The sequence below is a fragment of the Bufo bufo genome, chromosome 9, assembly GCF_905171765.1.
Source record: "Bufo bufo chromosome 9, aBufBuf1.1, whole genome shotgun sequence".
NCBI classification, from domain to species: Eukaryota; Metazoa; Chordata; class Amphibia; order Anura; family Bufonidae; genus Bufo; species Bufo bufo.
In genome coordinates, this window is record NC_053397.1 from 144,005,113 (window position 1) to 144,149,291 (window position 144,179).

The following is a 144,179-nucleotide window of genomic DNA, read 5'->3' on the forward strand; positions in this document are numbered from 1 at the left end:
ATCGGCGCGAGGAGGCTTATAGGCCACACATGCTCCTCTGGTATTCTGGGAAAAAAGGGATGCAAATGAGCTCTTAACAGCTCTGCCACACCGATGAAGGCACTCTCCCCAAGGAGAGATAGTACTACCCAAGTCCTGACTCATGCCTCATTCACATGTTAGTGATTTCAAGCCAAAACCAGGTGTGGCTCTACACACAAAACAGGTGCAGCTCTTTCCCTTATAGGCTCCAATCCTGCTTTTGGCTCACAATCACTGATGGAAATCACTGATGAGTGGATGAGGCTTTAGGCCTCTCAGTTAAGTGGGTACTCTCTGCACTGATGAGGGGCAATCACCCTGAAACAGCCGTCTTATTTAATACCCAAGTCATGTCTCAATGCCCATTTAAAGGGTCGAACAATGACTTATAATATAGATGCCTTACATCTTGTGGCATTAGAGGAAGAGCTTGCTAAGAGTTCATTTGCATGCCTTTCTTCGCAGAATTCCGGAGGAGCACGTATGGCCTATAAGTCTCCTTACGCTGATTAAGGCGCCCCCCCCCCCCCCCCCCAAGGAGATATAGTACCCCACAAAAAGCAGAACAGCTTATGGACTTGTAGCATACATTCGGGTGTTATGCTGTAGCAGTTACAATGGGTATGCAACTTAATAGCATATGAATGTATGTGGTGGTGGTGTTACACATGCACCTCACAAATGACATGAATAGAGCCTTACAAGATGATGAACCAATGTGGATAGTGAAGAGGGAATTTTCTTGTGTGGAATTCTTAACTGTGAAGTATTTATTATACTCACTTATAGCTGTACTATATTCCACAACTCTGTACAGACGTTAGCATCACGCAGTCCCCAATGAGGCTTACAATCTAAGGTCCCCATCAGTATGTCTTTGGAGTGTGGAGAAAACCCACACAAACACCGGGAGAACATACAAATTTCATGCAGATGTTGTCCTTTGTCAGATTTGAACTTGGACACAAGCGCTGCAAGGCACCAATGCTAACCACTGAGCCACTGTGGTGCCCAGTATGAAGTAAACTACAACAGAACTGGAAGCTGTAATGATGGGTTTACTGTATAAACGTTTTCTGTTTTGGAGAAGCCCCTTGTCAATTAAGGTCGATAATTAAAAAGTAATATGTCCGCTGGCATCTGCAGTCAGTGTGGAAGTTATTCTTTGTGCCAGGTGGTGATACAAGTCTGTATGAGAACAGATATATTACAGTACACAAATGGATTTCAATAAGGGCGGAACTTTCTCTGAGCTCGCATCAGTGCAATCTTCTGCTTATCTTCTTCAAATTTTTTACGTAGTTCTGCCAGGTCTGCAAAACACAAAACCAGGATGGTTACATAATCAACAGAGATAGGATTTTAAACATGTTTAATTTCACCTTTATATTACAGCAAGATTTCAGATGGTCATCATCAGTCATGTAATGCACATTTATATGAAATTTAAAACTAAAAATATGCTGCTGTACTTGTCAGCCAAGAGAAAATGTAATTCTGTTTTCAAAAGGATTATGACTGACTGCTGTTAAAGGGGGTGGCAATGTAATTTGTCAAAATGCACTGCAAGCATCCATTTGCCATTCAGTGCCTGCGCTAACTAGAATATATCCAGCAACAACGAGAGGAAGTGGTCACAGTCATCTTGCAGCTCATGGGCATGGAGGAAGTCAGGTGAGTAGGTTTCCTTCACTGAAACAGGGGCAGTTGGGGGACAATGTATAGTCATGTATGTTTGTATGGAGCATACATGACTATCTGGCATTTTGACAAATTACACTGGAAATCGGCCAATCCCTTTAAACTAGTCATACTATCCATTTAACCCCTTGGGACCGGGCTCATTTTCACCTTAAAGGATAACTGTCACATTTAGACCCCAATTTCAATTTTCATATATGTAGTTACTAATAACATGATATTCCAGAATCGGTTACTATTAGACTGACTTACCCCATATTTAATAAGATTCAGCCCTTAGCAACCAGTCTGCATAAAACTGCAATTTTACTATTCAGTTAAGATGGCCGCCACTGCCCTCACCCTGAAGCTAATCCCGCCTGCCCTCACTAGCCAGTAACAATAGCCCCCCAAAAGTGTCAGTAACCAGAGCCCTCCCCCCTAAAGGGTTAATCTCCTGCAGCACAAAGGGGTCCTCTTACCACATGTTGCTTTCATTTATACACTGAGCAGATGGCAGATCTCCCTGCCCTGTTGTGTGCTGCTCCAACTCTGCATTCTCCAGCTCTGCTGAGTGAGGGAGCGTCTGCCAAGCGCAGGGACAAGGAGAAGTGCACACAGCCCAGGCACTGTTATCAGCTGCTGGGGAGGACCTGGCTATAATCATTTACTTACAGTCCCTGGCTGTCAGTAATGTGACCCTGCACGCTGCGTGCTCCGTCTATCAACAGATAGACGGACCATGCCTAGCAACCATGGCCAGCACAGTGACGTCTCGTTTACAGGCTTGTAAACGACCTTTATCAGAGCAGGGAGAGAAGCTGACATCACAGGTCATGTGACCCTCAGTGAAATCTGAGAAACCAGCCACTGGAGATAAAGCGAGTTAATTGGAAAGCTGTTATATTTGCCTAGTTAGGAACATAGAAAGAACAAAAAAATAACTCGGATAACCCCTTTAAAGGGAATCTGTCGCCTGCTTTTACCATTTTAAGCTGCCACCATCGCTATGTTCACTAAAGTACCTTATTTCCAGCAGTCTTCTTTTTACTGTATTTAGTTTTGTCCTTTTGATATAAAAGCGCTTTTTATGTTATGCTAATGAGGCACCAAGGTGCCCAGAGGGGCGTTTTTTCCCCTCTCCGGTGCCCAGTGACACCCCCCTGCAGTGCCCAAGAACGCCTCCTGATCCTGAAATTACCTCCCACAGCCCGGCAAACGGTTCCGCCCCCTCCCCACGTCATCGTCTACCTTATAGTAATGCCCCGTCCTTCTTCCTGTTGGCGGCCAGAAAACTCGGGCAGGCGCAGTACCGCCTGCACGATCAACAAGCTCCTGAGGGCAACAGCGCCGAGCCCAGTAATGTAAACCCAGTTTTCTGGCCGCCCACAGGAAGAAGGACGGGGCATTACTATAAAGGACAAAACTAAAAATACAGTAAAAAGAAGACTGCTGGAAATAAGGTACTTTAGTGAACATAGCGATGGTGCCAGCTTAAAATGGTAAAAGCAGGTGACAGATTCCCTTTAAAGGGTTTCTGTCACCCCGCAAAACTCTTCTTTTTTTTTTTGGGATAGTTAGATTCCTCATAGTGCGATATAGGGGAATATAATGCTCTTACTTACTTTCATGCGGCCGATTCTTTATAAAAACGAACTTTTATAATATGTAAATGAGGGCTCTACCAGCAAGTAGGGCGTCTACTTGCTGGTAGCTGCTGCAGAAATCCGCCCCCTCGCCGTGTTGATTGACAGGGCCAGCCGTGATCTCCTCCTCCGGCCGGGTCAGTAATTCAAAAATCGCGTGCCTCGCGTCATTCGGCGCAGGCGCTCTGAGATGAGGAGGCTCGTCTCCTCAGCACTCCCTCAGTGCGCCTGCGCCGATGACGTCTTCTCTTTCGGTGATGTCATCGGCGCACTGAGGGAGTGCTGAGGATACGAGCCTCCTCATCTCAGAGCGCCTGCGCCGAATGACGCGAGGCGCGCGATTTTTGAATTACTGACAGGGCCGGCCGGAGGAGGAGATCACGGCTGGCCCTGTCAATCAACACGGCGAGGGGGCGGATTTCTGCAGCAGCTACCAGCAAGTAGACGCCCTACTTGCTGGTAGAGCCCTCATTTACATATTATAAAAGTTCGTTTTATAAAGAATCGGCCGGATGAAAGTAAGTAAGAGCATTATATTCTCCTATATCGCACTATGAGGAATCTAACTATCCAAAAAAAAAAAAAAAAAAAAAAAAAAAAAAAAAAAAGAGTTTTGCGGGGTGACAGAAACCCTTTAAGGACCAAGCCATTTTTTGCACATCTGACCAGTGTCTCTTTATGTGGTGATAACTTTAAAACACTTTTACTTATCTAAGCTATTCGGAGATTGTTTTTTCGCCCCATATTGTACTTCATGACACTGGTAAAATGGAGTCAAAAAAATTCATTTTTATTTATAAAAAAATGCCAAATTAAAAAAAAATTTGGAAAAATTTGCAAATTTTTAAGTTTCAATTTCGCTACTTCTATAATACATAGTAATATCTCCAAAAATAGTTATTACTTTACATTTGCCATATGTCTACTTCATGTTTGGATCATTTTGGGAATGATATTAAATTTTTTGGGGATGTTACAAGGCTTAGGTTTAGAAGCAAATCTTGAAATTTTAGCGAAATTTTCAAAAACCCACTTTTTAACCTCTTCAGGACACATGACGTACCGGTACGCCATGTATAGTTCCGATCATCATTGAGCAGGCACCTTGGCTAAATGCGCGGGGGGGTCCTGTGACCCCCCCCCCCTTTTTGGCGATCGCCGCAAACCACAGTGCCATCGGGTCCCCATGCGGCTGAAGGCTGCCTTCCGGTGACGAGCCTGTGAGCTCCAGCCCCCTGGATCTCACAGGTAGGAATCTGTATGAGTAATACTCACTCTATTACTCATACAGCCAATGCATTCCAATACAGAAGTATTGGAATGCATTGTATAGGGATTAGACCCCCAAAAGTTGAAGTCCCAAAGTGAAAAAAAAAAAAAAAAAGTTGAAAAAATAAGTTTCCCCCCCAAAAAAATGTAAAGTTTAAAGTAAAAATAAAAAATGTCATTTGCCCCAAATAAAGTAAAAAAAAAAAAAAAAAAAAATTGGTAAAAAAAATACGGGGGGAAAAGTATACATATTAGGTATCGCCGCATCCGTATCGACCGGCTCTATAAACATATTACATGACCTAACCCCTCAGATGAACACCGTAAAAAATAAAAACTGTGCTAAATAAATAAAACATTTTGTCACCTTACATCACAAAAAGTACAACAACAAGCGATCAAAAAGGCGTTTGCCCACCAAAATAGTACCAATCTAACCGTCACCTCATCCCGCAAAAAACGAGCCCCTACCTGAGACAATCGCCCAAAAAAATAAAAATATGGCTCAGAATATGGAGACACTAAAACAATTTTTTTTGTTTTAAAAAAGCCGTTATTGTGTAAAACTTACATAAATAAAAAAAAAAAGAATACATATTTGGAATCGCTGCGTCCGTATCGACCGGCTCTCTAAAAATATCACACGACCTAACCCCTCAGTTGAACACCGTAAAAAATAAAAAATTTGCTAAATAAACCATTTTTTGTCAACTTACATCACAAATAGTGCAATAGCAAGCAACCAAAAAGGTCACACGCACCACAAAATAGTGCCAGTCATCTCATCCCACAAAAATGAGACCCCACCTAAGATAATCGCCCAAAAACTAAAAAAAAAAAAAAAAAACTATGGCTCTCAGAATATGGAGACACTAAAACATGAGTTTTTTGGTTTCAAAAAAGAAATCATTGTGTAAAACTTACATAAATAAAAATATGTATACATATTAGGTATCGCCGCAACTTGGTCTATAAAAATACCACATGATCTAACCTGTCAGATGAATGTTGTAAATAACAAAAAATAAAAACGGTGCCAAAACAGCTATTTCTTGTTATCTTGCCTCACAAAAAGTGTAATATAGAGCAACCAAAAATCATATGTACCCTAAACTAGTACCAACAAAACTTCCACCCTATCCCGTAGTTTCTAAAATATGGTCACTTTTTTGGAGTTTCTACTCTAGGGGTGCATCAGGGGGGCTTCAAATGGGACATGGTGTCCAAAAAAACAGTCCAGCAAAATCTGCCTTCCAAAAACCGTATGGCATTCCTTTCCTTCTGCGCCCTGCCGTGTGCCTGTACAGCAGTTTACGACCATATATGGGGTGTTTCTGTAAACTACAGAATCAGGGCCATAAATAGAGTTTTGTTTGGCTGTTAACCCTTGCTTTGTAACTGGAAAAAAAAATTGTAAAATTTAAAATCTGCCAAAAAAAAGTGAAATTTCTAAATTATATCTCTATTTTCCATTAATTCTTGTGGAACACCTAAAGGGTTAACAAAGTTTGTCAAATCAGTTTTGAATACCTTGAGGGGTGTAGTTTCTAGAATGGGGTTGTCATTTTTGGGTGGTTTCTATTATGTAAGCCTCACAAAGTGACTTCAGACCTGAACTGGTCCCTAGAAAATTGGGTTTTTTAAAATTTCTGAAAAATTTAAAGATTTGCTTCTAAACTTCTAAGCCTTGTAACATCCCCAAAAAATAAAATATCATTCCCAAAATTATCCATTTTTGGGTGGTTTCTATTATGTAAGCCTCGCAAAGTGATTTCCCATTTGAAGCCCCCCTGATGCACCCCAAGAGTACAAACTCCAGAAAAGTGGCAGGGTGGCAGTTTTGTTGTTACTAGTTTGGGGTACATATGATTTTTGGTTGCTCTATATTACACTTTTTGTCAGGCAAGGTAACAAGAAATAGCTGTTTTGGCACAGTTTTTTTTTTTTTTGTTATTTACAACGTTCATCTGACAGGTTAGATAATGTGGTATTTTTATATAGCAGATTGTCACGGATGCGGAGATGCCTAATAAGTATACTTTTTTTTTTTATGTAAGTTTTACACAATGATTTCATTTTTGAAACAAAAAAAGAAAAAAAAAAATCACGTTTTAGTGTTTCCATAGTCTGAGAGCCATAGTTTTTTCAGTTTTTGGTTATCTTGGGTAGGGTATGATTTTTGCGGGATGAGATGACGGTTTGATTGGCACTATTTTGTGGTGCGTATGACTTTTTGATCACTTGCTATTACACTTTTTGTTATGTAAGGTGACACATATTTTTTTTATTTAGCACAGTTTTTATTTTTTTTATTTTTTACGGTGTCCATCTGAGGAGTTAGGTCACGTGATATGTTTATAGAGCAGGTTATTACGGACGCGGCGATACCAAATATGTATACTTTTTTTATTTATGTAAGTTTTACACAATATCATTTTTGAAACAAAAAATAAATAAAATAATCATGTTTTAGTGTCTCCATATTCTCTGAGAGCCATAGTTTTTTCAGTTTTTGGGCGATTATCTTAGGTAGGGTCTCATTTTTTGCGGGATGAGATGACTGTTTGATTGGCACTATTTTGGGGTGCGTATGACTTTTTGATCGCTTGCTATTACACTTTTTGTGATGTAAGGTGACAATTTTTTTTATTTAGCACAGTTTTTATTTTTTTACGGTGTTCATCTGAGGGGTTAGGTCATGTGATATGTTTATACAGCCGGTTAATACGGACGCGGCGATACCCAATATGTCTACTCTCCCCCCTTCCTTTCCTATTTTTTACCTTTTTTTTTTTTACTTTATTTGTGGGAAATGACGTTTTTTTTTTTTTTTCTTTATATGTTGTCCCACTTTGGGACTTCAACTTTTGGGGGTCTAATCCTTTACAATGCATTCCAATACTTCTGTATTGGAATGCATTGGCTGTATGAGAGGCCCACCCGCGCATTAGCCCCGGGTGCACGCGGCGATCGGAAATACATAGGACGTACAGGTACGCCCTGTGTCCCTAAGTACCGGGACATCAGGACGTACCTGTACGCCCTATGTCCTAAACAGGTTAAATGGCTTATCCCATGAATCATTTTCATAGCTGTATAAATGTAATATTCAATCTTTTTAGCATAAATAAATAAATAAATAAATAAATACAACACATTTTTGCCTCCATATGGCCTCTGTGCTGCAGAGGATGGGCTCTAGGCCTAATCAGTCGCCTTCCTCCACTGGCAGCTTTTAACTCTGCTTGTAGATTGGTAACATGGGATCCCAAGTGGATATATACTGTGAAAACCATAGTATGCGGTCTTTTGGTACCAATTAGGGATGAGCAAATCGACATCGGATGAAACATCCAAAGTTGATTTGCATAAAACTTTGTTTCAATACTGTACAAAGAGCGATCCGGACAGTATTAGAATGTATTGGAACCGAACCAGAGTGTGGGAAACGTTTTTTTACAGTAAAAATCTACTTATGGAGAGGCTTAAACGGGTTGTCTAGTTTCAAATACTGATGGCCTATCTTCAGGATCAGTGGGGTTCCAACACTTAGCACCCCTACTGATCATCTGTTTAGAGAGAACACAGCACACTCGAGAGCGCTATATTCTTGTCACCATTTACCGGCTCGCTGCTGACATCGACATTGTTTAATTGCAGGTTTAATTATAACTACAACTGCTCCTTCCCATTCAAATGAGTGGGACGGAGGAGCTGTAATTACACTGCTCGCCTCTGCAATGCCAATGCCGAGCAGGTAAACCGTGAGGAGAACAGTGTTTGCAGGAACACTGCATTCTTTTCAAACAACTGAGCAGGACCCCCACCAATCTGATACTGATGACCCCTTTAAGCAGAGGCAGTGTACAGTTTGAACCACTCCCTCTATGCCACCTCATTGGGCATAGCATGGATTCCTCTTGGCTACTTTCACACTCGCGTTTGGTGCGGTCATGGATCTGCACAAACGCATCCGTTCAGATAATACAACCGCATGCATCCGCACCGCATCTTTAACATAGCCTTGAACAACATTGAAAGTCAATGGGGGACGGATCAGTTTTCTATTGTGCCATGTTGTGTCAGTGAAAACTGATCCGTCCCCATTGATTTACATTGTGTGTCAGGATGGATTGATTTGGCTCAGTTTCGTCAGACAGCTGAGCATGGAAAAAATAAGACCCTTACGTTCTTTCTTTTTATTACGGTGCTGCCAAGCATAAAAGTTTAGAAGTTCTTTCTGGGCGCTCTTCTTCTTTTCCTTCTCTAACAGTCGATGATTCACTGCTTCAGTACGTGCTACACCTGGGTGTCGGCCCTTTCTTGTCACAGTTATCCAGCCATCCTCATCTGGCACCCCTTCTTTTCGCTTAGCTTTGTCCTCTTTCTGTTGAAGTAGAAAAAAATGATTTTTGTTTTCCATGTACATTTTTACATACAAGTGTTCTGTTAATAATCTGGATGTTTACAATTAACATTATTGGGGGAGATCAAAACTGGTGTGACGGAAAATCTGGCTTAGTTGCCCATAGCAAGATTCCCCCTTTTAATTTCCAGAGCTCCTTTGAAAATTGAAAGGTGGAATCTGATTGGATGCAATGAGCAACTAAGCCAGTTTTCCTCCACACCAGTTTTGGTAAGTCTCCCCTATAATGTATATGGGTCAGTGGATTTTGTTCAGGCTCAAACTATGTTTAAAAGGGTTACTACATTCAATTAGAAATAACACTGCTTAAAAGGACAGTCCAGGCACTTGATAATATACACTGATCAGCCATAACATCAACCCCTTCAGTACTGAGCTACTTTTAACCTTAAATTCCAGGCCGATTTTTGCAAATCTGACGTGTCACTTTACGTGGTAATATCTTTGGAACGATTTTCCTTATCCAAGCCATTCTGAGATTGTTTTCTCGTGACACGTTGTACTTCATGACTGTAGTAAATTTGAGTTGATGTATTTCACCTTTATTTATAATAATCCAAAGTTTACAAAAAATTAGGAAAAATTCACAATTTTCTAAATTTTTATTTCTCTAGTTTTAAGACCGATAGTGATACCTCATAAAATAGTTATCAATCAGCATCAACAATTTTGTAAATGTCATTCAATTTTTTTAGGACGTTAGAAGGCTTAGAATTTTAGAAGCAATTTTTCAACAAAATTTCCAAAACCATTTTTCTTAACCCCTTAAGGACCCATGACGTACCGGTACGTCATGTATAGTTCCGATCACCGCCGCCCGGTGATCGGAACCCGGTGCCTGCTCAAATCATTGAGCAGGCACCTTGGCAAAATGCGCGGGGGACCCCCACCCCCCAGTGTCGGCGATCGCCTCAAACCGCAGGTCAATTCAGACCTGCGGTTTGCAGCTTTTACCTGGTGCGGCGGTGCCATCGGGTCCCCATGGAGCTGTAGGGGAGACCAGATGGCATAGAAGGCAGCGCGATGCCTTCCTGAGGCATCGCGCTGCCTTCCGGTGACGAGCCTGTGAGATCCAGCGCCCTGGATCTCAAGGCCGGAAGCTGTATGAGTAATACACACTGTATTACTCATACAGCCAATGCATTCCAATACAGAAGTATTGGAATGCATTGTAAAGGATTAGACCCCCAAAAGTTCGAGTCCCAAAGTGGGACAAAAAATAAAGTGAAAAAAAAAAAAAAAGGAGAAAAAATTAAGTCCCCGCCCCCCCCCCCCTCAAAATTAAAAGTTTCCGCCATTTACAGAAAGTGTGCTATAATTGTTTAAACAAAATTAGGCAGGTGCATAAATTTGGGCAGTTGTCATTTTATTGATTCCAAAACCTTTAGAACTAATTATTGGAACTCAAATTGGCTTGTAAGCTCAGTGACCCCTGACCTACGTACACAGGTGAATCCAATTATGAGAAAGAGTATTTAAGGGGGTCAATTGTAAGTTTCCCTCCTCTTTTAATTTTCTCTGAAGAGTAGCAACATGGGAGTCTCAAAACAACTCTCAAATGACCTGAAGACAAAGATTGTTCACCATCATGGTTTAGGGGAAGGATACAGAAAGCTGTCTCAGAGATTTCAGCTGTCTGTTTCCACAGTTAGGAACATATTGAGGAAATGGAAGACCGCAGGCTCAGTTCAAGTTAAGGCTCGAAGTGGCAGACCAAGAAAAATCTCGGATAGACAGAAGCAACGAATGGTGAGAACAGTCAGAGTCAACCCAAAGACCAGCACCAAAGACCTACAACATCATCTTGCTGCAGATGGAGTCACTGTGCATCGTTCAACCATTCGGCGCACTTTACACAAGGAGATGCTGTATGCGAGAGTGATGCAGAGGAAGCCTTTTCTCCGCCCACAGCACAAAAAGTGCCGCTTGAGGTGGGCTAAAGCACATTTGGACAAGCCAGCTTCATTTTGGAATAAGGTGCTGTGGACTGATGAAACTAAAAATGAGTTATTTGGCCATAACAAGGGGCGTTATGCATGGAGGAAACAGAACACAGCATTCCAAGAAAAAAACCTGCTACCTACAGTAAAATATGGTGGTGGTTCCATCATGCTGTGGGGCTGTGTGGCCAGTGCAGGGACTGGGAATCTTGTCAAAGTTGAGGGACGCATGGATTCCACTCAGTATCAGCAGATTCTGGAGACCAATGTCCAGGAATCAATGACGAAGCTGAAGCTGCGCCGGGGCTGGATCTTTCAACAAGACAACGACCCTAAACACTGCTCAAAATCCACTAAGGCATTTATGCAGAGGAACAAGTACAACGTTCTGGAATGGCCATCTCAGTCCCCAGACCTGAATATAATTGAAAATCTGTGGTGTGACTTAAAGAGAGCTGCCCATGCTCGGAAGCCATCAAACCTGAATGAACTAAAGATGTTTTGTAAAGAGGAATGGTCCAAAATACCTTCAACCAGAATCCAGACTCTCATTGGAACCTACAGGAAGCATTTAGAGGCTGTAATTTCTGCAAAAGGAGGATCTACTAAATATTGATTTCATTTCTTTTTTGTGGTGCCCAAATTTATGCACCTGCCTAATTTTGTTTAAACAATTATAGCACACTTTCTGTAAATCCAATAAACTTCATTTCACTTCTCAAATATCACTGTGTGCGTCTCCTATATGATATATTTAACTGACATTTTTTATCGTAACAACCAACGATTTATACAGGAAAATCATGACGATTAACAAGGTTGCCCAAACTTTCGCATCCCACTGTATATCATTTTTCTACTGCATTTAGCATAGCATGCTCCCATTAATGAGAGGCTGTGTGGGCGGAGCAGCTGCAAAGTGAAAGTAAAAATCCCAGCATGCATCACAGCAAGCATCTCCAGGGGAAAAGTCACATTACATCTCTGCCTACTTGTGATGCCATAGTGACAACAGCACATTAGGTGTCATTTAATCAGTGCTTTAGCATACCTCCCAACTTTAGAATAGAAGGAAGAGGGACACTACATGCCCAAGGCTACTTTCACACTTGTGTTTTTTGTGGATCCGTCATGGATCTGCAAAAACGGTTCTGTTACCATAATATAACCGCATGCATCCGTCATAAACGGATCCATTTGTATTAGGTCTTCGATAACCATAACGGATCCATCTTGAACACCATTGAAAGTGAATGGAGGACGGATGCGTTTTCTATTGTGCCAGAGAAAAACGGATCCGTCCCTATTGACTTACATTGTGTGGCTCAGTTTCATCAGGCGGACAACGTTTTGGTGTCCGCCTCCAAAGCGGAATGGTGACTGATCGGAGGCAAACTGATGCATTCTGAGTGGATCCTTTTCCATTCAGAATGCATTAGGGCAAAACTGATCCATTTTCGACATACCTCCCCCGTACCAGGACAGTCACTGAAATCCGGGACTGTACTGCCGGATACTGGAAGGAGGTATGGCTTTAGGCCTCATGCACATGACCATAGCCTGCATGTGCCTGTATTGTGGCCAGCGAACAGGGGGTCTGCAATATACAGGCACCAGCCGTGTGCGCACCGTATCAATTGATGGGTCTGAAATCCGAAAGATACGGTGTGGTCTGGAATGGAAGCACAGATCGGAAACCTATGGAGTGCATCCATGGGTTTTCTGTCTATGCCTCCGCACTGCGAAAAAGTACTGTCGGATGCAGATTGCAGACCCCATTTAAATGAATGGGTTCATGTCTGCAGACAGTGGACACACTGTCAGCGCACACACACATACATACACACATATATATACACACACACACACACACACACTAGGGCTGCACGATATGGGAATTTTGTGCGATTGCGATTAGGTCCCTAAAAATTGTGATAACGATATTTTAAGGGAATTGTGCTAGAGGTCTATTTGCTTGGATTTTCCCATATGAGCCGCTGACGCGGCTGCGGAGGACGCAGTTATGTGGGGGATCTGCGGAGGACGCAGTTATGTGGGGGATCTGCGGAGGACGCAGTTATGTGGGGGATCTGCGGAGGACGCAGTTATGTGGGGGATCTGCGGAGGACGCAGTTATGTGGGGGATCTGCGGAGGACGCAGATATGTGGGGGATCTGCGGAGGACGCAGTTATGTGGGGGATCTGCGGAGGACGCAGTTATGTGGGGGATCTGCGGAGGACGCAGTTATGTGGGGGATCTGCGGAGGACGCAGTTATGTGGGGGATCTGCGGAGGACGCAGTTATGTGGGGGATCTGCGGAGGACGCAGTTATGTGGGGGATCTGCGGAGGACGCAGTTATGTGGGGGATCTGCGGAGGACGCAGTTATGTGGGGGATCTGCGGAGGACGCAGTTATGTGGGGGATCTGCGGAGGACGCTGTTATGTGGGGGATCTGGGGAGGACGCTGTTATGTGGGGGATCTGGGGAGGACGCTGTTATGTGGGGGATCTGCGGAGGACGCTGTTATGTGGGGGATCTGCGGAGGACGCTGTTATGTGGGGGATCTGCGGAGGACGCTGTTATGTGGGGGATCTGCGGAGGACGCTGTTATGTGGGGGATCTGCGGAGGACGCTGGTATGTGGGGGATCTGCGGAGGACGCTGTTATGTGGGGGATCTGCGGAGGACGCTGTTATGTGGGGGATCTGCGGAGGACGCTGTTATGTGGGGGATCTGCGGAGGACGCTGTTATGTGGGGGATCTGCGGAGGACGCTGTTATGTGGGGGATCTGCGGAGGACGCTGTTATGTGGGGGATCTGCGGAGGACGCTGTTATGTGGGGGATCTGCGGAGGACGCTGTTATGTGGGGGATCTGCGGAGGACGCTGTTATGTGGGGGATCTGCGGAGGACGCTGTTATGTGGGGGATCTGCGGAGGACGCTGTTAGGTGGGGGATCTGCGGAGGACGCTGTTATGTGGGGGATCTGCGGAGGACGCTGTTATGTGGGGGATCTGCGGAAGACACTGTTATGGGGGATCTGCGGAAGACACTTATGGGGGACCTGTGGATGGCACTGTTATAGGGGATGTGTGCTATTACACATGGGGCCACGAGGGGGGCCAGCATAAGACACACATATAGCATCTTATGCTGGTCCCCCTCATGGCCCTATGTGTCCCCTCATGTGTCCTAAATTGCGCACATAACTCTCATGCATAAAATGGCCAGCCTCTGTACTTTCACTATGAATGCACTGCAGAGAGCGGCAGCGAGCGAGCCGGCCTGCGCGTGACTGACGTCACTGTCACGCTCCTCCCACTTAATTCAGGAAGGAGCATGACTGACGTCAGTCACGTGCCGGCCGGCCGCCTCGCTCGCTGCAGTGCATTCATCGTGAAAGTAAGTACAGAGGCTGGCCATTTTATCAATAGGACAGAGGACATTTTATCAATAGGGGCCCCTTCATATACAGTACAGACCAAAAGTTTGAACACACCTTCTCATTCAAAGAGTTTTCTTTATTTTTATGACTATGGAAATTGTAGATTCACACTGAAGGCATCAAAACTATGAATTAACCCATGTGGAATTATATACATAACAAACAAGTGTGAAACAACTGAAAATATGTCATATTCTAGGTTCTTCAAAGTAGCCACCTTTTGCTTTGATTACTGCTTTGCACACTCTTGGCATTCTCTTGATGAGCTTCAAGAGGTAGTCCCCTGAAATGGTCTTCCAACAGTCTTGAAGGAGTTCCAAGAGATGCTTAGCACTTGTTGGCCCTTTTGCCTTCACTCTGCGGTCCAGCTCACCCCAAACCTATCGATTGGGTTCAGGTCCGGTGACTGTGGAGGCCAGGTCATCTGGCACAGCACCCCATCACTCTCCTTCATGGTCAAATAGCCCTTACTTTCAAAGTTTTCCCAATTTTTCGGCTGACTGACTGAACTTCATTTCTTAAAGTAATGATGGCCACTCATTTTTCTTTACTTAGAATTTGTATTATGGCAATAAAAAAGCAGCTAACAGTCTATTTAGTAGGATTATCAGCTGTGTATCCACCTGACTTCTCCTCAACGCAACTGATGGTCCCAACCCCATTTATTATGCAAGAAATCACACTTATTAAACCTGACAGGGCACACCTATGAAGTGAAAACCATTTCAGGGGACTACCTCTTGAAGCTCATCAAGAGAATGCCAAGAGTGTGCAAAGCAGTAATCAAAGCAAAAGGTGGCTACTTTGAAGAACCTAGAATATGACATAGTTTCAGTTGTTTCACACTTGCTTGTTATGTATATAATTCCACATGTGTTAATTCATAGTTTTGATGCCTTCAGTGTGAATCTACAATTTTCATAGTCATGAAAATAAAGAAAACTCTTTGAATGAGAAGGTGTGTCCAAACTTTTGGTCTGTACTGTATGTATAATGTATAATATATATATATATATATATATATACACACACACACACACACATATACACACACACATACGCTTTCCCTGTTGGCTGCAGGGGGCGTGGCCTCACGTAACCGGTGGGCGTGGCTTAGCGGGTCAGCTGTGTGGTGATAGTCAATCCCCATCCCCCCTGCACTAAGTAGCTTCTGCAGTAGGTTTTTATCACAGCCAGCTTCTGACAGAAATCAGCCGTTTGTAGAGAGGGAACAAGCAGCAGATTCCTGTCACAGTTGGAGCGGGCAGCAGGGAGCCGACCACTGACAGGAGCAGACTGCACATGCACATGGACGAGCTTCCTCTGAAGCTCCTCCATGTCGCGTGCAGCCATGGACGAACTCAGCTGCAAGGTAGAGCAGGACTAAGGGGGAGTGGCTTATAACTGAAAGAGAAGCAGGCAGGTGTGTTTAATGAAGTATATTAGGAACTTCGTTTTTTCACTGCCTGCCACACTGTAGTGGAGAGTATTTAAAAAGAGTGGCCAGAGTCCTTAAGGGGATGAGCACTAATTCAGTTACAAAGTGATTTTGAGGGGCTTATGTAATGGAAACCACCCATAAATGACCCCATTTTAGAAACTACACCCCTCAAATTATTCAAAACTGAAGTTACAAATTTTGTTAACCCTTGAGGTGTTCCACAAGAATTAAAGGAAAATGGAGGTGAAATTTCATTTTTATTTTGTAGATTTTTTATGTTAATCAATTTTCTTGCAACACAGGAAGGGTTAACAGCAAAATAAACCTCAATATACATTACTCTGATTCTGCAGTTTACATAAATACCCCATATGTGGTAGTAAATTGCTGTCGGGGCACATAGCAGTGGTCAAAAGGAAAGGAGTGCCATATGATTTTTGGAGGCTGATTTTGCTAGAATGGTTTTTGGGCACCATTTTGTATTTGAAAAGAGTATTACACTCACCGGTAATCCGGTTTCCTGGAGAAGTCCTGAGATTGACTTCCTTCCGATTGGACAGGAAAAACAGAGGTTAAAAACCCCACCCCCTCCATCGCCAGTGTATTTTAACGAAGAACCCCAAGATGAAAGGATAACAGAAAAAAAAAAACCCTTGCTGAATTAAATATCTAAAGGGTGGGATGTAAGTGGTGTCATGGAGACTTCCAGGAAACCGGATTACCAGTGAGTGTAATACTCTTTTCCCCAGTCGTCTCCATGACACCAAAGTCCTGAGAAAATATCAAAGAAAACTATTAGGGGGGAGACAACTGCAGAAAGGACTTTACGTCCAAACCTTAGGTCGTCATTGGCAAAGATATCTAATCTGTAATGCTTGGTAAAGGTATGAATCCTTTTCCAAGTTGCTGCTCTGCAAATTTGCTGTAAAGAGGCTGAAGCTTTTTCCGCCCAGGAGGCGGCCATGCCTCTTGTGGAATGTGCTTTCAGGGAAGCAGGGGCTTCCTTCCCTTGGACTTTATATGCTTCAGAGATAGCCAATTTTATCCATCTGGAGATGGAGCTTTCTGCTGCTTTTTTCCCCTTATTGGGACCTGAGAACTGGACGAAAAGATTTTTGTCTACTCTCCATTGTCTGGTTGCTTCCAGATATTTTAGGACTGCTCTCCGAACATCTAATATGTGGTAGGAGATTTCTTGTTCATTTTTTGGATTGTTGCAGAATGAGGGAAGAACAATGTCCTGTGACCTATGGAAGGTAGAGACCACCTTTGGGAGAAACGTGGGATCTAGTTTGAGTACTAGTTTGTCATGGAACACTGAGAAAAAAAGGTTCTTGAATGGACAAGGCCTGTAGCTCACAGACTCTTCTGGACGATGTTATTGCCACCAGGAAGATAGTTTTGACGGTAAACCATTTGATGGGGATTTCGTCTATAGGCTCGAAAGGACCAGAAGTCAGGCCTGCCAGCACCGTATTGAGATTCCAAGGAGCTACCATGTTTTTAATCGTAGGTCTGATCCTATCCGCTGCCTTGAGAAATCTAGTTACCCAGGGATGTTCTGTTAGCCTGACGTTATATAAGGCTCCTAGTGCCGATACCTGGACCCTAAGGGTATTAGGGGGATAGTCCTAAATCTAGGCCTTCCTGAAGAAATTCCAAGATTAGTGGGATATTGGCCCTGAACCGGTCAAAGGATTTTCCTGACCATTCAGCAAATTTTCCCCATATTTTCAATATTTATCCTTTGTGCTTTGTTTCCTGCTCAGGAGTAAAGTGTTCACTACTTTTCTGGATAACCCTAGGTTCAACAAATTGGATTCTTCAGAATCCAGGCTGTTAATTTTAACATTCGTAGCTCTGGGTGAGTAATAGGTCCCTGACTTAGAAGGTCTGGCCTCAGAGGTAGAAGGAGAGGGGCTTCTATGCTGAGGGCTTTTAACAGCACAAACCAACTCCTCTTGGGCCAAAGGGGAGTTAATCAGAATTAACGTACAGCTTTCCTTCTGAAATTTCTGGAGCACTCTGGGGATCAGTCGAAACGGAGGGAATGCATTGACAAGATTTGTCGTCCAATTTTGGTTGAGGGAGAAGAATGGACTTAACTGGTGATTCTTTCTGGACGCAAATAGGTCTACTGTCGGTCTGCCCCATTTCCTTGTCATTAGTTGGAAAGCTTCCGGGGATAACTTCCATTCTCCTGGGTCTAACGTGTGGCGACTCAGGTAGTCGGCCTGTACATTTAGAGATCCTTTCAGGTGAACTGCTGAAAGTGACTGTATGTTCTTCTCTGCCCAGGAGAAAATTTTGTTTTCTAGGCCCTGTAGTAGATGGTGTCTTGTGCCTCCCTGGTCTTGGATGAAGGCCACTGCTGTTGCATTGTCTGAATACACTAGGACGTGATGTCCCACTGATAACCGACTCGTGTGTTTCAATGCCTCCCAAATTGCCCTCAGTTCCCTGAAATTTGAGGATTGATGTTTTACGTAATTTTGCCATTTTCCCTAGGAGTTCCCTTGGACTAACGCTCCCCAACCCTGGAGGCTCACGTCCGTTGTGATTACTACGGGTAGTTCTTGGACCCAAAATATCCAATTTTTTAGGTTGGTCTCCTTGAGCCACCAATTCAGTGAATTCTCCACTTTTAGATCTAAAAGTCTTTCTAGAGTCGTTTGGGATCTGTTCCACTTGCTTAATGAATTTTTGAAGTGGTCTTAGGTGAAATTGTGCCCAGGCCACTGCTGGGATACATGCGGAAAGGCTTCCAACACTTTCATGGCCTGTCGGATGGAACAGAATTTTTCTTTCTTGAAGTTCCTCAGCGTTGTTTGAAGTTTCTTTATTTTTTGAGGCGGAAGAAAGGATCTTTGGGAGACTGTATTTAGAGTTATGCCTAGGAATATGCCTGTCCGGGATTAAATCTGACTTTTCCCAGTTGATTATCCAACCTAGGCCCTGGAGAGGATTCAAAACTAACCTGAGGTGGACTTCTAGAATAGCTTTGTTGTCTGCAACCACTAACAGGTCGTCCAGATAAGGGATCACACAGATTGCCTTTTCTCTCAGACTTGCTATGGCTTCCGCTATTACCTTTGTAAAGGTTCTTGGAGCTGAGGAGATCCCAAAGGGGAGACATTTGAATTGAAAGTGTTGAATGTGTCCCTTTAACTCTTTTGCGAACCTCAGGAATTTTCTTGATGACCTGTGTATTGGGACAGGATAGTAGGCATCCCTTAAGTCTATTGTGGCCATTACTGCGTCCTTTTTTATAAGCTTTACTGCCGACTTTAGAGTTTCCATTTTGAATTTTTGGTACTTGACAAATCTGTTTAAGTATTTTAAGTTTATTATCACTCTGGATTTCCCATTCGGTTTTTTTTATAATAAAGAGACGGAATAGAATCCTAGTCCTATCTGGTCTTCTGGGACAGGTTCTATTGCGGCCAAGCTTAACAAATCTTTGATGTAGTTTTTTAAGGTACCAATTTGACATGTAGGAAGGGAAGTGATAACAAATTTTTGTGGAGGGGGAGAGAGCAGCTCTATTCTGTAACCCTCTTCTACAATATTTAATATCCATGCACTGTTTGTTATGCGCTCCCTGGTATGGCGTCATTGTTTGGTATTGGTGGAGGAGGATTCTGCTCGATTCGGGTTGAAAAGGAAATTTCTTCCCCTGCCTCCCTTTGCATAGCTCCACCTTCCAAACTTCCCTTTATCTTTCTTATTTTCGGGTTGATAGTGTCGGTCACGAAAAAAACTGCCTTTTTTGTTGGTATCTTTCCTCCGGGAATCCCCCTTTTTTTTTTATTAGTAGCGTTCTCTAGGATTTTGTCAAGGTCCTCTCCAAAGACGTATTGACCGTGGAAGGGGAGCGCAATTAATTTATTTTTGGAAATAATGTCTCCCGACCAAGCTTTAAGCCATAAGGCCCGTCTCGCCGTATTGGAGAAAACAGCTGTCCGGACGGACAGTTTGACAGACTCTGCTGCTGCATCTGCTAAAAAAGAGGTTGCCATCTTTAATAGGGGCAAGCTCTCCAATATTTGGTCGCGTGGTGTTTTATTGACTAGATGGATTTCTAGTTGTTCTAGCCATAAGTTTAATGTTCTGGCTACGCAAGTTGAAGCTACTCCTGGTTTGAGAAGGGCCGCTGTTGTCTCCCAGGTCTTTCTTAAGAGACTTTGCTTTCCTATCTAGCGGATTTTTTAGTTGTGCTGAATCCTCAAAAGGGAAGAGCTGTATGTTTAGCTACCTTAGCTACTGGTTTCCCAGTCAGTGCAGTCATCTGGGCTAAACGGGTAACGCCTTTTAATCCCCCTTGGAATAAAGGATCCTTTGTCTGGCTTTTCCCACTTAGAACATATCAACTTCTGGACACTAGCTGGTACTGGGAAAACCGCGTTCTTCCTTTCTCCTAGGCCCCCGAAAATCTCTTGTTGTGTTGACCTAGGTGTCTTCGGCATTTCCATCTGAATGGTAGCTCTAATAGCTCTGATAAGCTCGTCAATGTCATCTGAATTTAACAAAAATCGTTTGTATTCACCATCTTCATCTGAGGATGCGAATTGTTTTCGTACTGACTCAGAGTCCGAAACTGCCAGGCCCTCGGAGTCAGAGTCAGAGATAAGTAACCGATTGCTGCGGGTGTCTTGAGGAGGAGTAATTTTTGGGGGTGTTGGTTCCTTAGATGTTAAGGCCAGCTGAACCTCCTCTTTAACTACTTTCCTAATATCTTCAAGGAAGCTGGAAGATTCGGATTTAACGACACTGGATGTGCATTCTTTACAAAGGGGTTTAGACCCTGTATTGGACAGTCGTTTACAGCAGATACCACATTTTCTGGTTTTCTTAGTGGTACTAGCTGAATCCTTTTCTCCCTGAAAGGTAAGGGAGGGAAGGATGAGCAGACCAAACCAGCATTATATAAACATGTGCCTGAGAGCAGGCTACTCACAGTCCCTGGATTTGTTGCAGGCTCGGTTCCAGAGCCCGGCGTGAGGGGGGTACTCATCTTGACTCCCGACCGCTTCCAGGGGCGCACTCCTAAAAGGAACAAGCCGCGCTGTGCAGGGCCCCATTCTGCAGGTCCTGTGGGTTTTTATAGTTTCCTTTGGCCTTCCAGGACCTGCGGCGCATGTTGATGACGTCAGGGCGCTCTGCTCCACCCCTGGCGTCTGATGTCACCCGCCTGCCGGCCGGCCGGGACACATCTCCGTTCCGATCCGCCGTAATCTTCTTTTCCCCTCTGCATTAAGTCCCCCTAGACCGCCGCAGAGGGGATCTTCGCAGGGAAAAATATCGCGATGCGCCCGAGCCCAGGCCTAACCCGGAGGAGGAGGGAGAGCTGCCCTGCCGATCCGACCTCGGCCTGAAAGAAAGACCAGGTGAGCCCGCTAGAGTTTTTCCTGATGGGACAGGAAAAACACTGGCGATGGAGGGAGGGGTGGGGTTTTTAACCGCTCTGTTTTTCCTGTCCAATCAGAAGGAAGTCAATCTCAGGACTTGGTGTCATGGAGACGACTGGGGAAAAGACCCTGACGTACCCCTACAGTGGAAACCCTCAAAAAGTGGCCCTATTTTGGAAACTACACCACTCAAAGAATATATTAAAGGGTGTACTGAGCACTTTGACCCCCTAAGTGTTTCCAAATTCCGTAAAACGCTTGGCTGTGAAAACGAAAAGTTTAATTTTTTTTAATAAAATGTTGCTTTAGCCCCAAATATTTCATTTTCACAAGGGGTAACAGGAGAAAAAGCACACTATAATTTGTTAACCATTTTCTCCTGTATACAGCAACACCCCATATGTTGTGGTAAACTGCTGTGGGGGCTCATGGCAGGACACAAAGGAAGGAGCGCTATATGGCTTTTGCAGCGCAGATTTTGATGGATTGGTTTATGGGCGCCATTGGTTTTTATTTTTTGAGTGATTGTCTTGTGTGGGGGGGGGTTCATTTTTTGCGGAATGAGGTGAAATTTTCATTCGTATAATTTTGGGGTATATATGACTTTTGGATATCATGCATTTTATACGGCAAGGTGACAAAAAAAATTACTGTTCTGGCATAGTTTTTATTTATTTTTACAGTGTTTACCTGACAGAAAAAATCATGTGATATTTTTATAGAGCAGGTTGTTACGGACGCGGCGATACCTAATGTATTATTTTTATTTTTGTTAAGTTTTACACAGTGAAAGAATCTTTGAATAGCATAAAATCTTGTTTTCGTGTTACAACGTTCCGAGAGCCATATTTTTTCATTTTTGACATCTGTATTGTAATGCATTGGCAGTAAAGTGTATTACATGGTAATACACTTACAACCTGCTTGCCTGTGAGACCCAGGGGGCTGGGTCTCACAGGCTTCCATGGAAAGCAGCGCGGGGACCCGACAAAGATACCTCACGGTCAGCCATTGGTGACTGCAGGACCCCTGTCGCTGATCGGGTGGGCGCTGCTCCTGCCAGATGCGCACGCCGTAGCTATACGGTGCTGGGATTTAAAGGGATTCTGTCACCTCGTTTTCGGTTATAGAGCTGCGGACATGCATGGCTAGATCGCCGCTAGCATGTCCGCAATATACCTGTCCTATAGGGCTGTGTCCTTTTATTTTGTTAAAAAAATTATTTTAGAGATATGTAAATGAGCTTTGTAAGGAGCCCAAGGGGCTGCACTAACCTTCCTGGTGCCCAGCCACGCTCCCCTGTGAAGGAGCCCAGCACCGCCTATGTCCTCCGAATCTCCTCCTTTCGTCACAGTTAGATTGCCGTAATCTCGCGATGCGAGAGCTCGCGCATGCGCAGTGCCGGTATAGTGTTCCTTCCCTGTGCTGGCATCAACTTCAGGGAAGGAACTGGTCTGATTTAATTGCTTATAGGAACCAGCCAGTTTTCATAAATCTCCCCCAAATTTCGTACAGACAAATGAATCACTTTGTATGAATCAATTTGTTCATCCCTAAAATAATTGTACAAGCTATCACAGGTTCAAATCCACGTCAGACAATACAAAAAATAAAAAAAGAAAGTCAACCCAACCATTTATCACAAAAATAAAAAAAAATTAAGTCGACGGACTATGGCACCCCAAAAATAACTTTTTCTATTAGAGCTGTCTTTATAGTGCAGAGGAGCTAAATCATGACAAATAGTGCAAGGATGACTAAAAGGGGTATTCCAGTTACTAAAAGTTATCCCCTAACAGGGAAAACCTAAGTGATTGGTGAACTTCCGAACACTGAGAACCCCACAATCCTGATGGGACGGTAGGTCATGCCTGTACTCTGTATCTTCGGCAGTCTCTTAGACATCATCAATCAGGACCGGGGAGGGGGAAGGTTACAGGACCTCTATTCTGCAGATCATTTGGCAATCCAATGGTTGGACCTAACTTGTAGTAACTAAAAAACTCCTTTAAGTGACAAAAGAGGTCTGGTCATTAAAGAGGACCATCACCTCTTCTGATATGCCTATTTTAGCAAATTCTTGTATTCTTCATTAAATAGTTCTACACCATCTTTTCTTATAATTGTGTGTTTTAACTGTTCCTCTGTCACTCCTAGAAATTTATGAACAAACAGATAATTGAGTGTTACCATTTCCCTTATCAAAAGGACATGCCCTACAGTCTGGACTGCACTGATTGGTCAATTTGCAGGGACACACCACCACTGGTAACACAATTGTCTATTTGTATTTCAGTTTCTAGGAGGAATAACAGAGGGATGGCTCAGCATTGAGTTGTATAGAAAATATGCACTAAAATTGTGGTTTTGTGGGGAATACAGTTACTAAACAAGTCCAGAGAGATGACAGGTTCTATTTAAAAGGGGTTGTCTCACTTCGGCAAATAATACATAATAAATGCTAATACAAGGCACTTACTAATGTACTGTTATTGTCCATATTTCTTCCTTTGCTGGCTGGATTCATTTTTCCATCACATTATACACTGCTCGTTTCCATGGTTACGACCACCCTGTAATCCAGCAGTGGTGGTCGTGCTTGCACACTATAGGAAAAAGCACCAGCCTATGTGAGCTCCCGCTGTCCCAGCCACCAGACATGCTGGTCCCTTTTCCTAGCATACAAGCATGACCAGCTCTGGACTGCAGGGTGGCCGTAACCATGGAAACAAGCAGTGTATAATGTGATGGAAAAATGAATCCAGCCAGCAAAGGAGGCAACATGGATAATAAACAGTACATTAGTAAGTGCCTTGTATTAACTTACTCTATATAATAAATGCTATTTGCCGAAGTGAGACAACCCCTTTAAGGAATTAAAACAAAAAAGATCATGAAAAAAAATCCATGTCTCCATTGATACATAAAACCATTATTAATCAGAATTGTTTTACCTTTGCCTCTTTCTTATCATATTCCTGCATATAGTGATCAATTGCAGCTTGAAGAGCAGCAACATCAGTAAAAGACTTTTCATAATCCTCTATCCACTCTGAGGGGAAAAAAAAAGAGTCTCAGAATAGGTAACAAATGCAGTGTTATAGAGCAGGAGGAGCAGATATATAGTTTTATGGAAATATTCAGCAAAACGCGTCATTTATATATTTATATCATCGCTATTTCTCAAAGAAAGTGACTGACAGTTAAAGGGGTTATCCCATCTTAGACAATGGGGGCATATCGCTAGGATATGCCCCCATTGTCTGATAGGTGCGGGTCCCACCGCTGGGACCCGCACCTACAAGGACAATGGAGCGGAGAAAGTGGAGGAGGGCGCACAGTGCATGCGCAGCCGCCCTCCATTAATTTCTATGGAGCCGCTGAAAATAGCCGAGCGCTGGCTCGCCTATTTCCGTTCGGCCCCATAGAAATGAATGGGAGCGTTGGCCGCACATGCGCGGTGCGCTCCCATTCACTTCAATGGGAGAGGCGGGGAGCTGTGGACGGACTCTGGGAAACCCGTGGTCCTCCAGCCACAACTCTCCCCGGCTCCGTTCTCGTTGTAGGTGCGGGTCCCAGAGGTGGGACCCGCACCTATCAGACAATGGGGGCATATCCTAGCAATATGCCCCCATTGTCTAAGATGGGATAACCCCTTTAACTTTGTATATACAGATATACAGAGGGATATCACCGATAAGAAGGCCCCAATGTACAAGTGAGCTCAGAAAGATGAACAAATAACACGTTTTACTGACTTTTCCCACAAAACTATATGTCCATCTGATCAGCAACATGCTTCCTGTACAGCAAACGGCATTTTTTCTTTTCAAGGCAGCTGAACCTGCCGATTTCGGCGGGGACAATCAACCATCTAATGTGTGGGGGGCGTGGCCTGACTGGGGATGTGAGAGGACATGCAGAGCTGAGCTCCTGGCTGAACAGGGGGGCGTGGCCTGACTGGGGATGTGGGAGGACGTGCAGAGCTGAGCTCCTGGCTGAACAGGGGGGCGTGGCCTGACTGGGGATGTGGGAGGACGTGCAGAGCTGAGCTCCTGGCTGAACAGGGGGGCGTGGCCTGACTAGGGATGTGAGAGGACGTGCAGAGCTGAGCTCCTGGCTGAACAGGGGGGCGTGGCCTGACTGGGGATGTGGGAGGACGTGCAGAGCTGAGCTCCTGGCTGAACAGGGGGCGTGGCCTGACTAGGGATGTGGGAGGACGTGCAGAGCTGAGCTCCTGGCTGAAAAGGGGGGCGTGGCCTGACTAGGGATGTGAGAGGACGTGCAGAGCTGAGCTCCTGGCTGAACAGGGGGGCGTGGCCTGACTAGGGATGTGGGAGGACGTGCAGAGCTGAGCTCCTGGCTGAACATCCTGTAATCCATTCTTCTCCTCGTCCATCTGGGGCTGGAACGGCTCACCGATACAACAAAGTGCTTCCCCTGGGGTCCTGCTACCGTACCGCTCCGCCATGCGCAGTCAAAAGGCCAAAGAGAAGGAGGGAAAGGACGGTGAAAGAGCCACCCCAGCAAGGCAAGATGGCGCCGGACAGTCAGTGAAGCTGCTGGATGTGGCAGCGCGACTGGAAAAGTTCTCACACCACTGAATCTGTTCATCCTGCGCCGGCCCTGAACGCCTACGCTGCCGCTGTTAAGAGGAATCCTCCAGTGCCTCCATCGCAAGATGACAACATTTCAGAGGACTCTGAGCTCAGTGATCTTAATGGCAGGATGGCCGCCTCTGCGCTTGAGCCTACTATCAAGGATGTCTTTCCAGCGGTGTTACAATGCAATAATGCAATCACTGCGCTTACTACCAATGTGTGTGGCCTGAAAGAGGATATTGGGCTACTAAGGCAAGACATGAGGAAAGTCAAAGAGCGTATGAGTGAAATGGCGGGCCGCTTGAGTGTTTTGGAAGACCAAATGCCGCCAGTTAAAAGGGACATGCAGCGGGTGATTCACAAGGTCACCATGCTCATCTCCAAAACTGGCGAGCTGGAAAACAGGCTGCGGCGAAATAATGTGCGCATGATTGGTGTGCCAGAACGTACCGAAGGAACAGATGCTGTTACATTTGTGGAAAAGTGGCTAACAGAAAAAATAGGAAAGGAAAAGCTGTCTCCTCTGTTTGCTGTGGAAAGGGGCACACAGGGTGCCGTTTCGTCGCCCCCCCCCCCCCCCTCCCCACCACCACCAGATGCACCACCGTGCCCTTTATTGCTTAGAGTCCTCCATTTTCGTGACCGGGATGCCAATTTGAGAGGAGCAAAAGACTGCACTGATTTGTCTATTGATGGGAACCGGATCTTTTTGTTTCCTGACTTCTCACCTGACGTCCAAAAGAAGCGTGCACTTTTTATTGATGTTAAACGCAGACTGCGACTATTACAGCTTCCATATTTCACGCTATATCCTGCGAAACTGCGAGTCGTGGCGAAAGATTAAATGCACTTATTTGAGGATCCGGGTGCGGCATGTCAGTGGTTGGACTCCACTGAAAAGGATTTAAGGGAGGGCACTTAATCTGCCGATTGCCACAAGTTATTATGCCATCACCTTCTACCTTTTGTCTATATGGACAGTTGATAAATGCGGGGTCATGTTGTTGGTTAGATGCCTGCACATAATGGTGTGGGGGGCAGACAGTGCTTGAGTCAATGATTTGCCCAGTACTGGAGACGGCCTTTATTAATGTTTGCACTATGTCCTTTTCATCAGTTAGGAGTGTTATACTATAAGGGGGAGATTTGATATATGCTAGCATAGCCGGGAATGTATGCCACTTGCTAGTTTTTATTTAACGTTCCCCTTGTTTGCTATTGCATATTTGTTTGTATTCCCCAAGTTCAGGAAATTATTTTCCCCAGGGCTTCACGTGTATGTGAAATGTCTTTATTTGTTGTGTATGGGTTGGGAAGGGGGGGCGGGGGGGGGGGGGGGGGGGGGACTGTGAGACCTTATTGACTAGACACCAGTGGTTCTATGTGTATGACCGGGGCGAGGCTGCTTACGGTCCTGTACTGCTATGGTTTAAAAACATAAATGGGTACCCTTAGAATAATTGCCTGGAATGTGAGGGGGCTGAACCAACCTGCTAAACGCAATGCCATCTTTTATGCCTTGCAAATGTATCAACCGGCAATTCTGTGCCTCTCAGAAACTCATCTCACTTCTGAGAGAACACATCTTATTCATAAGGCTTGGGTGGCGCAGAAGTTTCATTCCTCCTACTCCACGCAATCGAGAGGGGTGAGCGTGTTGGTGCATAGAAATGTTCCCTTTATATCAAGGGAGGTACATGTGGATGAGGAGGGTCGCTTTATATGTATTAACTGTTCTGTGTTTCATTACCAACTGATACTAGTGGCCGTTTATATACCTCCCCCATATTCCTGTGAAGTTCTCAAAAAGGAGATTTTTTGTGAAACTCACCTGTAAAATCTTTTTCTCGTTGTTTCCATTGGGGGACACAGACCATGGGTATAGCTTAGAGGTATTAGTAGGAGGGACACTATGCAAATGAAGAGCTCCTCCTCCTCGGGCTATACCCCCCGGCTCCAGCAGGAGAAACTCAGGCGTTGCAAAAGCAGTAGGAGAAGGAAAAAGAATCCAATAATGGAAACCATCAAACCAAGGCCAAGAGGCCCAACCAACAACATAACAGAACCCCTCCTGCAACAAGCAGAATGGGCGGGAGCTGTGTCCCCCAATGGAAACAACGAGAAAAAGATTTTACAGGTGAGTTTCACAAAAAAATCTCCTTTTCTCGTACATTCCATTGGGGGACACAGACCATGGGACGTCCTAAAGCAGTCCATGGGGTGGGAAAAAACATCAACACCACCAGTAAGAACGTGCAACTGTCAGACAGGAACCACAGCCTGCAAAACCTTGCGGCCCAAGACAGCATCAGCTGAGGCCAGCGAACGTAACTGGTAAAACTTCGAAAAGGTATGTAAGGACGACAGAGTAGCCGCCTTACACAACAGACGCAGAGGCACAATTGCGCCTTGCCCAGGAAGCTCCAACCACCCTAGTGGAGTGAGCAGTAATCTGCGACGGGGGAACCATGCCACGATCGCGATAAGCCGCGGCGAAAGACGAGTGGATCCATCTCGCCCCAGTGACCGTGGAGGCCGCCAGGCCCTTACGAGGCCCCTCTGGAATCACAAATAGGGAGTCTGAACAACGAAAAGGAGGCAGTAGCCTTCAGATACACCTTCAGGGCCCGGACCACATCCAGGGAACAAAGCGTGCTCCTTAGGATTTGCCGGAGAAGGGCAAAACAAGATCCTCATTAAGATGGAAGGGCAAAAAGGATGGAACAGGACGGAGTACCACTTTATCCTGATGAAAAACCAGAAAGGCTCCTGGCAGGAAAGAGCGGCCAGCTCCGATACTCGTCCAATGGAAGATAAGACCACAAGGAAGACCACCTTCCATGTAAGAAGAGTCAGGGAGACCTCCCTCAAAGGTTCGAAGGGAGCTGCCTGGAGATCGCGGAGGACTAACTTGAGATCCCCTGGAAGCAAAGGGGGGACGGACAGAAGGCCCGAAGGTACCACCCCCTGCAGACAGGTCTTCACAGGACCCAGGAGAGCGAGAGATCCCAGAAAAAAAAGACTGCTAAGGCCGAAACTTGGCCCTTCAGGGAGCTCAGAAATAGACCCAGCTCAAGACCGGACTGAAGGAAAGAAAGAATGGAAAAACGATGGGGAGGGAACCCCAAATTCTCACAAACAGCAGGAAGGCCTTCCAGGTACTGGTAGTAAATCCTGGAGGAAGCCGGCTTCCTTGCCCTGAACCTGGTCCTAACCACAGAATCCGAAAACCCCCTCTTTTTCAGGATGGAGGTTTCAACAGCCACGCCGTTAAACGAAGAGACCGTACATTTCGGTGGAAGAGCGGTCCTCGAGACAGGAGATCTTATCTGTCAGGAAGAGGCCATGGGGCGTCTGGCGCAGAACCCGCGGTAGTGGAGGAAGCGGAGGGAGTGGAGGGAAGACATAGAAGAGGCTGAAGTCCTTCCACGGAGACACCAGCGCGTCCACCCCGTGCGCCTTCGGGTCCCAATAGTGAGCCAGGAACACCGGAACCAGGACGTTGAGCCTGGACGCCATCAAGTCCACATCCGGACAGCCCAACCGGTGACAGACGTCTTTGAATACGTCTGGATGTAGAGACCACTCGCCTGGATCTACTTTGCTGCTGCCCAGTTGTCAACTCCCGGGATGTACACCGCAGACAACATCGGAACGCGAGTTCTGCCCGACTGTGGTCCCACTTTCTGACTGAATCCGCACCGGCCGGCCAGGAGAGTAGACTAATGGGAGAGGGAGTGAAAAATCACTCTCAGCTCTAGGATGTTGATCGGGAGGCGAGCCTCCGCCGCCGACCAACCCCCTGGACAGCGAGGGACCAGAGAACGCCGCCCCAACCCAGGAGACTGGCAGCGGCGGAGACGAACGTCCCAGAGACCGGGAGAAGGATCTCCCCGACGTCAGATTCGTAAGGGGCAGCCACCGAGGAAGAGATGCCCGAACCCGCAGAGACAGGCGGACTCGAGAGTCCAGACCCCGAGAGGTCTTGTCCCAGAGGTAAAGGATCTCCCGTTGAAGCGAACGGGTGTGAAATTGGGCATATGGCACGGCCTCGAAGGAGGCTATCCTAAGATCCAGGGCCCATATGCACTCCCGAATAAAGAGGCATGGGGAGCGCAGCAGGTGCGACACCGCCCCCTGGATCTGGGAGGACCTGGAGTCTGGAAGATACACCTTGGCAGCCGAGGTATTCAGAACCATACCCAGAAAGGAAGAGATGACTTTGGGACCCCCCCAAAGTTGACCAGCCAACCAAATCGTTCCAGAGTCCAAACGGTTATCCGGACGCTGTCCTCGGCCTGCGGAAGCGAGGGGGCCTTTATCAGAAAGTAGTCCAGATAAGGCAGAAAAGTAATGCCCCTGGAGCGAAGAAGCTCCATGAGCGGTGCAAGGATCTTGGTAAAGACCCGAGGGACGGTTGCTAACCCGAAGGGAAGAGCGACAAACTGATAGATCTGGTTGCTAATGGCGAAGCGCAGAAGCGTTGTTGACTTTCTGCGATAGGCATTCTAACTCCACACCCGCAGAAGCTTGTCGAGTAGCTTCATATCCATGATCGGCCGCACCGATCCATCCTTCTGTGGGACCACGAACAGGTTTGAATAAAAAACCTGTGCCTTGTTCTTCTGGGGGAATATACAACTTCTAGCACCCAGGTGACCTGAACAGGAGCCCTCCAGACCTGCTGAAAGGCGAGTAGGCGCCCCCCCCACCGCAAGGGGTGGGAGCGTCCCTTCATGCGGAAGCCTGCTGGGAGCAGCAGGACGGGCTGACTGCGCCCTCTGGTGTCCAGAAGGCTGGGGCTCAAGGAGGGTTTCTTGCGGGAGTCCTGAGACCCTCCAGAGAGGAAGCAGACGATGGAGGTTTCAACAGCCACGCCGTTAAACGAAGAGACCGTACATTTCGGTGGAAGAGCGGTCCTCGAGACAGGAGGACCTGAACAGGAGCCCTCCAGACCTGCTCAGGAAAAGGATAAAGCACAGCCATGCGTTTGGTGGCAGAGAACTTTGATGAGGGCGGTTCCAGGCCTTAGCTATGACCATGAAAAAGTCCCCATGGACAGGCAAAAAGACCATCTCAGGCATTAAAAGGTGTCACGGACAGGGGCGTGGCTAGCCGCGGTCAGGAAGAGACGTGTGGTGAGGGAGCTCTGTCCACTTGACCCTGCATCCACCACCATCCTGTCAGGAAACTGCCCTATACTGCCACAAATCCCTCATTTTGGAAGGCTTTAACCTGCCAGCTGCGATTTGACCCTACCTGGAGCTCTCTAGGTGCCGGTGAACCGGAGATGTGATCGGGGCCTAGTTAACAGGCGGCACCCGGATCTAACACACAGGCCGGGACATAGATTTTACATACCTCCCAGCGAATAACTACAGGGAGAGGTAAAGACCGGAGCTTCCCTGGATGGGATCCCGCTGCAAATAAGAAGCCTGCGCAGTGTGGAGTGAGAGTCCCGTTGTGCCGAACTTTAGCAGCGCGTGGCAGAGCCGCCTGAAGTACGGCGCCATCTTAACAGGGAGCATCTCCGGTGGAGGATTAGAGACCTACTCTGCATTGATCGGAGCTGAGGCCCTCTGAGGTGAAAGGAGGCCTGCTGTTCATTGCCCCTCAGGCTTTGCATATTGAAGGTACTGTGTCTTTTCAATTCATACTAGAGGACCCAGCGCCATTAAAGGTGAAGTGCCACTAGCACATAAAGCATCTGGTCTCCCCAGTTATCTCTGGATCGATTTACTGTGAGGACTGAGTCCTAATGTTTTCAAATGTCCCTCCTTTTACCTGTTGAGAGGGGGTCTATCTATCCTACGTATTAGAGCCATAGGCTCAATGTTTTCAGATCATTAATCATGATCTATCCTGTCTGGACACCTTTATAGCTTATGTGAGGAAATGCTGCACGCAAAGGCATAGCATCTTTAAGTGATTTCTCCAGCTTCTAAAGGACTTAAACCACCTATTTTGCAATGGTTAAATACGGCCAACCTGTTTCTAGGGATCCTAACATGCCTCAGAAAACTCCGCATGGCAAAGGCAATAGAGAAATTTATTACAAAAGCGTCTGCAAATGCTGAAACATCTGCTCATGTGAATCAACCTTTATCCTTAAGTGACACACTGCAGGATGAACCACAAGCTGCAGCACAGACGGATCTCCCTTTATCAAGGGACTTTTTTCAGCAAACCCTTACCAATGCTCTGTCGCCTCTAGCACAGAATTTACAAGAAATTAAACAAGACCTACGCCATATTGGTCACCGTGTGGATAGTTTAGAGGACACCACAGCAGAACTCTGCAATCATTCCAGAGAAGTTGCCACTCATTTTCAAACATGTCAAGATCATCTGAACCAGATATACATCCAAATGGAGGACCAAGATAATCGTAATAGGCGCAATAATTTAAGAATCCGTGGCCTTCCTGAAACGTATACTGCAGAATCTCTACTTTCAACGGTGAAACAGATTGCCATATCTTTATTAGGAGACCACTACCCCCTCTCCATTGAAATTGAGAGAGCACACAGAGCACTAAGACCAATACCTAACCCTAATGATCCCCCCAGGGACATTATTTGTAGATTTCTGGACTTCAGAGTCAAGGAAGATATGCTGGGGAAGGCTAGGGTATCCCCCTCTTGGTCTTTTGAAGATCACCAACTTGTGCTATTCCAAGACCTTGCCCCTATAACTCTGCACAAAAGGAAACAACTGAAACCTCTCACAGATTTGCTGCGAAATAGGAAAATATTATACCGCTGGATGTTCCCGTTTGGACTCTCTACCACGGTGGCGGGGAAAAGATTCTCTATCCGTCGATATGAGGACCTTACGGAACTTTTATCAGCACTGGGAGACCCCATGATCTCCATTGAAGATTGGTGCAGTGTCCAAAATCTACAGGCTTTTCCAGTAATACCAGCCCCGATCCCGTGGTCCACTGCACAAGCTGGCAGGCATGGGAAAAGTAATAAAAGAAAGAATGATCGGTTGTCCCCTAAACAACCCGATGAGGAGATAACATGAATATTTTCTAATATAAAAATTTTCTTATGATGTGGGAACTCTCATGTATCCTAAACTGGGACATCTACGTCCTTCTATTCTATATTCGATCTTTCATTAACCCTTACATAAACTGCCTAATATTCCTTCTTTTCTGTCTATAAAGTGGGCTGGAATGGGTAACACTTCTACTGTTGTAGTTGCTATGCCAAATCTATTATCTTTTCTGAATACTCTAACCTCAAAATCACTTATGGTTCTTATAAACTAAGGTGATCCTGTCAGGATCTTTCTGTTTAATTTGAAAACCTTTGCGCTCCTGAAAACTCATGGGCGCTTTCCTTTGGTTTTTGTACCAATATAGGCATGTTTGCCTAGTTTCACTTTGTGATCTCGTTAACTTCTGTTGTTTCTTCCAGAATCAATGTGATCCCGAATCTGCTGTGTCCGTCTCGCCGTCTGAAATCCGCCGTTCTCTCCAGTTTAACGCTAAGTACTCACGTGTCCCCACAAACCCACAATGGTACTACACCTAATGTCTATAAATGTAAAGGGGCTAAATTCCCCCTACAAGCGCTCTGCACTGTGGAATGATGCGAATAAGACTAAGTGTGATATAGTGCTAGCTCAAGAAACTCATTTGCTGACCAAAGATGTTGGTAAGTGTTCAAATAGGCACTACCCGCATCTTTATTTTGCATCAGCAGAAGCTAAAAAAGCGGGGGTTCTTATAGGAGTTAGGCGTTCGGTCCAATTTAAAGCACATCAAACTATTATTGATCAGGCGGGACGATATATTATTCTCCTTTGCTCTATCAATCATGCTGAATACACCATAGCTAATGTCTATGTACCTAATTCTCACCAAATTTCTTTCCTTACGAGGTTCTTTAAGAAGTTGCTGAATTTTGCCAGGGGTTCCATCATTCTAGGAGGGGATTTTAACCTGCCCATTGATCCTTTGATGGATTGTTCCAAGAAAACGGGGGGTCATCGGCCTGCGTTGGGTAAGCTTCTCAAAACTACTCCCCTACATGATATATGGAGGTACCAACATGCGACAGAAAGGGATTATACCTTTATGTCCCAGGTTCATATCTCCCAATCTAGAATCGACTATTTCCTTATTTCCAAAGACCTTCTTCATAAAACCTCTCACACAGCAATAGGTAATATTACATGGTCTGATCATGCTCCAATCTACCTACACATCTCAGATAATTATCCTAATCCTAACCCACCGCTTTGGCGCCTTAACTCATTTTTGCTGAGGGATGAGAATCGGCACCAAATATTCTCTAAAGCTTTGGACGAATATTTTGTTCTTAATGACACGCCAGATATTAGTGTCTCCACATTATGGTGCGCCCATAAAAGTTTCATGAGAGGCCTCTTCATTCAGACTGCGTCCAAACTTAAAAAGCAAAGAGATAAACGGATGCAAGATATTTTAGCTCAAATAGTGGAGGCAGAAATGCGATTTAAGGAGACACCTACAGATACACTATCAGCCCAAATCACAGACTTGCGCTTTCAATTACGCTCTCTCTTGCTTTGCAAATTTGAAAAGGCCCTAACCAGGTCAAAGGCAAAATGGTATCACTTAGGAGATAGAGCCGGAGCTATGCTAGCCCGCAGGCTGAAAAAAAGGGAAGTAGCCTCCCGTATAGACTCAATGAAGCAAAATAATGGAAGGATGACTACACACCCGATTGATATTGCGGATGCGTTTGCGGATTACTATAGTTCCCTTTATAATTTGAAAAATGACGATGGCACCCCACAACCTACCTCACATACCATACAGAATTTCTTAAAATCAGTATCTCTCCCAAGTATTGCCTCCCAAGATTTGGAATTACTCAATGCCCCCTTCTCAGAACGAGAAGTAGATATAGCTATTAAATCATAAAACTGCACAAAGCTCCAGGCCCAGATGGCTTTTCGGGGGACTATTATAAATCCTTTAAAGTAAACTTGTTACCATACATTACGCGGCTTTTTAATACATTTCTGCTTCCGGGTGCTATACCCAAAGAGATGTTATGTGCTATTATCACAACAATCCCTAAACCAGGGAAACCTCATGATACTCCAGCAAATTTCCGACCCATATCTTTATTAAATAATGACTTAAAATTATTCTCTAAACTACTGGCCTTAAGGCTACAGCCCCTTCTTCCTAAATTAGTGTCCACTGACCAAGTTGGTTTCATCCCTGGCCGCCAATGTAGGGATGGAACTCGTAGAGTAATTGATCTGCTCCAAATAGCGGATTCCTCCAGTGCACCCACAATATTTATATCGCTTGACGCTGAAAAAGCTTTCGATAGGGTGCACTGGGGGTTTCTGACGGAGGTGTTAAATCATTTTGGGATCCGGGGACCTATTCTATCGGCTATCTTAAATCTATACTCTCTCCCATCAGCTCGAGTTTTAGCATCTGGCTTTTATTCCAAAAGCTTTGATATAACGAACGGTACCAGACAAGGCTGCCCGTTGTCACCGTTGGTTTTTGCGCTAGTGATGGAGCCCCTGGCAGAAAGAATCCGCTTGGACCCAGGTATTTTAGGTATACATGTGGGTAATGCATCACACAAAATAGGATTATACGCAGATGATGTCCTGTTATCACTTACGAACCCAGAGATATCTCTCCCAAACGTTATGGAAGTCTTAAATGAATATGCTCAAGCCTCCTTCTATAAACTTAATGTTACAAAATCGCATATTCTCCCATTTGCGATCCAAGAACCCCTCAAAAGGGAAATTCTAGCGAGAGCTCCATTTCAGTGGGCAGAGGATGGCATAGTTTACCTGGGCATACTATTAACACCTCGTATACAAAATTTGGTGAGAAGCAATCTCGACTCCCTGAGAAAAGAATTACTAACAGACTATGCCGAGTATTCTAAACTGTTTATGTCATGGCTGGCCAGAATTAATGCGGTCAAAATGATGATTCTTCCTAAGATCCTCTATAAACTTAGATGTATTCCTCTTATCATTCCACAAAAAATATTAAAAATATTGCAGTCGGACCTTATAAAATTTATATGGGGTAACAAAGCACCTAGGGTGGACCGTCGAGCCCTATACCCAAAACTGAGAGAAGGGGGCCTTGGAGTCCCGGACCTCATTCGTTATTATAAGGCGAACCTTATTGAGCAGACTAAAGAGTGGTGGGCGCCTTCCTCGCTACAGAGATGGCATGAATTAGAATCCACCTACACAAAACTGGGTTCTCTCCCAGGCTTTCTTGCCGCCATTTCCCTAGAAGCGCCTAAATCTACACCCCCTCTCTTGACTATGCAAGCGGCAGTTTGGACCTGGTCCAATTATATAGAGAAAGGGTTGCTTTTCACACCTAAGAGATCTGAGATCCCACTGGTTGCGCTTACATATGGGGTCCCTGATCTCTCCTTAGATAAATGGGAGAAGGCAGGTATCACACGTCTGGATCAGTTGTATGAAGGTGATACTATGAAAACATTTGAGACCTTACATCAGAATTATGATATACCTAACTCTTGTTTTTATCAGTACCTACAAGTTAGGCATATGCTGCACAGAACGAGACTTCCCACTATTTCAATGAATGAAACGACCCCTTTTGGTAAATACTTTACTGGTACGACAGGTCAGGGGAAAGGCCTTGCTACTGCATATCATGCACTTGACCCTACTTTAGAAACAAAGCTTAACTTTATGGTGAAATGGGAAGAAGAATTTGAAAGCTCTTGGTCGGTCGGGGAGTGGAGGGATGCTTTCCACTGGACGATAGCTACTGCCAAATGTATTAATCACATTGAACAAAATAGGAAAATACAACTTAGATGGTACTTGACGCCAGCCCGCATAGCACACATGGATCCTGAATATAGTTCAAACTGCTGGAGGAATTGTGGGGAAAAGGGAAGCTTATCACATATGTGGTGGTCATGCCCTATTATTCTCCCTTTTTGGAGGAAGATTTTTGACCTTATCTCGACAGTGGCGGGCTTCCAGATCCCCCTCGACCCCCCATTAGCTGTGTTATCCATCGGAATAGGAGATTTACCTCACTCCCATAGACCGGTAATGATGGGCATTCTCTCAGCTGCAAGGAAGCTTATTGCAACCTCATGGAAGCTGCCCATTACTCCTCAGGTGCCTGATGTGATCTCACTAGTTAACCAGTATATGCAACATGAATATATATATGCAGATTCTTACTCTGAACGCTTAAGGGCTCACAAAAGATGGGAATTGTGGAGCTCATGCCCGTTTGCAGTTAAGATTCACTCTGTAGCTCTGTAGGAACTAATACTGTGGTATACATACATAGCGGGAGAGAGTGGTGGATGGAGGACGGTGGATGGATTACGGTATAGGGTAAGCATATATAGCGGTACACTAAAGTATAGAATAAAATATATCTTAGAAATGGATCACAAGTTCTGGATTCAATCTATTAGTCTTGTTCTTGAATTGACTATGTTACAATTTGTTGTATATGTCATCAATATGCTTAACATATATTAAGTGATAGTTGCTGGATTATACAAGTGACATTTATTAGCTGGTATTCTTTTGTTGGCTTAAATATGTAACATCACAATATAAATGTCAAAGTTGTACTTGCAAATCTTAACATTGTTCTGGCTTATGCAAATGACATATTTACTGTCTGATTTTCTTATGTTGAAAAATCAATAAAAATTGAAAGTTTAAAAAAAAAAAAGGTGTCACGGACAGCCGCCACCAAGTTAGTAATCGTGGTGGAAGGCTAAGGCTAAGACCTGTACTCCCAGAGAGAGGGAGAGTCGTCTGGACGCGACCTATGCGGGGGGGGGCGGAGTCATCCGAGGAGGAATGCTGCCGCCCATGCTGCCTCTTAGTGGCTAGGCATCCTCTGTGAGAATCACTGAGAGGAGATGGAGTGGGGGGCGCCACAGAATTGGTAGCCGCCCTACCCTCCATAAAGGACGTGGCTGCCTTGGCTACTAAGGCCAGATCCGCGGCCGCCCTGGGCATGTCGGAAGCCCAGATGGTTACCGCTGTCTCCGCAGAGAGGCACGATTGCGTCATGCAGAGGGGGGACTGGGCTGAGCAAGAGAAGTAGGAGATCCTGTCCAGGGGCAGGGCATAAGACACAGGCGACAGAAAAAAGGCTGAAGGCACACCTCACAGGACCCCGGTGGGGCCTAAGAAATGGCTATGGCAGACTAAGGGGAGACCCCAGAGACCTCCCTCATCTTTTTAAAGTCTTTATCTCTACACCTGTTTTAGCTTAGCAGCAAGGTCTGACAAAGTCCATCTGGAGTGGATTAGGCATAATGGCTGACAAATAAGAATTAGAAAATCTCCTACCAGTTGTCTGAAATGTCCCACCACTCAGGCAACAGAAGAGAGGACCTCCGGCGGAGAGGAGCAGGGGAAGTCATGCGAGAGTTCGGAAACTGCACGGCCGTACACAGCGAGGAGGAAGCGCCAGAGCGGAACCGAGGCTCCGCCCCCCGGTGGCATCATAATGGCGCGAAAAGAGCGCGTGCGCGCACCGTATGATAAAAAAATGGACCCTGTAGCCACCAGGGCCCGATCCTCACAGCGTATCGGGGGAGTAATGTCCCTGGGGAGGAAAGCGCCGCCGGTGGCTGCCGCAGTGAGTACTACCGCCGAACTCTGTGGTGCGTCCCCTGCAAGGAAAGGAGCGATGCCGGCAAGTGCCGCGCATAGCATGCCATAAGGCAGGCAATATGTGCCCCTAATAAAGAGCCCCACGTGCCCCCAGAAGGACTCCTATCTCTGCAGCTCACCCAGGCAGCCACAGGAGTAATGAGGATGGAGAGAGGGAGGAAGGAGGGGGTGGCAGGGATGCAGGCAATACTTATCTGCTCCTGCCGTCTTCTCCCTCGACTCCAGGACCAGCAGAGATGCAGCTCTTCAGACTTCTGACTCCTTGCCCAGAAGTGTAGTGCTCTGGTGGAGGGTGGCAGCAGGTGACCCAGTGGCTGGTGGGATACCGGAGCTGCAGGTCGAGCCCGGATCCACTTGTCTTCTTTGGGGCAATGGAGGCAGCCAGGCAGCGTCCCAAAGACTGGGGACCAGGAAAGCGCTATGCTGACCTGTGTCCCCATCTAGAAAGAAAATAACAAACCGGAGTAGAGATAGTGATCGTGTCAACCTCCTTCACCGGACACTAAGCAAAGACTGAGTTTCTCCTGCTGGAGCCGGGGGGTATAGCCCGAGGAGGAGGAGCTCTTCATTTGCATAGTGTACCTCCTACTAATACCTCTAAGCTATACCCATGGTCTGTGTCCCCCAATGGAATGTATGAGAAAAAGTATTATCCTTCACTTCCAAATTTCCAGATCTGCCAGTTCTCATAATTGGTGATTTTAATATGTTCTTGGATAAATCCCTAGATAAATTCCAATCTGATAGTGGGGCCTCTGGCCCTTCTCTATCCTCATTAGCCAAGACGCTCGCTGAAATAGACTTGTATGATTTGTTGAGGTCCAGAAATCCCGGTGTGAAGCAATACTCTGCTACTCGTCATCACATAGTTCTGTTTCTAGGATAGATCTCGCTGTGGGATCTAAGGGAGTATTAGATAAGGTCCAGGATGTTAGGTACTTACCCCGTAGTATTTCTGACCACTCCCCGTTATTGGTAGTACTGGATTTAGGGAGAGAGCTACTGGGTCCGAGACAACCATGGCGACTAAACCCTTTTTGGATCCAGTTAGTTGATACTGCTGCTCTGACTGACTTTTTTACCAATAATGAAGGTTCAGCTAGTCACTCCATTATCTGGGATACAATGAAAGCTTATATTAGAGGGATATACATTAAACTGATTAGTACCCATAAAACTAAAAGCAGGGCACTTATGACAGAACTGCTGGATAGAGTTCAGACTACGGAAGCTAAATACATCTGACCCCTCCCTAGAAAATTCCTCACACTGGACGGAGGCGCAAGATCTACTGAAGGAACATTTGATTAGTAGAGCTGGGGACAAACTTTTTAAGACTCAACATTATTTTATGGAAAAGTAAAGTAATGTACGGGCCACCTACTAGCTACTATTATTAAAACCCAATCTGGCCCCTCGTGTATTGGGAATCACTAATAAAATGGCCGTACAGGTATCGGGAGATGATAACATAATGAACATATTCCATGAACACTATGCAGAAGTCTGTAAGTCCAGACTAGGGATTGACTGTAGTGACAGAGAGCAATACCTGCATAATATCCAGATGCCCAGCCTGTCTGATGATCAGAGGTTATTACTTGATGGGGACATTCAATTGGAAGAGATGGTATTGGCGGTGCAGTCGCTTCCTAACGGAAAAGCACCTGGGGGAGATGGTCTGCCTGGGGAATTCTACAAAAAACATCAAGAAGTTTTGCTCCCGCATCTCCTACAGCTGTTTAATGAATCTTATAGGACAGGTATTTTACCTAGCTCTATGAGAGAAGCATTGGTGGTGGTGATCCCTAAACCAGATAAGGATCCCAATATGGTGGATTCATATTAGGGCTGCAACGATTAATCGACGTTATCGATAATATTCGATAACTGGATTCGTTGTCAACGAATCCCGTTATCGAATAATCGGCCGATTCGTTGCTATGCCTGCGGGAGAAAACCACAGAAATAAGATAATAATGCACTTAGTAAAGTAGATGCAAGCATTATATATGGACAAAGTCCTCACTCTGATATGATAATATCTGAGACACCTAGTCAATATATTTTTATCAAAACACATCGAAGCCCGCCTACCAAGCGCCAAGGTGGTCTCAGGTCAGGCGGGTCCTACGCTAAACCTACCTAAGCCATTAGGCTTCTATGTTCAGGAGCATAGAAGCCCAATGGCTTAGGTAGGTTTAGCGTAGGACCCGCCTGACCTGAGACCACCTTGGCGCTTGGTAGGCGGGCTTCGATGTGCTTGCATCTACTTTACTAAGTGCATTATTATCTTATTTCTGTGGTTTCCTTCAATAATATGGCCAGGGACATCCGCACATTTGTATATCATACCGTGCAGGATGTTTTTATCTTCGTTTTTTCTGTGATTTTTTTGGCTATGCCTGCTGTATATCATACCGTGCAGGATGTTTTTATCTTAGTTTTTTCTGTGATTTTTTTTGGCTATGCCTTATTACCTTACAATGAAGCTCCAGTAACAGGCAGAGTGGGCAGCGGCGTAACGTCACTTACTCACGTGACGCGCAGGCTCCGCCTGCTACATTCATAAAGTTGGCGGAGCAGGCGCGTCACGTGAGTAAGTGACGGTACGCCGCCGCCCGCTCTGCCTGTTACTGGAGCTTCATTGTAAGGTAAAAGAAGATGCAGCGATTTAAAGTAAAAGTTACTGCCAGTTAAGGAATACTGCTGTGAGCGGCGGGATCGGGGCTGTTATGGGGAGTGGGATCTGTGGATGGCACTGTTATGGAGGGGATCTGTTTATGGCACTGTTATGGAGGGGATCTGTGTATGACACTGCTATGGGGGAGATCTGTGGATGACACATATAGCATAAGATGCTATATAGTGCCATCCACAGATCCCTCTCCCCATAACAGTGCCATCCACAGATCCCCCATAACAGCGCCATTCACAATTTGTTTTAATATGGCCTTTGAACATAATTTAAGTAAAATCATATAAACCCCTTTGTTATTTTGGTGTTTTTTCCCCGATTAATCGATGAAATTATCGTCAACTAATCGATTATTCAAATAATCGTTAGCTGCAGCCCTAATTCATATAGACCCATCTCACTCTTAACAGCAGATCTAAAAGTGTTGGCCAAGGTACTTGCTAATCGGCTCCTGGATGTTCTCTCCCACATTATACATCAAGATCAGTGCGGGTTTATGCCAGGAAAATCCACGTCATTAAACCTTAGGCGTCTGTTCCTCAATATTCAGATGAGGGGAACAGAATGGGATGTGGGATGCCCTGCAGTGGTCTCAGACGCTGCAAAGGCCTTTGATAGTGTTGAATGGGAATACTTATGGGCGGTTATGGCAAACCTAGGATTCGGCCCTGGATACATTAATTGGGTAAAACGGTGGAGGAAAGAGTCTCGCTATATGCGGACGATATGTTATTATATGTGGGTGATCCGACATCCTCAATAGATCCTATTATATCGTTAATCTCAGACTTTGGAAAACAGTCTGGTTTATTAATCTATTGGAATAAGTCAGTTATTCTTCCGCTGTCCCCTCTTCCGGAATCTCTTTGCTTAGATCATGTTAACCTGAAAGGGTCTCCTCCTTTAAATATCTTGGAGTCACTATTTCCATACAGCCCCGATCTTATATAGCGAATAACCTAATACCACTAATGGATAGATTTAAACAGAAAGCGGCCACCTGGCATAAGCTTCCATTGTCAATGATAGGTAGAGGTAATCTTCTTAAGATGATATGGATGCCGCAATTGCTCTACATATTGCATAACTCACCAGTATGGATTCCCATGCATTATTATTATAGGTTACAGAGAATATTTAGATGCTTGTTATGGAAAAATAAAAATAGTAGAATCCGATATGACACATTACAGCGTGGTAAAGAAGAGGGGGGGGGGGGGGGGGGGGGGACTGGCGTTACCTAACCCCTTTCTATATTTCTTAGCAGCTCAGTTGCAACACCTTAAGGGCTGGGGGTCCCTGAGAGAGATGGGAAGATGTGGAGAATTGGTGAAGTGGGCATCTGGGGGCTGCCAGCTTATTTCGATTATGGAGAAAGATTTACCTGACTCTTTTAAACCTCTCCCAGTAGTAGGATTAATGAGGAGGGTCTGGGGAAAGGTTAGGGAAATTCTGGGTGTTCAGGAACTATTGGACCTGTCTCCTGTTTGGAATAACCCTCATTTAATAGAATTGTCCAAACTGCAGAGATTTTCTGATTGGGAACGTAAAGGACTATGGAATTTAGGTCAACTATATTCACAAGGTCGTATATGAAATACAGCGGCTCATCCCTATCACGTATGGATAGGTGCTCACCCTCTGGTCCTACCCTCAGGACCTGAGAGAAAAGTAAAACGTGTGCAAGATGAGGGGGCACACACACACGGGAAACACTGGATGGTTAGGTGAATATGATTTAATATTCTAAAAACAAACCCCTAAAATATACATAAAACATATACTGTAACAACCTATAAATTTACATATATGTCAATACTGATGGCAAAATCATATAAGCGCTGGCGTGAACACTGCTGTGGGTATTGTGAAATCACAAACAGTCCATACAGGCAATATCCCAATTCAAATGGTAGTGCGTACACCCTCCAGTATGTAGATTCGTATATGCGCAGGCGTGCAAACTACTGTAGGTGTGGTAAAGTCACATATAGTCCATACACGCAATAGGGAAATAACCGCACAGTATGTTCCAATAGCTATGGTGGTGTTGGATATCCAGAGAACACACCAGTGGTTCTATGGACTATGTCCAATTAACACACTGACGTCCAATGTTCATAGGTCAGTGGAGCGCAGTTGGATAAACTTCCCAGTTACTTACAGTATCCAGCCGCTTGCGCTCACCCGGTCTCTCCCCTCCTTGCTGCCTGGCCGCAGCGCTGATTTCCCAGGTGGCCGTACCTGGCCGACTGTGGCGTCCCACGTGACCTGGTGATCTGGGGTTCCGGGCGGACGCTTCGATGACGTCACTGCTATGCGGCGGCAATTTCAAATTCGGAAGTGAATCTCATGCGCTTACAGCTTGGTATCCAGTTTCTTTAATCTTTAGCTTGAATCCACGCTCACTCTGTAATGCCAGACGCGTTTCAGGGTCTTACACCCCTTCCTCAGTGGCCACCGAGTGAGTGGATTCTCACTCCTTTTAAATGGTATTGACCCTCCCACAATTGTGCTTTTTTTCAGCTTGTTCCAATATGTGGAGTGGATTTGGTTGCTATTTGCATCACTTTTGCAATTTATACTTAAAACATAAAACATAATTAAAAAGACATGGTAATAAATATTGTTCCCCACATAGTAACTACAATGTTAAAACATTAAAACAATGTGCTCAGAGTGGAGCTGCAAGGTCAGGGATACATTTCGTGGAAAAAACGCATCAAAACCGCAGCCATGTGAACTGCGTTTTACATGCGGTTTTTATAATCCAATGTTCTATAGGGCAAAGTGATCCCTCCCAAGGGACTTGGACCAAAACCGCATCAATATATTTCAATCTTATCTGTGGCTATATGATTTGTTGATTTGTTACTCAAAATTCATGTGTTGATGGGGTAATTGATAGTTGTGTAAGAGGAGCCGTCCCGTGGGGAGGGGAATCACGGTGTCAAATTATTGATCAAACTGCGATATCTCATCCCCACCGGACAGCCCCCCGCAATCACAGGAAACCGAAAACCTCCATCTCAGCATTTAGACCCTTCGGTATAATAGTATCATACTCGAAGATTCTGCGGGATTCCTGTCGTGACATGTGTGCAATATGGTTGCCTCCTCTCCACATTTTTTTGACCCTCTCTATGGCAGTGAATTTTAAGCCAGTTGGGTCACAATTGTGTTGAATTTTAAAATGTTTCGATAGGGAGTGTGTTTCTAAACCTTTCTTGATCTTGATTCCCCTCCCCACGGGACGGCTCCTCTTACACAACTATCAATTACCCCATCAACACATGAATTTTGAGGAACAAATCAACAAATCATATAGCCACAGATAAGATTGAAATATATTAATGCGGTTTTGGTCCAAGTCCCTTGGGAGGGATCACTTTGCCCTATAGAACATTGGATTATAAAAACCGCATGTAAAACGCAGTTCACATGGCTGCGGTTTTGATGCGTTTTTTCCACGAAATGTATCCCTGACCTTGCAGCTCCACTCTGAGCACATTGTTTTAATGTTTTAACATTGTAGTTACTATGTGGGGAACAATATTTATTACCATGTCTTTTTAATTATGTTTTATGTTTTAAGTATAAATTGCAAAAGTGATGCAAATAGCAACCAAATCCACTCCACATATTGGAACAAGCTGAAAAAAAGCACAATTGTGGGAGGGTCAATACCATTTAAAAAGGAGTGAGAATCCACTCACTCGGTGGCCACTGAGGAAGGGGTGTAAGACCCTGAAACGCGTCTGGCATTACAGAGTGAGCGTGGATTCAAGCTAAAGATTAAAGAAACTGGATACCAAGCTGTAAGCGCATGAGATTCACTTCCGAATTTGAAATTGCCGCCGCATAGCAGTGACGTCATCGAAGCGTCCGCCCGGAACCCCAGATCACCAGGTCACGTGGGACGCCACAGTCGGCCAGGTACGGCCACCTGGGAAATCAGCGCTGCGGCCAGGCAGCAAGGAGGGGAGAGACCGGGTGAGCGCAAGCGGCTGGATACTGTAAGTAACTGGGAAGTTTATCCAACTGCGCTCCACTGACCTATGAACATTGGACGTCAGTGTGTTAATTGGACATAGTCCATAGAACCACTGGTGTGTTCTCTGGATATCCAACACCACCATAGCTATTGGAACATACTGTGCGGTTATTTCCCTATTGCGTGTATGGACTATATGTGACTTTACCACACCTACAGTAGTTTGCACGCCTGCGCATATACGAATCTACATACTGGAGGGTGTACGCACTACCATTTGAATTGGGATATTGCCTGTATGGACTGTTTGTGATTTCACAATACCCACAGCAGTGTTCACGCCAGCGCTTATATGATTTTGCCATCAGTATTGACATATATGTAAATTTATAGGTTGTTACAGTATATGTTTTATGTATATTTTAGGGGTTTGTTTTTAGAATATTAAATCATATTCACCTAACCATCCAGTGTTTCCCGTGTGTGTGTGTGCCCCCTCATCTTGCACACGTTTTATATTCACAAGGTATCCTAAAACGATTTGCACAACTTTGCACTGAATATGGCCTAGTGTCTACCCATTTCTATAAATACCTTCATTTTAGGCACGCTATCAGTTCGCAGGATAAAGTACGCCTCCTACAATCTATATCACATCTCATGCTTAAAAAACTGATAGAACCAGGTCCTGTAAAAGGAGCTATTTCGGATGCTTATAATACTTTGCTATATGAGCAGCTGAAAAAATATTCGCTCAAAGTTAAGTTGAAGTGGGAGAGGGATGTGGGCCCCATCTCAGACAACCAATGGGAAGAAGTCCTTGCACAGATTCCTACCCTATCCCCTAGCGAAGCGGCTAGACCACGGGTGTCAAACACAAGGCCCGCGGGCCGAATCCGGCCCGCCAGACCTAGTCATGTGGCCCGCGCAGCCGCCGCCGGCCACCAGCCTTCACCTTTTATTCTCGCTTTTTTTTTTTTTGACACAAGAAAGCCGCCTCTTCAGCGCATGCACGGCAGCCTACAAGCCAGAGAACGTCTGCCCTGTAGCGGCGCCGGCCGTTCTACACAGGAAACCTCCACTTTACATGCATTCAGGAAACCTCCACTTGTTTTTATATTGAGCGCATGCCATCCTGTATGTGACAGATCCAACGGCTGCCTGAACCCTTCTCTCCTGTACTGTAAGTACATATGATGTATGTGGGGGGGGGAGGGGGGTCTGCTTATTATTCTGCTTAAAAGTCTGATTATAATTAATTTGAGAATATAATTCCAGTAGGAAGGTTGCACACTGCTAGTATCATCCGCAAGAAAACTTTATTGGAGACTGCTCAGACAGAAGAACATGGTATTTGGTCTGAGCAGTCTCCAATAAAAAGTGTCTTGTGGACAATATCAGTGATGTGTGACCCTCCTTTTCTGACTTGCATCATCTGCTACTAAAATGTGAGTGGGCTCTGCGTTGGTCTGCACCTGCCCTTCACAGCACTGCAATGGTTACATACCATGGCAGGTGGAGCGGTAAATTTTGGATATACTGACCACTTCCATGTCACTTTACAGTGGTATAGGGACCATAAAACCAAGCTCAGATCACGCATCACTGATGATAACCTCCATGCTGTTTTGCGGATTGCTACAGCACAAGACCTAACCGCGTTTTCCTGAGGTCAGTCCATCGATGTCTGGCGTTAGGACCTAACGCCAGACATCGATGGACTGACCTCAGGAAAACGATGTCAGCCATCTAGTCAGAAAAGTTTAAAAAAAAAAGTTTGGCAATATTTGTATGTGTAAAAAAAAAATAATAAATTACTGTCTGTTACCAAAAATCATTTTTCAATAAATTGTACATTTGAATATCTACTTGCCATTATTCTGACTAGGTTTCTGCTTTCAGAGCTAGTTATTACTTACATTATTACAAAAAACAGTAATAATTGAATGCAGTGACAATAATTTATGATAATAAAGAGTGGACACATAGTCCTACAGATACAACCGGCCCTTTGAGGGTGACCAAACTGCTGATGCGGCCCCTGATGAATTTAAGTTTGACACCCCTGGGCTAGACTGTCTCAACGCTATATGATACACAGGGTATATAGAACTCCAATCTTCTTAAGGAAGGTGGGATATAGATCTGACTCCAAGTGTCCAAAATGTGGGGAAGAAGGGGCCAGATTGCTCCATATGCTGTGGAATTGCAGTGCACTACAGGGCTATTGGACAGAGATAATCAATTTATTAAACAAAATTTATAGCGCTAATTATAAACTGGATCCTGGGTCTTGCTTGGTATGTTAGATTCGGATAACTTGTCACCAAATGTTACAATCGGAATCAACAGAATCTTATATCAGGCCCTAGCTGCTAAATGGATACAGCCGCTTCCCCCAAGCATATCGGCATTCATTACCAGAATGAATACAGTCATAAGATTGGAAAGAGGAGTATACATGAAGTGTAATTGCATGATGAAATTTGATACCGTTTGGGGCCCCTGGATTGACAGATCTGGAGTTTGTAGTACATGGCTTTCTAGTCTGAGGATCTTCTCGGGCTAGCCCGGGAGGGGAGAGATGGGGTTGATTGTGTTTGTTTAAGCTTAGTGTGCTGAAGCTTTATAGTGCATAGGTGATGTCGTGGTCTGTTACTAAAACAAATAGGTCTTACACATGTTTATGCTTATCTACTCACAACAAGGTCTCACAGTGGGGGGGGGGCGGGGGGGGATTTGGTTGTTGGATCTTTATGTTAAGGATCCTGTTTATTGACTATCCTGTTTTGTACAATGAGTATTTTTGCACTGTGTTGAACATAATATATGACACAAGAATTTTGTAAAATGGTTTATTTTTACAAAATAATAAAAATTTATCTGATTAAAAAAAAAAAAAAAAAAAAAACCATCTAATGTGTATGGTGGTGTCCAGACTTTCCCCCACATCAGATGTCAGGAGAAAGATGGATAAAGATGTTAAATATTGAAATGTGAATGAAGATAGAAACTCACTGTGAATTCCAGCTTTTACAAAATCGCCTCTTTTTGATATCACCGATGGTGTCCAGACTTTATTGGACTTGAATTTTTGAATTCCAGAGGCCTTTTTGAACACAACATAGGCCACTCTGAAACCCTGTAAAATATAACAGGTTGTAATTACTGACATTACCAAAAACAAAATGATATTCTAAAATCAAAAATGTACAATAAAGCAAGTTACTCATCATTTAGACTAGAACTAAATATTATTGGGGTTGTCTCATCTGAGACACTGGTGGAATATTGCTAGCATATGCCACCAGTCAGATAGGTGCGAATCCAAGAGGTGGGACCCAAACCCATCTATAGAACAGGGTTCTGAAAGTGAACAAGGGCGCACTGCGCATGCGCAGCATGCTCTCCATTCACTTTTATGGAAGTTCCAAAAATAGCTGAGCAAGCGAGCTTGGCCATTTCCAGAACTTCCACAGAAGTGCCCAATGCATGTACAGCCACCTCTTCACGCACCTCTGTGGGAGTTCCGGAAATAGAGCTGGTGCTCATCTATGTTCAGAACTCCTATACTACTCCCACTGGATAACGCTGTGTGCGGTACTGAGCAGTTTCCTATGCAGTGCTATTCACAGAGGGGAAAATGGCCAATCCCTTTAAAGAGGACCTTTCATGGGTTTGTAGTAATTGAGATAAATATCTCTACCCCGCTGATGATGCCACCCTGCCTGTATTTTTAAAATAGCGCTCCTGCGCCCTGTTATGGCCCCCCGTGAATTTCGCGGTCAGTATCCTAATACTGAGCATCGGAGCAATGGGGAGGAGACGCAGTCTTTCTCTGTGGGCGTCTCCTTCTCCCCTGGCTGTAGCGCTGTCCAATCGCAGAGCAGAGCGTCACAACCAGGGGCGCCATTTTAAAAAAAAACAGGCAGGGTGCTAGCATCAGCAGGGGTACAGAAATTTATCTCACTTACTACAAACCCATGAAAGGTCCTCTTTAAGCTAAAGGTTAAAGGAGTTATCCCATGACTAATGTAAAAAATGAAAACATCATATAGTAAATGACAATCTCTTTCCAACAAAGCTAGAACCAGCCCTGTACCTTACATGGATCCAGAGATCTCACCATTCATTGCTCTACTAGATTTATATCAAGCTGGAAGCTCAGGAGGCATGTCTTTTCTGCTGCAGCTAAGGGGGCGTGTCTCAGCTCTCCCTATCACAGCTCAGGAGGCAGTTGAAGGATGAAACTGAGCATGTGCGGCCTTCTCAGTGAGAAGGTCAAAGAGATAAAAAAAAAACAGCAGGTGGCGCTGTAGAGATACATTTTATTAAAGGGTTTCTGTCACCCCGCAAAACTTTTTTATTTTTTTTGGATAGTTAGATTCCTCATAGTGCGATATAGGAGAATATAATGCACTTACTTTCATGCGGCCGATTCTTTATAAAACGAACTTTTATAATATGTAAATGAGGGCTCTACCAGCAAGTAGGGCGTCTACTTGCTGGTAGCTGCTGCAGAAATCCGCCCCCTCGCCGTGTTGATTGACAGGGCCAGCCGTGATCTCCTCCTCCGGCCGGCCCTGTCAGTAATTCAAAAATCGCGCGCCTCGCGTCATTCGGCGCAGGCGCTCTGAGATGAGGAGGCTCGTCTCCTCAGCACTCCCTCAGTGCGCCTGCGCCGATGACGTCTTCTCTTTCGGTGATGTCATCGGCGCAGGCGCACTGAGGGAGTGCTGAGGAGACGAGCCTCCTCATCTCAGAGCGCCTGCGCCGAATGACGCGAGGCGCGCGATTTTTGAATTACTGACAGGGCCAGCCGGAGGAGGAGATCCCGGCTGGCCCTGTCAATCAACACGGCGAGGGGGCGGATTTCTGCAGCAGCTACCAGCAAGTAGACGCCCTACTTGCTGGTAGAGCCCTCATTTACATATTATAAAAGTTTGTTTTATAAAGAATCGGCCGCATGAAAGTAAGTAAGTGCATTATATTCTCCTATATCGCACTATGAGGAATCTAACTATCCAAAAAAAAAAAAAAAAGAGTTTTGCGGGGTGACAGAAACCCTTTAAATAACTCAGTGGCTTTGTAAAAATTTTTAATTACATGAAATTACAAAAGTATTCAGATCCAGGTGCTGGTTTAAAAACTGTAGAATATTTTTTGTGGGACAACCCCTTTAACAGTGCTCTGTGGCCCCCTTTAATCTTACAGTTATTGAGATCCCAGGTCACAGACTCAAAAAATGCTTTATTCACATGACTGTATTAATATGTGTAGGGAGGGATCCAATACTCTCTTTTAGCATAAAACATACAGCTCTTACAGTACATGACGTTTATACAGATGTAGAGTAGTTGCGATACCAAATTTATTCGATTTCGATACCATAAAAAAGTATTGCGATACTTGATACCATGCGAAAAAATAAACCACCCAAAAAGCCACGTGCATTCCGCATTTTAAAAAATGGCGAATGGCGCATTTATTTATTTTTCTCTGTTATGGCGTTCACCGCATAGATTTTTTTAAAATATTTTAATAGTTTGGACTTTTCGGACGTGACGATATGTGATATATTTATTTATTGTTTATATATTTTATATGTAAAATTGGGAAAGGGGGCGATTTATTATTATTAAAGCGCCATTCATTCCATAGCGCTGTACATATGATAAGCGGTGCACATACATAATACAGACAATTGCACTAATCATAAACAAGACAAGTTACAAACTGGTACAGAAGGAGAGAGGGCCCTGCCCGTGAGGGCTTACAATCTACATGGTATGGGAGAAGGACACAGTAGGTGCGAGTTAAGTTGGTCATGGCGGTATAGAGGCAGCAGGGTCACTGGTTGTAGGCTTGTCTGAAGAGGTGGGTTTTCAGGTTTCTTTTGAAGGATTCCAATGTAGGTGAGAGTCTGATATGTTGGGGTAGCGAGTTCCAGAGTATGGGGGATGCACGGGAGAAATCTTGGAGTCGATTGTGGGAAGAGGTGATAAGAGGAGAGGAGAGAAGGAGGTCTTGTGAGGATCGGAGAGTGCGTGTGGGGATGTATCGGGAAAGTAGCTCAGAGATGTAGGGAGGGGACAGGTTATGGACGGCCTTGTATGTATTTGTTAGTACTTTGAAGTGAATTCGCTGGGCAATGGGGAGCCAGTGAAGGGATTGGCAGAGGGGAGAGGCAGAGGAGTAATAGGGTGAGAGGTGGATTAGTCGGGCAGAAGAGTTGAGGATAGATTGGAGGGGTGCGAGAGTGCTAGATGGAAGGCCACAGAGGAGAATGTTGCAGTAGTCTAGGCGGGAGATAATGAGGGCATGTACAAGAATTTTCGCAGATTCAAAGTTAAGGAAAGCACGGATGCGGGAGATGTTTTTGAGTTGGAGGCGGCAGGTGGTGGAAAGAGCTTGGATTTGCGGTCGGAAGGAAAGTGCAGAATCAAAGGTCACTCCAAGGCAGCGGACTTTGTTTACCGGGGAGAGTGTGCAGCCATTGATCATGATAGATAGGTCTGTTGAGGGGGTTGAACAAGATGGGGGAAAGATTATAAATTCTGTCTTATCCATGTTAAGTTTTAGAAAGCGAGAGGCGAAGAAGGATGATATAGAAGATAGACATTGTGGGATTCGTGATAGTAAGGTGGTGATGTCTGGACCAGAGAGGTAGATTTGTGTGTCGTCAGCGTAGGAGTGATACTGAAAGCCATGGGACTCTATGAGCTGTCCCAGGCCAAAAGTGTAGATAGAGAAGAGCAGGGGTCCTAGGACAGAGCCTTGCGGGACACCAACAGAGAGGGAATGAGACGAGGAGGTGGTGCGAGAGTGGGAGACGCTAAACGTCCGGTCTGTGAGGTATGATGTGATCCAGAAGAGGGCCAGGTCGGTGATGCCAAGAGATGAGAGAGTTTGCAACAGAATGGAGTGGTCAACAGTGTCAAAGGCAGAGGACAGGTCAAGGAGAAGGAGGACAGAGTATTGTTTCTTGGTTTTGGCTGTCAGTAGTTCATTGGTGACTTTGGTAAGGGCAGTCTCGGTCGAGTGGTGGGGTCGGAAGCCAGATTGTAGGCGGTCAAAGAGGGAGCAGGAGGAGAGGTGGGAGGACAGTTCTGAATGGACATGTTGTTCAAGTAGCTTTGAGGCATACGGAAGAAGTGATATGGGGCGATAACTGGACAAGGAAGATGGGTCAAGTGAAGGCTTTTTGAGGATGGGTGTAATGGTAGCATGTTTAAAAGCAGAGGGGAAGACACCAGAGTTTAGTGATAGGTTGAAGAGAGGAGTTAGGGTTGGGATAAACACTGTGGTGAGGTTAGGGATGAGGTGGGATGGGATTGGGTCAAGTGCACAGGTGGTCAGATGAGATTTGGAGAGTAGAGTGGAGAGTTTTTCTTCTGTAATGGTGGAGAAGCAGGTTTTGGGAGAAGAGGACCGAGCAGTTGTGTAGAGGGTCTGTGGGGACTGTGTAGTGAAGCTTTCCCTGATGTTGACTATCTTTTGTTTGAAGTATTTGGCAAATTCCTCAGCTGAGAAGAGAGGAGAGGGTGGGGGCGCTGGGGGACGGAGAAGGGAGTTAAAAGTGCTAAAAAGTTGTTTAGGGCTGTGTGACAGGGAAGATATGAGAGATGTGAAGTAGGCCTGTTTTGCATCAGCGAGTGAGGATTTAAATATGAGGGGGGATTGCTTGTATGCGGTGAAATGATCTTTAGAATGGGATTTCTTCCATTGCCGCTCAGCAGCCCTGGAAGCCTGTCTGAGTTTTTTGGTCAGGTTGGTGTGCCAGGGTTGTCTGTTGATTTTTCGGGTTTTGTTGTGTGTGAGGGGGGCAACAGTGTCCAGAGCTGTACTTATTGTGTTGTTATATAGGGTGGTAGCAGCTTCTGGGTCTTGGAGGGAACATATGGTAGAGAGTGAGAGAAGAGAGTCAGAAAGCAAGCAAAAGTCGAGATGTTTAAGGTTCCTGCGGGGGTGTGCTAGTGTGTGGACCGGGGGAGCAGCAGAAGAGACCAGTGAAGAGAAGGTGAGTAGGTTGTGGTCGGATAGGGGGAGAGGCGAATTAGAAAGGTTAGATAGGGAGCAGAGGCGGGTAAAGATCAGATCCAGAGTGTGACCATCTCTGTGGGTGGGAGCTGAAGACCACTGTGATAGGCCGAAGGAGGAAGAGAGCGATAGGAGTTTAGAGGCGGCCGAGTGGCAGGTGTCAATAGGGATGTTGAAGTCACCCATGATGATAGTGGGGATGTCGGCAGAAAGAAAGTGTAGTAGCCAGGTGTTAAAGTGGTCAAGAAAGATGGTGGCTGGGCCTGGAGGGCGGTAAATGACGGCTACTTGAAGGTTAGAGGGAGAGTAGATGCGAACAGAGTGTACTTCAAATGAGGTGAGCGTAATGGAGGGTGGCAGTGGAATTGGGCTGTAGGAGCAGGTGTCTGATAGGAGAAGACCAACTCCTCCACCATGTTTGCAGCCGGGGCGGGGGGTGTGAGTGAATTGAAATCCACTATAAGAGAGTGCAGCAGGGGAGGAGGTGTCAGATACTTGGTGTTTTTTTTTTACCCTAGCCCTCAGGGGCTAGAACCTGGGATATTTTGATCCCTTGTCCTATTCACCCTAATAGATCTCTATTAGGGTGAACAGGATCTCACACTCTCCCTGCTGCCCTGTGCATAGTACACAGCAGCAGGGAGATTACCATGGCAGCCAGGGCTTCAGTATCGTCCTGGCTGCCATGGTAACCGATTGGAGCCCCAGGATTACACTGCTGGGGCTCCGATCGGAAGCTGCCACAAATGAGGGGGAGGGGACCCGACCCTGTGGCCACTGCCACCAATGATTTTAATACTGGGGGGGTTGAGGGGGCAGCTGCACTGCGCCACCAATGATAATTAACCTTTAATACAGGAGGCGGGCACTGGCAGCAGATAAGCGGCAGTTAACCCATCAGGTGCCGCACCTGAGGGGTTAACTGACGCTGATCGCAGCTCCCTGTCAGAGGCAGGGTGCCGACCATGCGATTCTGCTGCCGACACCTGCCTCCTGTATTAAAAGTTAAAGACGACCTTTCATGAGCAGGCTTCATAGAGCGGCGCCCAGGGATCTCCCAGCACTTACTATTATTCCTGGGTGCCGCTCCGTTTGCCCGCTGTGCCCCCATTACCGTCTCCAGCTCCATATGCTACTTACTACTATCGGAGCAATGGACAGGAGACATCAGCTTCTCTCCTGGGCGTTCCTTCTCCCTGGCTGTAGCGCTGTCCAATCGCAGCGCAGAACGTCACAGGGAGAAGGAACGCCCAGGAGAGAAGCTGAACCTGCCCATTGCTCCGATAGTAGTATTTAGCATACAGAGCAGGAGACAGTAATGGGGGCACAGCGGGCGAACGGAGCAGCACCCAGGAATAATAGTAAGTGCAGGGAGATCCCTGGGCGACTAATCCAGGCCATTCTGAGACTGTTTTTTCGTCACATATTGTACTTCATGACACTGATAAAATGAAGTAAAAAAAAAAATGGGGATGTTACAAGGCTTAGAAGTAAATCTTGAAATTTTCCAGAAATTTTCAAAAACCCAATTTTTAGGGACCAGTTCAGGTCTGAAGTCACTTTGCGTGGCTTACATAATAGAAACCACCCAAAAATGACAACCCCATTCTATAAACTACACCCCTCAAGGTATTCAAAACTGATTTGACAAATTTTGTTAACCCTTTAGGTGTTCCACAAGAATTAATGGAAAATAGAGATACAATTTCAAAATTTACTTTTTTGGCAGATTTTCCATTTTAATATTTAGGGTTAACAGCCAAACCAAACTCAATATTTATGGCACCGATTCTGTAGTTTACAGAAACACCCCATATGTGGTCGTGAACTACTGTACGGGCACACAGCAGGACGCAGAAGGAAAGGAATGCCATACGGTTTTTAGAAGGCAGGTTTTGCTGGACTGTTTTTTTGGACACCATGTCCCATTTGAAGCCCCCCTGATGCAACCCTAGAGTAGAAACTCCCAAAAAGTGGCCCCATTTTAGAAACTACGGGATAGGGTGGCAGTATTGTTGGTACTAGTTATGGGTACATATGATTTTTGGTTGCTCTATATTACACTTTTTGTGAGGCAAGATAACAAGAAATAGCTGTTTTGGCACAGTTTTTATTTTTTGTTATTTACAACATTCATCTGACAGGTTAGATCATGTGATATTTTTATAGACCAGGTTGTCACGGATGCGGCGATACCTAATATCCATAATTTTTTTTAATTTAAGTTTTACACAAAGATTTCATTTTTGAAGCAAAAAAAAAAAAATCATGTTTTAGTGTTTCCATAGTCTGAGAGCCATAATTTTTTCAGTTTTTGGGCGATTACCTTTGGTAGGGTATGATTTTTCCGGGAAGAGATGACGGTTTTATTGCCACTATTTTGGGGTGCGTGTGACGTTTTGATCGCTTGCCATTACACTTTTTGTGATTAAGGTGACAAAAAATGGTTTATTTAGCACAGTTTTTACTTTAAATTTTTTACGGTGTTCATCTGAGGGGTTAGGTCATGTGATATGTTTATAGAGCCGGTCGATACGGACGCGGCGATACCTAATATGTATACCCCCCCCCCCTATTTTTTTACCAATTTTTTTTTTATCTTTATTTGGGGAAAATGACGTTTTTGTTTATTTTTACTTGAAACTAAATTTTTTTGGAGGGAAAACTTTATTTTTTGTCCCAATTTGGGACTTGAACTTTGGGGGGTATATTCCTTTACAATGCATTCCAATACTTCTGTATTGGAATGCATTGGCTTTATGAGTAATACTGTGTGTATTACTCATACAGCTTCTGGGGCCTGTGAGATCCAGGGGGCTGGATCTCACAGGCTCTTCACTGGAAGGCAGCGCGATGCCTTCCTTAGACATCGCGATGCCTTCCATGCCATCGGGTCCCCCCTACAGCCGCATGGGGACCCGATGGCACCGCAACTGCAGGTAAAGCTGCAAACCGCAGGTCTGAATTGACCTGCGGTTTGCGGCGATCGCCGATACGGGAGGGTCTGGGAATGATTTCAGCGGTCATCCTATTCCGATGAACCCCCGCCACGATCGCGTTCCTTAAGGACTCGGGAAACATGCCGTACCGGTACGTCATGCGTCCCTAAGGGGTTAATCACCTCAGCTCCCCTAGCTTAAACACCCTTAATGACCAGACCACTTTTTACAATTCTGCACTACACTACTTTCACGGTTTATTGCGCGGTCATACAACTTACCACCCAAATGAATTTTACCTCCTTTTCTTCTCACTAATAGAGCTTTCATTTGGTGGCATTTCATTGCTGCTGACATTTTTACTTTTTTTTGTTATTAATCGAAATAGACCGACTTTCACTTTCTGTTGTAATTATTTAAAAAAAAAACGACATTTCTATATAAATTTTTCTCTAAATTTATTGTTCTACATATCCTTGATAAATAAAATGCTATAAGTGTATATTTATTGGTTTGCGCAAAAGTTATAGCGTTTACAAACTATGGTACAAAAATGTGAATTTCCGCATTTTGAAGCAGCTCTGACTTTCTGAGCACCTGTCATGTTTCCTGAGGTTCTACAATGCCCAGACAGTAAAAACACCCCACAAATGACCCCATTTCAGAAAGTAGACACCCCAAGGTATTCGATGATAGGCATAGTGAGTTCATAGAAGTTTTTATTTTTTGTCACAAGTTAGCGGAAAATGATGATTTTATATATTTTTTTTTCTTACAAAGTCTCATATTCCACTAACTTGTGACAAAAAAATAAAAAAAACGTCCATGAACTCACTATGCCCATCACGAAATACCTTGGGGTGTCTTCTTTCCAAAATGGGGTCACTTGTAGGGTATTTATACTGCCCTGGCATTTTAGGGGACCTAAAGCGTGAGAATAAGTCTGGAATCCAAATGCCTAAAAAATGCCCTGTGAAATCCTAAAAGTGCTCTTTAGAATTTGGGCCCCTTTGGGCACCTAGGCTGCAAAAAAGTGTCACACATGTGGCCTCGCCCTACTCAGGAGAAGTAGGGAAATGTGTTTTGGGATGTCTTTTTACATATACCCATGCTGGGTGAGATAAACATCTCTAAAAGTCAACTTTTCCCATTTTCCCCAAAACACATTGCCCTACTTCTTCTGAGTACGGCGATACCACGTGTGACACTTTTGCAGCCTAGGTGCGCAAAGGGGCCCAAATTCCAATGAGAATCTTTACGATTTCACAGGGCATTTTTTACGCAATTGGATTCCAAACTGCTTCTCACGCTTTAGGTCCCCTAAAATGCCAGGGCAGTATAAATACCCCACAAGTGACCCCATTTTGGAAAGAAGACACCCCAAGGTATTCTGCGAGGGGCATGGCGAGTTCCTAGAATATATTTTTTTTTGCCACAAGTTAGCGGAAAATTATTTTTATATTTTTTTTTATTTTCTCTTACAAAGTCTCATATTCCACTAAGGCCTCATGAACACGACCGTTGTGTGCATCTGTGGCCGTTGTGCCATTTTTTTCGCGGACCTATTGACTTTCAATGGGTCCGTGGAAGAATCGGAAAATGCACCGTTTTGCAGCCGCATCCGTGATCCGTGTTTCCTGTGCGTCAAAAAAAAATAGGACCGGCCCTATTTTTTTTGACGGACAACGGTTCACGGACCCATTCAAGTCAATGGGTCCGTGAAAAAACACGGATGCACACAAGATTGGCATCCGCGTCCGTGGCCGTAGGCTACTTTCACACAGACGGATCCGCAGATCCGTCTGCATAAAAGCTTTTTCAGAGCTGAGTTTTCACTTCGTGAAAACTCAGATCCGACAGTATATTCTAACACAGAGGCGTTCCCATAGTGATGGGGACGCTTCTAGTTAGAATATACTTTGAACTGTGTACATGACTGCCCCCTGCTGCCTGGCAGCACCCGATCTCTTACAGGGGGCTGTGATCCGCACAATTAACCCCTCAGGTGCTGCACCTGAGGGGTTAATTGTGCGTATCATAGCCCCCTGTAAGAGATCATGTGCTGCCAGGCAGGAGGGGGCACACCCCCCTCCCTCCCTTGTATTTAACACATTGGTGGCCAGTGCGGCCGGCCCCCCCTCCCTCCCCTGTAGTACTGTAGATTCATTGGTGGCCAGTGGGCCCCCCCCCTGCCTCCCCCTCCTAATTAAAATCTCCTCCCCCCCAATCATTGGTGGCAGCGGAGAGTACCGATCAGAGTCCTAGTTTAATCGCTGGGGCTCTAATCGGTAACCATGGCAACAAGGACGCTACTGCAGTCCTGGTTGCCATGGTTACTTGGCAATTTTTAGAAGCATTATACTTACCTGCGAGCTGCGATGTCTGTGACCGGCCGGGCGCTTCTCCTACTGGTAAGTGACAGGTCTGTGCTATAAGCAATGCGCTATAAGCAAATGCGGAAAGCACATTGCCGGTGTCAGTGTTTTGTGGATCGCGAGATGACGCGTATGTGCGTCTAGGAGGAATGAATCGCCCGCCTCCGGAACGCAATCCTGCGTTTGGCGGTCCGGAGGCGGTTAAAGTGTAACTGCCGTTTAATTTTTATTTTGCTAATGTGTAGGGACAGTGACAAGGAACACTTTTCTAATATACTTTATTTAGGGAAAACGTTTATTTTTAGTAGAAAACTGGGGCTGAAGTGTCCTTAGCGGCACTCTTTCAAATGAGCATTGCTAAGGGCAATCCGTCTTCTATTAGCATAGGAGAGATGGGCTGTGCGGGAGATGTGGGCTTCTGTCTTCCCTGCTCCCTCACAGCCTGGTGGGCACAGGAGCCTAATAAATTTAAAGTAAATATACATTTCCTCCCTTATTAAATATAGACTTCTACACTATGTATATGCTCACTGACCAGCGAGCCTTCCCCCTGCACTGCCGGCGTGCTGACTAATGAACCAGCCACCGGGAGCGATGCCTGTGTGAGTGCTCACTACAGGTAGAGGAGGGGGAAGCTCGTATACCGTATAGAACAGTGATGATAAACCTTTTACAGACAGAGTGCCCAAACGGTTACCCAAAACCCACATATTTATTGCAAAGTGCCAACACGGCAACCTAACCTGAATACTACAGTCCAATATAGTGTATCTTCCATGTAGCTATAATAGCCTCCCTACATTCAGTGCGCTGCCTGTGCTGTTCGTAGTGCGCCCTGCGCTGATGAAAAGTCTAAGGCATATTGGTACACCATAGACTTTTTCCAGGGTGTGGGTGCCCACAGAGAGGGCTCAGAGTGCTGTGCCATAGGTTCGCCACCACTGCTATATAAGGACAGTTATGGAGGTAAAGCACCCTATTTAGATCCTAGGATGGGTTGCTTACAGCAATTTTACATAATTCCCATAAAACAGTCCTCAAAATTCTATAGTATAGGGGGATGCTCACTGGTGACACTGGAGCCCAGCCAACTGCCCACCTCTCAGTGAATTTTCAAACACAAATAATTAAAAATTGGCTGTCTCACAGTTATTTGCATCAGCTTTTACTATTCTATAAAAAACATTTCACATTCACATAGACTACCTATATAAAAGCAAAATAGACGTCAATTTGATATACTGTCCCTTTAAATGCCAAGCTCACACAAAAAATGTTTAAAAAAACAAAAACCAGCAGCTTCCCTATAGTTTGTTCATTCTGAGCGTGTGATTGATAGTGTTGAATAGTATACTGTTGTACTAACTTTGTTGTTCGCTCCTTTTGTTCAGTAACATTTATTGCATCCTCTATTGAATGGTTAGATTGTGTCCATATGGGTGGGCTAGTTAGATGAACACGCATACTTATAGACTTCAGCAGCTTGTTTCACTGCTACACGCAATCGCGTGTTACTCACGGTCCCCGCTGATATATGCGCTCAATGTGGCCTGCCTCCCATGCTGTCAATTCGGCTCTGCCTCTTCCCAGAGCGTATTTGCTGGCGCATGCGTAGTTTGCCCGCCGGGACGCCAACCTGTTACTGGAGCTTTTGTTCATCGCGGTATACTTTTGTTCACACTGTCCGTTCTTTAGCTGCTCACCAGACGCGTTTCGGAACTGTGCAGTTCCTTCTTCAGTGGTATAAAGAATGATGAATTGTGATGAATGTTGATTCATCATTCTTTAAGCTAACTAAATCTGTGACTAATCAAGTCTGGATGTTCATCTAACGCAAATATAACTAGCCCACCCATATGGACACAATCTAACCATTCACTAGAGGATGCGATAAATACATTACTGAACAAAAGGAGCGAACAACAGTATACTATTCGACACTATCAATCACATGCTCAGAACGAACAAACTATAGGAAAGCTGCTGGTTTTTTATTTTTATTCATTTTTTGCGTGAGCTCCGCTTTTAAAGGGCCAGTATATAAAATTGATGTCCATTTTGCTTTATATGGGTCGTCTATGTGAATGTGAAATGTTTTTTATAGAATAGTAAAAGCTGATGCAAATTACTGTGAGCCAGCCAATTTTTTTATTATTTAAATCCACAGAAAACCTCTTTATACACAACCTGTCCCCATAGAATGCTTTGCAAAATACAGGCAGCCTGTTACAGAGCAGAAGGAGCTGAGCAATTTATATTGTGTTTTTTTTTTTTTTTTAGAGAAAAACATTCAGAAAAACTTGTAATTTATACATTTACATTTCTGCTCTGAGCTGGGCTGTCCATGCGGGCGGTCTTATCAGTGAGTGACAGTTATATCTATACATACACTTACATGGGGAGATGTCAATCACTGATTAGGACTGTCTACATTGTTACTACACTCTGAAAAAGCACAAATTTAAACTTGAAATTCCGTTTTTGCTGAATTCTTACCTGCTTCTAGCTCTATAACATGCTGCCTGCAGATTGTTCACCGGCCACAGTGGTGAGGTGAGCGTACATCACTGCTGAGCCATACCTTTTAGGGGTTTCTAGCTTAGGGAAGTCTGTATGAGGCTACTTTCACACTAGCGTTCACAGCGGATCCGTCTGGGGTCTGCCCAGACGGATCCGCTCATATAATGCAGACTTGGGATCCGTTCAGAACGGATCCGTCTGCATTATATTGTAGAAAAAATTCTAAGTGTGAAAGTAGCTTCAGACGGCTCCGTCCAGACTTTACATTGAAAGTCAATGGGGGACGGATCCGTTTGAAAATTGAGCCATATAGTGTCAAATTCAAACAGATCCGTCCCCATTGACTTACATTGTAAGTCTGGACGGATCCGTTTGCCTCGGCACGGCCAGGCGGACACCCGAACGCTGCAAGCAGCGTTCAGATGTCCGCTTGCTGAGTGGAGGCTGAACGCTGCCAGACTGATGCATTCTGAGCGGATCCGCGTCCACTCAGAAAGCATTAGGGCTGGACGGATGCGTTCGGGGCCGCTTGTGAACCCCTTCAAACGGAACTCACAAGCGGAGCCCCGAACGCTAGTGTGAAAGTAGCCTAATACTGTTCTGACGCGAAGGTTGTCCCTTTAAGTTGAAGCATGTGGCCGCAGACAAAACATCATCACATCTCAGGGGTCAGACCACCCGTTTAATAAACTGCATCAATGTCATTAGCCTCACCTTAATTGTCTTCTGGTTAAAATACATATTTCCCTCCATATTTTTTTTCAAATAAGGCGCTGATTTGTCAAGTAGTTCCACAGATTGCACAAGACCACAAGAAGCGAAGATCTCTGATAAACCTTTCTAGAGACAAAGATTGTAACGAAAATGTTATCAAATGTTATCCGAACAGTGAGCGCGCGCCATCCACCCCGCCAGCAAACAGCGCGCGCCATCCACCCCGCCAGCAAACAGCGCGCGCCATCCACCCCGCCAGCAAACAGCGCACGTGTGAACTGATTAACATGGAGCCATGTAGAACACCCACATAAACAGAGGTGATGGGCACCTCCACAATACACATAATATACTGATATAAGGCAGGCCCCACCACTAAATGCCAACCAGAACAATGGATGAGAAGACATGCTACTGGGACCAACAACAAAGCACACTCACAGCATTGCAGTCCTATGATGTGGCCAGCTTCACACCAGCAGTGGAGGTCCCTCCCAGGACAAACATGGCTAGGTCACCATAACCTTTTTAAAACTCTTGTAAAAGGCCATTTGCTTTAGTCAGAGAAGCCCTTAAAGGGTTTCTACCACCAGAAATACTGTTATGTATCTGACTGATATAGCGATGCGCCAATGTCAGCACTACATAACAGTATGTTTCTGACATTTGTCCCTGCAGCCGTTTTGGTAAAATAAGCACTTTTATAATATGCTAATGAGCCTCTAGGTGCTATGTGGGCGTAAAATCAGCATCTAGAGGCTCAGTCTACTCACACCTTATCCCGCCCCGCTCCTCTTGATTGATGTCACTGTTCCCTGCATTGCAGACAAAATCCCGCGCCTGCGCCGTGCACTTCTGTTTATCAGCGCAGGCGCAGTGAGTGAATGATGCGCTCCTGGTGCCAGATTCCTCACTGCGCCTGCACCGACTACGTCACAGTGAGGAAGCCGGCATCAGGAGAGCGGCCTTCACTCACTGCGCCGAAGACAGCAGTGAGCGGCGCAGACGCGGGTTTTCGTCAACGATGCAGGGAACAGTGACATCAATAAAGAGGAGCTGGGCGGGCACAACACTGGACCTGGGCGGGATAAAGGGTGAGTGGACGGAGCCTCTGGGTGCTGATTTTACGCCCACATAGCACCTAGAGGCTCATTAGCATATTATAAAAGTGGTTATTTTACCAAAACGGTTGCAGGGACAAATGTCAGAAACATACTGTTATGTAGTGCTGACATTAGCGCATCGCTATATCAGTCAGCTACATAACAGTATTTCTGGTGGTAGAAGCCCTTAATGTGGCCTCTGAGTCCCATGGGTCTCACCTCGGTGACGTATCCTGGGATGTTGATTACGAACAACGTCCGATCCTGGGGGTGGGCTTTCTCGGCCTCTCCTCTCAGCCGGGCTTCTTTGGCATACAGGCAGTGGTGCACCGGCCGCTCCTCCGAGAACTGCACCGGAATGGCTAGAGACAATTCCAGGGACTCCATTAGTCACCCTCATGTGGAGCCTCCCAGTCATCAAACACATCAAAAATGCAGAATGTGATACATTTACCATGCAGTGGAATAAAAAGGAGAAACGCAATTGCTTAGGGAACAACTCAACAGGACTCCAGCTGGAGCCACCGCTGATTCTAGTCCCAATAGCTGAGACACACTGACAGACCATGCGGTACCGCACATAGGACCAGACGTCTCCTTACACATTTAATACCTGTGTATCCAGTCGGGGCTGCAAACGTGGGTCCCTCTGTGTACGGCGCCATGTTGGAAGTGACGTCACAGGAGAAGGGAGTTCTGGGAGCCGTAGTGCAGAGGATTACGGAGGTTACATCAGCTGTGGTCACATGACCAGAACGGCGGTATTTTGATTTTACTTTTGGGAGATTGTACCTCTTCCGAGTAGGATCGTCCATCCCTAATGGGCTGCACAGAGAAATCCGGTGTTCCGTTAGATTTCCCTACGGTAATGGCTAAATACTATATTCGGGAAGGACCTGCTGACGTCATAACATCACGTGGCACTCCTAGATCACGTGCATCCACACAGCTGCCCCCCCCCCCATACAAGATACCCCCTCCCTCAGCATCCACACAGCTGCCCCCCCATACAAGATAGTTGTGGGGATGCTGAGGGAGGGGGTATCTTGGAGGGGGTATCTTGCATGGGGGGGGATGCTAGGGGAGGGGGTATCTTGTATGAGGGGGGATGCTGGGGGAGGGGGTATCTTGTATGAGGGGGGATGCTGGGGGAGGGGGTATCTAGTTGTATGGGGGAGGGGGTATCTTGTATGAGGGGGGATGCTGGGGGAGGGGGTATCTTGTATGAGGGGGGTATCTGGTTGTATGGGGGAGGGGGTATCTTGTATGAGGGGGGATGCTGGGGGAGGGGGTATCTTGTATGAGGGGGGTATCTTGTATGAGGGGGGATGCTAGGGGAGGGGGTATCTTGTATAAGGGGGGATGCTGGGGGAGGGGGTATCTTGTATGAGGGGGGATGCTGGGGGAGGGGGTATCTAGTTGTATGGGGGAGGGGGTATCTTGTATGAGGGGGGATGCTGGGGGAGGGGGTATCTTGTATGAGGGGGGTATCTGGTTGTATGGGGGAGGGGGTATCTTGTATGAGGGGGGATGCTAGGGGAGGGGGTATCTTGTATGAGGGGGGATGCTGGGGGAGGGGGTATCTTGTATGAGGGGGGATGCTGGGGGAGGGGGTATCTTGTATGAGGGGGGATGCTGGGGGATGGGGTATCTTGTATGAGGGGGGATGCTGGGGGAGGGGGTATCTTGTATGAGGGGTGGATGCTGGAGGAGGGGGTATCTTGTATGAGGGGTGGATGCTGGAGGAGGGGGTATCTTGTATGAGGGGTGGATGCTGGAGGAGGGGGTATCTTGTATGAGGGGTGGATGCTGGAGGAGGGGGTATCTTGTATGAGGGGTGGATGCTGGAGGAGGGGGTATCTTGTATGAGGGGTGGATGCTGGAGGAGGGGGTATCTTGTATGAGGGGTGGATGCTGGAGGAGGGGGTATCTTGTATGAGGGGTGGATGCTGGAGGAGGGGGTATCTTGTATGAGGGGTGGATGCTGGAGGAGGGGGTATCTTGTATGAGGGGTGGATGCTGGAGGAGGGGGTATCTTGGAGGAGGGGGTATCTTGTATGAGGGGGGATGCTGGAGGAGGGGGTATCTTGTATGTGGGGTGGATGCTGGAGGAGGGGGTATCTTGGAGGAGGGGGTATCTTGTATGAGGGGTGGATGCTGGAGGAGGGGGTATCTTGTATGAGGGGTGGATGCTGGAGGAGGGGGTATCTTGTATGAGGGGTGGATGCTGGAGGAGGGGGTATCTTGTATGAGGGGTGGATGCTGGAGGAGGGGGTATCTTGTATGAGGGGTGGATGCTGGAGGAGGGGGTATCTTGTATGAGGGGTGGATGCTGGAGGAGGGGGTATCTTGGAGGAGGGGGTATCTTGTATGAGGGGGGATGCTGGAGGAGGGGGTATCTTGTATGAGGGGTGGATGCTGGAGGAGGGGGTATCTTGTATGAGGGGGGATGCTGGGGGAGGGGGTATCTGGTTGTATGGGGGAGGGGGTATCTTGTATGAGGGGGGATGCTGGGGGAGGGGGTATCTTGTATGAGGGGGGATGCTGGGGGGGGTATCTGGTTGTATGGGGGAGGGGGTATCTTGTATGAGGGGTGGATGCTGGAGGAGGGGGTATCTTGTATGAGGGGGGATGCTGGGGGGGGGGTATCTGGTTGTATGGGGGAGGGGGTATCTTGTATGAGGGGGGATGCTGGGGGAGGGGGTATCTTGTTTGAGGGGGGATGCTGGGGGAGGGGGTATCTTGTATGAGGGGGGATGCTGGGGGAGGGGGTATCTTGTATGAGGGGGATGCTGGGGGAGGGGGTATCTTGTATGAGGGGGGATGCTGGGGGAGGGGGTATCTTGTTTGAGGGGGGATGCTGGGGGAGGGGGTATCTTGTTTGAGGGGGGATGCTGGGGGAGGGGGTATCTTGTATGAAGGGGGATGCTGGGGGAGGGGGTATCTTGTATGGGGGGGCAGCTGTGTGGATGCTGAAATGGGAGTCTGTAGTAGGGTGGTGTCTGGTTTGTATGAGGGGGACTGTGTGGTGTAGCACACTGAGATGGTGGGGTGGTTATAGGTGAGGGAGGGGGTATCTGGTTGTTTTGAAGGGGGCTGTGTGATGGGGGGACAGCTGTGTGGATGCTGAGGGGGGTGTCTTGTGTGTGGGATTGTATGTTGTTGGTAGTGTGTGTAAAGGCTGTATTACAGAGGCAGATTTTCCAGGTGATAAGGAAGGAATCGCCTGCTTGCTTGCTGAGGAGACCACTGCTATTACATGCAGCGATCGTTATACAGTCGCTTGTCTCCATGCTGTACCGTTATGTGCCAGCGGCAGACTGTAATTAGCACAATCTGCTGTTTGCTTGTTCATCGGGTAATTACTGGCGGTATTACACTGTATTGATGATATGGGAATGTTGGAATGACTTCAGGCCAGAGATCGCAATAACGCCTGTACAAGCGCCAGAGATGCCTGAAAAGACGCCGTAGACTTTTCCATGCCATTCATCAGCGCAGGCGCTCTGAACGGTATGGAAGTGCATCAGTGCTGCCTGTGCCTGCAATAAGGAGCTTTGTTATTGGTCAGTTTGGGCGGTACAGTGTCCTGCAGCAGAGAAAGCTGGCGGGAGCTGTAAGGGGGAGGGGCTAGCTCCCGGGGTTGCTATATTAGGGAGAGCCAGGCACGCTGCCCAAGGACCCCGGGAAATATGGCGGCGGTGGAGCTGAAGACGACATCCCAGACATCAAGATGGACGCGCAGAAGAAGGTGACAGCAGTGTGTAATCTATTGATGTATGCGGTGCAGTGTGTGGTCATCAGATGTGCCCCACACGCACCCCACCCACGCTGCACCCCACGCACTGATGTGTGTGTGAGATGCATGTAGTGAATGCAGGCTATTAAAGCCAAGTGGTAAAGTACAGGGAGGATCCGCCATATTGGAGCGGACTTTCTCACTTGACTATAATTGCCTCATGTTATTTAGACCAGTAACGGTTCCTGCACGCTCACCTCTTAGGCCCCGTTCACACCACTGCTATTTATTTCTGTTCTGCTCTGTTAGATGAGCAGAACAACAGAAATGAAGGAAGTTCTGGATGGGGTACGTAAGGGTGGGTTTTTGTCAACATACACAAAAAACATGTATATTATCGGACGCCTCACAGATGCCATACTGTGCCATCCGCCACCATAGAGTTCCATTGTAAAAAAAGTAAAGCATAGGTTTGTTGTAGGACTCTGCAAGATGGGAAAGTGTAGTGCACCACTGCTGCAGTTTTACATCCTGGAAAAAAAATGGTATAGGCTAACGTATATATATTTTTTACACTATGGTGATGATGCCACAGTATGGCATCTGTCTGAGGCACCTGTTAACATATATACATTTTTTGGTGAAACATGAATCCAGCCAGCAATGGACGCAACATGGAGAATCACAATACATTAGAAGGTGGCTTGTATTAACTTTATCTACATCAGGGATGCTCACCCTGCGGCCCTCCAGCTGTTGCAAAACTACAACTCCCACCATGCCCTTCTGTAGGCTGAAAGCTGTAGGATGTCCGGGAATGATGGTAGTTGTAGTTTTGCAACAGCTGGAGGGCCCCAGGATGAGCATGCCTGATCTACATGATGAATGCTATGTGCTGAAGTGAGAGGACCCCTTTACCTGGGTTAGAGGTGGGCTAGGTCAGGATTTGGGGAGTACAGTTTAGGCACATTTATAATGGTGTACTACTGGTTAGGATTCTGTAGGTGCACTGGGGTTACATGGTTTAGCACTGGCACAGTGTGCTGGAGGGACATAGAGGATGGTGGCATGCTTGAGATGTTGTTTGTTTTTTTTGTCCCTTATGAAAGGTATATGTAAAGCTTGTGGGGTGCTGGTAACAGCGTGGGGGTACATGGGGGACCAGTGGGGTGCTGTTAACAGCGTGGGTGCAGTCTGGGGGTACATGGGGGGGACCAGTGGGGTGCTGGTAACTACTTGGGTGTAGTCTGGGGGTACACGGGGGACCAGTGGGGTGCTGGTAACAGTGTGGGTGCAGTCTGGGGGTACATGGGGGGACCAGTGGGGTGCTGGTAACAGCGTGGGTGCAGTCTGGGGGTACACGGGGGACCAGTGGGGTGCTGGTAACAGCATGGGTGCAGTCTGGGGGTACATGGGGGGACCAGTGGGGTGCTGGTAACAGCGTGGGTGCAGTCTGGGGGTACATGGGGGACCAGAGGGGTGCTGGTAACAGCGTGGGTGTAGTCTGGGGGTACATGGGGGACCAGTGGGGTGCTGGTAACAGCGTGGGTGCAGTCTGGGGGTACACGGGGGACCAGTGGGGTGCTGGTAACAGCGTGGGTGCAGTCTGGGGGGACCAGTGGGGTGCTGGTAACAGCGTGGGTGCAGTCTGGGGGTACATGGGGGGACCAGTGGGGTGCTGGTAACAGCGTGGGTGCAGTCTGGGGGTACATGGGGGGACCAGTGGGGTGCTGGTAACAGCGTGGGTGCAGTCTGGGGGTACATGGGGGGACCAGTGGGGTGCTGGTAACAGCGTGGGTGCAGTCTGGGGGTACACGGGGGACCAGTGGGGTGCTGGTAACAGCGTGGGTGCAGTCTGGGGGTACACGGGGGACCAGTGGGGTGCTGTTAACAGCGTGGGTGCAGTCTGGGGGTACACGGGGGACCAGTGGGGTGCTGGTAACAGTGTGGGTGCAGTCTGGGGGTACACGGGGGACCAGTGGGGTGCTGGTAACAGTGTGCGTGCAGTCTGGGGGTACACGGGGGACCAGTGGGGTGCTGGTAACAGCGTGGGTGCAGTCTGGGAGTACACGGGGGACCAGTGGGGTGCTGGTAACAGCGTGGGTGCAGTCTGGGAGTACACGGGGGACCAGTGGGGTGCTGGTAACAGCGTGGGTGTAGTCTGGGGGTACACGGGGGACCAGTGGGGTGCTGGTAACAGCGTGGGTGTAGTCTGGGGGTACACGGGGGACCAGTGGGGTGCTGGTAACAGCGTGGGTGTAGTCTGGGGGTACATGGGGGACCAGTGGGGTGCTGGTAACAGCGTGGGTGTAGTCTGGGGGTACATGGGGGACCAGTGGGGTGCTGGTAACAGCGTGGGTGCAGTCTGGGGGTACATGGGGGACCAGAGGGGTGCTGGTAACAGCGTGGGTACATGGGGGGACCAGAAGTGTTAGAATATTGGCACTCCTCTGTAGAAGATTACAAATCGCGGACATGGGCAAGATTACGTTGGGTTTTGCGGTCCCCAGTGCATGGAACGGGCGGCACATATGTGCATGAGCCCTAAAAGTCAGAATTTCTCATTATGGGAGCATCTCACCAGATAAATAAAAGGTCCTGTTTGACGTGCCCTGCAATGCTGTTTAGTTTACTATTTTTAATCCTGCTGACTTTTTTTTTTTATATATAGGGATAACCATAATTTGTGGTTAAATGAATGTTATGTTTTAGATGAATAAAATATGTAAACATTTCAAATAATTGTCGTCTTTTTTTTTTCTCGCCCATATTCATTGGGGGGACACAGAAACCGTGGGTATAGCTATGTCCTTATTTCCACTTGGAAAATGGATATGGATATGGCAGGTTTCCTAAGTACTGGGTTTAATGCAGAAAATTGGCTGACAGAGGCCAAGGAGGTGTTTTCTGAGAGAAATTTTCTGCAGAAAAAATATACCCCCTCGTTCCGTGCAGCATTTAGAGATCTAGAAAAGACATAGGGAACAAATTGTGTCCTGGTGGGAGGTTCAGAGTTTGGAACACCATACAGGGAGTGCAGAATTATTAGGCAAGTTGTATTTTTGAGGATTAATTTTATTATTGAACAACAACCATGTTCTCAATGAACCCAAAAAACTCATTAATATCAAAGCTGAATATTTTTGGAAGTAGTTTTTAGTTTGTTTTTAGTTTTAGCTATTTTAGGGGGATATCTGTGTGTGCAGGTGACTATTACTGTGCATAATTATTAGGCAACTTAACAAAAAACAAATATATACCCATTTCAATTATTTATTTTTACCAGTGAAACCAATATAACATCTCAACATTCACAAATATACATTTCTGACATTCAAAAACAAAACAAAAACAAATCAGTGACCAATATAGCCACCTTTCTTTGCAAGGACACTCAAAAGCCTGCCATCCATGGATTCTGTCAGTGTTTTGATCTGTTCACCATCAACATTGCGTGCAGCAGCAACCACAGCCTCCCAGACACTGTTCGGAGAGGTGTACTGTTTTCCCTCCTTGTAAATCTCACATTTGATGATGGACCACAGGTTCTCAATGGGGTTCAGATCAGGTGAACAAGGAGGCCATGTCATTAGATTTTCTTCTTTTATACCCTTTCTTGCCAGCCACGCTGTGGAGTACTTGGACGCGTGTGATGGAGCATTGTCCTGCATGAAAATCATGTTTTTCTTGAAGGATGCAGACTTCTTCCTGTACCACTGCTTGAAGAAGGTGTCTTCCAGAAACTGGCAGTAGGACTGGGAGTTGAGCTTGACTCCATCCTCAACCCGAAAAGGCCCCACAAGCTCATCTTTGATGATACCAGCCCAAACCAGTACTCCACCTCCACCTTGCTGGCGTCTGAGTCGGACTGGAGCTCTCTGCCCTTTACCAATCCAGCCACGGGCCCATCCATCTGGCCCATCAAGACTCACTCTCATTTCATCAGTCCATAAAACCTTAGAAAAATCAGTCTTGAGATATTTCTTGGCCCAGTCTTGACGTTTCAGCTTGTGTGTCTTGTTCAGTGGTGGTCGTCTTTCAACCTTTCTTACCTTGGCCATGTCTCTGAGTATTGCACACCTTGTGCTTTTGGGCACTCCAGTGATGTTGCAGCTCTGAAATATGGCCAAACTAGTGGCAAGTGGCATCTTGGCAGCTGCCCGCTTGACTTTTCTCAGTTCATGGGCAGTTATTTTGCGCCTTGGTTTTTCCACACGCTTCTTGCGACCCTGTTGACTATTTTGAATGAAACGCTTGATTGTTCGATGATCCCGCTTCAGAAGCTTTGCAATTTTAAGAGTGCTGCATCCCTCTGTAAGATATCTCACTATTTTTGACTTTTCTGAGCCTGTCAAGTCCTTCTTTTGACCCATTTTGCCAAAGGAAAGGAAGTTGCCTAATAATTATGCACACCTAATATAGGGTGTTGATGTCATTAGACCACACCCCTTCTCATTACAGAGATGCACATCACCTAATATGCTTAATTGGTAGTAGGCTTTCGAGCCTTTACAGCTTGGAGTAAGACAACATGCATAAAGAGGATGATGTGGTCAAAATACTAATTTGCCTAATAATTCTGCATGTAGTGTATTGTACCGAGGGGTCTAAGGATTACATTATCACCGGCTACTAGATGCAGAAATGCATCCTTGATGACTAAATGGGAACAGGAGGCGACTGCTAGCTCCCTGCGTTTTATGAAAATTTTGGTCGAACAGGAGCGTCTCACACTAGAGAGTGCAAACAAAAAATTGAGGGAACAGATTGAGGTCACTCAATCATTTGCACAATAAACTGACTTTGGAATTAAAGAAAAACAACTCCAAGCAGCCTTGGAGAAATTCCAATATCACTTAAGGCCTCTTTCACACGACAGTATGGCTTTTTCAGTGTTTTGCGGTCCGTTTTAAACGGATCCGTTGTTCCGTTTTTTGTTTCCGTTCCGTTTTTCCATTCCGTTTTTCCGTATGGCATATACAGTAATTTCATAGAAAAAATTGGGCTGGGCATAACATTTTCAATAGATGGTTCCGCAAAAAACGGAACGGATACGGAAGACATACGGATGCATTTCCGTATGCATTCAGTTTTTTTGCGGACCCATAGACTTTAATGGAGCCGCGGAACGTGATTTGCGGCCAAATATAGGACATGTTCTATCTTTCAACGGAACGGAAACGGAATGCATACGGAGTACATTCAGTTTTTTTTGCGGAACCATTGAAATGAATGGTTCCGTATACGGAACGCAAAAAACGGCCCGCAAAACGGAAAAAAAAAACGGTCATGTGAAAGAGGCCTAAAAGAGAGAAGGCACAAGCAATTCACGTTACTTATCAGACTTCAAAGAAAACAAAGCTTACATACTTATGAGTGAGAAAGGGAGAGTAATAGAAAGGGACACTGATTTGTCTTCAACAGAGACGGACCTATCTGAGTCTGATAAAGAACAACCAGGTAGTAGAAGAAATACGGTCAGAGGGAGGGGTGTGGGAGAAGAAACTATAGAGGCAATTCTTATAACAAAAGTACTTAAGGTTTTTTAGACCAGAACCTGTCATACCCCTTAAGAAATCGCTCCCAGCAGCAACCAACCTCAGCACAGGCCCAGAAATAATCAATCTGTCATCTCATCCCTTAACTCAATCTGAAAGTAGCATCCTGGAAAAGGGGCTCTCATTTGTACCCACACCTAGGTTCAACCTCTTTAGAACTATAGTTGACATTAACTTATTTGTCCGGAAACTAAGGTGGTTCAAACATTTCCGCAACATAGAAAAGAAACAGAGCTTGGAACTAGTTGTCCCAACCAATATGGTAGCGGATGTGAGACTTCTGCAGAGTCTAGCGGCCCCACCTGAAATAGCACCTGGGGAAGGTCCCTTCACACCACTAAAAAATAGGAGTACAAAAACCCCACCAACAACTGATACAAATTGTATTGATGTATTCCTGAGTTTAGTGAGCACCGAATTGGAGTCAACACATTTATACTCTGCCCCCCCCCCCCCCCCCCCCAAACTGTACACAGGAGGAATCATGGGCATTAGAAAGCCTTGCACAAAACATGAGTATAACTATCAAGCCATCCGACAAGGGGGGAAACACTGTCATTATGGACACAGATAGTTATAAAACAATATGTGAAAAACTTCTGGCCCCACGTAATTGCTATGAAATTTTGGAGGGGGACCCCACGGTAAAATATAAACAAGAACTCAAGAATATATTAGACACAGCAAAAAACAATAAACTAATCAACCAGAGTGAATATGACTTTCTCCTCCCGCAGCACCCACAGATAGCAACATTCTACTGTCTCCCGAAAGTACATAAGGGGTATGACCCACTCAAAGGGCGTCCGATAGTTTCGGGCATAAATAGCTTAAGCCAAAATGTGGGAATCTATATAGATAAAATTCTATCACTCTTTGTACAATCACTTCCCTCATACGTCAGGGATACGGGGGACCTCTTAAGGCTACTTTCACACCTGTGTTCAGGTGTCCGCTCGTGAGCTCCGTTTGAAACATCAGACGGACCTGCTCCGAACGCTAGTGTGAAAGTAGCCTTAAACAGCTAGAGGGTATACATCTAGAGGATGGGTGCATACTAGGCAGCATTGATGTGGAAGCCCTATATTCATCAATCCCACATGAATGGGGCCTACATGCAGTGGCACATTTTTTATCCACACGCGGATGCCAATTTGTGGCACACAATAGCCTGGTTTTACAGTTACTTGAGTTTGTACTTTAAAAGGAACTATTTCCTCTTTAATGGCAAGTTTTACAACCAGCTCAGGGGCACCGCGATGGGGTGTTCATGTGCCCCATCTTATGCAAATTCGCTCCTGGGCTGGTGGGAAGACACCCTTGTCTTTCGTGATGAGACAATCCGTGAAGTCCAAAATGTCCAGATATGGGCACGTTATATTGATGACGTGCTGGTCATCTGGAGGGGTTGTTCAAAGTCTTTTTCCGAATGGGCAATCGGCCTCAATAGGAATCAGATTGGCCTACGTTTCACTGCAGAGTGTGATGAGAAACAGTTGCCATTTTTGGACATCCTCATTACTAAAAATCAAGACGGTAGTCTTGAGACAACAATATTCCGCAAGCCAACCTCGACGAATTCCCTCCTGAGGTGGAACAGTTGTCACCCTTTCCCCCTCAGGAGTGGGATTCCTTTAGGTCAGTATTTAAGGATAAGGAGGAATTGCTCCAAAGACGCAGAATTTCAAAAACAAGCAGCCCTGCTGAAAAAACGATTCTTGGATCGGGGTCACCCTATTGGCACGTTAACACCAGCTTATCAGGCTGCAAAGGCCCGTGACCGTAGCTCTCTTCTTACCCCCAAAAAGATAACAAGCAGTGACAATGTTTCTCTAACAAAGGCGCAAGAGATACGCCTGATTAGTACATTTAATGAGGCCTCTACTGGCATAAGAGAAATAATTGCGAAACACTGGCATGTACTTAGAATGGATCCTGACCTCTGTGCTACCATAAAAGAACGTCCAAGCATAACATATAGGAGGGGAAAAAGTGTACGTGATTGGACGGTGAATAGTCATTTTTCCCCAATACCAGCACCTAAAACTTGGCTGGAAAGAGGAATCCATGGTAACTACAGATGTAGTGGGTGCGTAGCCTGCAAGTACATGTAATGTGGAAAATCCTTTAGGAGCAGTAATACGGGAAAAACGTATGTCATTAGAGATCTGATTAACTGCAAGACTACAGTTGTCTATAAAATCACATGCACCTGTAACAAGGAATATGTTGGCAAAACAAAGAGGGAACTAAGAAGGAGGATCGGGGAACATATAGGCGACATCAATAATTGTAGGGACACCTCTGTCTCGTGCCATGTAAGGACTGAACATGGTGGGGACTCGAGGTGCCTCTCCTTTATGGGCATTGAAAAAGTGAAACCACCACTAAGATTGGGATAAGAGAATCCTCCAGTGCGAGGCAAGATGGATTTTCTATTTGAAAACTGTGTACCCCAATGAGCAACAGAGCTTTACCTGTTTTATTGGAGAAGCGATGACGTAATCCTGAATGGTCTAATGGATGTAGGACTATAACTATCTGTTTTTCATATCCCTTCCATCTGCATCCCACAACTAACCTTGTGAGGATATATGTACTGATGAGAAACCTGCCAAAAAAATTCATATTAAATGACCGTCCGGCATTTGAGATGATATACGAGCGTGCAGTGTCTGGACGTCATCCGGTTGCTTGGCAACGTGGGACGCACAGACACAAACACACGGAGCTTCCGGTAGCCCCAATGATCATGTGACGCCAGCTTCCGGTGGAAATGGAGCGCACAGTAACAGCGTGAGTAGGCGGAAAAAGGGGGTGGTAACTGCCTGAGGCGCCGGATTTAAAAGGCGATATGGCGCATCATGCTGTATCTCCGCACTCCTTGCATCTTGCGGTGAGGCAAGGGTATTTTTGGGGGACACTTTCCCATACCCTGTAGGGACGAGTACCACTGACCGTCCGTACACCCTCCAAACTACAAGGAAGGAATACTTATCCTGAAGTAGTAAGTAGAGGATACATACTCAATAATTTCTTTTGAATTTCTATATGATTAAGTACACTTGGTGACCGCGGTCTTTTTGCGTGTCTTTTTCTGTGTTTTTTTTGTAGAAACCCTTTGACTTCAATAAGCCCCTGATGAGTTCCAACTCTATGGAATGAAACATGGCATGTAGGCCTATACAGTAAGGGCTTTACAGGGACTAGGCCCCATTATAGGGACAGGTTCCGTATGGGGTCGCCCCTGTCGGGTCGGGTGCTCTGTGTCGTTGAGGCAGGTCAATGAGGATAGCCCCTAACCATCCATACAGGGAGGGCTCTAGACTAGGGCACTATAAGAGTGTCCAGACTGCCATACCCACAGAAGCACTGGTCACTAGTTTCCGTTTATTATACCAGGGCACTGACGCCACCCACTGCTGGTCGTGTGTCTACAGGACGGGGTAAGATCTACCCATAACTATCCTACCGCGGCCCCAGATGGTGGCAATATATGTGTATATATGTATGTATGTTTTTGTTTCGTCCCACTGTAACCACCTATGCTTTTAGCGATTTATTAGTAAAAGTTACATTTTATATACTCAGTCCACAAGTGGAAATAAGTTAATTAGAGGTGTGACGCATATCTCTGCACATACACACCTGGTGCATAGAGATATTTTTTGTATATAGCTATGTCCTCTAGGAGGCGTTGACACTAGTAAAAGCTGTTAGCTCCACCCCTGGCAGCTATACCCCCTCCAGCCTGGAGAGAGAGAGCTTCAGTTTTTTCTAGTGTCAATAGGAGGCAAGACCTCCCTGCTCTGCAGGGATCTCCTGAAGATTTTTTATTTTAGTTAATTTTTTTCCTTCTTTTTATCAGATGGGAAAACAGTGGTCACCTCGACTCCCTGTTCTCCCGGGGTCGAGTAGCGCCAGTGCCGGTCACCCGCACTGCTGCCTCCCCCACAGAAGACAAGGTGGAACAGGGCAGCCTCGCTCCCCTGCATCCCGCCAGCCATGAGGTCACCCATCCAAGTCCCTTAATCCCAGCTTCCTGCCACTACGGTGCCAGTGGCTGAAGGGGTGACCCTGCAGGAACGAGAGGAAGGGTGAAGAAGGCGGCTGGACAGATAAATAGATGCCTGCTCCAGGCCATCGAACCCCCGCCCGCCCGCTTGCCAGCTTAACCATATGGCTCAAAACCACCTCCAACCAAGGATTAAGTTTTGCAAGCGGCAGCAGTTTATTCTCAAGAAGCATCAGGCAGGGCCGCACAGTGTCTAGCTGTAAAAAGCGATTCTCTTAGCGCTGGGGCACAGACATGGGCCGCGATCGGGGGGCGGAGCCTAGCGCTTACTGCGCTATCAACAAGGAATTTGAGGCCATGAGTGTCTGGGTCAGACATACACAGGGAAAGCAGAGGAGGCTCCCGCTCCCCGACACTACCGCATAATCCACCCCTTCCGGGAGTGGACGAGCTACAGTGAAGGGGTGCCGCTCCGGAGGGGGTTAACTGGCGTGATCGGCCGAGCACCGCATCGGTGTTCCGGCCTGCGTGTGTTTTTCTGTTGGCCCGCGTTCATTGATGTTTTTTCGCTGGCGCACTGCTCCGGTCCCTCTGCGCCCCGGCCGTCCGAGGACTCCGGTCGGCCGTGCGCATCATGCGGATCCAGCCACCCCCGCGGGGGGGGCATGCACCGGCGAGAAAACAGGAAAGGGAGCGGCAAAGCTCCCCCCCAGGTAGGATCGCAGGTGTCAGGGCGCTAGGGTGTTAATAACAGGCGCTAATTATTCCCGCCACTCACCCCCCCAAGCGCTTGGCCCCGCCCCCTTCCTCAAGGCGGCTTAACCCCTTCTGGCCAGCCACCTCCTGCAGCCTGCTCCAAATACTCTGAGGATCCTGCCTTCAGTAAGGGCGCCTGTAAGTTAAAAACAGTTAACCCCTTTCTGCCCACTTGTCGTTTGGGCATCCTAGTTTTCTCACCACAGGCCACCCCACCCCCACCCCTGTCTGTGTGGTACCAAGCAGGGCTTGTGTCCTATACGGACGAAGGAGGACCTCTCATAGTTCTGTATCCAAGGGTTGTTAGTTGATAGATCCTCCACCTGCGCAGATCCAGGGAGGACAGCCGGAGTATTCCCATTCCACCCTCCGGGGTCATCTGGTTGTTCAAATCCACCTGCGCCATCCAGCGCAGAACCTCTGGAAGTTCCCATTCCACCCTCCGGGGTCGTCTGGTTGATCAAATCCACTTGCGCCATCCAGTGCAGAATCTCCGAAAATTCCCATTCCACCCTCCGGGGTCGTCTGGTTAATCAAAGCCACCTGTGCCATCCAGCGCAGAACCTCTGGAAGTTCCCATTCCATCCTCCGGGGTTGTCTGGTTGATCAAATCCACCTGCGCCATCCAGCGCAGAACCTCTGGAAGTTCCCATTCCGTCCTCCGGGGTTGTCTGGTTGATAATCCTCCATCTGTGTGATCCAGTGGAAAACCTCTGGGAGTTCCCATACATCCTCCGGGGTCGTTTGGTTGATGCAGGCTCCGCCTGCCCACTCCAGTGGATGGACCTCTAATTCCCACTCCAACCTCTGGGTAATTTAGTTAATGTATTCCCACCTGCCTGGCCTACAGCCGCCATGGGCAAGCTTTCAAACGGTTGAATCTGCGAGTAAGAGGGCCAGAGCAGAACGTTCTCCTCGGCCACCTCCCCCCCCCCCCCCCCCCTTTTTCCTCCCTACGGTCTCGCTCAGACACACCTCTCCATTCCTGGAGAGGTTAGGTCCGGATGGGGGGGGAGATATTGTGCTTCGTGCTCTCTCTCTCTCGAATCCGTTGCACTCTTATGATTGCGTCCACGGTAGCCAGCAGTCCATGTCGTGTGTATTACCCCCCTCCTTCAGGTGGAGTATTGCACCACTGCTGCATACAATACTACCGTAGGCATTATAGTTGAATTAAATGCTAGAGCGCTGTTCAGTGACGCCAGCGGGCTTTTCCCCCTTCTTAGGGGACAGTGTTGCATTCCACAGGGTACAGTATGTACTGTATGCATTGGCCGGTTCTATACTGGGCATTCTAGCATTATCACCGGTTACAGTGTTTACTGTAGGCATTACCCCTTCCTTGGTGCTGTAATTGCACTCTCACAGGGCGCTGGATTCGCCATATGCATTGCCCTTCCATAAACGGCGTAATCTCTCTACCGTTGCATCTCTTCCTGCCGTAAGCATGACCAATTCCGCTGGCAGCACTTGTAGGCATCACCCCTTCCTTAGGCGGAGTAATTGCACTGCTATGGATACAGTGCTTGCCTTATGTTCTGCCCCCTGCGGTAGGTGCACTAAGTACAGTTACACTGGTTTTAGTGCTGGACGTATACATCCCCCCTTCTGTAGGTGGCAGCCTTGCATATCCACTGGGTTCTGTCCCTGCCGTATTCATTAGTCTTTCTCCCATCACCGTGATTCCTGTTGCATTCCTCTTCCACGAGTGATCCATTTACAGGGGCATACCTGAGCAGCTTAGATTGCTACAGTTCATCTACGCTACGGCTCTAGATGCCTTAGCTTCTTCGGGAGGGGCTTGGCAACAGTCAATACCTGCGGATGCCGGTGCTCTGCATCTGCGGTGTATGGGTGCCGCCAGTGGCTACGGTCGCAGTCTCCACTTGGTATCCTTCTTATCTTTCGGTGCTGGTTTGGAGCATGGTTGTGACATCCACTTATGTGTCCTAGACGATCCTTCTCCATGGCCTCTTTGTTTCCAGTCGTTCAGGACATTGTCCTCATCAATACGTGATGCATCTGCCATTGCGCATATTCTGGGGAGTACGTTTCAGCGAGTCGAGTGTTCACTGACTCTGTAGTCCCCCCTCAGCAGGGGTTTTTTACCCTGACGCTAGCTTGCTGTTGCTCCTGTTCAGAGGCCTTCCAGATAAAGTGTTGAAGCTAGCTCTTCTTAACTGGGGCAGTATGGTGCCATGGCTTCTACGGTTGGCCCTCACGGCTTCCCTTTAGTTTTGCGCAACGGGGCAAGCGCTGGCTGTTTCTGGCTGAGTGGTATCTGCGCTACCACTGTATATTACAGTTCTTTCTGCACAGCTCATTTGTCAGGTGGCGGATTCTTCTAGATCTGAATTGGTGGCCTCTGCGGTGTGGCTCCCTCCTCTACTGGAGTATTGCCTAGCGATGCAGTTGTGGCTCCCCTTACTTGACTTCCTCCTCTGGCAGAGTTTTGGCACAGCCACTCAATCCCTGGCTACATCGGGATTTGCACGGGGTATTCTTTAGTGGCCTTCTATTCCAATGTTTCGGACCCGGCTTTATAAAAAAAAATACCAGTTTAAATTTCTCTACTTCTATAATACATAGCAATACCTCCAAAAATAGTTATTACTTTACATTCCCCATATGTCTACTTCATGTTTGGATCATTTTGGGAATGATATTTTATTTTTTGGGGATGTTACAAGGCTAGAAGTTTTTGAAGCAAATCTGAAGTCACTTTGCGAGGCTTACATAATAGAAACCACCCAAAAATGACCCCATTCTATAAACTGCACCCCTCAAGGTATTCAAAACTGATTTTACAAACTTTGTTAACCCTTTAGGTGTTCCACAAGAATTAATGGAAAATAGAGATACAATTTCAAAATTTCACTTTTTTGGCAGATTTTCCATTTTAATAATTTTTAATAACAGCCAAACCAAACTCAATATTTATGGCCCTGATTCTGTAGTTTACATAAACACCCCATATGTGGTCGTAAACCGCTGTACGGGCATACGGCAGGGCGCAGAAGGAAAGGAATGCCATATGGTTTTTGGAAGGCAGGTTTTGCTGGACACCATGTCCCATTTGATGCCCCCCTGATGCACCCCTAGAGTAGAAACTCCATAAAAGTGACCCCATCTAAGAAACGACACCCCTCAAGGTATTCAAAACTGATTCTACAAACGTCATTAACCCTTTAGGTGTTCCACAAGAATTAATGGAAAATAGAGATACAATTTAAATTTTTTGCCAAATTTTCAATTTTAATCCATTTTTCCCAGTAACAAAGCAAGGGTTAACAGCCAAACAAAACTCTATATTTATGGCCCTGATTCTGTAGTTTCCAAAAACACCCCATATGTGGTCGTAATCAGCTGTACGGGCACAAGGCAGGGCGCAGAAGGAAAGGAATGCCATTTTGACACCATGTACCATTTGAAGCCCCACTGATGCACCCCTAGAGTAGAAACTCCAAAAAAGTGGCCCCATTTTAGAAACTACGGGATAGGGTGGCAGTATTGTTGGTACTAGTTTAGGGTACATATGATTTTTGGTTTCTCTATATTACACTTTTTGTGAGGCAAGATAACAAGAAATAGCTGTTTTGGCACCGTTTTTATTTTTTGTTATTTACAACATTCATCTGACAGGTTAGATCATGTGATATTTTTATAGACCAGATTGTCACGGATGCGGCGATACCTAATATGTATACTTTTTATTTTATTTATGTATGTTTTACACAATAATATAATTTTTGAAACAAAAAAAAAATCATGTTTTAGTGTCTCCATATTCTGAGAGCCATAGTTTTTTCAGTTTTTGGGTGATTATCTTAGGTAGGGTCTCATTTTTTGCGGGATGAGATGACGGTTTGATTGGCACTATTTTGGGGTGCATATGACTTTTTGATCGCTTGCTATTACACTTTTTGTGATGTAAGGTGACAAAAAATGGTTTATTTACCACAGTTTTTATTTTTTATTTTTTACGGTGTTCATCTGAGAGGTTAGGTCATGTGATATTTTTTTAGAGCCGGTCCATACCAACGCGGCGATACCAAATATGTATTTTTTTTATTTTATTTATGTAAGTTTTACACAATAACAGCTTTTTTCAAACAAAAAATTATGTTTTAGTGTCTCCATATTCTGAGCCATAGTTTTTTTATTTTTTGGGCGATTGTCTCAGGTAGGGGCTCATTTTTGCGGGATGATGTGACTGTTAGATTGGTACTATTTTGGTGGGCAAACGGTTTTTGATCGCTTGCTATTTTTTAACAATTTTTTTAACTTTATTTGGGGAAAATGACGTTTTTGTTTATTTTTACTTGAAACTTTTAATTTCTTTTTCACTTTATTTTTTGTCCCACTTTGGGACTTGAACTTTTGGGGGTATATTCCTTTGCAATGCATTCCAATACTACTGTATTGGAATGCATTGGCTGTATGAGTAATACTGTGTGTATTACTCATACAGCTTCCGGGGCCTGTGAGATCCAGGGGGCTGGATCTCACAGGCTCTTCACCGGAAGGCAGCGCACATGCCTCAGAAAGGCATCGTGCTGCCTTTCATGCCATTGGGCCCCCCCCCACAGCCCCATGGGGACCCGATGGCACCACCGCCGCCCCAGGTAAAAGCCGCAAACCACAGGTCTGAATTGACATGTGGTTTGCTGCGATCGCCGACACGGGGGGTCCCCCCGCGCATTTAGCTGAGGTGCCTGCTCAATGATTTGAGCAGGCACTTTGTTACGATCACCGTCCGCCGGGCGGCGGTGATTGGAACAACACATGACGTACCGGTACGTCATGTGTCCTTAAGGACTCGGGAAACATGCCGTACCGGTACGTCATGTGTCCAGAAGGGGTTAAATTATCCAATTTTATTTATTTATTTTTAAATAGCTATATACTTTGGGAAACTGTAGCCGTGCATGTGTCTCTGATGGCACACTTATGGGGGAATTGATCATGAGGAGAATATTTGAAGTCAGTTTTGCTTGAGTCTGTGTTGGAGAACTTTATTCCACATTCATCACATGTTGTCTGATAAATGTGGCTTGTTCTTACACCCAACACTTTTCCTCCAGTTTTCCTATTTTTCCCTATTGGAGTGAGATTGTGACTTTTAAAAAAAGTCTCAATGATAAATCTGGAGTAATAATCATTAACATAGCTAACCACACCCACTTTTCCATCCATATTACAAAACTGGCATGAGTTGTGTAAAAATGCAAAAAGTTGCAAAATTTGGCGCAATAATGGCAAAAAAGTTGCAAAAGCCATATTTTGTGACTTTTTGATGCCAGAATTCTGGAGTGAAGTTTTGATAAATCAGGGCCTATGTATGATGTAACAGACACACACATTAAACAGCCTTGGTGACCTTTGCTACTAGGGAGCAGGATCTACTGCTAGAAGGGGGACTCCCTGCATTGTACAATGCTTCAATCATGTGTCACAGAAAGGACAATTCTGATGCTCACCTACCCTAATAATGTTCCTAACTGTTTGCATGATCTTTCCTAGTCCACAGTCACTCCTTAATGAAGTGCTGGGGGCCTATACGGGGAAGGTACAGTGGGGTCTAAATAACTGACTAGTGACAGATCAGCCAAATCAAGTAAAAAACAAAGCGGAAACAAACGAGCCAGGACAGACAAAAACACATGGAAACAGCAGACACAAATCAATAACCAAATTCCACCAAAAGCAATGCTGGGAGAGACACAGGAGACATTTACACTGTCGCTCCTGCACAGTATGCCAGGCAGGGTTGCTAAATCCTATCCCTGAAAAGGACCTCAGCAGTATGAATACTCCATAATAAAGGGAAAAGGTATTTTTGGGCTATGGGAAATAGTCACTTCAGTGTGAGTCGGCTAAGGGTCCATTCAATTGTCCGTAAGTGTTTTGCGGATCCACAGGACACAGCAATGTGCGTTCCGCAATCTGCGGACCGCATATCGCCGGCACTATAATAGAAAATGCCTAATCTTGCGGACAAGACAAGAATAGGACATGTTCTATGTTTCCCTTTAATCCTATATGATTGCATACCATGAGAGATGACCCGCCTCCAACCAGGTAGGGACAGGAAGTATAAATTTGACTCTCCTCCGGCTCCTCCTCAGTGTCTTCCTGTCCCTCCAGGTGGGAGACGGGTTATTCCTCACGGCACTTGCTGTGGGTCCACTTTTGTGTAGGCAGGCAGAGGTGGCGATTTTACTGTCATTATGCCTAGGCACATGAGGGATGCAGGCAGCACCCGTTTCCTAGTTGGGCTTTGGGGAGCTGGAAGTCTGTAGGTAAGGGACCCTGCTCCTTACCTCCTGCTCTGCGCGCCGGGGTGGAGGTCCATGTGCCGACCGGACACTTAGTTCCTTCGGGCTTTTCAGCGCTCCTCATGGCATCCTGAATCTTCGGTGCATAAGTTGGAAGGCTGAAAAGTCAGCCTGAATTTGTGGGAGGGGCATCTGACCTTCTTAAGCTCCAGCCCCCAGCTCCTCAGGGCGCTTCTGTTCATACCCGCCCCCCCCCCCCCCCCCCCCCCTGTTTTCTTCAAACTCCCTTTAGGGTACGCCCACTGCTAGGCTTACCCTCGCTCCTGGCTCCAGACACAACACAGCCAGGTCAGGGGTAAGCGCTTCTCCTCGTCTGTAACCTTAAAGCCTAAAGACTAATGTAGGGGGCGGAGCTTAAATTGGCACGGAGATCAAGGCGGAAGTCGCCCTCTGATCTGAGGTCTGCAGGTAAGGAGAAATAAAAAGGGGGACAGACATGGCAGAGGTCTGACAGTATGTCGGAATTAGGGTCAGGCCAGATGGAGTCCGCCATGGGTCCTGCTGCTGTGAGTTACTTTCACTTGGGGGATGCTGTATATCTTGTACTTATGCTAACCTCTTATGTTTCTGTCAACCCTCTCCTGTATGCGTGCAGAGTGATAAGGATGGTGTGCAGAAAACAAAATCCACCCCTAAAATTAGGAAATGTGTAGTGTGTTTGGTAAAATTACCAGAAACATGTACTAGAAAACGCTGCAAAAAATGTACTACAAATGTGGCCAAAGATTTGGTTTCATCTATCAGGGAGGAATTAAGGGACATAATTAGAGAGGAGATGCGCTCAGCTTTATCTGAACAGCCTATGTCCGTCCCGGGTCCTTCTACCTCTAAACGTAGGGAACAAAAAATTATGTATTCTAGCTCCTCAGATTCAGAGCAGGATGCAGACCAAGGAAGTTTTGACTCTGTTGATTCCTCTTGATCTGATACAAATTTTAAGAACTTCCTTTTCTCCTCTGAAGATACAAGAGAATTGATTAAAGCCATTAGGGCGACCATGGACCTCTCAGACGAGAAAGTCCATAGGTCCGTCCAGGACTAAATGTTTAGTGGACTCGAACTGGGTCTTCCCAGTCTATAAAAATATGCATGATATGATAGAAAGGGAATGGAAGACGCCAGATAGGAAATTATTTATTCCCAAAACAATACGGCGTAGATTTCCTTTTAGTGAGGAAGATGAACTCTTGTCACACTGAGCTGGCTATTTACTATCACTGGTAAGGACCAGGTCCTTACGGAGTATAGTATTTAGTCACAACCATTTCCCTACCCCGTGAGATTTCCCTAACCTTCGTCACTTCCGGCCGCAGCGGACATGACGTGAGGAGGTGTGCCGCGCAGGCACACAATGATGGAATAGGCAAATTTCACAGCAGAGTTAGCTGGACACCGGTGTTCTGCCAAAGTTCTATACCTTGCGAAAACTCTATACCGGAAGTGACGCAGCCGCACAGGAATCAGCTGGAGGAGGGTGTGTGCGGCGCTGCGCAAGCGCACATCCGCTGGATTAACAAAGAATATTGGGTTACACCACAGAGCTGAGTGCTGGATATTTTAGGGTCACCACATAGCAGAGCTGAGTGCTGGATATTTAGGGTCACCACATAGCAGAGCTGAGTGCTGGATATTGGGGTTATCACATAGTAGAGCTGAGTGCGTGATATTGGGGCATCACATAGCAGAGCTGAGTGCAGGATATTGAGGACACCACATAGCAGAGCTGGATATTGGGGTCACCACATAGCAGAGCTCAGTGCAGGATATTGGGGGATACCACATAGCAGAGGTGAGTGCAGGATATTGAGGTCACCACATAGCAGAGCTGAGTGTTGGCTATTTTGGGGTCACTGCATAGCAGAGCTGAGTGCGGGATATTGGGGTCACCACATAGCAGAGCTCAGTGCTGGATATTAGGGGATACCACATAGCAGAACTGAGTGCGGGATATTGGGGATCGCACATAGCAGTGCTGAGTGCTGGATATTGGGGTCACCACATAGCAGAGCTGAGTGCTGGATATTGGAGTCACCACATAGCAGAGCTGAGTGCGGAATACTGGGAGATACCACATAGCAGAGCTGAGTGCTGGATATTGAGGTCACCACATAGCAGAGCTGAGTGCTGGATATTGGGGTCACCACATAGAGCTGAGTGTTGGATATTTTGGGGTCACCACATAGCAGAGCTGAGTGCTGGATATTAGGGTCACCACATAGCAAAGATGAGTGTTGGATATTGGGGTCACCACATAGCAGAGCTAAGTGCGGAATATTGGGGGATACCACATAGCAGACTGAGTGCTGGATATTGGGGTCACCACATAGCAGAGCTGAGTGCGGAATATTGGGGGATACCACATAGCAGAGCTGAGTGTTGGATATTGGGGTCACCACATAGCAGAGCTAAGTGCAGAATATTGGGGAGACCACATAGCAGAGCTGAGTGCGGAATATTGGGAGATACCACATAACAGAGCTGAGTGCAGAATATTGGGAGATACCACATAGCAGAACTGAGTGCTGGATATTGGGGTCACCACATAGCAGTGCTGAGTGTGGGATATTGGGGGATACGACATAACAGAGCTGAGTGCTGGATATTGGGGTCACCGCATAGCAGAGCTGAGTGTTGGATATTTTGGGGTCACCACATAGCAGAGCTGAGTGTTGGATATTTTGGGGTCACCACATAGCAGAGCTGAGTGCTGGATATTGGGGTCACCACATAGCAAAGCTAAGTGTTGGATATTGGGGTCACCACATAGCAGAGCTGAGTGCTGGATATTGGAGTCACCACATAGCAGAGCTGAGTGCGGAATACTGGGAGATACCACATAGCAGAGCTGAGTGCTGGATATTGGGGTCACCACATAGCAGAGCTGAGTGTTGGATATTTTGAGGTCACCACATAGCAGAGCTGAGTGCTGGATATTAGGGTCACCACATAGCAAAGATGAGTGTTGGATATTGGGGTCACCACATAGCAGAGCTGAGTGCAGAATATTGGGGAGACCACATAGCAGAGCTGAGTGCGGAATATTGGGAGATACCACATAGCAGAGCTGAGTGCTGGATATTGGGGTCACCACATAGCAAAGCTAAGTGTTGGATATTGGGGTCACCACATAGCAGAGCTGAGTGCGGAATATTGGGGGATACCACATAGCAGACTGAGTGCTGGATATTGGGGTCACCACATAGCAGAGCTGAGTGCGGAATATTGGGGGATACCACATAGCAGAGCTGAGTGCTGGATATTGGGGTCACCACATAGCAGAGCTGAGTGCTGGATATTGGGGTCACCACATAGCAGAGCTGAGTGCGGAATATTGGGGGATACCACATAGCAGAGCCTAGTGCTGGATATTGGGGTCATCACATAGCAGAAGTGAGTGCGGAATATTGGGGATACCACATAGCAGACTGAGTTCTGGATATTGGGGTCAGCACATAGCAGAGCTGAGTGTTGGATAATTTGGGGTCACCACATAGCAGAGCTGAGTGCTGGATATTGGGGTCACCACATAGCAGAGCTGAGTGCGGATTATTGGGGGATACCACATAGCAGAGCTGAGTGCTGGATATTGCGATCACCACATAGAAGAGCTGAGTGCAGAATATTGGGGTCACCACATAGCAGGGCTGAGTGTTGGATATTTTTCAGTCACCACATAGCAGAGCTGTGTGCTGGATATTGGGGTCACCACATAGCAGAGCTGAGTGCTGGATATTGGGGTCACCACATAGCAGAGCTGAGTGCAGAATATTGGGGGATTCCACATAGCAGAGCTGAGTGCTGGATATGGGGGTCACCACATAGCAGAGCTGAGTGCTGGATATTGGAGTCACCACATAGCAGAGCTGAGTGCTGGATATGGGGGTCACCACATAGCAGAGCTGAGTGCTGGATATTGGGGTCACCACATAGCAGAGCTGAGTGCGGATTATTGGGGGATACCACATAGCAGAGCTGAGTGCTGGATATTGGGGTCAGCACATAGAGCTGAGTGCTGGATATTGGGGTCACCACATAGCAGAGCTCAGTGCGGGATATTGGGGTCACCACATAGCAGAGCTCAGTGCGGGATATTGTGGGATACCACATAGCAGAGCTGAGTGCGGGATATTGAGGTCACCACATAGCAGAGCTGCGTGCTGGATATTGGGGTCACCACATAGCAGAGCTGAGTGCTGGATATTGGGGTAACCACATAGAGCTGAGTGTGGGATATTGCAGTCACCACATAGCAGAGCTGAGTGTGGGATATCGGGGTCACCACATAGCAGAGCTGAGTGCGGGATATTGGGGTCACCACATAGCAGAGCTGGGTGTTGGATATTTTGGGGTCAAAGCTAAGTGTTGGATATTGGGGTCACCACATAGCAGAGCTGAGTGCGGAATATTGGGGGATACCACATAGCAGACTGAGTGCTGGATATTGGGGTCACCACATAGCAGAGCTGAGTGTGGAATATTGGGGGATACCACATAGCAGAGCTGAGTGCTGGATATTGGGGTCACCACATAGCAGAGCTGAGTGCTGGATATTGGGGTCACCACATAGCAGAGCTGAGTGCGGAATATTGGGGGATACCACATAGCAGAGCCTAGTGCTGGATATTGGGGTCACCACATAGCAGAAGTGAGTGCGGAATATTGGGGATACCACATAGCAGACTGAGTTCTGGATATTGGGGTCAGCACATAGCAGAGCTGAGTGTTGGATAATTTGGGGTCACCACATAGCAGAGCTGAGTGCTGGATATTGGGGTCACCACATAGCAGAGCTGAGTGCGGATTTTTGGGGGATACCACATAGCAGAGCTGAGTGCTGGATATTGCGATCACCACATAGAAGAGCTGAGTGCAGAATATTGGGGTCACCACATAGCAGAGCTGAGTGTTGGATATTTTTCAGTCACCACATAGCAGAGCTGCGTGCTGGATATTGGGGTCACCACATAGCAGAGCTGAGTGCTGGATATTGGGGTCACCACATAGCAGAGCTGAGTGCAGAATATTGGGGGATTCCACATAGCAGAGCTGAGTTCTGGATATTGGAGTCACCACATAGCAGAGCTGAGTGCTGGATATGGGGGTCACCGCATAGCAGAGCTGAGTGCTGGATATTGGGGTCACCACATAGCAGAGCTCAGTGCGGGATATTGGGGTCACCACATAGCAGAGCTCAGTGCGGGATATTGTGGGATACCACATAGCAGAGCTGAGTGCGGGATATTGAGGTCACCACATAGCAGAGCTGCGTGCTGGATATTGGGGTCACCACATAGCAGAGCTGAGTGCTGGATATTGGGGTAACCACATAGAGCTGAGTGTGGGATATTGCAGTCACCACATAGCAGAGCTGAGTGTGGGATATCGGGGTCACCACATAGCAGAGCTGAGTGCGGGATATTGGGGTCACCACATAGCAGAGCTGGGTGTTGGATATTTTGGGGTCACCACATAGCAGAGCTGAGTGCGGAATATTGTGGGATACCACATAGCAGAGCTGAGTGCTGGATATTGGGGTCACCACATAGAGCTGAGTGCTGGATATTGGGGTCACCACATAGTAGGCTGAGTGCGGGATATTGGGGTCACCACATAGCAGAGCTGAGTGTTGGATATTTTGGAGTCACCACATAGCAGAGCTGAATGCGGGATATTGGGGTCACCACATAGCAGAGCTGAGTGCTGGATGTTGGGGTCACCACATAGCAGAGCTGAGTGCAGAATATTGGGGGATATCACATAGCAGAGCTGAGTGCTGGATATTGGGGTCACCATATAGCAGAGCTGAGTGCTGGATATTGGGGTCACCACATAGCAGAGCTGAGTGCGGGATATTGGGGGATACCACATAGCAGAGCTCAATGCTGGATATTGGGGTCACCACATAGCATAGCTGAGTGCAGAATATTGGGGGATACCACATAGCAGAGCTGAGTGCTGGATATTGGGGTCACCACATATTAGAGCTGAGTGTTGGATATTTTGAGGGATACCACATAGCAGAGCTGAGTGCTGGTTATTGGGGTCACCACATAGCAGAGCTGAGTGCGGATTATTGGGGGATACCACATAGCAGAGCTGAGTGTTGGATATTTTGAGGGATACCACATAGCAGAGCTGAGTGCTGGTTATTGGGGTCACCACATATTAGAGCTGAGTGTTGGATATTTTGAGGGATACCACATAGCAGAGCTGAGTGCTGGATATTGGGGTCACCACATATTAGAGCTGACTGCGGGATATTGGGGGGTACCACATACAGCCTTTCTTCACAGGTGAACTTTCTCCATGCTGGATACCACACTCTGACTTTTCTCAGCCAGTTTCCAAATTTTGACTTTCATATCTTTTTCACTATACAAATGAAGTCTAAACTGCATATTAACTTAGAAAATATAAAGTATATTTATTTGCTATGTCAGGCACTGCCAACATCAGGTCCCTCCTGCGCACACATTTTGGCTTCCCAACGGAAAGCAGTAACTCAATGCTTTTCTATAGGGTTTTTGAAGACGCTGGTTGTCCTGATGCAAAGCTTGAAGCTGTCCAGTGTCATTTCACGTAGTTGGACTCCGTTAAGGACCTGAAGCTCATGTAGTGGCTGTCTGGTACACCCCTGTCCTCACCTTAGGGTATGTTACGTTGCACCTAACCCAAAAATTAAAACACAACATTTATATTTACATTATGGCATATATATATTATTTAAAAATGCCATGGAATGTGTATTTTCACTTTTCACGTTTTCGGACTGATTTAACCTCTTGGGGTCACATGATCAGGCGGGCGGTGATCAGAACTGGGTGCCTGCGGAAATCAATCAGCAGGCACACTGGGACAATGCGCGGGGGGTCCTGTGACAGTCAATTCAGACCTGCGGTTTGCGGCGTTTCCGGTGATCGGGCGGCGAGTGCAGTGGCTATCGGGTCCCCGTGCTGCTGTGACGGGGACCCGATAGCAGGGAGGGCAGCGCGATGCCTTCCTTTGGTATCGGGGCTGCCTTCCAGTGAAGAGCCTGTGAGATCCAGCCCCCTGGATCTCACAGGCAGCAAGCTGTATGAGTAATACACACTGTATTACTCATACAGCCAATGCATTCCAATACAGAAGTATTGGAATGCATTGTAAAGGGGATCAGACCCCCAAAAGTTGGAGTCCCAAAGTGGGACAAAAAATAAAGATTCCCCCCCAAAAAATGTAAAGTTTCAAGTAAAATAAAAAAAAAAAGTGATTTTCCCAAAATAAAGTTAAAAAAATGTGGTAAAAAATAGGGGAAAAAAAAAAAGTTTACATATTAGGTATTGCCGCGTCCGTATCGACCAGCTCTATAAACATCAGCCATCAGAGATGGTATTGAAATTTTCCATTTACTCTATAGCTAGAGGGTTCAGTGTCGTGCGATTACTGAGAAGATGCATATAAAGCACAGAGATGATACCCCTCAGACCCTGCGACTTTAGTATGCCTATTAAAGGATATTTAGAAATACCTCGCCCTCGCTCCCCAAACTGGGCCCTTAACGCATGTCTCAGTTGCAAATATCAAATAAATAGGTTGCAGGGTAGCCCAAACTTCTCCTGCATTTGCGAAAAGGAGCACAAGATCCCTCCGGCGTAAAGGTCTCGCAGAATGAGTACGCCGTGGCGTTTCCACACAGATGATCCCTCCAGCTCTTTTAAATGAGCGAACATAGGGTTATCCCAGATTGGAATTGCATCTGGGAGGTCCTTAAATGATTGCATCTTGGCAGCATTACACATTTGGTGAGCCAACCTATGTAGAGGAAGAAGATGTGAGGAAGCACACCGCGCCCCCTCCAGTACCGGCCACAGAGTGGGCATGTGCAGGTATTCCTGAAGATAATATTCCGCATTCGACAATTCTAGCTCTGAAACCCAAGGGGATAAAAATTTCAGCTGACTGGCCAAATAATATAAGAAAACATCTGGCAAGGTAGCGCCCCCATCTAGTTTAGATCTCTGCAGCACATTAAGGCCGAATGCACACGGCCGTGTTCCGCGGCCGAGAGCGGTCCGTGTTATGCCGGGCTGGATTCCTATTCAGAGCAGGAGCGCACGCCGTGCGCTTCATGCCGCCGCTGCACTACAGTAATACACTTGTATGATCTATATGAGTGTATTACTGTACAGCAGCGGCGGCATGAAGCGCACGGCGTCATAGCAACCAATGACGCCATGCGCTCCTGCTCTGAACAGAAATCCAGCCCGGCATACCACGGACCGCTCTCGGCTGCGGAACACGGCCGCGTGCATTCGGCCTAAGGGAGAGTTTCCTCCTGGCCTTCCCCCAGACAGAGTTATCCACCAGTGTATGAAAACGGCCAAAGAAACCCCGAGATATAGGTGCGCATGCATGCGCCAAGAGATAAAGGCCCTTAGGCAAAAGAATCATTTTGACCAAGTTTAGTCTTCCCATGATTGATAACGGCAGGGACTTCCATGTTCTAAATTTCTCAATAAACAGGGGTTCTAAGGGTGCTATATTTTGGGAGTATGACAGATGGGGGTCTTTGGTAATCACAATCCCTAAGTATTTGAAATGATCAACAACTGGCAAGTTGTAAAATTGCGGGGGCCACGTATGTGCCCAGAGGGGCATAATTGCCGACTTCGTCCAGTTTATGTGCAAGCCCGAATACCTCCCAAAATTTCCTATTATTTCAATCGCTCTAGGAAGCGTAGACTCCGGCTTATCCATTAAAAGAATGAGGTCGCCCGCATATAGTCCTACCTTGTCTACTATGCCCCCCATGCTGACACCAGTAAAGATCTGATCCTGTCTTATCCTAAGGGCAAGATGTTCTATCGCCACCGCAAATAGTAGCGGCGACAAGGGGCATCCCTGCCTTGTGCCTCTGTGAAGTCTAAATGAGTCTGACCGAGTCCCATTCACTAATATGTTAGCCTTGGGTAGTTGATATAGTATCTCGATCCATTTGATAAATTTAAGGCTAAAACCAAAGTTCTGCAACACCGCCAGTAGAAACATCCACTCCACGGAGTCAAAAGCCTTGGCTGTGTCCAGCGATGCCAAGGCCCAATGCTTATCCTCCGCTACCCCTATCTGCGCTATGGCTTGCGCTCTCCTAATATTATCAGATAAATCCCGACTGATCCCTATGTACTTTTTTGGCAATTACCTTATTTAATCTAGTAGCCAAAAGTCTTGTTAGTATTTTGTAATCTAAATTCAGTAGAGAGATTGGTCGATACGATCCCCACTCCAGCAGGTTTTTATCGGGTTTCAGGATCCCCACTATAGTAGCATCATACATGGATTCCGGCAGCTGGTATCGCTGCTGGGTGGCCAAGTACAATTTGAGAAGCTGGGGCCCTAGAACATCAACATATTTAGAGTACACCTCTACCGGGATACCGTCTGGGACGGGAGCTTTCCCACCAGGCAACTCCTTGATTGCCATTTGGATTTCTTCTAGCGAAATGTCAGCATCTAATAGATTCCTGTCCTCTTCACTAAGCTGGGGACGAAGCTTCCGTTCCACCACATCCCAAAGATGCTCTATTGGGTTGAGATCTGGTGACTGTGGGGGCCATTTTAGTACAGTGAACTCATTGTCATGTTCAAGAAACCAATTTGAAATGATTCGAGCTTTGTGACATGGTGCATTATCCTGCTGGAAGTAGCCATCAGAGGATGGATACATGTTCTCATTCTGTTTACGCCAAATTCGGACTCTACCCTTTGAATGTCTCAACAGAAATCGAGACTCATCAGACCAGGCAACATTTTTCCAGTCTTCAACAGTCCAATTTTGGTGAGCTAATGCAAATTGTAGCCTCTTTTTCCTATTTGCAGTGGAGATGAGTGGTACCCGGTGGGGTCTTCTGCTGTTGTAGCCCATCCGCCTCAAGGTTGTGCATATTGTGGCTTCACAAATGCTTTGCTGCATACCTCGGTTGTAACGAGTGGTTATTTCAGTCAATGTTGCTCTTCTATCAGCTTGAATCAGTCGGCCCATTCTCCTCTGACCTCTAGCATCCACAAGGCATTTTTGCCCACAGGACTGCCGCATACTGGATGTTTTTCCCTTTTCACACCATTCTTTGTAAACCCTAGAAATGGTTGTGCGTGAAAATCCCAGTAACTGAGCAGATTGTGAAATACTCAGACCGGCCCGTCTGGCACCAACAACCATGCCACGCTCAAAATTGCTTAAATCACCTTTCTTTCCCAGTTTGGAGTTCAGGAGATTGTCTTGACCAGGACCACCCCCCTAAATGCATTGAAGCAACTGCCATGTGATTGGTTGACTAGATAATTGCATTAATGAGAAATAGAACAGGTGTTCCTAATAATTCTTTAGGTGAGTGTATATGATCTAATAATGAAATGGGTCCTCTTTGATCACACCTACGCACTTTTTATACTTTTTTTTACTATGTCTTGGTCATAACGCGTGCACTATATATATTGGACATGATGTAGTCTCTTTCTGCTTAACTGTTTTCCAGCATTTGTTAGGAGCTTGGTGTTTACTTTATTGTATAAACTGCCTGTAATCATTTATAGATATGTTGTATTCATAATATACTGCGGTCTACAATATAAGGTGCGGGTTCTGGCCATCCCCTGTAATGATGTCTATTGCCGCTATCAACATAGGCGTCATATGTGCGCATGACTGTCCGGCCTGTATGCCTGCTTCCGCCCATTCTCCGCCCAGGATTTGATGGTGGCGATGGCGATCCACATCATCATTGTGGGACCGCCCTCTCTTCCATCGGCCTCTGGGGAGGGGGCGGAAGCAGTTTGACATGGCGGGCACGGATTGGTCATGCGCCGCCAGTGTGACGAGGACACATGTGAAACATCATGTGATCTGAACTCGGCCATTCTATAGGTAGGCTTCGCTTTTTTAAACCCGATCTTTTCCCCTGACCCTTCACTCCTCCTGAGGAAGCGATCACGCGCGAAACGCGCATCGAGGAGCGCCACCACCCGGTTTTCATCCCCTGTTTCCCTGGTATGTTGCCATTCATGCCACACCTTATAGCTAGTACACTTGTTTGTTATTTTGCTATGTTTGTGACGCATTGGTTACTTCTTGGCAAATTTACCATGGCATTTGAACTTTATATTCATGTGACCTTCTGTACCCTTCCCGGGACTTATTATTAACATCTGTTGAGGTCATTCTTTGTATTGTTGCTCATTATTCATTGCTCTGGGGTTATTAGCAGGGTGGTGTGCAACTGTGGTTTGTCCCCGCTTGTTCACAAATATGTATTGTGAATCATATTTTTAATACTGATATTAATAAACTTAATATTTTATTACTTATACATGGTGTGTTTAGCACTCCTTTTTGTTGTGATTTGCCATATAAATTGGTGGACTCGGAGGCCTTTAGAAAATTTGTGGCTATTGGCACACTGCAATGGAAGGTCCCAGGAAGGAAATATTTTTCCCAGAAGGGCATTCCTGAACTATATGGCCACGTTCAGCAGCAAGTTAATATATCTCTGGCACACAGTGTCGGTGCCAAGATACATCTGACCACAGACACGTGGTCTAGCAAACAGGCAGGGAAGGTACATAACTTTTACTGCCCACTGGGTGAACCTTCTGACAGCCGTCAAGCATGTAACCCGTGGCACCCGTGTGTATTTGGTGTTACCGCCACGGATTGCATGCAGGCCTGCCTCTTCTTCTCCTCCTCCTACTCCATCCTCCGTCTCCTCCTTGGCTGACTCCTCCTTTTCCACGGCTACTGCCTCTTCTCCTGCACCCCCCAAGCTCCCCAGAACCTGTTCGACGTGCCGGGTGAGATGTTGTGCCTGGAAGCCACGAGCCACACCGGTCCTGCACTGCTTTCAGCTTTGCAGTCACAGGCTGATCAGTGGCTAACCCCGCTCAATTTGACAGTTAGTAAAGTGGTGTGCGACAACAGTGCCAATCTGCTGAGTGCACTGAAACAGGGCAAAATGACACATGTGCCGTGCATGGCACACGTCCTGAACTTAGTCGTGCAGTGATTCGTTGCAAAATACCCCAGGGTCCAGGACGTCTTGCGGCAGGCCAGAAAAATCTCTGGCCATTTTAGAAGATCTTACCTTTTAGAAGATCTTACAATTTGCCACGGAACTCTTGGCTTACCCCTCGTCGAGTGTCCTGTCCGAAAGGACGTTCAGCGCAGCAGGGGGGATTATGACCGATAAGCGCACTCGCCTAGCTCACAACAGTGTGGATTACCTCACATTTCTAAAAATGAATGAGGCATGGATCTCAGAGGAATTCAACACCTGTGACAACCACGTTTAATTGAATTTCCTCATGACAGCCCACAAATATCTGCCACCACCCAGAACAAATAATAGTCCCTGTCTTAGGTAAATTCAGCGGCATAAAAATCCTTTTCTGTCCAGTGAATGCCTAATGTTTGGGGCCTGTACTACACTGGCCTGCAGTAAAATTGATATTGAATGGCCGTCTAATATACCTCCATCCACATAATAACTTGATCATTTATGTACGGTGAATGCATCATTTTTAGGCCCTGAAACCTAACTGGTCAACAGTAAAATTGTTATACGGTGACCGCCTAATTTACCTCCAGCCACATTATCAATTGTGCTTTTTTGTACGGTGACTGAATAATTTTTGGGGCCTGTAGTCCACTGGCCTGCAGTAAAATTGATATCCATTGACTGTCTAATATACCTCCGGCCACAGAATCACTTTTATGTACAGTGAATGCATAATTTCTGGGGCCTATTATCTAACTGGCCAACAGTAAAATTGTTATACGGTGACCGCCTAATGTACCTCCATCCACATTATCAATTGTTCTTTTCTGTCCGGTGAATGCCTAATGTTTGGAGCCTGTACTACACTGGCCTGCAGTAAAATTGATATTTAAGTACCTTCTAATATACCTCCAGCCACATAATTACTTGTTCTTTTCTGTCCAGTGAATGCCTAGTGTTCGGGGCCTGTAGTCCACTGGCCTGCTGTAAAATTGATATCCATTGACTGTCTAATATACCTCCGGCCACATAATCACTTGATCATTTATGTACGTTGAATGCATAATTTTTGGGGCCTGTAATCTAACTGGCCAACAGTAAAATTGTTATACGGTGACCTCCTATTGTACCTCCATCCACATTATCAATTGTTCTTTTCTGTCCAGTGAATGCCTAATGTTTGGGGCCTGTACTACACTGGGCTGCAGTAAAATTGATATTGAATGACCTTCTAATATACCTCCAGCCACATAATTACTTGTTCTTTTCTGTCCGGTGAATGCCTCATGTTTGGGGAGGAATTCAACACCTGTTGACGACCTGGATCTCACAGGCCAGAAGCTGTATGAGTAATACACACAGTATTACTCATACAGCCAATGCATTCCAATACAGAAGTATTGGAATGCATTGTAAAGAATTAGACCCCCAAAAGTTCAAGTCCCAAAGTGGGACAAAAAATAAAGTTAAAAAAAAGTTTAAAAAATAGTTTTCCCCCCAAAAAATTAAAGGTTTCAAGTAAAAATAAACAAAAACTTCATTTTCCCCAAATAAAGTTTAAAAAAATTGGTAACAAAATAGGGGGGAAAAAAAGTATACATATTAGGTATCGCCGCGTCCGAATCGACCGGCTCTATAAACATATCACATGACCTAACCCCTCAGATGAACACCGTAAAAAATAAAAAATAAAAACTGTGATAAATAAAAATAAAAAATTGTCACCTTACATCACAAAAAGTACAACAGCAAGCGATCAAAAAGGCGTTTGCCCACCAAAATAGTACCAATCTAACCATCACCTCATCCCGCAAAAAATGAGCCCCTACCTGAGACAATCGCCCAAAAAAAAAAAAAAATATGGCTCAGAATTTAGACACTAAAACATAATTTTTTTGTTTTAAAAAAGTTGTTATTGTGTATAACTTACATAAATAAATAAAAAAGTATACATATTTGGTATCGCCGCGTTCGTATCGACCGGCTCTATAAAAATATCACATGACCTAATCCCTCAGATGAACACCGTAAAAAATAAAAAATAAAAACTGTGCTAAATAAACAATTTTTTGTCACCTTACATCACAAAAAGTGTAATAGCAAGCGATCAAAAAGTCATATGCACCCCAAAATAGTGCCAATCAAACAGGCATCTCATCCCACAAAAAATCATACCCTACCCAAGGTAATCGCCCAAAAACTGAAAAAATTATGTCTCTCAGACTATGGAAACACTAAAACATGATTTTTTTGGCTTCAAAAATGAAATCAGTGTGTAAAACTTACATAAATAAAAAAAAAGTATACATATTAGGTATCACCGCATCCGTGACAACCTGGTCTATAAAAATATCACATGATCTAACCTGTCAGATGAATTTTGTAAATAATAACAAATCAAAACGGTGCCAAAACAGCTATTTCTTGTTATCTTGCCTCACAAAAAGTGTAATATAGAGCAACCAAAAATCATATGTACCCTAAACTAGTACCAACAATACTGCCACCCTATCCCATAGTTTCTAAAATGGGGCCACTTTTTTGGAGTTTCTACACTAGGGGTGCATCAGGGGGGCTTCAAATGGGACATGGTGTCGAAAAAACCAGTCCAGCAAAATCTGCCTTCCAAAAACCGTATGGAATTCCTTTCCTTCTGCGCCCTGCCGTGTGCCCGTACAGCTGTTTACGACCACATATGGGGTGTTTCTGTAAACTACAGAATCAGGGCCATAAATATTTAATTTTGTTTGGCTGTTAACCCTTGCTTTGTTACTGGGAAAAATGGATTAAAATGGAAAATTTGCCAAAAAATTTAAATTCTGAAATTTAATCTCCATTTGCCAATAACTCTTGTGGAACACCTAAAGGGTTAACGACGTTTGTAAAATCTGTTTTGAATACCTTGAGGGGTGTAGTTTCTTAGATGGGGTAACTTTTAAGGAGTTTCTACTCTAGGGTTGCATCAGGGGGGCTTCAAATGGGACATGGTGTCAGAAAAAAACGTATGGCATTCCAAAAACCGTATGGCATTCCTTTCCTTCTGCGCCCTGCCGTGTGCCCGTACAGCGGTTTACGACCACAAATGGGGTGTTTCTGTAAACTACAGAATCAGGGACATAAATATTGAGTTTTGTTTGGCTGTTAACCCTTGCTTTGTAAAAGTAAAAAAAATATTAAAATGGAAAATCTGAAAAAAAAGTGAAATTTTGAAATTGTATCTCTATTTTCCATTAATTCTTGTGGAACACCTAAAGGGTTAACGACGTTTGTAAAATCAGTTTTGAATACCTTGAGGGGTGTAGTTTCTTAGATCGGGTTACTTTTATGGAGTTTCTACTCTAGGGGTGCATCAGGGGGGCTTCAAATGGGACATGGTGTCAAAAAAAAACAGTCCAGCAAAACCTGCCTTCCAAAAAACATATGGCATTCCTTTCCTTCTGCGCCCTGCCGTGTGCCCGTACAGCGGTTTACGACCACATATGGGGTGTTTCTGTAAACTAAAATCACAGAAATATAATGGCAAATATGGGGGAACTGCTCAAACCCCAAACACTGTAGCGTGTTTCTCATTGGGGGAGCAGTCCCACCGCATGTGGACCGCAGCAAACGACCATCCCCAGCAAAAAATGTGCACAATGGAGGATGCCGGCGCGGTCCACATGCACCACAAAGCCATCACAAGTTCTGATATGGGTGTGGCTTACAGTCTTGCTTTATTCACATTGCATTAGTTGTCCTGCTATGCGGTTGTGTGGAAGCTTGGCTGTGAGCTGGATTTCATCACCTTCAGACCGTGTTCACACCATAGTTAGCGTAGTGGTAGGACCCTTGCCATGCTGAGAGACCGTGACGTGGTGCATGATGGGCTCCGATGTGTTCCTGACAGGAATATATTGGCAAAAGTCTCAGCTTTTAATATGTGCTTGTATGACTAGCTAGTATAGTCAGTGGCATATCCGTTTGGTGCATTTTTTCTGTGATTTATATGTTTCTGTAAACTACAGAATCAGGGCCATAAATATTGGGTTTGGTTTGGCTGTTAACCCTTGCTTTGTAACTGGAAAAAAATTATTAAAATTGAAAATCTGCCCAAAAAGTGAAATTTTGAAATTGTATCTCTATTTTCCTTTAATTCTTGTGGAACACCTAAAGGGTTAACAAGGTTTGTAAAATCAGTTTTGAATACCTTGAGGGGTGTAGTTTATAGAATGGGGTCATTTTTGGATGGTTTATATTATGTAAGCCTCGCAAAGTGACTTCAGACCTGAACTGGTCCCTAAAAATTGTGTTTTTGAAAATTTCTGAAAAATTTCAAGATTTGCTTCTAAACTTCTAAGCCTTGTAACATCCCCAAAAAATAAAATATCATTCCCAAAATGATCCAAACACGAAGTAGACATATGGGGAATGTAAAGTAATAACTATTTTTGGAGGTATTACTATGTATTATAGAAGTAGAGAAATTGAAACTTGGAAATTTGCAATTTTTTACAAAGTTTTGGTGAATGCCTATTTTTTGGGGCCTGTACTCCCGTGGCCCCCTGATTAAAATACATATTTTTTGGGGAAATTTTGCCATTGCGGTTCGCGAACATTTGATTGTGTTTGCGAATCATCCCGGCCGATATTTTACTCCCGGCCAAAACTTTACTTAGTAGTAATAAAGTACATCATCACTATATACAGCAATCATCCTTTCATGGATTTCTTTTGGTTTCTTTTCTTCCTTTTTTGGGAATTTAGTGACGGAACAAAAGCTCCCAATCCGTCACTTTCTTTGTCGAACTGCACTGTACTGCACTTGCCATACTGTCATTTCCAGTGCTTTCAACAGACAGAACTACTATTGTGTGTGTTGCATATCCAGACATGTCTCAACCTGCACGGACAAGCTCATCTCTAAGGCTACTTTCACACTTGCGTTCAGAGGGGATCCGTCTAGTGTCTGCACAGACGGATCCGCTCCTATAATGCAGACGTTGGGATCCGTTCAGAACGGATCCGTCTGCATTATAGTTTAGAAAAAATTCTAAGTGTGAAAGTTGTTCAGACGCATCCGTCCAGACTTTACATTGAAAGTCAATGGGGGACGGATCCGTTTGAAAATTGAGCCATATTGTGTCAACTTCAAACGGATCCGTCCCCATTGACTTACATTGTAAGTCTGGACGGATCCGTTTGCCTCCGCACGGCCAGGCGGACACCCGAACGCTGCAAGCAGCGTTCGGGTGTCCGCCTGCTGAGCGGAGCGGAGGCCAAACGGTGCCAGACTGATACATTCTGAGCGGATCTGCATCCACTCAGAATGCATTGGGGCTGGACGGATGCGTTCGGGGCCGCTTGTGAGAGCCTTCAAACGGAACTCACAAGCGGAGCCCCGAACGCTAGTGTGAAAGTAGCCTAACACTTGTAGCGGTCAGACGAGGGAGAGACCGCAAAGCAGGATTCAAGTACAGTACAGCGGACAAGGAGACTGAAGCAAAAGCCGGCTTTATTAAGGAGCAAAATGAAACTGCCGGAAAACCTGAGTAACAATACCGTACCACCGCACCAGAGGCACAATGGGTCAAAGACAGGAATGGTATTAACAGGTGAACATAAATCAATAACAATGGCAATGTAGTTTTGCATATACACAGAATGAGCTAAACAGTAAGCAGTCAGCTTGCAGGCTACTCTCACTAGCCCTGCTACCCAGGGGACGCTTCTACAGCGCACTCACTAAGTCCCTGACTCTATAACCTATCACAGGAAAGCACCGGTGCCACTCACAGTTCTGCAGATTCTCCTGGGTACAAAAAGATGCAGTCTGGATCCAGGTCCGGTCGCTTGCTTGTCTGTCTTTCTCTCTCTGGTCACAACAGATGCAGATCTCCACCTAGTTCCAGCTCTGGCAGGAAGGATCCGGCTTGTACTGGTCTCTACACACGGTCCCACTCCTTTGGAACACACAGTGAAGTCCTCTGTGTGCAGCTCCACAGCTGTCAGGAAAATCTCATCTAATATAGTCTCCTGCTGCTCCAGTCTTTTATTGTTATCTCTCAGCAGTCCATCTCTCCCTGTTATCTCAGCAAGGCCCCCAGCAACTTCTAGAACAACCCGGGAAAAACTTCTTAACTCTTTCTTAGCCTCTGGTCAGCACAACTCAGGTTCCTGTTTAGTCACAGTGGCCTCTGGTGGCCGGAGGGAAACAGGACAGTCTGCATAGATATAAGTGCTGGAAATGCTGCTGGTTGATTCAGGGCTGCCTCTTACATGCCTCCTCACTTAAAGGTGGCCGTCCTCGGCCTCGCTATATAGTCCATGGAAAACAAAGGGGTTAATGGAACATTTAAATGGCAGTACAACATTGTCCACAATACCTACAGGCAGACCAAATGAAATCATCAGCAGCGTACCTGTTTGGTGGAACCCCTGCAGTAGACCTACTGGATCTCCGGAGGTATTGACTATCTGCTAGGACCTGACTTTCTCCACTGGGAGTTGTTAACCTGGGCTCTTCCATTACAGCAGGAGATCTGGGTGTGGTCGTGGGTTCCTCCTCACTGCGAGACGGTAGTGGTTCTGTAGCAGGAGCCTCATCACCTACGGCCTGGGGACCTTCCGCAGTGTCAGGAACGGTCCACCAGTCTTCACATTCGTTTCCATCTGAGATAACACATTCTGGGTATGGGGCAGGAGGAGAAGGTGTCCTCTGAATAGGTGCAGGATCTGCGGACCGGCATGGCCGTAGCATATTCCTATGTAAAGTCTGTGAAGCAAACTCCTCATTTTCAACTTGCACTTTGTAAACCGGACCATTAGAGTACACTCTCTTGATCACTTTGTATGGCTGTACTTCCCAACGCTCACTCAATTTGCCTCTGGGGCGTTTCTCCTGTACCAGGACCCGGTCTCCAGGCTTCAGTGTCACCTCCTGGACTGGAGGACGGTCCATATGAGTTCTCTCCTGTAACCGCTGGCCTGCCAAACAGCGGATGGTCTGGAGTCGCTGGCGGTGTTCTTTCACCCATGAGGTGGTTGATCGCTCCATTAGGTCTTCTGGATGTTCCAGGTTCAATTCAACAATTTCTCTACCAGCTCTCCCAAACAGTAACATATACGGGGTGTAACAGGTGGTGGTATGGACCCGATTATTGTAGCACCAGACTAGTTCCGGCAGGTAATCAGGCCAGTGTGCCCTCTTGTCTTCCTCTAGCGTTCTCAGCATTTGTAGCAGCGTCCGGTTGAAGCGCTCACAGGCCCCATTCCCTTGGGAATGATAGGGGGTCGTTCTGGATTTTTCAATACCGTACAGTCGGTGTAGCTCCTCCATTACTTTCCCTTGAAATCACGCCCCTTGATCTGAGTGGATGCGCTTTGGACACCCGTAGACCCGGATGAAATCCTGACAGATCAGCAGTCTGATCCCGAGTTGGGGAGACTATTGCAAACTTGGAGAAGTGGTCAACCATGACCAGGCAGTACTGTGGACCTCTTGATGATTGTCCCACGAGGAGGTAGTCTATCATCAATAATTCCAGCGGTTCTTTGGTCTGTATAGACTGGAGGGGTGCCCTTTGTTCTGTGCTTTTAGTGAGTTCACACACTCGACACTGTCGGCAAACTTCCTCCACCACAACCTCCAGTCGCGGACAATACACATAACACTGCAGCCACTGGTAAGTCTTGGCAGGCCCGAAGTGAGCTCCAAGTTCATGGGCTTCTTTGGCTATCTCACATGCCACCCTTCCGGGTATGACTACTTGCCACCTCGCCTCTAGGTCATTGGGCTGTTGTCACTTGCAGTACAGAACAGCTCCGTGCATTTCCAGTCTGTCCCATTGATGTAGAACGGACTTCATCTCGGCATCCAGGTCAGCCCTTACTTCTCTGTTGGGCTTCCTTCGCTGGGTTACCCTGTTTTTCATCTGCCGCAGTCCAACATCTTCATCCTGTAATCGGCCCCAGTCCTCATTAGTCCTCCTCAATGCCTTGGGTAGCTTACGGGCCTCCCCACTTGTCTGGGCAGCAACTGTGGGCAGAACAAACTTGCGGAAATCCGGAGTTTCATCATCTTCTTTTTGTTCATCGACATCCCCTACTGGGGTCTCAAAAGTAACCCTTGACAGGCCATCGGCATTAGTGTTCTCCATAGCGGAACGGTAGCGAATTGAGAAGTCATATTTTGCAAGGCGAGCTGCCTAGCGTTGCTCCAGGGCTCCCAACTTGGCAGTGTCCAGATGGGCCAGGGGATTGTTATCAGTCCGTACAAAGATCTTAGCTCCTGTCAAATATCCTGCAAACTTCTCCGTCATGGCCCACACCAGGGCAAGGAGTTCTAGCCGGAAGGAACTGTAGTTGTAGGGGTTTCGCTCTGTCTCTCTCAAGGATCTACTGGCGTATGCGATCACCCTCTCATGTCCATCTTGTACCTGCGACAGGACTGCCCCAAGTCCGTAGAGACTGCCATCAGTAGATAAGAGAAATGGTTTATCAAAGTCTGCATAAGCCAATATGGGGGCCGATGTCAGAGCTTCTTTCAGGTCCTGGAAGGCCTCTTCCTGCTTCTGCCCCCAGGTAATATTTTGGCCCTTGGGTTGCCCAGCCGTTCCTCTCAACAACTCATTCAGAGGGCCCGCTATCTTGGCATAGTCTTTGATGAACCGCCGGTAGTACCCGGTCAGTCCAAGGAAGGCCTTCAACTCCCACAGCGTTCTGGGCACTAGCCATTGTCGTATTGCAGCCACTTTGTCTTGGGACGGCAACACTCCGTCTTGGGACACCCTATGGCCCAAGTACTCGATCTCCCTCTTGAAGAGATGACACTTCTTTGGCTTTAACTTCAGGCCATGGGATCGCAGTCGCTCGAGTACCTGCCCTAACCGATTCAGGTGTTCTTGAAAAGTAGCAGAGTATATGATGATATCGTCCAGGTATATCAGAGTGGCTTCAAAATTCAGGTCTCCCAGGCATCTCTCCATCAGCCGCTGAAAGGTCCCCGGGGCATTAGTCAGCCCAAATGGCATCCTGTTGAATTCGAATAGTCCCATGGGGAGTATGAATGCCGTCTTTGCCTTGTTTTGCTCGGCCACTGGTACCTGCCAGTACCCGCTCACCAGGTCCAAGGTAGAGAAGTATTTGGCTCATCCTAGAGCAGTCAGAGACTCCTCGATACGTGGCAGAGGATATGAGTCTCGCACGGTGCATGCATTCAACTGCCGATAATCCACACAAAACCGAATAGTGCCATCCTTCTTCTTAACAAGCACCACTGGGGCCGCCCAAGGGCTCTGGCTACCCCGCACCACTCCGGAATCTATCATCTGTTTCAACAACGTTTTCACTTCCTGGTACAACTTGGGCGGAATCTGCCGATATCTTTCCCGAATTGGAGGAGTGTCCCCCGTCGGTATCTCATGTGTGATAGCATCCGTGCAGCCAAAGTCATCGGCGTGACGGGCGAATGCAGCCTGATTCTCCCACAGCATGTTTTCAACTGCTTGCCGTTGGTCTGAACTGAGAGCCTTCACATCTATTTCCATTTGATCCAAGATGGTTCTCCCATTCCATTCTGGGGTCGGCATCTCTTCTACACTGGCAGTAACTGCCAGGGTCCAAACAGCATCACCTACCAGAGCTAGAATCACTTCTCTCCGACTCAATACTTCTCCCTGATGTAGGTACACACGAGCCAGTTCTACTCCTGGCGTCAAGGAAACTTCTAGATTTCCCATATTCACAGCTCTTATGGGTACTCGGCATTCTGGACCACTCCCAGTGTTCGGGCCACCAGGACATTCTGACCCAACTCTTCTAGGGCCGTCGGTTCGATGAACACCTCCATACCTTCAAGATTGCGGAAGGTTCCCACGGGTAACGTCAACATGGTCTCCCGTCCAGGGGGGATGGTGAGAATAGCCTTTCCTGGCGCTCGGATCGTTCCCACAGACTGGTGTGCTAGGACACTTTTCTGTGTCCCACAGAATCGGATCAGCCGTTGAAATGCTTTCTGAGTAGGTTTGTGCGGAGTGGCTTGCTTCCAATAGCCTGGCCCCCGTTTGGTGAACATTATCTGATCTAATTCTCGCAGAATGTTCATGCCCATTATCACAGGCACATCTTCTTTGAACGTCTCAGGGACCAACAGGATACCTTTCCATCCCACTTCTTGCCCACATAGCCGTACATTCATCCACACGACTCCTGTGACAGGGATCTGTTGTTGATTGGCCGCTGTAACCCGGACCAGCGTCTCTCGCTCTGGCTTGGCTAGCGCTTGGAAATAACGGTAGAAGAGTGACTCAGGCATAGTCGTTACTTGTTACCCAGTATCCACTAAGCAGTCGTCCGGAATGCCTTCAAATTCAGCTCGAATGGTGGGACACCCTGCGACCAGGTGTTCGGAGCCATACTGGGTATCTTGGCTCTCCACCTCCCCCGCAGTACACCCCACTCTGACTAGGACCTCTTCGCTCTTTGAAACCCCGGGGTAGGTGACGGTCTGGGTCCGTATCACTCCGGACACATAACTTTCTTCTTTGCTCCGTGCCACTGCCTCTGCTAATATTTGTCTAAAGGTTAGTGTAGAGTCCACCCTAACTCGTTCCTGCAGGGCCTGTTTCAGGGGAGTGCTGTAGAGTCCCAGAATGAATTGTTCTCGCAGGATCCGATCTGCAGTTCCCATGACGGTTACTCCGTCCGCCTCTTTTTTTCTGCACCTCGGCCAACACTTCCTGTAGCGCCATTGCATACTGCGAGACACCTTCGTCTTCCCGCTGAATTCGGTAAAAGAATTTCGCCCTGAGGTGCCCTGCGCTGGCTATTTGACCGTATATTTCTTACAGGAATCGCACTCTCTTTTAATGTATTGCGCGTGGCTTCCGGTTCTAGTAGCCCATTTTGTCGGGCCTCACCCTCTAGAGCGGCCAAAGCGATTTCTACTTGTAGTTCTGGGCTGACATTGTAAATCCTAGCAGCGCTCTGTAATCTTAACACCCAGTCCGACAGGGACATGTTCTGGCCATCAAATTTAGGTAGCAAGTTAAACAACATGCCAATAGGGAGGGCCCTTGCAGGGGTTCCACCATTGCCTGAGGTGCTTACATTAGCATTATGCACATTGCCTTCAGCCGCCTCCATCTCTGTAAAACAAAAGGTGCGGGAACCGCGCTCTAAATAAACAATAAGTGTCAGTAATTAACCACCTCCGGACCGCCTAACGCAGATTCGCGTTCCGGAGGTGGCAGCGCTGCGCACAGTCACGCATATACGCGTCATCTCGCGAGACGCGAGATTTCGCTCCAAGCCGGCCCGCGCATGCGCATCGCGGGCCGGCAAAAGTTAAAGAACAAGTTCGTCACCAGCCTGCCAGCAACGATCATTGGCTGGCAGGCTGGCGATTTTTAAAAAATCCAATCACAAGCCATATAACAGATCATATTAGTAAATATGATCTGTTATATGGCTTCTCTGCTCCTGTGCTGGTCCTTTTCGTCGGTTGGATCCAGCACAGGAGCAGACTGAACTGTGAGTAGCACCAACACTACACCTTAGCCCCAGATCACCCCCCTGCACCCCAATTAACCCTTTGATCACCCCTTTGATCGCCCCTGTCAATCACCAGTGAAAGGAAAAAAAGTGATCAGTGTAAACTGTCACTTTTTTTTTTTCACTAGTATTGGCTGTTAGGTTTTAGGGATAGTTTAGGCCCCTTGGTTAGGTAGTTAGCGTCAGTTAGCGCCCACCCCACCGCACCGCAGTCACTTTTATTCGCTGAATAGCGTATCGCTAATCAGCATTTGTACTTTTATAGTATCTGTAAGTGATCAAAACTGATCACGGTCAGATCTATAATAGTATTAGTGTCACTTTAGTTCGCCCTCCACCCAAAACGCAGTGTTTGCCCGATCAGGCCTGATCGGTCGCCCACACGTGCGTTCACCCACGCCCGCCCCACCGCAGTGACAAAAAAAATATATTTTTTGATCACTGCACATTCATTTTACACGCACTGCGGCGATAAAAAAATCAGTTTTGATATTTTTTATCAACCGCAGCGGCCTCCGGTACTTCGCTAGCCTCCCCTTTGTAAGACAGGTTTGCTTTTTTTCTTGGGTAGTCTCAGGGAATACCCCTAAATTTAGTAGTCCAAAATGTCAAACAGGGGGTATTCTTCTGAAGAGGCCTACAGGATTCTGACCCAGTCGGATGAGGAGTGGGAACCCTCATCTGATGAATCTAGCGGGTCAGAATATGAACCTGTGGAAAGCAGTGGCTCTCTGACCCAAAGTTCGGACGAGGAGGTGGAGGTCCCTGGCAGCACCAGGCGTACCCGGCCCCATGTCGCTAGACCACAGGTTATGCAGGATCCGCTTCAAGAGCAGCAGAGTGGGGCTGTCGCTGCCGGATCACGTGGTGAGGCATACACCAGCAGCGCAGCCCTCCCTGGACCTAGTACCAGCACTGCCGTACAACATGGTGACGTGGCGAGCACCAGAAGGGCAGTTGAAGCTGGTACGGTGGCACGTGCACTAGTTACCCCGTCGCAGCCACCGCAAAGACAGGCCCGTAGAGCCCCTAGAATCCCTGAGGTGCTGGCAAACCCTGATTGGCAGTCACCAACTTCAGCCGCACCTGTAGTTCCCCCTTTCACCGCCCAGTCTGGAGTTCGGGTTGAGACGGCTCAAATCGGTTCGGCCCTGGGATTTTTTGAGCTGTTCTTGACTGCGGAGCTCTTGGACTTAGTCGTGGCAGAGACCAACCAGTATGCCACACAATTTATATCCGCCAACCCGGGAAGCTTTTATGCCCAGCCTTTCCGGTGGAAACCAGTCCAAGTTTCCGAAATTAAAATTTTTTTGGGCCTTCTCCTCAACATGGGCCTGACAAAAAAGCATGAATTGCGGTCATATTGGTCAACGCACCCGATTCATCACATGCCCATGTTCTCTGCTGCTATGTCCAGGGCACGATTTGAGGCCATCCTCCGTTTCCTGCATTTTAGCGACAACACCACCTCCTGTCCCAGAGGCCACCCAGCTTTTGACCGGCTCCACAAAATTCGGCCCCTCATAGACCATTTCAACCAGAAATTTGCAGATTTGTATACCCCCGAGCAAAACATCTGCGTAGACGAGTCCCTAATACATTTTACCGGGCGCCTTGGCTTCAAACAGTACATCCCAAGCAAGCGTGCCCGGTATGGGGTCAAATTGTATAAGCTCTGTGAAAGGGCCACAGGCTATACCCACAAATTTCGTGTCTATGAGGGAAAAGATCAGACCCTGGAGCCGGTCGGTTGCCCTGACTACCTGGGGAGCAGTGGGAAGACAGTCTGGGACTTGGTGTCACCCTTATTCGGCAAGGGGTACCATCTTTATGTGGACAATTTTTACACAAGTGTGGCCCTCTTTAGGCATTTTTTTCTAGAACGGATTTGCGCCTGTGGCACCGCGCGAACTAGTCGCGTGGGCTTCCCCCAACGGCTTGTAACCACCCGTCTTGCAAGGGGGGAGAGGGCTGCCTTGTGTAACGAAGAACTGCTCGCGGTGAAATGGAGAGACAAGCGTGACGTTTACATGCTCTCCTCCATTCACGCAGACACGACAATCCAAATTGAGCGAGCAACCCGTGTCATTGAAAAGCCCCTCTGTGTCCACGACTATAATGCGCTCATGGGAGGGGTGGACTTCAATGACCAGATGTTGTCTCCGTATTTAGTTTCCCGCAGAACCAGACGCTGGTATAAGAAGGTGTCTGTATATTTAATTCAATTGGCGCTGTACAATAGTTTTGTTCTCTACAGTAAGGCTGGGAGAACACGATCTTTCCTCAAATTCCAGGAAGAGATCATCGAGAACCTCCTTTACCCAGGAGGTTTCGTGGCCCCATCCCCCAGTGTAGTTAGCCGTCTACACGAGCGACATTTCCCCAGTGTCGTTCCTGGTACCTCAACCCAACCGTCACCCCGAAAAAGATGTCGTGTCTGTAGCAGGAGTGGAATAAGGCGTGACACCCGCTATTTCTGTCCTGACTGTGCTGACCACCCTGCCCTATGCTATGGAGAGTGTTTCCGGAAGTACCACACACAGGTACACCTAGCATAGGGATTGCATCTCACAGGACAGGCACACAGGGCTATTAGGGCCCTTTTACTCTCAGCTGCTGCAAACCTCTCCTTTCACCTGGGATAAAGTGCATAACGTACTTCGCCACATCTTTGGGCGATTTGCGCTTTGCACATTGTCCCATGGGGAAGGAGAGGTTTGTTCTATAAAGGTAAAAAAAACTAAACAAAAAAAAAATTACCGGTAAGTAAAAAAGTTTAAAAAGTTTAAAAAAGTTAATATGTTCTGTTCTAAAGTTAATAAAGTTATTGCTTTGCGGCCTGGTTTTTTCTTTTTTGTTTTGTTTTTTTTACCTTCCAGGTGGACCAACCGATCGACCAGCTGCAGCACTGATGTGCATTCGGACAGAAGCATTGTGCTGCTGTCAGATTACACGCAAGTCGGTGTATGCGGCGCTGCAAGACGAGATTTCTCCTCAGCAGTAAAAGATATGTTTGCCGAGGCATATGAGCTGAGGAGGTGGCGGTGTTCATATACTTTGGCAAACACTTTGTATATATAAAAAAAAAAATCCCGGCAATGATTTATTCATCCACATCGATTGATGTGAATGGAGAAATCTGGTTTGCCAGGGCATACGAGCTGAAGTGGGTATGGATGTTGGGCGGAGCTCCTATGTCCTGGCAGACGCCTTTCCCCTCCTTTTTCTTTTTTTGGCAGAGATTTTTTCATCCACATTGATCGATGCGAATGAAGAAATCTGTGCCGTTCATTTTTTTCTTTCAGCCCAGAGGCTGAACGGAAAAAAAAAATCTCATTACCCGTATGCTCAATATAAGGAGAATAGCAGAAACTCCTAATGCTGGGCATACATGTAATGATTGCGGAGACCCTCAAATGCCAGGGCAGTACAAACACCCCACAAATAACACCATTTTGGAAAGAAGACACCCCAAGGTATTCGCTGAGGGGCATATTGAGTCCATGAAAGATTGAAATTTTTGTCCCAAGTTAGCGGAAAGGGAGACTTTGTGAGAACAAAATCCAAAAAATCAATTTCCGCTAACTTGTGCCAAAATTTTTTTTTTTCAATGAACTCGCCATGCCCCTCATTGAATACCTTGGGGTGTCTTCTTTCCAAAATGGGGTCACATGTGGGGTATTTATACTGCCCTGGCATTTTAGGGGCCCCAAAGCGTGAGAAGAAGTCTGGTATCCAAATGTCTAAAAATGCCCTCCTAAAAGGAATTTGGGCCCCTTTGCCCACCTAGGCTGCAAAAAAGTGTCACACATGTGGTATCTCCGTATTCAGCAGAAGTTGGGGAATATGTTTTGGGGTGTCATTTTACATATACCCATGCTGGGTGAGATAAATATCTTGGTCAAATGCCAACTTTGTATAAAAAAAATGGGAAAAGTTGTCTTTTGCCAAGATATTTCTCTCACCCAGCATGGGTATATGTAAAATGACACCCCAAAACACATTCCTTACCTTCTCCTGAGTACGGAGATACCAGATGTGTGACACTTTTTTGCAGCCTAGCTGGGCAAAGGGGCCCACATTCCAAAGAGCACCTTTCAGATTTCACAGGTCATTTACCTACTTACCAGACATTAGGGCCCCTGGAAAATGCCAGGGCAGTATAACTGCCCCACAAGTGACCCCATTTTGGAAAGAAGACACCCCAATGTATTCCGTGAGGGGCATGGCAAGTTCCTAGAATTTTTTATTTTTTGTCACAAGTTAGTGGAAAATGATGATTTTTTTTTTTTTTTTTTTTTTTTTTTTTTCATACAAAGTCTCCTATTCCACTAACTTGTGACAAAAAAAAAAAATTTCCATGAACTCACTATGCCCATCAGCGAATACCTTGGGGTCTCTTCTTTCCAAAATGGGGTCACTTGTGAGGTAGTTATACTGCCCTGGCATTCTAGGGGCCCAAATGTGTGGTAAGGAGTTTGAAATCAAATTCAGCAAAAAATGACCTGTGAAATCCGAAAGGTGCTCTTTGGAATATGGGCCCCTTTGCCCACCTAGGCTGCAAAAAAGTGTCACACATCTGGTATCTCCGTACTCAGGAGAAGGTGGGGAATGTGTTTTGGGGTGTCATTTTATATATACCCATGCTGGGTGAGAGAAATATCTTGGCAAAAGACAACTTTTCCCATTTTTTTATACAAAGTTGTCATTTGACCAAGATATTTATCTCACCCAGCATGGGTATATGTAAAAAGACACCCCAAAACACATTCCTCAACTTCTCCTAAGTACGGGAATACCACATGTGTGACACTTTTTTGCAGCCTAGGTGGGCAAAGGGGCCCATATTCCAAAGAGCACCTTTCGGATTTCACTCGTCATTTTTTACAGAATTTGATTTCAAACTCCTTACCACACATTTGGGCCCCTAGAATGCCAGGGCAGTATAACTACCCCACAAGTGACCCCATTTTGGAAAGAAGAGACCCCAAGGTATTCGCTGATGGGCATAGTGAGTTCATGGAAGTTTTTATTTTTTGTCACAAGTTTGTGGAATATGAGACTTTGTATGAAAAAAAAAAAAAAAAAAAAAAAAATCATCATTTTCCACTAACTTGTGACAAAAAATAAAAAATTCTAGGAACTCGCCATGCCCCTCACGGAATAGCTTGGCGTGTCTTCTTTCCAAAATGGGGTCACTTGTGGGGTAGTTATACTGCCCTGGCATTCTAGGGGCCCAAATGTGTGGTAAGGAGTTTGAAATCAAATTCTGTAAAAAATGACGAGTGAAATCCGAAAGGTGCTCTTTGGAATATGGGCCCCTTTGCCCACCTAGGCTGCAAAAAAGTGTCACACATCTGGTATCTCCGTACTCAGGAGAAGGTGGGGAATGTGTTTTGGGGTGTCATTTTACATATACCCATGCTGGGTGAGAGAAATATCTTGGCAAAAGACAACTTTTCCCATTTTTTTATACAAAGTTGTCATTTGACCAAGATATTTATCTCACCCAGCATGGGTATATGTAAAAAGACACCCCAAAACACATTCCTCAACTTCTCCTGAGTACGGGGATACCAGATGTGTGATACTTTTTTGCAGCCTAGGTGGGCAAAGGGGCCCATATTCCAAAGAGCACCTTTCGGATTTCACTCGTCATTTTTTACAGAATTTGATTTCAAACTCCTTACCACACATTTGGGCCCCTAGAATGCCAGGGCAGTATAACTACCCCACAAGTGACCCCATTTTGGAAAGAAGAGACCCCAAGGTATTCGCTGATGGGCATAGTGAGTTCATGGAAGTTTTTATTTTTTGTCACAAGTTAGTGGAATATGAGACTTTGTATGAAAAAAAAAAAAAAAAAAAAAAAAATCATCATTTTCCACTAACTTGTGACAAAAAATAAAAAAATTCTAGGAACTCGCCATGCCCCTCACGGAATAGCTTGGGGTGTCTTCTTTCCAAAATGGGGTCACTTGTGGGGTAGTTATACTGCCCTGGCATTCTAGGGGCCCAAATGTGTGGTAAGGAGTTAGAAATCAAATTCTGTAAAAAATGATGAGTGAAATCCGAAAGGTGCTCTTTGGAATATGGGCCCCTTTGCCCACCTAGGCTGCAAAAAAGTGTCACACATCTGGTATCTCCGTACTCAGGAGAAGGTGGGGAATGTGTTTTGGGGTGTCATTTTATATATACCCATGCTGGGTGAGAGAAATATCTTGGCAAAAGACAACTTTTCCCATTTTTTTATACAAAGTTGTCATTTGACCAAGATATTTATCTCACCCAGCATGGGTATATGTAAAAAGACACCCCAAAACACATTCCTCAACTTCTCCTGAGTACGGGGATACCAGATGTGTGACACTTTTTTGCAGCCTAGGTGGGCAAAGGGGCCCATATTCCAAAGAGCACCTTTCGGATTTCACAGGTCATTTTTTACTGAATTTGATTTCAAACTCTTTACCACACATTTGGGCCCCTAGAATGCCAGGGCAGTATAACTACCCCACAAGTGACCCCATTTTGGAAAGAAGAGACCCCAAGGTATTCGCTGATGGGCATAGTGAGTTCATAGAACTTTTTATTTTTTGTCACAAGTTAGTGGAATATGAGACTTTGTAAGAAAAAAAAAAATCAAAAAAAAAAATCATCATTTTCCGCTAACTTGTGACAAAAAATAAAAAGTTCTATGAACTCACTATGCCCATCAGCGAATACCTTAGGGTGTGTACTTTCAGAAATGGGGTCATTTGTGGGGTGTTTGTACTGTCTGGGCATTGTAGAACCTCAGGAAACATGACAGGTGCTCAGAAAGTCAGAGCTGCTTCAAAAAGCGGAAATTCACATTTTTGTACCATAGTTTGTAAACGCTATAACTTTTACCCAAACCATTTTTTTTTTTTACCCAAACATTTTTTTTTTATCAAAGACATGTAGAACTATAAATTTAGAGCAAAATTTCTATATGGATGTCGTTTTTTTTGCAAAATTTTACAACTGAAAGTGAAAAATGTCATTTTTTTGCAAAAAAATCGTTAAATTTCGATTAATAACAAAAAAAGTAAAAATGTCAGCAGCAATGAAATACCACCAAATGAAAGCTCTATTAGTGAGAAGAAAAGGAGGTAAAATTCATTTGGGTGGTAAGTTGCATGACCGAGCAATAAACGGTGAAAGTAGTGTAGGTCAGAAGTGTAAAAAGTGGCCTGGTCTTTCAGGGTGTTTAAGCACTGGGGGCTGAGGTGGTTAAATCCTGCAAATACAAAAAACTGAAAACTCATCCAGTTACCAGAGGTAGAATTCGCTGAAACGTAATGTTCATACGAAGATATTACAGTTCACCTCCTACTGGTCCCTAGGTCTCGTAATGAGTCTCCAGCCACTAAATCCAAGCTCCGGACCCAAATGCAAGAGGCAGATTTCGCTGAAACGTATTGTTTGTATGAAAAAGAACCTTAACCACCTCCTGCTGGTCCGCAGATCTCGTGCTGGGTCACCAACCACTGAATCCAAGCACCGGACCTTCATAAGGAATAAGACAGATGGTGCAATACCCTCGGGCATTTCTACGTGCATGTTTGTAACTTATTAATTGTAAGTACAATAAATTCCTTACCTTTGAAGATACCGAGGGTATTGCACCATCTGTCTTATTCCTTTTGAAGGTCCGGTGCTTGGATTCAGTGGTTGGTAACCCAGCACGAGATCTGCGGACCAGCAGGAGGTGGTTGAGATTCTTTTTCGTACAAACAATACGTTTCAGCGAAATCTGCCTCTTGCATTTGGGTCCGGAGCTTGGATTTAGTGGCTGGAGACTCATTACGAGACCTACGGACCAGTAGGAGGTGAACTGTAATATCTTCGTATGAACATTACGTTTCAGCGAATTCTACCTCTGGTAACTGGATGAGTTTTCAGTTTTTTGTATTTGCAGGATTTAATTACTGACACTTATTGTTTATTTAGAGCGCGGTTCCCGCACCTTTTGTTTTTTAGATATTTAGGAGACCGAACCTACTCCCTTAAGGGCACCGCTGCTGCAGTCCATTATTTTCACACCAGATAACATTATATATTTTGCCTCCATCTCTGTGACTGTACCCTGCTCGCAGCGCCACTTGTAGCGGTCAGAGGAGGGAGAGACCGCAAAGCAGGATTCAAGTACAGTACAGCGGACAAGGAGACTGAAGCAAAAGCCGGCTTTATTAAGGAGCAAAATGAAACTGCCGGAAAACCTGAGTAACAATACAGTACCACCGCACCAGAGGCACAATGGGTCAAATACAGGAATGATATTAACAGGTGAACATAAATAAACAACAATGGCAATGGAGTTTTGCATATCCACAGAATGAGCTAAACAGTAAGCAGTCAGCTTGCAGGCTACTCTCACTAGCCCTGCTACCCAGGGGACGCTTCTACAGCGCACTGACTAAGTCCCTGACTCTATAACCTATCACAGGAAAGCACCGGTGCCACTCACAGTTCTGCAGATTCTCCTGGGTACAAAAAGATGCAGTCTGGATCCAGGTCCGGTCGCTTGCTTGTCTGTCTTTCTCTCTCTGGTCACAACAGATGCAGATCTCCACCTAGTTCCAGCTCTGGCAGGAAGGATCCGGCTTGTACTGGTCTCTACACACGGTCCCACTCCTTTGGAACACACAGTGAAGTCCTCTGTGTGCAGCTCCACAGCTGTCAGGGAAATCTCAGCTAATATAGCATCCTGCTGCTCCAGTCTTTTATTGTTATCTCTCAGCAGTCCATCTCTCTCTCTGTTATCTCAGCAAGGCCCCCAGCAACTTCTAGAACAGCCTGGGAAGAACTTCTTAACTCTTTCTTAGCCTTTGATCAGCACAACTCAGGTTCCTGCTTAGTCACAGTGGCCTCTGGTGGCCGGAGGGAAACATGACAGTCTGCATAGATATAAGTGCTGGAAATGCTGCTGGTTGATTCAGGGCTGCCTCTTACACACTGACAAAACATGCAGCGGTAGATTCTGTGGTTTTAAATGTGTTGTGCTTTCTGGGTTTTATATGCCATGAGTAAAGACAACATAAGACTGTTCGAAACATGTTGGCTGTGAGAAGCACTTTTATGGACTGTATTTTTTTCTAAACTTTGGAGGAGATTTATCAAATCTAGTGTAAAGTAAAACTGGCTTAGCTGCCCATAGCAACCAATCAGAAACCACCTTTCATTTATCAGAGCTCCTTTGGAAGATAAAAGGTTGAATCTGATTGGTTGATATGGGCAACCAAGCCAATTTTCCTTTACACCAGTTTTAATAACTCTGTTGTTTTTAATATGACCCAATAAAGGTTTAAGTTTTAAGGATGAGTTGCTGGGTATACATGTTTTTGTGATGCAAATGAAAAGTGAAGTTCTTCATAACAGTCAGTCAGACAGCTTTTATTATTTTCTTTATGGCTATAAGATGAGAGCTGGAGTCTGGGTGGTTGCTATGGGCAACTCCTCAACTTCCCACCAGTTTTTATATATTTCCAGTTATTTCTACGAGTTGCTCAGTACAGACTGGGGCACATTAGAGCACCATACAAACTAAGCAAATGCTTGGAGCCTCAGAGATAAGGAGGCCCTATGCTAGCCATAAGCAGTTGGTTGAAGAAATGATTAAAGAGGTGGACATACTGATGCACAGGATCCATCTTTTTTCTTTATTTTTCTGTTCTTCTTATGGATCAGAAGAATGGAAAAATGGTGGTGATGTAAACTCTTTCTAAGTGATGGGTGAAGCTTAGCAGTGCGATGAGGGCCCCAGAAATAACCTTGCTTGGGACAACAGAAATGCCAAATCCGCCTCAGGGTGCTATAACAGTAACTATAACAGTAACTGTCACTGGGTCACATTTATTATAGTGTCTGCTCTTGTTTTCATATGGAAAAAGCCTGTTTCCGACTGTTTTATTTATTAAGTCTCTTTACCAACTAATTTTACTCCTCTTTTTGAGGCACTTGCGCCTATTTTGAGTTTTAAGACTAATTCCGAACTTTTCAAAATTTTGCACCAATTTTTTAACCTATATACGGTATGTAAGTGAGCTTTAGTTTGCGCCTGATTTAGTCGTAAAAACATTAAAATTTTTACTCCACTCCAGGATGGGCGTACTTTTCTGCCTCTGTTTTAGTGGTGAGTTGCACCACATTTTGCCTACTTTCATGGAGACGTGCAACTAATTTCAACTCACTTGGACCATATTTTCATGCGTATACTAATAAGACCTGTCTTACCAGAAAACAACTACTAGATGTCAGACTTAAACCAAAAAAAAGAAAAACATGATTTATTAAAGCGGCTCTGTCACCAGGATCAACCCGATTAAACCAAACATACTGCCTGGTAGGCCTCATCATGCTGAATATAACAATTCCTTTCTTTTGCCTGTATAATAAATAGCTGTAGAGATATCAGCGTTTTATTCATATGCAAATGAGCAATTGGAGCACCAGTAGGCTGGGCTGAATCGTCTGAGCACTGCTATGTAACACCCCCTGTCCTCTGCACACTCCCACTCCTCTTGATTGCAAAAAATGGCCACAGGGAGAGAAAGGCGAGTATGTCAAATCAACAGTGTCCTTCAGTGAAAGGTGGGTTTAATTAAACTCACCTGTTTTAGTTGCACCAATATTGGGCGCAACCACAATGAAGGCCAACTGGGAAAGGTCGCTGGTTGGTGCTGCCAATTGAGTCCGGAATCTCCTTAGCTGGGTGCCAGACCGCCAGCTGAGTGAGCAATTGTATTGAAGCTCCACTAGACCAAGAAAGTCAAGTGGGCTTATGGACATGAGGCGCAGGTCACAACCAGGTGTTGAATGTCAAGTTATTTATTAGAAGACAACACGTTTCGGGGTTCAGCGGACCCCTTTTTCAAGTCTAAAAGAAGGTATAAACTAGAGTAGCATGCTAATAAAAAATGATAAATAATAATAATAAAAGTATACACTAGTAATTATATAAAAGATGTATAATATAAAAGATATAATATAAAAATAGGCGCGAATATATAATATTAATTAATAAGTAAATAAATATATATACAGTACAGACCAAAAGTTTGGACACACCTTCTCATTCAAAGAGTTTTCTTTATTTTCATGACTATGAAGGCATCAAAACTATGAATTAACACATGTGGAATTATATAAATAACAAACAAGTGTGAAACAACTGAAAATATGTCATATTCTAGGTTCTTCAAAGTAGCCACCTTTTGCTTTGATTACTGCTTTGCACACTCTTGGCATTCTCTTGATGAGCTTCAAGAGGTAGTCCCCTGAAATGTTCTTCCAACAGTCTTGAAGGAGTTCCCAGAGATGCTTAGCACTTGTTGGCCCTTTTGCCTTCACTCTGCGGTCCAGCTCACCCCAAACCATCTCGATTGGGTTCAGGTCCGGTGACTGTGGAGGCCAGGTCATCTGGCACAGCCCCCATCACTCTCCTTCATGGTCAAATAGCCCTTACTTTCAAAGTTTTCCCAATTTTTCGGCTGACTGACTGACCTTCATTTCTTAAAGTAATGATGGCCACTAGTTTTTCTTTACTTAGCTGCTTTTTTCTTGCCATAATACAAATTCTAACAGTCTATTCAGTAGGACTATCAGCTGTGTATCCACCTGACTTCTCCTCAACGCAACTGATGGCCCCAACCCCATTTATAAGGCAAGAAATCCCACTTATTAAACCTGACAGGGCACACCTGTGAAGTGAAAACCATTTCAGGGGACTACCTCTTGAAGCTCATCAAGAGAATGCCAAGAGTGTGCAAAGCAGTAATCAAAGCAAAAGGTGGCTACTTTGAAGAACCTAGAATATGACATATTTTCAGTTGTTTCACACTTGTTTGTTATGTATATAATTCCACATGTGTTAATTCATAGTTTTGATGCCTTCAGTGTGAATCTACAATTTTCATAGTCATGAAAATAAAGAAAAGTCTTTGAATGAGAAGGTGTGTCCAAACTTTTGGTCTGTATATATATATCTCAATAGTAAAATAATTTGCCAATGCATGAACAATCCTTAGATAGCTAGATCAATAAATAAATTGATTAATACATGATTAAGATGAACTTACAGATCCAAAGAAGATAAAATAAATTAGATTAAATTAATTCCTGCTATTGAAGGATAGCAGATAAACTAATACTTGAATAAACAATTAAAATGCACTTTAGTTGAAAGTTATATATAATATTTGATATAAATGCAGAAAAAATGCGGATGTGGTTGTATGCAAAATAAATTGATTCTTGTTAGAAGATAGTGGATAGAACTAATAGTGGAATGGGCAATTAGAGTGCACTTTAGTAAAAAATTATATACAGATGTTCGATATAAGTGCAGAAAAAATACGGAAATGATTGAATACTAAATTATATGTGTAGTGTCCCACTAGATAGGGGTGGGCACTACACAAGGGTCACTTGGGTCCCGTGTTATTCCTACTCCTAAGGGACAGTAATATTATATTTGACCATGTATGTTAATGTATTTTCTATGTGCTTTTTCATGTATATTTCTCCTGTGACATGCATAGCAGGCCTATTAGGGTGTAGTTAGGCATCCTAGGCACTAGAGCCCCTAGTATAAATGTTCAGGCCCAGACAGGGAGGAGTTAGTCTGTAGTCAGGTGTCTGTGAAGACAGAAGTGAGAGGGCATCTTAGCCAGAGATATGCTGAGGGCCTCCTCCTGACATGCAGCTAGATAGTCCAGGCTTCTAGTTGCCACCAGGAGGCTAGTGAAGGACCATAGCCTGCCTGGAGTATTATTGAACTTATGATAGCACAAGAAGAATCAACCCCAGTAGAAGAAATGTGCCTCCTGGGAGAAACCTGCAGTTACCCTCAAGCCAAGCAGAGCCATTGCATCCAATTAAGATAAGTAAGCTGATGGGCAGAGGAATTATAAAGTGAGAGCAAGGGATACGGGAGGAAGATTAATTACCAAGGATAAAAGCCAGCATTTAGGCATCCGGGCCATGGGATAGAAACCAGACAGGAGTTCTAAAGAACAGTGTACACCATTTCTGAGGAGAAGGTACAACCTGATTCTGAGTGTGTTGTTGATTACCCTCTGAGTATCTTGCACAGAATTATACCTGCCAGTATTTGAAATAAGCCTGCTTGTGAAGCACTTGATATAAGGGACTGCATTACCATCTTGTTGTACAAAGTTGGACTGTTATAAGTAAAGCAACATTTGGTTCACTATACCACCTGTGTACCTCACTTATTGCTATTGAAAACCGGTGTGCCACCGTTACAGGCACTGGCGTCACGTTTCTTAAAGGGACCTTGCCTCAGGCACTCAAAACACCTGCAACATCCAGGGCACCTCATCCACCATCAGGCCAGGTCTCTACGTGCAGAGTGTTCCCCAGAGGAACTTTGTGTCAGCCTCTCCTTCACTGTCGCATGCCTGCCCAGGGTTCTCCTATGAACAGTGAGTAACCCTAGATTGCCCATAACCGTGACCTCACAATCGCAATACCCTGCAGGTCTGGCGTGCTGCATATGTCTATATATAAACCTATGTCTCGAAGATATGGATGAAGATGTATTTTTCATTCATTCCTTGCCCATTCATACAGGGGAGGGCTGGGTCGGGGGGCAGGGAGGCAATTGCCCCCCAGGCCGCCCTAAAAAAAAAAACGGCCGCTGGGCCGTCTTTAACAAATAATATTATTTTTTTTTATTCCTCAGGGCCGCACTGCCTATCACCAGAGGCGGCGCGGCCCTGGATGTAATTGCGGCGGCGGTGGCGGCGGCGGGCAGTAGGAGATGAGCGCTTCCATTGTGGAAGCGCTCATCTCCATATTCATCTGTATCGCCGTCCTCAGGACAGCGATACAGATGGCTGTGCTGTGGGGCAGGGGAGGGAGAGGCGTGTACCTCCCCTGTTCTTCTGATAATGCCTGCAGCCTATCAGAGGCCGGCTCAGGCAGCGCGATGACATCATTATCATCGCGCCGCCTGAGTCGGGCAGCACACAGCAGGGACACAGGCCGGAAGAGGCCTGCATCGCATCGCTGCTGATGGAGGTAAGTATTAGTGTTTTTTTTTTCTTTGCGGGGGGAGCTGTCACTATGGGGGGGAGCTGTCACTATGGGGGGGCTGCCACAATGGGGGGGCTGGCGCTATGGGGGGGAGCTGGCACTATGGCTATGGGGGGAGCTGGCACTATGGCTATGGGGGGGAGCAGGCACTATGGGGGAGCTGGCACTATGGGGGGGGGGGGGAGAACTGGCACTATGGGGGAGGTGGCACTATGGGGGGAGCTGTCACTGGGGGGGAGCTGGCACTATGGGGGGGCTGCCACAATAGGGGGGGCTGGCACTATGGGGGAGCTGGCACTATGGGGGGGAGAACTGGCACTATGGGGGAGCTGGCACTATGGGGGGAGAACTGGCACTATGGGGGAGCTGGCACTATTGGGGGGGCTGGCACTATGGGGGAGCTGGCACTATGGGGGGGGGGAGCTGGCACTATGGGGGAGCTGGCACTATTGGGGGGGCTGGCACTATTGGGGGGGAGCTGGCACTATGGCTATGGGGGGGAGCTGGCACTATGGCTATGGGGGGGAGCTGGCACTATGGGGGGGCTGCCACAATAGGGGGGGCTGGCACTATGGGGGAGCTGGCACTATGGGGGGGGGGGGGAGAACTGGCACTATGGGGGAGCTGGCACTATGGGGGGAGAACTGGCACTATGATGGGGGTGCTGGCACTATGGGGGGACCTGGCACTATGGGGGGGCTGGCACTATGGGGGGGCTGGCACTATGAGGGAAGCTGGCACTATGGGGGAGCTGGCACTATGGGGGAAGCTAGCACTATGGGGGAAGCTAGCACTATGGGGGGGAGCTGGCACTATGTGGGCATTTCTTACTGGCACATTATGGGGGGCACCATGGGGGAGAGGAGCACTATGGGGGTATCTGGGGGCTCTAAAGGGGCTTTTTGTAATTATTGGCACATTATGGGGGGCACTATAGGGGAGAGTGGCACTATGGGGAAGTGGGGGCTCTAAAGGGGCCTTTTTTATTGGCACATTATGGGGGGCACTATGGCATTTGGTGGCACCAAGGGGGAATTTTTTACTGGCACATTATGGGAGGCACTATAGGGGAGAGCGGCACTATGGGGCATTATTTGGGGGCACTATGGGGGAGTGGAGCACTATTGGGGCATATGGTGGCACAAAGAAGGTGCATTTTTTACTGGCACATTGTGGGGGAGAGGAGTACTATAGGGGCATCTGCTGGGGGCACTAAGAAGGGGCTATGAGGAACATGATTACTAGTATGGACACTATAGAGGCATTATAGCAGAGAATTATTTCTATTGGTGGGATTTTGGGGAGCACTGTTACTTTGGGGGCACCCTGGCATAGTATCAGCTTAGCACAATTATTTTTGGGGGACATTATCTTTATACTATTAGTGTCTGGGTGCAGTTATTTTTTAGAGCACTGTGTGCCAATAATTGTTGAAGGGGGCACTATCTGTGTGGTATTAGTATTTCCAGGGGGGCTGTTTCTGCAGTATAGTATTGGGGGTGGCAGGAAAGGGTGTTCAGAAGATGTGAAGATGATGGAAATGTGGGAAACTAATGTCTGTTTGTCAATATCTGCAGAGACGGGAGATGGCAGAAAAATCATCATGGCGGTCTGGTCTGAATGGAGAAGATGAGGAAAGAGAACGTCTACAACAAAGGTGACATCACTGGATGTAAGAGGTATGGGGTGCTATGTAGGAGAGAAGATGCTCCGGCTCCTCCCCCTGCCATTTGCAGAAGGAGGATTCAGAGCTAGGTGAGGATGGCAAAGGGGGACAGCAAGCCACCGGCGGGTGGCAGATGGTGGGGGGAACCACAGGCAATAAGCAGGATCTGGGAGGGAGGAGAGCGGAGGAGCTTCCTGGTTGTAGCCTGCTGTCTATTGTATAATGTGAAGCAGGCAGTGCAGGACAGGCCTCCCCTCTCCGTATGATGTGTAGAGACAGGCCTCAACAATAGAATGTCAGCTGTACAGTGTTTGTTGGAAGTGGCCTATTATATGTAGGAGGGGCTTTTAATAATGGGCGGGGCTAAAATGAGCCACTTGACTGGACTTGCCCCCCAGGACTAAGGCTGCCAGCCCTCCCCTGCATTCATATATGCAACCATCTATGGGATTATTATCTTACAGCCCCCATTCCCCTGGTTTAATCATCAGCTGTACCACTCATTCAGCGAGCGCTACAGCCAGCTTGCGATTAGCTCCACCCGGCCAGTGACGCGGTTCACTCAGCGTTCCTGGGTCCCGCCCCCTCTGCATCTTTAAACCTTCACCAACAGCGCGCGCTGCGAGCGCACAGTGATACAGACGCCCCACGTGCCGTGATCGTGTTACTCTCTCTGCAGCCCCACAGGTAATCGGGTAAATCTTCGGCCTCTTTGCATGAACTTGTAATGTTCCTAAAAACTCACAGTGGTCGGTCCTCTCCCATCTATTTATGTATTTATCATATCCCCTTTCTTCTAGATAGCATCTTCATCCACATCTTCGAGACATAGGTTTATACATAGACATATAATTTAGTGTTCAATCATTTCCGTATTTTTTCTGCACTTATATCGAACATCTGTATATCATTTTTTTTTTACTAAAGTGCACTCTAATTGCCCATTCCACTATTAGTTCTATCCGCTATCTTCTAACAAGAATCAATTTATTTTGCATACAACCACATCCGCATTTTTTCTGCATTTATATAAAATATTATATCTAACTTTCAACTAAAGTGCATTTTAATTGTTTTTTCAAGTATTAGTTTATCTGCTATCCTTCAATAGCAGGAATTAATTTAATCTAATTTATTTTATCTTCTTTGGATCTGTAAGTTCATCTTAATCATGTATTAATCCATTTATTTATTGATCTAGCTATCTAAGGATTGTTCATGCATTGGCAAATTATTTTACTATTAATATATGGATATATATATATATATATATATATTTGTGGTCATGGGTACGGCCAAGAGATATCTGAAGAACCCTAGGGAGAGAAACAACAGGAACAACCTAACCCAGCTAGGCGTGTCTTAGCTAACCTGACTAAATGGCTTGTTGTGTGCCCTAAGCCATGATCGTGGGTAGGCCTATAAGTGGGCATACCCTGTGGAAATGAGAAGATAAGGGAGGGAGGGTGGGGCACCTGAGAACCCACGCCTGTAAGTGAGGCTGTGGCTCATATATGAAGAGCCTCCGCCCCTCCCACAAATGCAGGCTGACTAATCAGCCTTACCAACTTGTGGTCATGGCTACGGCCAAGAGATATCCGAAGAACCCTAGGGAGAGAAACAACGGGAACAACCTAACCCAGCTAGGCGTGACTTAGCTAACCTGACTAAATGGCTTGATGTGTGCCCTAAGCCATGATCGTGGGTAGGCCTATAAGTGGGCAAAAACCAAGCCAAGTAGGGTAGAAAAGGAACTCGAATGGCATGTGCAAACTAATCCCCAAGCCAACTGCAAGGCGTCAGGGATCTAGAGCAAAAAATTTGGGGTGTATGAGGCAAGGCCAGAAGGAGACCTACAACCCATCTTGTGGATGACAAGGCCAGAGACATGATGCTCAATATTGCGGATACTGCCCCAAAGTGGAATGGAGGACCGGGAATACGTTGTGAAATGGATCATAAAAACCAAATCAACCTTGTAAAGTTTTGGTTCTACGGAGTACTGGCAATGCCCTAGCCTCAGGAGATCGTGGGACCGAAACCTAACTGCCTAGACTATGCAGGAATGAGGGCCAAAAAGAACTATGTAGATAGGAAGAGAATCCTTGAATAGTTCCCCAGACAACAGCTATCTGCTAGCCGTGGTCCGCGCGTTGTTCTACTGTGTGCCCCTGAGAATTGTTTTAACGCTTGAGACGAGAAGACCGACCTACTATCTGAATCTTCTACCATGAGGAAATGCTGAACTTTGTCCAAAACCTGTTTCAACGTGGTTGTAGGAAGTCTGAGGTTAGTGCGGAAAGAAGCTACGAATCCATAATATACAAGATTCTGTCTATGCCCTCCCATGAGTGAGGGAATGCTACCGGCGAAAATGAATTCCTGGTGTGGTAAAAAGGCAAAGACTTTGCGCAGGGACCTGTTTGACAAGATATGATCGACTACGATCAGAGACTGAAATGCTAGAGTGAATTACCCTACTTGTTCCTCCTCTGGCAGGACCAGAACAAAAGCATGAACAATTAAAGCAAGACGAAATATCTGCGTAAGACATGACAATGATGCTGTAGGGCGAACCGGACCAGTTTGCGGTCAAAACATAAAGTGAACGATCAACATGGATTATTAGGAAATTAGGGAAGCAGGTATGTATGTGATACATACGGGCCAAATCAGCCCAGATGCACAGATGGACAGATGGGCAACCAACCAGGCAATCAGCCCAGCAGGACTGAAAACAGTCATCGGGCCCCCGAAGCCACGGGGCCGAGTTTTTTTTTTTTTTTTCTTCTTTTTTTAAATCAAGAAATTATAACTATAATAAGTGACCTGAATAAGGTGCAGGTGAAATTAAACCATGAGCCTGACCGATGTGGCAGGCGATACCTAAGATAAACTACGTGCCTGAATAACATGCAAGGCGAAATATCGTTAGGAACGAGACCTGACCGACGTGGAAGGTGACCCCCAACATGAATTCAACTGCATGACCTGAAAAGACGAAGGGAAACATGACAGAAAATGGAGATAATAACGGACATTAACTAAAATGAACCTAAACAACATAAGCTGGCAAAAAGGTAAAGATGTGAGTCATTCAAAACCAAAAGCATAGTTGCACAGGTGGACAGACAACCATTGGTCGGACCCCTGAAGCCATGGGGCCGAAGCAACCACCAGGGGCCCATGGGGCCGGCAGTCGCCGGGATGCGAACCTTAGAATTAAGGACGGCTAGGGAAAAGATTGGGGCTTAACCCGACGGGTTTAGTAATCAACCGGGACTCGATAACCTAGAAAGACAAAGACATGGGGTAAAGCTTCTTAATGAAATGAGGCTGAAATGCAAGTACTAATCTGTAAAATATAAATGAACAAAAGAAAACTTCTGAAAGGTGTGCCATGGAAAATAGTATCAGATGGTCGATGACCATTGTGAAATCCTCTAAGCCAAGAGCCACTCCAGCGAGCCCCTTATGGCGGGAGCCATGCGCGCGAGTCCCTTATGGCGGGAGCCATGCGCGCGAGTCCCTTATGGCGGGAGCCATGAACGCGAGTCCCTTATGGCGAAAAAAAGTATCAGATGGCAGTGTGAACTACGAATGACGATGCCAGTCGTGAGGCCCTATAAGCGAACAGCCACTTGAGCGAGTATTTATGGGAGGAGCCATGTGTGCAAGTCTCTTATGGCGGAAAAAAGTATCAGATGGCCGTGCAAACTACAAGTGTCGGTGCCAATTGTGAGGTCCTATAAGCGAAGAGCCACTCGTGCGAGCCTCTTATGTTTTTTCTTTTTTTAAACCACTTATACAGCACCAGAATGCCTTGGGGACTCGCATAACCATGACCCCCTCCAACAGCAAACCTGGGACACTAACCAGCCTACAACCATGTCGTACCCCTAACAAACAATGCAAAACATGAAAAACGTTCATGGGGCCCCCGGAGCCATGAGGCTGGATCAGTCATAGGGCCCCCGAAGCCAGAGGCCCCCGAAGCCAGAGGGATGACGTTGCGGTGACGATAAGTAATTAAAACGTAAGCCGGACCTGATGGGATATGGACCGACTTGAATGATTGGATTGGCTAGAAGGTGGCCTAAAGAACATAACTGCCAACAAGCATTGAAAATATGGACATTAGTAATCCGAAGCACGTGCATACATAAAACACTAACCACTGCAAACCATAAAACGTAAACATGAAATTGAAACAGAGATGGGAGAAAAACAAGAGCCTGAGGCATTGCAAGTTCGCTAAGAGAAGTCTCTTATTGTGACAAACAAATGAACAGCTTGTGAAAACATAGCAGGAAACTTACTCCTATTGGCCCACTGACCTCCGCTGAGGAGCTGTTTGGAGAACTGGGGCAGAAGACCAATCTGAGTGAATACGAACCAGAAGTAAAAAGGAGACCAGTCTGAGTGAATATGAACCAAGATTAAAGAAGACCAAAAAAAATAAAAAATTCTCCCTGAGGTGAACAGAAAAGTAGGACTATGGAATGTAACAGACCACCGAGGAAAGGAACGTAAGCCTGAAAAGAATGCAGTTAGTTATGTTTGTCGGGAGAGAGGTACCAGAGCGGTGGGTGCAGACTGCCCCGGCGAGATTATTGAATAAAACCATGACGTAGCAATGAACAGGAGAATGCAGCTTTGAGTGGAAGCAGAGTACAACACATGATGTAACAACAAATGGGTGAATGGAGCTTTGGATGTGAGTGGTACCTAAAAAACATGGTATGGGCACCGCTCTGAGTATGGGTAGCGCATGAAAAGCATGGTATAAAGCAGACGTATGAATGCAATCTGAAAGTGAGCAGAGTATTGACGTGATGCGAAAGCAGACACGTGAATAGTGAATGGAGTATAGGACAAGATGTAAAAGCAGACATGCAGACGCAGCTTTGGATGTGAACAGAATATTAACTTGATGTGACAGCAGACATGGAAAGAACCTGTAGTAGCATAGGACGTGTGAACGCAGCTCTGGGTGCGAGTAGAGTAAACCTGATATACCGATAGACGGATGAATGCAACTCTGGTCGAGGGTGGAGTGCAAAAAATGATTTGACAGCGTAGTGTGAATGCACCTCTGGGTGTGGCCGAGAATGAAATTGGTAGAACAGAAGCTCTAAATGTGAGTGGAGCATAAACATGATGTAACAGTGAAAGTGAATGCAGCTCTGAAACAAGCCTAGTATGAACATGTTGTGACAGCGGACGTGTAAACACAGCTCTCACAGTGAGCAGAGCAAACATGGTATATCAGTCAACGCATCTCTGGTTGTGAGTGGAGCAAGGAGTGAACACCTGGGTGGTGCGTCCCGAGAATAAAAATGGAGTAACAGTAGCAGCTGTAAGCCGAGTACACAACATGTAATAACAGGCGTGTAATATGGATCCGGCTGGGTACGGAATGAGATGTAACAGCCAACAGGTGACCGCAGCTGAATGTGGGACCAATCTGAGTGAATACGAACCAAGAGAAGGAAAGTGCAGGACAGTAAGGACGTGCGGATGCAGCATAAGACATGAAATAAAAGCCGAAAGTGTAAATGCCGCTCAGGATAACAGCAGAGCATAAAAGTGCGGCAGGGTTTTTAAGTACATGGAGCAGTGAAATACGTGAAGTCTAAAGATGGTGGTAGCGGGGGAGGGGGAGACACATGGCAAGGAACAGCTACAGCAAGAGGCCTAAACAATAAACGCTGCGTCTGATCTCCAAACATGACGTCACATGCAGCCCAGGTAACTCTTCCTTTACAGCAAACCGGCTGAAGTAACTTTTCATACGAGACGAACAAAGCGAAGTGAAACTTGTAAGATTTATAGGAACTAACTCCTATTAGGCTACTTTCACACTAGCGTTGTTTTAATCCGGCGTTCAATTCCGACACCGGAACTGCCCGCCGGATCCGGAAAAACGTGTGAAAACGGATTACATTTGAATCCTGATCAGGATTTTGATCACAATGAAAAAATGCATTGGAAAAAACGGATCCGCCATTTATGGACTTTAACTTTTTTTTCACATTTTTCGGGCTTAACATGCAAAAGCCGGATCCGTTTTGACTGAACACACAGTGCCAGATCCGGCGTTAATGCAAGTCAATGGGAAAAAGGCCTGATCCGGCGTTCAGTCAAAGTGTTCAGGCTTTTTGGCCGGAGGTAAAAATACTGCATGCTACGTTTTTCTGAAAAGCCTGATCAGTCAAAAAGACTGAACTGAAGACATCCTGATGCATCCTGAAGGACTGACTCTCCATTCAGAATGCATGGGGATAAAACTGATCAGTTCTTTTCCGGATTTGAGCCCCTAGGACGGAACTCAGCGCCGGAAAAGAAAAACGCTAGTGTGAAAGTAGCCTTACCAACAAACAAAGTTGAAAAGAAATAGAAGTATTTAGCCCCAACGAGCAAACCTGAGGTAGCAGATTCTGAGGCGAAGCCTCCCGTTTGCTAGAAAAGTTGCTTCCGACCGGCCAGGAGAGACGGCCCCGGCCCAACCTACTTACGTAGTATGGCGCGTGCATGCTACGGTAGCAGAGAGCAAAATAACAAGCTCTATTCTGGCTCCATGCTGCAAAGAAAGACTCCTACCACCCAGCGGCAGCTGTGCACCTGAGAACCCACGCCTGTGAGTGAGGCTGTGGCTCGTATATGAAGAGCCTCCACCCCTCCCACAAATGCAGGCTGACTAATCAGCCTTACCAACATATATATATATATATATATATATTTATTTATTTACTTACTAATTAATATTATATATTCGCGCCTATTTTTATATTATATCTTTTATATTATATATCTTTTATATAATTACTAGTGTATACTTTTATTATTATTATTATTATTAATCATTTTTTATTAGCATGCTACTCTAGTTATACCTTCTTTTAGACTTGAAAAAGGGGTCCGCTGAACCCCGAAACGCTTTGTCTTCTAATAAATAACTTGACATTCAACACCTGGTTGTGATCCTGCGCCTCATGTCCATAAGCCCACTTGACTTTCTTGGTCTAGTGGAGCTGCAATACAATACCTCCTCTTGATTGGCATGGCTAGACATCAGGCTGAGGGCAGATCTGTGGCTCAGAGCTGTGTGCTAGCAAGTAAATATAATATATTCCATGTACTATAGCTTCACCACATTGAGATCTGCTCATAAAGCTAATATACAAATTACTGCTTTATTCACAGGCACAATATATGATCATATAGACACTGGTAACATGTGTTAACTTAGCATAGGAAAAACATATATCTTCATGTGGTAATGTTAAAGTTTGGTGGGTAAGTGATTGGTTATGCATGTAGAGATCCCAAGTTTGACTCTCGGGAGACATCAAATTTTTTTTCTTCAGATTTTTTTCTTTCTTCCACAATTATCAATCACAGAAAACAAAATGCACCAAACGGATATGCCACTGACTATACTAGCTAGTCATACAAGCAGATATTAAAAGCTGAGACTTTTGCCAATATATTCCTGTCAGGAACACATCGGAGCCCATCATGTACCACGTCACGGTCTCTCAGCATGGCAAGGGTCCTACCACTACACTAACTATGGTGTGAACACGGTCTGAAGGTGATGAACTCCAGCTCACAGCTGAGCTCCCACACAACCGCCTAGCAGGACAACTAATGCTATGTGAATAAAGCAAGCCTGTAAGCCACACCCATATCAGACCATGTGATGGAGGCTACCAGGTGCAAAAGAGTGTTTAACCACCTCAGCCCCCAGTGCTTAAACACCCTGAAAGACCAGGCCACTTTTTACACTTCTGACCTACACTACTTTCACCGTTTATTGCTCGGTCATGCAACTTACCACCCAAATGAATTTTACCTCCTTTTCTTCTCACTAATAGAGCTTTCATTTGGTGGTATTTCATTGCTGCTGACATTTTTACTTTTTTTGTTATTAATCGAAATTTAACGATTTTTTTTGCAAAAAAAGGACATTTTTCCCTTTCAGTTGTAAAATTTTGCAAAAAAAAACGACATCCATATATCAATTTTGCTCTAAATTTATTGTTCTACATGTCTTTGATAAAAAAAAAATGTTTGGGTAAAAAAAAAATGGTTTGGGTAAAAGTTATAGCGTTTACAAACTATGGTACAAAAATGTGAATTTCCGCTTTTTGAAGCAGCTCTGACTTTCTGAGCACCTGTCATGTTTCCTGAGGTTCTACAATGCCCAGACAGTACAAACACCCCACAAATGACCCCATTTCGGAAAGTACACACCCTAAGGTATTCGCTGATGGGCATAGTGAGTTCATAGAACTTTTTATTTTTTGTCACAAGTTAGCGGAAAATGATGATTTTTTTTTTTTTTTTCTTACAAAGTCTCATATTCCACTAACTTGTGACAAAAAATAAAAAGTTCTATGAACTCACTATGCCCATCAGCGAATACCTTGGGGTCTCTTCTTTCCAAAATGGGGTCACTTGTGGGGTAGTTATACTGCCCTGTCATTCTAGGGGCCCAAATGTGTGGTAAGGAGTTTGAAATCAAATTCTATAAAAAATGACCTGTGAAATCCGAAAGGTGCTCTTTGGAATATGGGCCCCTTTGCCCACCTAGGCTGCAAAAAAGTGTCACACATCTGGTATCTCTGTATTCAGGAGAAGTTGAGGAATGTGTTTTGGGGTGTCTTTTTACATATACCCATGCTGGGTGAGATAAATATCTTGGTCAAATGCCAACTTTGTATAAAAAAATGGGAAAAGTTGTCTTTTGCCAAGATATTTCTCTCAGCCAGCATGGGTATATATAAAATGACACCCCAAAACACATTCCCCACCTTCTCCTGAGTACGGAGATACCAGATGTGTGACACTTTTTTGCAGCCTAGGTGGGCAAAGGGGCCCATATTCCAAAGAGCACCTTTCGGATTTCACAGGTCATTTTTTACAGAATTTGATTTCAAACTCCTTACCACACATTTGGGCCCCTAGAATGCCAGGGCAGTACAAACACCCCACAAGTGACCCCATTTTGGAAAGCAGACACCCCAAGGTATTCCGTGAGGGGCATGGCGAGTTCCTAGAATTTTTTATTTTTTGTCACAAGTTAGTGGAAAATGATGATTTTTTTATTTATTTTTTTCATACAAAGTCTCATATTCCACTAACTTGTGACAAAAAATAAAAACTTCCATGAACTCACTATGCCCATCAGCGAATACCTTGGGGTCTCTTCTTTCCAAAATGGGGTCACTTGTGGGGTAGTTATACTGCTCTGGCATTCTAGGGGCCCAAATGTGTGGTAAGGAGTTTGAAATCAAATTCAGTAAAAAATGACCTGTGAAATCCGAAAGGTGCTCTTTGGAATATGGGCCCCTTTGCCCACCTAGGCTGCAAAAAAGTGTCACACATCTGGTATCTCCGTACTCAGGAGAAGTTGAGGAATGTGTTTTGGGGTGTCTTTTTACATATACCCATGCTGGGTGAGATAAATATCTTGGTCAAATGCCAACTTTGTATAAAAAAAATGGGAAAAGTTGTCTTTTGCCAAGATATTTATCTCACCCAGCATGGGTATATGTTAAAAGACACCCCAAAACACATTCCTCAACTTCTCCTGAATACAGAGATACCAGATGTGTGACACTTTTTTGCAGCCTAGGTGGGCAAAGGGGCCCAAATTCCTTTTAGGAGGGCATTTTTAGACATTTGGATACCAGACTTCTTCTCACGCTTTGGGGCCCCTAAAATGCCAGGGCAGTATAAATACCCCACATGTGACCCCATTTTGGAAAGAAGACACCCCAAGGTATTCAATGAGGGGCATGGCGAGTTCATTGAAAAAAAAAATTTTTGGCACAAGTTAGCGGAAATTGATTTTTTTGATTTTGTTCTCACAAAGTCTCCCTTTCCGCTAACTTGGGACAAAAATTTCAATCTTTCATGGACTCAATATGCCCCTCAGCGAATACCTTGGGGTGTCTTCTTTCCAAAATGGTGTTATTTGTGGGGTGTTTGTACTGCCCTGGCATTTGAGGGTCTCCGCAATCATTACATGTATGCCCAGCATTAGGAGTTTCTGCTATTCTCCTTATATTGAGCATACGGGTAATGAGATTTTTTTTTTCCGTTCAGCCTCTGGGCTGAAAGAAAAAAATGAACGGCACAGATTTCTTCATTCGCATCGATCAATGTGGATAAAAAAATCTCTGCCAAAAAAAGAAAAAGGAGGGGAAAGGCGTCTGCCAGGACATAGGAGCTCCGCCCAACATCTTACCCACTTCAGCTCGTATGCCCTGGCAAACCAGATTTCTCCATTCACATCAATCGATGTGGATGAATAAATCATTGCCGGGATTTTTTTTTTTATATATACAAAGTGTTTGCCAAAGTATATGAACACCGCCACCTCCTCAGCTCATATGCCTCGGCAAACATATCTTTTACTGCAGAGGAGAAATCTCGTCTTGCAGCGCCGCATACACCGACTTGCGTGTAATCTGACAGCAGCGCAATGCTTCTGTCCGAATGCACATCAGTGCTGCAGCTGGTCGATCGGTTGGTCCACCTGGAAGGTAAAAAAAAAAAAAAAAAAAAGAAAAAACCAGGCCGCAAAGCAATAACTTTATTAACTTTAGAACAGAACATATAAACTTTTTTAAACTTTTTTAACTTTTTTACTTACCGGTAATTTTTTTTTTGTTTAGTTTTTTTTACCTTTATAGAACAAACCTCTCCTTCCCCATGGGACAATGTGCAAAGCGCAAATCGCCCAAAGATGTGGCGAAGTACGTTATGCACTTTATCCCAGGTGAAAGGAGAGGTTTGCAGCAGCTGAGAGTAAAAGGGCCCTAATAGCCCTGTGTGCCTGTCCTGTGAGATGCAATCCCTATGCTAGGTGTACCTGTGTGTGGTACTTCCGGAAACACTCACCAAAGCATAGGGCAGGGTGGTCAGGACAGTCAGGACAGAAATAGCGGGTGTCACGCCTTATTCCACTCCTGCTACAGACACGACATCTTTTTCGGGGTGACGGTTGGGTTGAGGTACCAGGAACGACACTGGGGAAATGTCGCTCGTGTAGACGGCTAACTACACTGATGGATGGGGCCACGGAACCTCCTGGGTAAAGGAGGTTCTCGATGATCTCTTCCTGGAATTTGAGGAAAGAGCGTGTTCTCCCAGCCTTACTGTAGAGAACAAAACTATTGTACAGCGCCAATTGAATTAAATATACAGACACCTTCTTATACCAGCGTCTGGTTCTGCGGGAAGCTAAATACGGAGACAACATCTGGTCATTGAAGTCAACCCCTCCCATGAGCGCATTATAGTCGTGGACACAGAGGGGCTTTTCAATGACACGGGTTGCTCACTCAATTTGGATTGTCGTGTCTGCGTGAATGGAGGAGAGCATGTAAACGTCACGCTTGTCTCTCCATTTCACCGCGAGCAGTTCTTCGTTACACAAGGCAGCCCTCTCCCCCTTTGCAAGACGGGTGGTTACAAGCCGTTAGGGGAAGCCCACGCGACTAGTTCGCGCGGTGCCACAGGCGCAAATCCGTTCTAGAAACAAATGCCTAAAGAGGGCCACACTTGTGTAAAAATTGTCCACATAAAGATGGTACCCCTTGCCGAATAAGGGTGACACCAAGTCCCAGACTGTCTTCCCACTGCTCCCCAGGTAGTCAGGGCAACCGACCGGCTCCAGGGTCTGATCTTTTCCCTCATAGATCCGAAATTTGTGGGTATAGCCTGTGGCCCTTTCACAGAGCTTATACAATTTGACCCCATACCGGGCACGCTTGCTTGGGATGTACTGTTTGAAGCCAAGGCGCCCGGTAAAATGTATTAGGGACTCGTCTACGCAGATGTTTTGCTCGGGGGTATACAAATCTGCAAATTTCTGGTTGAAATGGTCTATGAGCGGCCGAATTTTGTGGAGCCGGTCAAAAGCTGGGTGGCCTCTGGGACGGGAGGTGGTGTTGTCGCTAAAATGCAGGAAACGGAGGATGCCCTGGACATAGCAGCAGAGAACATGGGCATGTGATGAATCGGGTGCGTTGACCAATATGACCGCAATTCATGCTTTTTTGTCAGGCCCATGTTGAGGAGAAGGCCCAAAAAAATTTTAAGTTCGGAAACTTGGACTGGTTTCCACCGGAAAGGCTGGGCATAAAAGCTTCCCGGGTTGGCGGATATAAATTGTGTGGCATACTGGTTGGTCTCTGCCACGACTAAGTCCAAGAGCTCCGCAGTCAAGAACAGCTCAAAAAATCCCAGGGCCGAACCGATTTGAGCCGTCTCAACCCGAACTCCAGACTGGGTGGTGAAAGGGGGAACTACAGGTGCGGCTGAAGTTGGTGACTGCCAATCAGGGTTTGCCAGCACCTCAGGGATTCTAGGGGCTCTACGGGCCTGTCTGTGTGGTGGCTGCGACGGGGTAACTAGTGCACGTGCCACCGTACCAGCTTCAACTGCCCTTCTGGTGCTCGCCACGTCACCATGTTGTACGGCAGTGCTGGTACTAGGTCCAGGGAGGGCTGCGCTGCTGGTGTATGCCTCACCACGTGATCCGGCAGCGACAGCCCCACTCTGCTGCTCTTGAAGCGGATCCTGCATAACCTGTGGTCTAGCGACACGGGGCCGGGTACGCCTGGTGCTGCCAGGGACCTCCACCTCCTCGTCCGAACTTTGGGTCAGAGAGCCACTGCTTTCCACAGGTTCATATTCTGACCCGCTAGATTCATCAGATGAGGGTTCCCACTCCTCATCCGACTGGGTCAGAATCCTGTAGGCCTCTTCAGAAGAATACCCCCTGTTTGACATTTTGGACTACTAAATTTAGGGGTATTCCCTGAGACTACCCAAGAAAAAAAGCAAGCCTGTCTTACAAAGGGGAGGCTAGCGAAGTACCGGAGGCCGCATCGGTTGATAAAAAATATCAAAACTGATTTTTTTATCGCCGCAGTGCGTGTAAAATGAATGTGCGGTGATCAAAAAATATATATTTTTTGTCACTGCGGTGGGGCGGGCGTGGGTGAACGCACGTGTGGGCGACCGATCAGGCCTGATCGGGCAAACACTGCGTTTTGGGTGGAGGGCGAACTAAAGTGACACTAATACTATTATCGATCTGACCGTGATCAGTTTTGATCACTTACAGATACTATAAAAGTACAAATGCTGATTAGCGATACGCTATTCAGCGAATAAAAGTGACTGCGGTGCGGTGGGGTGGGCGCTAACTGACGCTAACTACCTAACCAAGGGGCCTAAACTATCCCTAAAACCTAACAGCCAATACCAGTGAAAAAAAAAAGTGACAGTTTACACTGATCACTTTTTTTCCTTTCACTAGTGATTGACAGGGGCGATCAAAGGGGTGATCAAAGGGTTAATCGGGGTGCAGGGGGGTGATCAGGGGCTACAGTGAAGTGTTTGGTGTACTCACAGTTCAGTCTGCTTCTCTGCTGGATCCAACCGACGAAAAGGACCAGCAGAGAAGCAGAGAAGCCATATAACAGATCATATTTACTAATATGATCTGTTATATGACTTTTGATTGGATTTTTTGAAAATCGCCAGCCTGCCAGCCAATGATCGTTGCTGGCAGGCTGGTGACGAACTTCTTCTTTGAATTTTGCCGGCCCGCGATGCGCATGCGCGGGCCGGCTTTGAGCGAAATCTCGCGTCTCGCGAGATGACGCGTATATGCGTGATTGTGCACAGCGCTGCCACCTCCGGAACGCGAATCTGCGTACAGCGGTCCGGAGGTGGTTAAATGCCAGGTAAAGGCACATTCAATACATATAAAACAAAATCACAGAAATATAGTGGCAAATATGGGGGAACTGCTCAAACCCCAAACACTAGCGTGTTTCTCATTGGGGGAGCAGCCCCACCGCATGTGGACCGCAGCAAACGACCATCCCCAGCAAAAAATGCATACAATGGAGGAGCCGGCGCGGTCCACATGCACCACAAAGGCATCCTACACAAAACGGAGCATTGTGCGGATGAAAATATAATTATATAAATCACAGAAAAAAATGCACCAAATGGATATGCCACTGCTAGTCATACAAGCAGATATTAAAAGCTGAGACTTTTGCCAATATATTCCTGTCAGGAACACATCGGAGCCTTGTGTAGGATGCCTTTGTGGTGCATGTGGACCGCGCCGGCATCCTCCATTGTACGCATTTTTTGCTGGGGATGGTCGTTTGCTGCGGTCCACATGCAGTGGGACTGCTCCCCCAATGAGAAACACGCTACAGTGCTTGGGGTCTGAGCAGTTCCCCCATATTGGCCACTATATTTCTGTGATTTTCTTCCACAATTATCTCATAAGAAAAGTCTATGTCGTTATTATATTGAGAATAATTGTATTAAATTTTTTTTTGAAAAGTTAATACATATTACTGCTTTCTTTATAATCATATACTGTGTCTGTGAATAAAACAGTAATAGGTTTTAGAAAAAAACAACAACACTATTCTCAATATGATTATATACTGTATGATATTATATGATTATATATTATAGTATAGCCTTTTTAATATGGTATTTAAATGAGAGAAAAAATAACAGAAAAATTTTAATATTTCCTGGGACTTGTGGAATAGCCCCTAAAACATATAAGTGTCACGGCCGCGGTTTTGGCCGTGACTCCTTGGGAGCCGCATACAGTTGCCCGCGGTTTGGGTTGCTGTTTCAACCGCAGCTTGAGGCTTGATGTAGTTTGCCTCAGGTGCGGTTGCCGCGGACAACAGGTATGTGTGCGGTCCCTTTGGAGTTTGTGTGTGTGTATGTATGCACTGTCGTTTGTCTATGTGCACCCTGTGTAGTGTGTGGTGTGCACAGACACCCTTCCTGCACTGTGGTTGCCCGTGGCAACATTTGTCGTTGTGTACATGTGGTGGCAGTGTCCCGGCCTTGGGGCTGACTCCCAGGACACGGTTGCCACCCATGTCGTTGCCTGCGGCAACAACCACAGTGTGTTTGTTGTGTTGGACACTTTCCCTTTAAGTTGGTGTTTTCCCTTTCCTGTGGTGCTGGAAGGGTTAACTCCCTTCCCAGTGTGTGTGATGTCACTGGGTGTGTCTGACTGTTGGGTGTGGCCTCTTAGGCCTATAAAGCCTCTCACTTTGGCATGGCTCAGTAGGTTGCTTCAGTCATGCTTTGCTGTAGCAGCCTTCTGTGATTTCCATCTTCTTGTAAGGGCCACCCTTCCGGTCATAAGTTCTAATACCGTGATGTGTTGTTGATGTCTTGTGTCTCTGTGTTTTGTGCAGCTATGGATGTCCTGGTCCCTGTGTGTCTTCATGTGTGTGCTGTTTACCTTGTCTGTGTGGACAGCCTTTCCTTAGCACGGGTTCCAGTCAGCAAGGCTGAGACAGGTTTGTGTGGAACTGTTTGGTTCACCTGTCTTATCCATAGTCCTGTTTATGTACCCCCTTCTTTATGCTGCTTGGCCAGTGAGACTCCTGCTCCTCCGTGCCTAGGAGAAGTGGGTTGTCTTACCCTGCTCCTTAGCCCAGGGACCGGTCGGAGGGTAAGTCAGAGATCCGAGGTTCCTGCGCATGGGTCCTCCTACCATCAAGGTCGGCCCATGCAGGTAGGAGACAGGGTCAGCGTTAGGGACGCAACAGGAGGTGACCTGCTCCCTAATTCTGTGTTCCTGGCGAGTAGCGACTGGACATCTTCCTTCATCGCACGGCTGAGGATTTCCCCCATCCTCAGCCGTGACAATAAGTTACTAGGGCTCTTTCTCCAGAATTTCGTCTCAGACTATTCGGTATCGGACTGGAAGTGCTCCTGGCTTCCACTCCGTGGAACGCAAACGATGCCTGCAAGTGATGTCCCCGATATCTATATAGGTATGCCCCGTACTTCCGTTTGGGCATTACAGGTAGACTTCCCTGGACTGCACGATGCGTACCAGAGCCGCGGACCGGAATCCCTGGTTCTTGTCTCTGTTGGAGCGCATCGTTTGCGTTCCACGGAGCGGAAGCCAGGAGCACTTCCGGTCTGATACTGAATAGTCTGAGACGAAATTCTGGAGAAAGAGCCCTAGTAACTGGCCGAACGTATATGTTTTAGGGGCTATTCCACTGGCTGTTTTGTTTTGTCTTGTTCTGTTGTTAGTATTACCATTTAAGATGCTTTTATTTACAACTATCAGGTGGAACGCATATGCGTTCCAAAATACCGGAATTGCGGCCATACTACTTCCGGTCGTTCAAAAAACGCGCCCTTTTTCGGGGCTATCAAGGTATAAATTCTTGTATTTACTGATATTCTGTTATGTAATGCTCCTGAAGAAGGGGAATTGTTATCCCCGAAACGCGTTGAGCCACATATTTGTATTAAAAGGTGATTGATCAGAAGCATTGGATTCCTGCTGCCTTCCATCACTACTACTCTACATGCAATCCTGGCCGGGGGGTTTAGTCACAGGTGTCATGTGCTTATCCTGATGACTACCCCCCAGTGAAGTGAGTGCGACTTGTGTGAAATTGTCCTGAGGGGCATTTCATTTATTATATTATATTTTTTATACCATTTATATTAGTGTAAGTTAATGCCACTTGTGTGAAGTTGCCCTGAGGGGCATTTCACCATTTCTATCATTAATTTTTATTATTTATTTTTATCATTAATTATACTATCCATTTATATATTTGTATCCCTCTTTTATAGCTGTGTTCATTCACAACTTATAGTACCACGTACTATCCGTATATCATGTTATAGAGCCATCCAGTCCTACTTCTTATTTCCCATTCCTGTCTTTCCTTTTCTCCACGACTTTGTGTCCTAACGGGGATTGGCGCTCGTTTTCCCCTTTTTTCCTTCTCCCTTGTTTTATTCCTGGGGTCTATATTGTAAGTGACTGACTCTGTTCAACACTGTAGATATATCACCCTACACACGTATGTTTGTAGTCACGAACACTTTGTTTGAGCTGCCTCCCCCCTTCTTCCTCTTCCTCTTTCTTTTACACGATTTGAACCACCCCTGTCGGCGCCCAGATTTTTTTATTCCTTTGGGATACGGTGTGATCCCCAAGTGTCTGAATTAACTTCCGCTTTTTTTCTGTTCTATTGTCTTTATAATAATACATTGTGCCTGTGAATCCAGCAGTAATATGTATATTAGCTTTCTGAGCAGATCTCAGTGTGGTGAAGCGATAGTACATAGTGTATATGATATTGCTAGCACACATCTCAGCCTGATGTCTAGCCCTGTCAATCAAGGGAAAGGGGGGAGTGTGCAAAGCACAGGGGATGTTACAAAGCAGTGCCCAGATGATTCAGCCCCACCCATGAATAAAAACGCAGATTTCTCTGCAGCTGTTTATCATACAGACAAAAGAAAGGTATTGTTTTAACCACCTCCGGACCGCTGTACGCAGATTCGCGTTCCGGAGGTGGCAGCCCTGCGCTCAGCGACGCATATACGCGTCATCTCGCGTGAGCCGGGATTTCTTGTGAACGCGCGCACACAGGCGCGCGCGCTCACAGGAACGGAAGGTAAGAGAGTTGATCTCCAGCCTGCCAGCGGCGATCGTTCGCTGGCAGGCTGGAGATGTGTTTTTTTTAACCCCTAACAGGTATATTAGACGCTGTTTTGATAACAGCGTCTAATATACCTGCTACCTGGTCCTCTGGTGGTCCCCTTTGTTTGGATCGACCACCAGAGGACACAGGTAGCTCAGTAAAGTCCCACCAAGCACCACTACACTACACTACGCCCCCCCCGTCACTTATTAACCCCTTATTAGCCCCTGATCACCCCATATAGACTCCCTGATCACCCCCCTGTCATTGATTACACCCCTGTCATTGATCAACCCCCTGTAAAGCTCCATTCAGATGTCCGCATGATTTTTACAGATCCACTGATAGATGGATCGGATCCGCAAAACGCATACGGACGTCTGAATGAAGCCTTACAGGGGCGTGATCAATGACTGTGGTTATCACCCCATATAGACTCCCTGATCACCCCCCTGTCATTGATTACCCCCCTGTCATTGATCAACCCCCTGTTAAGCTCCATTCAGATGTCCGCATGATTTTTACGGATCCACTGATAGATGGATCGGATCCGCAAAACGCATACGGACGTCTGAATGAAGCCTTACAGGGGCGTGATCAATGACTGTGGTTATCACCCCATATAGACTCCCTGATCACCCCCCTGTCATTGATTACACCCCTGTCATTGATCAACCCCCTGTAAAGCTCCATTCAGATGTCCGCATGATTTTTACGGATCCACTGATAGATGGATCGGATCCGCAAAACGCATACGGACGTCTGAATGAAGCCTTACAGGGGCGTGATCAATGACTGTGGTTATCACCCCATATAGACTCCCTGATCACCCCCCTGTCATTGATTACACCCCTGTCATTGATCAACCCCCTGTAAAGCTCCATTCAGATGTCCGCATGATTTTTACGGATCCACTGATAGATGGATCGGATCCGCAAAACGCATACGGACGTCTGAATAAAGCCTTACAGGGGCATGATCAATGACTGTGGTGATCACCCCATATAGACTCCATGATCACCCCCCTGTCATTGATTACCCCCCTGTCATTGATCAACCCCCTGTAAAGCTCCATTCAGATGTCCGCATGATTTTTACGGATCCACTGATAGATGGATCGGATCCGCAAAATGCATACGGACGTCTGAATGAAGCCTTACAGGGGCGTGATCAATGACTGTGGTTATCACCCCATATAGACTCCCTGATCACCCCCCTGTCATTGATTACACCCCTGTCATTGATCAACCCCCTGTAAAGCTCCATTCAGATGTCCGCATGATTTTTACGGATCCACTGATAGATGGATCGGATTCGCAAAACACATACAGGCGTCTCCCTGGAGCCTTCCAGGGGGGGTGATCACCCCATATAGACTCCCTGATCACCCCCCTGTCATTGATCACCCCCCCCTGTCATTGATCACCCCCCCTGTCATGCTGCATTCAGATGTCCGTATGATTTTTACGGATCCACGGATACATGGATCGGATCCGCAAAACACATACGGACATCTGAATGGAGCCTTACAGGGGCGTGATCAATGATTGTGGTGATCACCCCATATAGACTCTCTGATCACCCCCCTGTCATTGATCACCCCCCCCCTGTCATTGATCACCCCCCCTGTCATTGATCACCCTCTGTAAGGCTCCATTCAGACATTTTTTTGGCCCAAGTTAGCGGAATTATTTTTTTTTTTTCTTACAAAGTCTCATATTCCACTAACTTGTGTCAAAAAATAAAATCTCACATGAACTCACCATACCCCTCACGGAATCCAAATGCGTAAAATTTTTTAGACATTTATATTCCAGACTTCTTCTCACTCTTTAGGGCCCCTAGAATGCCAGGGCAGTATAAATACCCCACATGTGACCCCATTTCGGAAAGAAGACACCCCCAGGTATTCCGTGAGGGGCATATTGAGTCCATGAAAGATTGAAATTTTTGTCCCAAGTTAGCGGAACGGGAGACTTTGTGAGAAAAAAATAAAAAATATCAATTTCCGCTAACTTGTGCCAAAAAAAAATAATTTCTATGAACTCTCCATGCCCCTCATTGAATCCCTTGGGGTGTCTTCTTTCCAAAATGGGGTCACATGTGGGGTATTTATACTGCCCTGGCATTCTAGGGGCCCCAAAGCGTGAGAAGAAGTCTGGTATCCAAATGTCTAAATATCTTGGTCAAATGCCAACTTTGTATAAAAAAATGGGAAAAGTTGTCTTTTGCCAAGATATTTCTCTCACCCAGCATGGGTATATGTAAAAAGACACCCCAAAACACATTCCCCAACTTCTCCTGAATACAGAGATACCAGATGTGTGACACTTTTTTGCAGCCTAGGTGGGCAAAGGGGCCCATATTCCAAAGAGCACCTTTCGGATTTCACAGGTCATTTTTTACAGAATTTGATTTCAAACTCCTTACCACACATTTGGGCCCCTAGAATGCCAGGGCAGTATAAATACCCCACAAGTGACCCCATTTTGGAAAGAAGAGACCCCAAGGTATTCGCTGATGGGCATAGTGAGTTCATAGAACTTTTTATTTTTTGTCACAAGTTAGTGAAATATGAGACTTTGTAAGAAAAAAAAAATAAAAATCATCATTTTCCGCTAACTTGTGACAAAAAATAAAAAGTTCTATGAACTCACTATGCCCATCAGCGAATACCTTAGGGTGTCTACTTTCTGGGCATTGTAGAACCTCAGGAAACATGACAGGTGCTCAGAAAGTCAGAGCTGCTTCAAAAAGCGGAAATTCACATTTTTGTACCATAGTTTGTAAACGCTATAACTTTTACCCAAACCATTTTTTTTTACCCAAACTTTTTTTTTTATCAAAGACATGTAGAACAATAAATTTAGAGCAAAATTTATATATGGATCTCGTTTTTTTTGCAAAATTTTACAACTGAAAGTGAAAAATGTCATTTTTTTTGCAAAAAAATCGTTAAATTTCGATTAATAACAAAAAAAGTAAAAATGTCAGCAGCAATGAAATACCACCAAATGAAAGCTCTATTAGTGAGAAGAAAAGGAGGTAAAATTCATTTGGGTGGTAAGTTGCATGACCAAGCAATAAACGGTGAAAGTAGTGTAGTGCTGAAGTGTAAAAAGTGGCCTGGTCTTTCAGGGTGTTTAAGCACTGGGGGCTGAGGTGGTTAATCAGCATGATGAGTCCTACCGGCCAGTATGTTTATGGTTTAGGGTTGACCCTGGGGATAGGAAATGTGTCGCCAAAATGTTTTTCTACCAGTTAAAACCAGATAGTAACACATATCTTTTTTTCTAATCTTTTTATTTTCTGATTGGAGATTTTTTTATTCTATTTTCTGAACATGGTTATGGGGGCTGCCATCTTGCCTGAGTTGTTCTTAACAGCATTTGGAAAACGTTAAGAAAATTGCTTTACGCAGCCCCATGGTCCATAGACACAATAGACAGGAGGGGACCTCATTGACTTCTATGGGAGAGTTTTCTGGGCATGCTGTGTGTCCCATGCAGAGATCATTGTACAAGGAAAGAATAGATAAGCTTTTACAATCACCTATTGTGAATGATGGATCCTGTCTTATCTGCCACTCTAATCCTGCCTGTAATGGTATAGATAAGCAGGTAACTGCGGTAAAGTGATCTATACAGACCAAGAAGTGGATCCTATTATTAGGCTTAGTAGCCAGTGTGAAAACTGTAGGATTTTATGATTTTTGTTTAAATATAGATAGTGACATGGAAAATTAAAAATAGCATCAAAAATTCTTTAAAAATGTGTTAAACATAAAAACGTTATTTGAACAACAGTTCATTTTTTGACGACACATTTTCTTTAACCCCTTAAGGACCGGGCTCATTTTCACTTTAAGGACCAGGCCATTTTTTGCAAATCTGACCAGTGTCACTTTATGCATTAATAACTCTGGTATGCTATTACCTATCATACTGATTCCGAGATAGTTTTTTCGTGACATATTCTAC

General features: G+C 45.9%; 1 protein-coding gene across 2 annotated transcripts; it reads right to left on the reverse strand.

The window, feature by feature from the left end:
- Positions 1–1,063: 1,063 nt before the first annotated feature.
- Positions 1,064–63,673, reverse strand: RRP7A (ribosomal RNA processing 7 homolog A). Of its 2 annotated transcripts, none has more exons than XM_040408286.1 (7): positions 63,561–63,673; positions 63,167–63,309; positions 61,845–61,970; positions 48,275–48,398; positions 24,231–24,328; positions 8,805–9,003; positions 1,064–1,334 (listed from the first exon to the last, which is right to left on the reverse strand). In XM_040408286.1, exons 1-7 carry the CDS (start codon positions 63,610–63,612, stop codon positions 1,249–1,251), a joined length of 828 nt encoding a protein of 275 aa, XP_040264220.1. In that variant the 5' UTR covers positions 63,613–63,673; the 3' UTR covers positions 1,064–1,248. The 2 variants fall into 2 exon arrangements, with proteins under 2 accessions (XP_040264220.1, XP_040264221.1); XM_040408287.1 differs by having other exon boundaries at positions 63,167–63,371; positions 63,561–63,625.
- Between the last annotated feature and the right edge of the window lie 80,506 nt (positions 63,674–144,179).

What these genes read in the sequence shown, in the direction of transcription:
- RRP7A (XM_040408286.1), bottom strand. Translation starts at nt 63,612, where the DNA reads ATGGCGCCGTACACAGAGGGACCCACGTTTGCAGCCCCGACTGGATAC. An exon ending in TTAACCAGAAGACAATTAAG is followed by an intron (nt 48,399 to 61,844) that starts GTGAGGCTAATG and finishes TATATTTTACAG; the next exon opens with GGTTTCAGAGTGGCCTATGT. An exon ending in ATGATAAGAAAGAGGCAAAG is followed by an intron (nt 9,004 to 24,230) that starts GTAAAACAATTC and finishes CTACTTCAACAG; the next exon opens with AAAGAGGACAAAGCTAAGCG.